The 144,179-nt window shown below is 37.2% G+C and overlaps 5 protein-coding genes, 2 long non-coding RNA genes and 1 pseudogene across 18 annotated transcripts; 4 read left to right on the forward strand and 4 right to left on the reverse strand.

The window, feature by feature from the left end:
- Positions 1–4,554: 4,554 nt before the first annotated feature.
- LOC113108651 (tripartite motif-containing protein 45) lies at positions 4,555–12,292 on the reverse strand. 2 transcript variants are annotated; one of them, XM_026271900.1, is made up of 6 exons: positions 11,647–12,291; positions 10,148–10,899; positions 8,118–8,247; positions 6,795–6,909; positions 5,435–5,561; positions 4,555–5,344 (listed from the first exon to the last, which is right to left on the reverse strand). In XM_026271900.1, the coding sequence occupies exons 1-6, from the start codon at positions 12,117–12,119 to the stop codon at positions 5,193–5,195; spliced, it is 1,749 nt and encodes a 582-aa protein (XP_026127685.1). In that variant the 5' UTR covers positions 12,120–12,291; the 3' UTR covers positions 4,555–5,192. The 2 variants fall into 2 exon arrangements, with proteins under 2 accessions (XP_026127685.1, XP_026127687.1); XM_026271902.1 differs by having other exon boundaries at positions 5,206–5,344; positions 5,435–5,481; positions 11,647–12,292.
- Positions 12,293–13,315: 1,023 nt separating this feature from the next.
- LOC113109361 (V-set domain-containing T-cell activation inhibitor 1-like) lies at positions 13,316–16,231 on the reverse strand (annotated as a pseudogene).
- A 1,490-nt stretch (positions 16,232–17,721) lies between these two features.
- LOC113108652 (poly [ADP-ribose] polymerase 4-like) lies at positions 17,722–33,296 on the reverse strand. Its single transcript, XM_026271903.1, has 33 exons — positions 33,135–33,296; positions 32,667–32,811; positions 31,340–31,535; positions 30,935–31,022; positions 30,687–30,765; positions 30,420–30,518; positions 30,167–30,325; positions 29,930–30,067; positions 29,667–29,825; positions 29,460–29,611; positions 29,255–29,386; positions 28,652–28,750; positions 25,681–25,864; positions 25,435–25,579; positions 25,106–25,248; positions 24,717–24,848; positions 24,542–24,628; positions 24,286–24,450; positions 24,155–24,198; positions 23,818–23,896; positions 23,577–23,714; positions 23,246–23,453; positions 23,058–23,128; positions 22,790–22,977; positions 22,607–22,706; positions 22,324–22,494; positions 21,587–21,667; positions 21,405–21,485; positions 21,217–21,312; positions 19,591–20,271; positions 19,400–19,502; positions 19,046–19,178; positions 17,722–18,964 (listed from the first exon to the last, which is right to left on the reverse strand). Exons 2-33 carry the CDS (start codon positions 32,790–32,792, stop codon positions 18,763–18,765), a joined length of 4,659 nt encoding a protein of 1,552 aa, XP_026127688.1. The 5' UTR covers positions 32,793–32,811; positions 33,135–33,296; the 3' UTR covers positions 17,722–18,762.
- Positions 33,297–34,048: 752 nt separating this feature from the next.
- LOC113108653 (MORC family CW-type zinc finger protein 3-like) lies at positions 34,049–48,747 on the reverse strand. The gene is made up of 19 exons (XM_026271904.1): positions 48,659–48,747; positions 46,275–46,347; positions 45,811–45,943; positions 44,130–44,353; positions 43,822–43,978; positions 43,543–43,690; positions 43,262–43,393; positions 42,927–43,046; positions 42,679–42,776; positions 40,248–40,346; positions 40,034–40,162; positions 37,610–37,684; positions 37,388–37,445; positions 37,204–37,311; positions 37,039–37,117; positions 36,899–36,962; positions 35,620–36,790; positions 34,752–34,993; positions 34,049–34,658 (listed from the first exon to the last, which is right to left on the reverse strand). Exons 1-19 carry the CDS (start codon positions 48,698–48,700, stop codon positions 34,520–34,522), a joined length of 3,291 nt encoding a protein of 1,096 aa, XP_026127689.1. The 5' UTR covers positions 48,701–48,747; the 3' UTR covers positions 34,049–34,519.
- A 772-nt stretch (positions 48,748–49,519) lies between these two features.
- On the forward strand, positions 49,520–51,823 carry LOC113108654 (COMM domain-containing protein 6-like). Its single transcript, XM_026271905.1, has 7 exons — positions 49,520–49,949; positions 50,225–50,283; positions 50,464–50,529; positions 50,638–50,714; positions 50,846–51,014; positions 51,105–51,257; positions 51,342–51,823. The coding sequence occupies exons 1-7, from the start codon at positions 49,925–49,927 to the stop codon at positions 51,390–51,392; spliced, it is 600 nt and encodes a 199-aa protein (XP_026127690.1). The 5' UTR covers positions 49,520–49,924; the 3' UTR covers positions 51,393–51,823.
- Positions 51,824–53,875: 2,052 nt separating this feature from the next.
- Positions 53,876–83,719, forward strand: LOC113108655 (TBC1 domain family member 4-like). 11 transcript variants are annotated; one of them, XM_026271911.1, is made up of 21 exons: positions 53,879–54,872; positions 61,279–61,881; positions 62,876–62,965; positions 63,633–63,737; positions 64,061–64,193; positions 64,272–64,363; positions 64,462–64,572; positions 65,790–65,912; positions 66,427–66,477; positions 68,481–68,689; positions 69,998–70,135; positions 72,492–72,643; positions 73,426–73,617; positions 74,866–74,868; positions 75,685–75,846; positions 76,741–76,899; positions 77,014–77,258; positions 78,209–78,368; positions 78,559–78,728; positions 80,647–80,823; positions 81,643–83,719. In XM_026271911.1, the coding sequence occupies exons 1-21, from the start codon at positions 54,471–54,473 to the stop codon at positions 81,874–81,876; spliced, it is 3,711 nt and encodes a 1,236-aa protein (XP_026127696.1). In that variant the 5' UTR covers positions 53,879–54,470; the 3' UTR covers positions 81,877–83,719. The 11 variants fall into 11 exon arrangements, with proteins under 11 accessions (XP_026127694.1, XP_026127698.1, XP_026127691.1 ...); XM_026271912.1 differs by having other exon boundaries at positions 53,880–54,872; positions 65,793–65,912; XM_026271909.1 differs by having other exon boundaries at positions 53,876–54,872; positions 64,061–64,363; positions 68,484–68,689.
- Positions 83,720–95,652: 11,933 nt separating this feature from the next.
- On the forward strand, positions 95,653–102,681 carry LOC113108656 (uncharacterized). Its single transcript, XR_003292801.1, has 3 exons — positions 95,653–97,261; positions 101,232–101,353; positions 101,443–102,681. It is a non-coding gene; the product is annotated as an uncharacterized LOC113108656 (long non-coding RNA).
- A 14,426-nt stretch (positions 102,682–117,107) lies between these two features.
- LOC113109362 (uncharacterized) lies at positions 117,108–121,135 on the forward strand. Its single transcript, XR_003292943.1, has 2 exons — positions 117,108–117,192; positions 120,812–121,135. It is a non-coding gene; the product is annotated as an uncharacterized LOC113109362 (long non-coding RNA).
- Positions 121,136–144,179: the final 23,044 nt, after the last annotated feature.

Below are 144,179 nucleotides of genomic sequence, written 5' to 3' on the forward strand. Positions count from 1 at the left end.
TAATGTCTCAGTTACACCAGTACGCATGGAGAAATCTAGTTTAAACTAATAAAACAATAGCCTAAAACTTACATTAAATAGTATAATAACATCTTAGCCTTATAAATAATTAGGTTAAGGCAGAACGTTTCTAATGTTTTCCTTTGACTTGAGTGAAACAATTCAGCAGCACACACAATCAAAAGTGCTGTTGTTTTGAAAATATTCAGAATTTCACATTTCAAATTTGAGCACAAATGTATCTAATGTATCTAGTTTTTATATGATTGTTCATTAAACAATAGGATAATATTACTTACCTGTTGAACACAAGGCCAGCCACTATTTTCAATGAAAATAGCCATAAGCCATAAATAAAGTCAAAACAGAACCAACTGTCGTGCGTTTTCAGAACGAATCCTTGAGGAAATGATTCAATGAGTCATTCATAAACACAGTCGCCACCTACTGGTGTAATGATGTAACCTACAGAAATACTTACTGAAAACATACAATCAAAGGCTGCATACGAAATAGCCCACCGTAAGCTGCTAAGTTTACTGATAAAATCAAAAATAGCAGCGGTGGCAACACGTTTCTGTGCCTGTTTTTTCCCCCTCGTGAGTCAGTAGGCAGAGAGAGCGGGAGAAACAGAGTATATGTGCTTTCCATACACAATAAAACGTAATTTTGTGGCAAAAACACGGAAGTGATTAGTAATTTGATTCTTGTTGTTTACTGTATTTATTTGCCTATTTAGTGTCTTTGTGGGGTTTGGTTGCTGTTGTAAGCTGTAAGGACCTTTGAAAAAACTGATATAATTTGGAAACATGATAAGTTAAAGCGGTTATGATCTGCCTTGAAACTATTTTAGCCGTGTGTTTCCATATAAAATAACTGAACACTAATCTGCGATCTCTCATGGCATCAGTCATAGGCCTATACAGGTAGCCTAAGCCGCAGAGGGACATTGTGTATGACATTGTCTGCAGATTTTTATCTCTCATCATGAAGCGTTACAGTGTAACTTTGTGGAATTCATTTACTTTTTCTGAAGCAAAAAACTTTATTACTTTATTACCATACAAATGGCTCACTAAATGGGCTATGCAGCAGCTACATAGGCATAATTATTAGTTTTTATAGCTGACTTACATTGTATTTTATTTATTTGCAAACATTTTGCCATATCATAGATCTGATGTTATTCAGTTAGTGAAAGAATGCTGCCTTAAAGTGATAGTTTACCCATACTACCCATACCTACCTTCAATTTGTTCCATGAGTTTTTTTTTCTCTTTCTTTTTCATTTATTCTGTTGAACACAGAAGATGTTCTGAAGAATGTGTGTAACCAAACAGCTGATGGTCCGCGTTGACCACCATAGTAAGTGTTTGCCATATGTAAGTCCATAGTGACAGTCGTCTGTTTGGTTAACAACATTCTTTTATGTTCAGCAACTACTTCAGGGAGTACAGGATGATAAAACTTCAGTATTTTGGGTGAGCTAATAGTTATGATTTTATAGTTGACATCTTAAACATGATTTACTATGTTCAATGATTAATAATATAAATTAAGTATGCTGCACGTCCCCTTCATTATTATTATTATTTTCTTAAACTCCCATCTCTTTAATTGTGCTAGTGAGCATCTCCAGCTCTGTTACTAAAAATATCTGAGGTGCCCAAAGGGGACTAAACACTATGTTATGCAAGTTGTCCTGGAAACCACATTTCTCCTGGTGAATGAATTATTGACAAACTGCTAATGTTAACTAATCCAACTGAATAATTCAGTCGCAATACAGTCCCAAATCTTTCTGGCACATGCGTTATTTTTCCCTTCAGTGCTTTTGCAGGCATGATAAAGAAGCTTTTAGCCTGGGTTGTCAAGCTTTGTCACAACAATCTGGTCTCGGCTCTGTGACATGACATGATACTGACAGGTGAGGAAGAGTTCTCACCTTGCGAAGGATTGATGGGAGATTAGAGATCTGAGGCAGACTGTAGTCACATGCTAATGGATATGGCAAAAGCACAGAGTGTGTACATCAGACAGAGCAATTTACAAAAGGGCATGTGGAGGAAATATAACAAAGGGAGAGAGAATATGCGTTAGACCTCAAGTGTGAATGATAAATGAAGTGTAGATAAAGAAAAGAGCTCGTAGAGGTAAACACCGCCAAACAAGACAATGTGTTTAAGACAGAGAGATGACAAATGCAATGAGAAGAGAAGGCAGCTGAATGACAGTGCATCCAATATCAACAAATATGATAGCGAGCAGCTCTCGAGCCCGTGAGGATTACGTAAAGCTGTTCACAGAAGAAGTGCACTCCAAGGAATACGAGGTCTCCGGAAAACAGGCAACGAGTTTAACGATGCACACCATTAGCGACGTCCTCTGGATGACAAACAATTAGGAACAAGTGTGTGTGTGTGTACATATATGAAGATACACTTCTGCTGCTAATCTTCATCAACTTTCTTCCATCCAAACCCCCTTTCCAACAGCCATTTAGATTCTATCCAGGTCATGGCATCAGTGTATCAAACCCTTCCCCCTAAAGAGACTTGAATCTGTCATGTGATGCGTGCTGGTGCTGTCAAACCCTATGAATTCAGATTAATACAGCTATTTTAGCCCTTTAGATTGCATATGTGAGACACAAATGAGATTCTTTGAGATTTCTCTCTGAAATGCAAATGAGAGATAACACTGATTTTATATATGTTAATCAAAAAATATTTTATTGATAATTTAGATTGTGTGATTTTGCCAAGTAGGACATGTTCTTTTTTTTACATTAGGAGAAGGAAAGGGGGATTTTTTTAATGAAAACATGCATATATGGATAAATCATCCGTTCTATTATTCCTGAAGTTTTTTGCTATGTTAATATAAGCTGTTTTATGAATAGGACATGGGCTAAGATTACATAAAATCCATACATACACCATTTTTATTTAGAAGAAAAATAGGTTAAAAAAAGATATTGGTGATATGTGACCCTGGATCACAAAACCAGTCATAAGGGTCAATATATTAAAATATAATCTAAATAAGCTTTCCGTTGATGTTTGGTTTGTTAGGATTGGACAATATTTGGCTGAGATACACAACTATTTGAAAATCTGGAATCGAAGGATGCAAAAATCTAAATATTGAGAAAATTGCCTTTAAATTTCTCCAAGTGAATTTCTTAGCAATGCATATCACCTATAAAAAATTAAGTTTTTATATATTTTCAGTAAGAAATGTACAAAATATCTTAGTGGAACATGATCTTTACTTGATATCCTAATTATTTTTGGCATAAAAGACTAAATGTATCATTTTGACCCATACAATGTATTGTTGGTTATTACTACAAATATACCCATACAACTTATGATTTGTTTTGTGCTCCAGGGTCACATATGTAAACTAGGGGTATTAAACAAACAATAAACAAAATAATTAACTATAAAAAAATAATCATGGACATCTTAATAATGAAGTAACCACTTCATATAAAAATATATCAGATAATAAGTAGATTATAATGAATAGATATAAAACTGAGTAAAACTGAGTTGTTTGCAGGCTTAGAACTCCTCAAGTCCTTGACTGTGTGAGCTCAAGAGATTTCAAAGATAAAACTGAGTGTTCAAAGCATGTACGGTGTCCTTCTGAATCAGATTGACTGCTACTTTAATCCACTGCTTCGTATGTGCATGGCACAGTGGGACATCATAGTCATTGTCTTTCCTGGGATTAATCACAGGCTTGTTTTTCTTTTGAAAGTGGAGATAAATCTATAATCTATACCCTTTATATAAATATATATTTATATATTATAAATGTACAAATTATTTTTAAGGTCACATTAACATTCAAAACGTTTTTTTATTCAGCAAGTTTCATTTCAAGTAAACTGAATGATGAAGAATTTTCTTTTTTTAATACAGATGATGTATTTTAATAAGGGTTAGTGTTGCTTTTAAAAGCCTGAGACAAATTTTTCTATATCTCTGGTGCACCTGTTGATAGAGAGATAGATAGATAGATAGATAGATAGAGAGAGAGAGAGAGAGAGAGAGAGAGAGAGAGAGAGAGAGAGAGAGAGAGAGAGAGAGAGATTAAATTTAGCCATCAAGTCACAAAACTTCCTCACAAAGCACTGCTGCCATCTAGTGCTGGAAAGTACAATATGTTGAGCCACGGTGTTGAACTGTTAAACGTTCACCCACAAAACAGCCGATAAAACTTTAAAGCATCACTTCTGATTTCTAAAAATCTGTATTTTTAAGAAACAAAAAACTTCCAAATACATCTAGAAAGACTCACTATAAAATGATTAGTTATGTGATAAGAACCAAACAAGAACTGCTTGACTGAAATATTTGAATCCATAAGCAAGGCAAACAATGCGATGGTGATACCCAAATACAAATTGGTATGTTTTGATATGTATATGTAATGGATGTTCTACAGACCACATTACACAGTATACACTATGTGAAACATATCACATTAACAATGAATCAAAAACACAATCTGAAAAGTGTCAGTTCAGTAACCACACAAGTGGAGAGGTAAATGTTGTTTAATCTGTGGAACCAATAGAGCGTATAAAAGACAAGAGTAATGTAATGGATGCATACAATAACAACAGCAGTCTTTGGAGTCATGCACACATCTAAAAAATAAAGCAATATAGTAAGGCATACAGCATTGCTCGTATAACTGGGTAAAAGAAACATGCTGATTATCATAAAAGATGAAACAAACACACATTAACAAAATATTCAGACATTACAATATTTCTTCAACTAGATAAAATATGGAAAAATATAATGCCACAGACATTAAACTTTTACAGTGATTAAAAATAACTAGTTGTAAATGTGTAAAGAAACCAATAGTTAAATTGTTACAATACTGATAGTACTGAAGCATTTAGTGTTGGCACTTTGTACAATAAACAACACAATTTTAAATATACTTTGTGTATTGCAGTTTATCAGACTGCCATGATTCTGAGTATTAACACTGTTGAAACAAAAAAACAGATCATCACACAAATTAAGGCATAAAGACTGTGTGAATAAGGGCAACATTGTGATTTATTATTTATTGTGAATTATATGTAGGCTGATTGAGACGATTCAAGTATATTTATGAGTTTATGGTTATGTTGATCAGACAGAGTGTAGATTTTCTCTGTCTCAAAGCTCCACAGTCCTGAGGTGTCCACGAGGAGAGACGCTGCCCAGGTTATGTAGAACACACTCGGAGGCTTCCACTACACTCCCACAACATGACCAGTGGGGTTTACCGGGGTGTCCTTTATGACCATGTCCACAACCCTGAAACCCTCCTGAGTGCACACACACACACACAGAAATTCATATTAGGTGAAAACACACTTTTTTTTTTATATATATATTTTTTTTGGAGTAAACAGTACCTGGCATAGTTCCTGTGCAGCCACAGCGTGCCTCTTTAGCGCCCCCACTGGAGCAGAAGGAACAACAATGGAATATGCCATGGTGCCGTCTAAACTTCTTTTTCACATTTAGCACAAATGGGGAGCCCTACAAATCACCTATTGTTAGAAAATAACTCCCAGCATCACTGATATTCGTTTGAACTTGCCAGTGCAATGACAATTATTAGACACAGCCAGGGCTCTGAACCGATTCAAGGAACGAAAACTGGAAATAAACAAAATTTTGCCAGGAACAGAAACAAAATTTTTATAGTTCCGAACAGAATCAAAAATTTGAAATGGCCATTAACTGGTTAATAACGTTATTTTATCGTTCCATTTTATATTTGAAATTTGCCGTCAACCAATCACGAATTCCAGTAGTACGTCCTATGCAAATGTGACGCTGAAGCCAACGAGTGAAAAGTCAGCTCAGCTGTGAAATCATCATAGGTAAGTCACAATGGCACTGCACTGCCCTTAGAGTTTAACTGAACTCAACAGATCACACGCACCGGCAGCGCTTCTGTGAACGGAGAAAACAGAAAACCTATAGGCTTACAAAAAAGGAATGAAGGCATATACACTAAATATATTTTGCTTAAATCATATTGACAGATTAAAGAAACGAAAAAAAAATGTGCTAAATTACGGTTCATTGTGACACGTTCCAAAGTTTTTTACAAAAGCGTCACAATTTGAATTATTTTGTAAAAGCTTGGCAACTTTAAATAATGTCTTGCTTCTGTATAACCAACCAGAGTTGGTATGACCTTACGTGCACACAAAACCCAATTTTGCTATATTGAAGCCTGTTCATTATCAAAATAAAATAAAATAGTAAAAGTTACACTGCTCTGTTGTACAGAATGTGTTGCGTTCAACGTAACTGCGCCTCACTGTGTTGATATAGCCGATGTGGAGGATGATGATTATGTCGATGAAAGTACAAACACTATATAATAAATCATATTTTAGCATCCAGATATGTCAGGAACATGGAAACATTTGGATTTGTACCGAATGAGAGAGGTAGGCATCATAAATTAATTTGTTTTGGATTGATGTTTTTATAGCCTAAACTTTAGAGGATTTGTTCTGAAGAGAAACTAATAACTGTTTTTAGAATGTTAATGTTTTTCTTTAGTCTAAAAGCATTTTAGCCTTCATTATTTCGGAAAGTAATAGGGCTAATAAAATGCAATGTGAGACGCGACTAATGTATTTTATTTTCACTCTCAAAACACAATCTTATACAAGTAATTTAAACCGATTAAATTTTTTTTTTTTTCGTTTTCAAGCCCTGGACACAGCTGTAATGGTTCCAATGAACCCTTACCTGGACGTGCTGGGCTTTAACACAGACCCACACAGAGTAGAGACCTGCTTCAGATGGGGTGTAGGACACAACATAGGAACCATCACCCTTATCCACCACAGCCGCCTCCACAGAGCTGTAATGTGACAGAGACACTGATGAAAAAACACAGTCTGAATAATGTTAAAGGAGACCGATTATGTCCCTTTTTACAATATATAATATAGAGCAGGTCTCAGGTGTCCCCAGAATGTGTATATGGAGTTTCAGCTCAAAATACCCCACATATCATCTATTATATAATTTTGAAAATGCCTATTTTAAGTGGGAGCAGAAACATGTTTTTGTGCATGTCTCTTTAAATGCAAATTAGCTGCTGTTCCCCGCCCTCTTTTCTGGAATAGGTGCCTTTACATTTGGTTCCTCAGATACTCTACTAAAAATATATGTTTGGTTTTGATGAAATATGTCTATCATGTTGAAATCATGCGTTTTAAACCATCTTGGGTTATATTTCTGAAATACACGAGCACACACATCTGAAGCACAAGCTCAGAAAATGCATTCCACTACAGTAAAAACAGAAAAAGTCAGACACATAATGGAATGTATAGAATTTTCACTATAATTCTTTCCAAGCTTGTGTTGCTGTGTATTTAAAATGCATTCAGTTTATTATTACTTTTACAGAAATCGCATTCTTGTTTCATTTTAATAAGGTTGACAGATATGCATCACATTTAGTTTATCAGTTTATTAATACTCTGCAATCCGAATATATTTTCCAACTTTTATTTGCAATTAAAATACACAAATCTTACATTCAGGCCTAAATAAAAACATTTTAAAAGATCTAAAATATTTATTTTTATTCAGTAAATTTTAACAAAAACTGTTAATTTGATTAAATGACACATACATTAATAGTTCAAGAGGAATCTGTACAGTATTTTTCAGACTATAAGTCGCACTGGACTATAAGTCGCATTTATTTAGAACCAAGCACCAAGAGAAAACATTACCATCTAGAGCCACGAGAGGGCGCTCTATGTCTTCGGTGTAGACTACAGGAGCACTGAGCAGCATAGAGTGCCCTCTCTCAGCTGTAGATGGTAATGTTTTCTCTTGGTTAATTTCTCTCGGTTCATGTCAAATTAATTTTGATAAATAAGTCGCACTTGACTAAGTCGCAGGACCAGCCAAACTATGAAAAAAAAAGTGTGACTTATAGTCCGGAAAATACGGTAATTAGAAATTTATATTTTTCCTATGCTTCAACTTTTATTGACCCTCCTGTAACTTCATTAAAAATGTGGTGATGTTAGTTTTCCCATATAAACTCACCAGCCCTTCCTCTCCTTGTGTACAATGCTGACCAGCACAGGACCTCCACCCCGGCCCATCTGCTCTCCGGACGAGTCCCTGCAAACCAGAGTGAACTCTCCCCTCTGACCTTCACGACCTCGTTCCACACCTGTGAGTTATTCAAAGACAGACACATGTGAGTGACACAGGCTATGTGGGGCGGAAGCAGCAACAGACCTTTTCTTCTGACTTGTGACATGCATCCAAGTGAAAAGGGATTATCAAAAAAAAAATATATATAGGACTAGGACTTGATGTTAGCCATCAGTTGTTGCCTGAATGGAGGCATATCTGAAAATGAGCTTGCAGTCACATGTATTAAAGAGACAAGTTTATGTAGACTAAATGAGCGGAGAAGTCCAGCATAGTCACTAGAGAGAAATCTGTTTTTTCACAAGAACAACACATTCTGAGTTATGACATTTGGATTGTAAAGGAGTAAAACCAAATCATCAAATCTGAACTGGACTGCCTCTTGTTCACATTAGCGCTTCACACAAGCTCTTATAAAAAACAGTTTCTTGTCTTCGGTGACTGTGGGAACCCTGACATGGATGACCTGCACATCAAAGGCAAACAGTATTGTATTGTCTTCCTGCTGTGCACCTACTTGTGGCATGCTGGGACAGAGCTGGAGAAGTGTCCCTTTTACAATCAGGAGCACCAGTACATAAAAGGTTGGGTTGTCAAGGTAGCCAGGAATGTTGTCTGTGGTTTATCCCTGTGTCATGCCCTGGGCCTTTTGGTGTGTATGTATGTCTGTGTGTGTATAGGAGGGGCCTAAAGCGGATATGATATCTTACTTTGACACTGAAGATCTCATCACATAATCTGAACACAGAAATCTACAAATACACAATTTCATCTGAGCTGTACTGTTTCTGAGGAATGTGCACTGAACCGTAAAATGCATTTACATTTATGCATTTAGCAGAAGCTTTTATCCAAAGCGACTTACAGCGCATTCAGGCTATACTAATATATATATATATATATATATATATATATATATATATAGATATATATATATATATATATATATATATTTTTTTTTTTTTTTTTAACCAGTATGTATTGAGATGTGTTTGACAAACACAGCTTAAAATTACAGAGTAAAGTCACCAAACCAAACACTTGTACTGCAGTTCCTTCCCGGGTAACAACATTTAGTATTAAAAACAGACTAATGACCAAATTCAAAGGAATAAACGCTAATAAAAGTATAAAACAACTGCCAGTTTTACTTTAAGATTTGACTTTAAAAGAAGCAGCTCAAAAAAATAAATGAAAATTCTGTCATCATTTACTGATTTTTTTTCCCCCCATTTCAAACCTGTGACACTCTTCTATGGAACTTAAAATGTATTTTTTTTTTTTCATATTTCTGAATTAAAAGAAAAAAAATCTCTGATTTTTATTTAATAAGATTGAATAGGGAAAGCTTGAAAATTATCCGAAAATCAAATCTGCTAAAATTAAATAAGGATAGCATTTTTTTTTTTTTTTGAGTAAAACATTTGTTTATAAATCAGATCCATTCAACTTATTGACTTGATAATCAAATTGAAGCAGTTAAATTTAACTTACAGTATGTGCATCACACGTGTCATATTTATCTTTTTCCCTCTTTATATTAGGTGGCCTTAACTGCTATATACTTACATCATAATAAGTACAATATACTTATTGTGTTCATATTGTTTTTCAAAACACTTTTGCTTCTTTTGAGGTGGGATACGGTAAGGTTACGGAGAGGACTGGTGGTATGGCTAGGTTTAAGGGTGGGTTAAGGTGTAAAGTGATGATGGGTCAACAGTGTAATTAGAAATGTAATAACAGTAATTAATTACAGATGTAATCACACTCAGGTATTGAGGTAGTTATTATGAGTAATCTAAATGTAAGAACACCAAATATAAAGTGTGACCTTGTTTATTTTAATGCTTGTGTGTCATTTTTCAAGCTTTAACGTGTAAAGCTATTGAAGACAGATAGTACCCTACTCTCACCTTCTCCCTGGATCGTGCACTTGCTGGGATCCACAGTCTTGGCATGTATGACTCCCACCACAGGAAATCCCTTCACCTCTCCAGCACTCTCCTGAGGAAGGAAACAGATGCTGCTGGCATTATCAGGGGCGACCGTCGTTGGATGTGGGTCGAATCCTGACTCCACAAGGTTCATCAGTCTCCTCACAGTAACTCCTTTGGCACTGAGGATTTCAGCGTCAGAGCCACATGTGAGCAGCCGTTCAGCGAAGTCCACCCCACCACGGATGTCAGACAAGGCCTGTTGCAGCTGAGCCTTCTGCAGATGGAGTTGGTTCCTGCGCTGCAACCTTAAGTCCTCCAGTGACCGCAGCAGTGAGCAGCAATGTGCCTCCACCGCGCTGGCATAGCTGCGAGCAAATGCCCGGACCTCACTCGCTAATGTGTCAGCCCGTGCCTGCAGCACCTCCTGGGATGTGTCCACGCGTCTAAGAGACTCCTCCAGACGGCCAAGACGGGGCCTTAAGCTCCTGACGACCAGATCCCTGATGCGATCGCCATGATGACTGATGACTTCATGGGCAGAGCTGCAGTGGTGGTCACGGTGAAAGGTGGCCGCACACTCCAGGCACACAGTGAGGTCGCACGGCTCACAGAAGAGCCGTAACTCCTGTCCAGGATGCAATGAGCACAGGACGGGTCTAGTGAGACGACCCTGAGACTTCAGCTCCTGTAGGCTTTGGATCGAGTGAGAGGAGGTCCTCTTCTGTCTCCTGCAGGGAAGATTACTAGAGTTTGAACATTATGTATTACAGGAAACATGGTGCATTATGGTTATGTCACAAAGATGGTATTTATGAGCTGAACACACGTAACTGCCCCCAAAAAAGTGGTATTTTGAGTGCGACTGATTCTTTGAGCCCTGATTTTAAGTAAAGGGTAAGTCCGTGAATAAATGGTCTCTGAAATCTAATACTTTAATTACTGGTTTTGCATTTAGTCATTTTGCAGATGCTTTTATCCAAAGAGACTTACAATTGGGGAATACATAAAGCGATACTTATTAAAGGCAAACAGACACAGGAAGTGCTCATAATACAAAGTTTCAGGTATTTTTTTAAATAAGTACAAGGTAGAAAGGGAAGGAATAAATAAAGAGAAAGACAAAAATAATATTTAGGATTTAAAAAAAAATCAATAAATTTGTTCTATGTATTATGACTGTATAGTTTAATCTGTATGAGTGTAATTTGTTCATATTTAATTCGTCACTGTAGTCCCTGTTATGTGACCTATACAGTCTTGTTTCTCCTTTCCAGTGGCCTCATGGGATAGTAAACTACTGGATGTGTACTTTAGGATCTCACTGGAAGTTTTGGGTCATTCAGGTATTTTCGCCTACTTGTAGTATCGCTTTAGCTACTCCATTTCTATTAAAGGAGTACATTTATACATGGCCTATAAAGGTTAATAAATAGCTTATTTCATGTTAATTATGAAACAGCCTCTAATAAACGGACCTGTGGGCCTGACTGCAGAAGTCGCAGAGGTTGACGCAGCACACCTCGCAGCGCTTCCCCGCGTCGCTGTCGCTGCACAAATCGCACAAAACCTTGCAGTCCACCAGCAGCGTCTCCGCGAAAACCTCGTCCAGTGCGAGATGGTCAGTGGTCAGCCCATCCACACCCGACGGGGGCAGATCCACCTCTGAATCGCACTCAGGACACAGAATCGTTGAGCCGGAGTTGCGCCGGTGCGTGTAATCATCTGGCGAGCGTCGTTCGCCGTTCACGCGACGCTCAGAGAACGGCTCGCGCTGGCGAATGCAGTCCGCGCAGAACGTGTGCAAGCAGGGCAGGATTTTAGGGTCTCGATACATCCGACTGCAAACACCACAGACCGCTTTGGACTTCTTCCCAATGTCTCCATTGCTTTTATTCAAGACTGCTTCTAGCTTTTCTTCATGAACTAATCGCTCTTTGCAAAGTGACATTGTAGTTGTTGTTTTTCTGTTTTACTATAAAGCGGATTTATAAATTAACTCCACCATAAAATGTCTTTGGTAAATCTTGTCAGTTACTTAAAATGCAACTCTCACCAAACTTATGAGAGAGTTAACTTTTTCGCTCATGTTATTTGAGGACGTGTCTCGCCGTCCAATCATATTGCGCGTACAGGTTTTGAGGCGTGGCCTGAAATCCGACCCTGTTCCAGCCCAGCGTGTAAAAAGAGGAACCTGCGCCTGTAAAACACGCGTGGAATATGGGTGTCCCCATCTGCTGGCTAGACAGATCAAGCCCATAGACACAAGATCACACACCACCCAAAGGTCAAAATTGCTTATATGCAGCTCATGCCTTATTTTCTGCCAATTCCCGTTACATATGGAATAAACCAGGATAATTGACTTTGATGTAGCCTAGGCTATATGTATGGAGTGAGATTTATGCCAAAACCTCACACACACACAAAATGTGTTTTACTCACACCCAACGATTCACAAACTAACTCAGTGTCGTTTGCAAATACAAAACATCACTCACAAACTAATGCATTTTGTTCTGCAAATAAAAAACGTAGCTATCAAACAAATACAGTACGTTTTACATATACAAAGAAACGTATGTCTTCAATGACAAAAATATCTTCCAAGTACAAACTAAAATCTTTCAAGTACAAAACAAGAGTGTGTGAGGTTTTGTCATGAATCTCACTCGATATATATGTAATAAAAAAGATAAAACATGAAAAAAAAAGATAAAATCATGCCTCTGTTTTTGGAAGTAGCTTTTGGAAGTAGCTTTGGCAATATCATTGCATTGGTTAGACAGCTATTAAACAGCTGATCTTTTGTTATCAGGTCCATCATATATATTAATTTCCCTTATGCATAACACCAACAATATTCAACATATTTGCTATATTTATTCATCTTTGTTTATGTTGGGTTGTTAGTTAACTCAGGTCCATTGTATAATATGAATAGATAAAGTTGTTGATTTTAATACTGATTTTAATAATGTAGTAATATTTACTGATTAAATATTGAAATTAGCATGATAACTTGTGTAAAAAGTGTTAAAAAAAATTCAACTTGTGTGTATATATATATATATATATATATATATATATATATATATATATATATATATATAATTTTTTTTTCTTTTTTTTTACTGGATACAGCATCTACTGGATTGCAGAAAGCATAAGGATGACTGTGAGCAGAATTTGTAAGGATGGCACTTTTGTAGATGCAGCACTGAATATGAAGTATGTCCTTTCTGTCACGCTGTTTGCTGAGAAAAAAACACAAAGAAAAGCAACATTTACTTTATAACAGAAGCATAGATTTTAGGTTGCATTTGTAACTCATTATTCGCTCTGCATAGCCATGCATGTGTCATGATATTTAATGTATCACATCCAGTTTGTTTATCCAAAGTTGTCATTAAATTTGATTTTATAATCTTGATTTGACATGCAATTCTCTGAGTAAATGTTATGATTTTGGGTCCTGGAGTCCTGCTTAATAATTAGTTTTATCTTTACACTTTTTTTTTTCTGTCAGCATCACTAATTTACCTGTTATAGTTGCCTCTGAGATAGCTTTCACAAGACTGTTCTGGATAAGACAGGTGTAGGTGTCATCTTCCTTTACTGGGTCTTTGAGGACACTAGCAACTCGCACGATTCCTGCAGTGTTGTTGAGAAACTGGGTGCTGCTGTTTAGAAGCTGCCCACTCTGACTCAACCAGCTAACCTCTGGTTGGGGAAACCATTTATGAGCCTGAGCAAACAGAGACCCATCTTTCCGTTGAGTAAATGTGGGAGCTGAGAAGATTTTTGTTTTCAGTATCTTATTGAAAACATATTTAGTTTTAATAATTCAGTGCTTGCAAACACAAGTTATTTCCTTTTTTTCACTTTTAAGGAAAAAAACTGATATCTTTATGGTATTGCTTTTCAACTCGGTTATGGACAAATTAGCCAATGTGTAGAAATAACAATAAATAATAACAGGAAAAATCCTTCTTGTTTCATTAGACAAACAGTCTTTACATTCCATCTCTTAAAACTGAGATAATATTTCACCAGAACAGTCCTCTTGGAGCAAATCTTTTTCATCTGAATTCTTTTTATATATATATCCAGTTAAAAAAGAAATGTTGTTGAAATATTATAAGGGTGCAAAAATAAATCAATAATGTCTATTAGATTTTAAACAACTATTTTATTAATAAACAGAGTTGACCCTTTAAGTAACCCTTCCGATGAACTGTCAATTCTGTTACCACATTGTTACTCTACCTTGGCAATAGAGTTTGACACAAAGTGTGATCAATGAAAAAATAATCTGTTTTTTTTTTTGGATATTGTGGTAACGGATGTGACACTTTATAAAATAACTCTCGGTGTAAGAACCTTCTAGATCAAAATACTTTCTTATTGAGAGCACATATAGTTTCAGTGCTTCAGATCTTAACAGTTAGGGAAAGTGACATCATTTCCTGTATCTTACATAGTTGTGGGACATAATTCCACTAATTTAAAGGCAAAGTATGGTAAAGTAAAAGAGTTGATGCAAGATTTATGGACACATTTTTTATAAGAACAAAGTATTTTTTTTTTAATAATGTTGTAGAAATATTTCCAAAAGAAAAGTACAATAAAATATTTTGATTACACAATGATACATGATGGAAAAAATGCACTGACTAATTCATGATTTTCAGCTATTTAAAACATGAATGAAAAGCCGAAGAAGTAGCCTAATAACCATTGCAGATATAGAGCAACACACAATAGTTTCATGTGTTTCATTCCTAAGTGAATCTGTTTTAAACAAATTCTTTGAATCAATGATTCAGTGACTTACTCATAAACATTAATTCTAGAATGAATCAGGGTTTTGAATCAATTGTTTAAATGAATGATTCAGTGAAGCATACAGACAGTGGCTGTGTCCAAATTCACATACTCCCTGAGTACATACTTCTTATAGGCTACTTAACAGCCATTGAACATATGTTCTATACAGTATGAATGTAATCTGGATGTACTACATTTGTCATGCTGTCATTGTTGTGAGCTACCAGCTTCAGTCGCTTCACTGTAATTCACAAATATTCTCTCGTGGCCTCATGTGATAGTAAACTGTCCCCTGGATGCACACTCCAGAATCTAGCCAGAAGTAGTTACGTCATCCAGAGTCTTTTGGTCTTCTGTTTTATGAATATTGTGAATTCGGACATACTACTCTCTTCACATGCATTTTTTTCACCCACCAAGTATGCGATTTCAGATGCAGCCAGTTGTTTGTGTTGTTCCTGAATGAATCAGGGTTTTGAATGAATCATTTGAGTAAAAGTTTCAGTGACTTACTCATAAAAAGAGTCATTTGTCGCCACCTACTGGCGTATATGAAGTATAAAGCAGAACTACATTCTCTGGTTTCAAACATTAATGTACTTTTGAAAGAAATGAATAAAACATTTATTTACCAGCCACTCTAAGGTTAACGCTGGTAGTTCCTGAGACTTTTGGTGCATTGACAGAGCAGCGATACACACCCTCATCCTCCAGCTCCACATTTCTCAGCAGTAGGGAAGCATTTCCCACTGATATCACATCTGAGAACAGTTGAGCCCTGTTTTTGAACTGCCCCTGAAGCTGGGCTGCTTTGTTTTTGTATTCATAGACCATAGACCATAGAGTCTTTCAGCCAAGTAATTGACACATCACTGAATTGCTCTTTGCCACTGTTGCTAAGGAACCTGCAATCCAGGACCACATCCTCAGCAAGGTTCCCCACAGTAGAGGGACTTCTGCTTTCAACGGTACCTTGGGACACTTGGAAACAAACAAGCACACGATACATCAAAAGTCCAAATGCATTTTTAAAACAAAACATTTTACTAACCTGAAAATGCAATGGCCAGAATGATAATGATGAGCCCTGAAATTAATACTATGAGAAAAATCATACTGCAAAAGACAAATTTGATGAACATTCAATACCGACTCAGTACATATAAGTTTCAGCCTGAAATGGTTTGAAAAAGTCTTTTACCTTCCAAAGATTATTTGTCCTATTGAAGCCATTCTGGTGACCTGCTCCTACATTTAAGCAGTGTCTCTGATGAAGTGATGTAGCACTCCTCTCAGCATCTCTGTAGAAGGCATGATAAATCAACAGGATGAGCGCTTCCCAATCCCCTCAGACTAGTTTTAAACTTTACTTCCAGTGAAGGAGATCAGCACCTCCTCCCTGTGTCAATATTACCTCTGAGATGTGAGTCCTGACACTCTTGATAACACATTCACAGCTTGAATGAACCATTTTATCTAATAAATAGGGATTGTGCTCATAACACTAAACGCAAATGGGTTTCTTTTTTCTGCTGTACACAAAATAAGATATTTTTAAGAATTCTGGTAACCAAACAGTAGATGGCCATTGACTTCCATAGAAAAAACAACAACTATGGAAGTCAACCATCATTTGTTTGGTAATAAAAGTTTTTCTTCAAAATACCTTTTTTGTGTTTAAGAGAAGAGCGAAATTCATACAGGTTTGGAACAACATGAAGGCGAGCAAATGAAGACAAAATATTCATTTTTGGATGAACTATCCCTTTAAGGAAAGAAATATGTACATAAACCTGTAATTTTAAGTTAATGCTTAACATGAAATGCAGTGCATTGGAATGAGAGTCTTGATATTTTATTTGAAAACTTTTAAAATTTACACCTTGAAAAAAGCTGTTCTTGTGTTAGACGCAAAAAAAAATAAAAAATAAATGTCGAGTTTTGTGGTGTGTGATAAAGGGCTTTGTCATTTTGAGTTACTTTTGTGAAATTGGTGTATGATACTGAGAAATGATATACTGTACCAGCTGAAAAACACATGCTGGCACAGTAATTAATGTGTGTGGGAAAATATATTTTGCAATTGTGGTCTTGGAAGCAGACATCAGTTGACTTTTGTGTTCTTCACTTTTAACAAAAATATAGAGAGGAACCATAACCTAGTGTATGCTGGCACATGCAACATGGTTTAGCAAGAGTTCAGGCTATGATAAAACCAATCCTCATGTGAATCAATAACAGACAGCATTTTACAAATTAGTGGATATTGTGTCAGTGGATTCAAATAGCATAGTGATATTCTGTGGAGAAAAATAAAGTATCACAGCATAAAAGAATAAATAAATAAAAATGCAGAAGTATTTATAAAGCTAAACTGTGACTTGTGACTTGAAAATGTACAATGAAAAATAGATATATTTGAGGATATACTGTAAAAAAAAGTTTTTTTTTTAAATATAAAACTTGGAGTAGGTTTTAAAAGAATATAATTTTTTATGTCTTTTTACTTCAAAATTTGATATTTAATTCAATGTTATTTGCCATTTTTTTGTAACTGCTTTTTTGTAACTGCTCTAACTCAAATGTACAAATCATTTCTGAGTAAAAACTGCTTAAAAGTAAATAATACAAATTTTTCAGTATCACAATATTTAATGTACAAATATCTGTTAATTTACAGGAAATCTGTCCGCAAAGGTTTTTGGAAAGAGGAAGTTAATTTATGCTGTTTCAATTTAGACAATTTTACTGACTAGTTGTTCTGTTACCAGACAAAACAGATATTTTCTGACAGGATCTAGAGCCACATTTATAAAGCATGAGTATGCACAGATTTGATTTTAGAGTGTGCATACGCTTAAATCCCCGCCAGTGCTCATATTTGTAAAAACTGCATTTGACATGGAAAAGTGCTTAGCGTCATATCAGGGTCTGAGCAGACGTACACACTCCAGGATTTTGAAAATGTAAGTTCTTGCAGCTCGCTGTTCTAAATGAAAGGATTTGTACGGTGACTGGTGATCTTTTATATGTAAATTACATTCATTAGAAGTCGTTTACAAGCCATTCATAGATTTCACATTTGAAAGAGAGGGGTACATGCGTTTTCTGTGCGTACGTTCATTTTATTAATCAAATGTATGCATATTTGAGAGATGAATCCCAAGATCAAATTTAGAATGGTTTCTGCACAATATTTTCTAAATGAGGCCCCAGCTTTCTGGAGCTTGATCTGATATTTCCATCAAAATCCAAAAGTCATGGATCCAAATTCTAACAAGATCTAACAAACGATAACTAAAACTAAACTAAAGCTAAAATTAAAATAACAAACAATACTTTAAATAATTGAAATAAAGTATATATTAAAATAAAAAAAATTAATTTATTTTCCAAATCAACGTTTCACATTTTCAACCACTTGATTCACTGAAATAGCTGTATAATGAATAAAAACAGTGATTACTTGGTTTGTGATTATACAATTATGCTGTTTCATAAAAATAAAGTAAACTTGACACCAAAATTGATTTATTGGACTGTACTTGTTAAGATCCTTGTCAATTTTAATCAGTTATCAAGCTGGCCTGTTAACTAGTTAGTTTTGCATTATTTACTTTTAAATACTTTTTTACATACAATTTTAAGTGTGACTAAAGGTGTCCACATATATTTTGAGACACCTTAAGGCCATTTCTGCAATATTAAGCTAACACCAAGTGAAGCAACAACTGTCAATGAAAAGGAATGTTTTTGTCAAGTTTCTACATGACTGATACATCCCTACGCCTCTCCAGGACTGGTTTGAGAGGGGAATATGGGTGTGGAGGATCACAGCCCAGTAGTTGACGAGTAGATGATTCCCAATCCCAGCCGATCTCCAGCCTGCTGCACACACACGAATACTGTCTGTCTGTCCGACAGGCCCACTCCACGGCCCTCTTCACTGCCTCCCAGTACATCGGTCTAAATGAAGACGAGCAGAAAGTCATGATTCCAAAGATACAAGAGTCAATCACTACACTGCATGAGGACGTGCGCTGGTACCTGGGCTCCTGGGACTCTTTTAGTCGGAGGAGAGACTCGAGCAGCCGTCCCACTTCCAGCTGCTCCACCCGGATCAGCTGCAATACCAGCAGAGTCGCTACCAGCCTCAGAATTGCAGCATGAGCCTTCACACCTGACACACAAAACATGTGACTGATTTACTGATTTGGACTCACAAACAGTCTGAAAAATAGAGATCTGATTATTTTAAGCTATATTCAGACTTAGGCTCTGAAGATCTACATGTGGCAACTAAATGGCGCATATGAACAGCTGTCTAAATGGGCAGTTCTTGCTGAGAATAAGCTGCAATATGGCCCAGACCAGCAACAGGAATGTAAGAAATCTTCTTACCAAAAGAACGGATGCCTTTCTCCTGAAGGAAGACATTTGTGAAAAAGTCCACGTCCAGGTTGAGGAACCTGCTCAGCCTGTCAGTGCACTCCCAGTATCCATCCTATATCCAAATACATTGCATATGTTCATAATCCCTCACACATTTACATACTGTATATAATCTAGTGTATTAAATCATGTGTAAACACCTCATGCTGAAGTTCAAACAGCTCATTCCAGGCCACTGGTCTGCTTATCAGTTTTCTACCAAAGCCACCAGATTCAGGGAGAGAGGGTGTTGCAGACAACACAGGGTGATTGAAGACAATGGGGTTACCAGCCCATTGCCTCTTGGAAAAATATGTACTCATCCTGCGAGAAACAGGAGGACTTAAAGAAATGCAAAAGCATGGCTGACATTTGAGAAGAAAAGAATGAGGAGGATCTGTAAAGAGAGCATGACTTGAGATGTCAAGCTCAGTGTAGTTCTCTGTGGGACAGGAAAAGGTAGAACTCTTCGGGGAAATTATTGGAGTGATTTCTTTCTGGGAAACAAGTCCGTAGTCCATGTATTGCCCTGATTCAGATCTACTAAGATAAGAGTGAGGAGGCTCTGAGGACAAAAAATGGGCAGCAGGGTAAATGAGATGACTATCAATCAAGGAAAGAGGTTCCATTAACTCTTGATGGAGACTACGAATGCTAAAAGAACCAATACCATCCACCGGGTCAGCTACGTTAGTCGTGCCTGTCTGGGAATCAAGGCTGTGACTAATATGCACAGCCTTCAGGTTCTCTTCAGTCCAGCCCATATATGGCAAAATATCCACATCCTCCTCCGATATGATTTTAGGAATATCTGTGAATCCGATGTCAAGCTCATTCTGCTTCTGCAAAGAGCCAATTATATTATTAGTTGGTATTTTTTAATGTCATTCAGTTTAAAATAATGCACAGAAATTACTTCATGGCATATTTTACTTAGAAGTACTTTGATTCTACCTTTTTGTGCAAAAAAAGGTGATTCCCTGTGTGTACAGATGTTCACACGTTCTTTATTACCAATATTAAACACTTTATTTGTGTGTAAACAATTTATTATAATGGCATGACTTACTAAATACAAAACATTAAAACATATTTTTTATATACTGTATATATAGGTGCATCTCAAAAAATCAACAAAAAAAATTGTAACATTTCAAAAAGGGAAACTTTCAGGCAGATCCTACGTGTTACAGTGTGTGTTTCTGAAGTCAGTGATGATTTGGTGTGCTGTGACATCTGCTGGTGTTGCTCCATTGTGTTTTAATCAAGTCCAAACTCAATGCAGCCGTCTACATTGAGCAATTAATGCTCCCATCTGCTGACAAGCTTTATGGAGATGCTGATTTCATTTTGCGGCAGGACTTCGGCACCTGCCCACAGTGCCAAAACCACTTCCAAGTGGTTTGCTGACCATGATATTACTGTGCTTGATTGGCCAGCCAACATGCCTGACCTGAACCCCATATCGAATCTATGGGATATTTTCTAGAGAAAGATGAGAAACAGTCGATCCAACAATTCAGACGAGCTGAAGGCTCAATAGTGCCTCAGCAGTGCCCCAGGCTGATCTAGAATTTATGGTAGTTTCACTTTTTGAAATAACTCATGATATTCAAATTTTTTGGAGATGGACCTGTATATATTGGCATTTAAAATCTCACATCAGTCAACCACTAACCAAGCTACAAATTTTTTATTTCTGAAGATAACAATAAGCTACTTAATACAGATTTGGCATTAATTCTGAAACTGGAGTTTTTTTATGTTTAAATTATCAGCAATCATACCCTCTCTTCAATGGCGACAAAGCTTGTGAAATGGGACAAGATGGAGAACTCTTTACTGAGCTCAATGATGTAGGACTTCAGCTCTGCTTTCTTCTCCTGATAAAGAGATAAACACAGCGATTCAAGTTCTTCTGTTAGCAGATCTGCCAGTTATATAAAAAATATCATCACACAGCTAAATACTGTACCTCGTGTTCTGCCTCACTGTTAGCTAGAATGCCATCTTCATAGTCTCTGATAATCGCTCTTGCTGTTAACTTGTGAAGAAACTACACACACACACACACACACACACACACAACTCTACAAATACCTGATAAACAACTGATGGTGTTTCAGATTATATGAAGTATTTAAGATGTTCACTCACAGTTCCCTTTGTCTTTTGCAGTTCTGTGGCGGAAACCATTGTTTTGATCTCTTGTCCACTCAAATCACCAAACAGTGTGGCCTAAATGAGCGAATATTACACAATTCAAAACAATACACAAAGACAAATAACTGGGGATTTCATCTAAAATATCTATCTTAATATTTTACACAGGTATTTTAAATCTTGAAAAATCTTGATAGTTGATAGCTATCTTAATAACTAAAAATAACTAAGCCATGTTTGCACACTGCTGGTTACTAAATTTAAAATGATATGAAGAAAGATTTTTGAATTATTTTAGTTAATTAGATGCACCAATCAGGGGAGTGGAACTGGGACCTGAATTTACATCAAATATTTCCAAACACCACTGCATGTCACTGGCACAAATACAAACGTAATCTGTAAAAAAAACATCAGTATTTACCAGTTTTTATTTTTATTGAAATATTTGAATGTATCAATATATTCTTGATACATCTACATTCAGTGTTCATGAACATTTTCCAGTGATTATGCTAATGTGATTTAGAGTTTTGAATCAATTAATGGAAACAGTTTGTAGTGATCCACAATGAAAACTCTATCTGTAACACTGAAGAAAGACTAAAATTACCACTACATTCAAGATGTCGATGGTTTTTGTTGTTGTGAATATTCAATATATGACCCATTCCTAATTACAACTACAATAGTTATTAACAATGCAGTTTAGTAAAGTAAAGTCTGTCTACCTGAGTGCAGTGTGGCACAAATCCGTAAACGAGAGTGTGACAGTCAGTGAAGAGAGCGTGAAGCTGTGAGGGGGCTTGAACAGGACGGGACGCTGTGGGATTAAACTGCTGCCACTTCACTGCCACTGATCTGCAGCCTGGAGAATCCATACGCCGAACCTGAGCCCGCACCTGAAATTACCCACAAATCTCTTCAACGCAAGCCTCAGACTCAAGCCTGGCCAATATCGGAAAGATAATATTTCCAATTAAGTTGTTAAAAATTCAATAGAGTGTGATTCACCTTCTCTGTCCAAGTGTGTTTCATCTTTGTGTCAAAAAACTCATATGTTCCTCCACCTGCCTGAGCCAAAGCTCTGAGCATATGACGATTAGCTGTCAAGCTAGACAAACACAACCAAACTTTATGTTCAGAAATTCAGTGTAAATGAAGGAGAAAAATAAAGAGATTTGATAAAAGGCAGACCTGAGTCCGCAGGTGAAGAGGCGCGTGTGGCAGGAGTTTTCTCGGACCAGCTGTAGGGTCAGAGGCTGGTTCTGAACATGTCCATCAGAGAGCAGCAGGATGTTCCTCACGCCCCGGGAGGGAGGCAGCAGACTCAGACTCCGGAGAGGCCGCCACAGATCAGTGCCGCCACCAGAGCCACCACACGACTGAAGAGAGGAGAAATGCAATGATACGCAAAGAAACTGAGTTTCAGAACCATCTTTAACCATTTGTAAACATTACTCACCATAATAAAATTCCTGGCTGCTTCAGATGCTTCATCTAAACCCACTGGTGCAGGAAAAGCTTCCCTGTAATCTGCAAAAACAAACATTAATAATGCTTTACAATGCATTACAAAAATAAGAGAAATAGAAATGTCCACATGATGATCAATAAAACAAACAGTATCCGACAGTTTCAGTGAGCTCTAACCAGTGCTGAAAGAGATGATGTTGATCTTCAGTGAGCGGTCCAGAGATCTGAGGACATGAAGGGCAATCCTGCGGGCGTTCAGCATGGCGTCTCCCTGCATGGACTTGGAGGAGTCCAGTAGAATGACCACATCGCTCACATTAGACGGAGCTCCAGAGCCGGACACCACGCTTGACTTAAAGTCTGGATAAAACACCAGCATACAGGCCTGCAGGGATCAGCTCCGTATCAGTGTTCATTTTTGCCAGGGTGCGTAAGATGGAAAGTGGCATTTTTTGTGTGCAATAACCATGAAAGTTAGGAAAGCAGATTGGATTCATTATTTCTTTACCTGACTATCTTTATCTGGATGGTTCTCGACCCACATTCTGGGCATGTGGATATTAGAAAGACCGAAGGACACCTGTAGCCCTTCAGATCCCAGTGTCTGTCCCGGTAACGTGCTGATCACTGCCTTACAGTCTGTCCTCTGAACAGGGGAAACACTAATACTGTTAATATAGTCTACTTCATTTATTTTTTTATTTTACTCATTATTTTACTAAGACAATGCACCAAAACGAACTGATAACCTTGGTTTTGATGCGGTGCGAAGAGCTTAAGTTGATAATCTCATAAGGCATTTCAATGGACATAGACAGAGAAAACTCCCTGAAGACAGAGAAAGAAAATGAAACCGAGTTACAACAACGCTGTGCCTTACTTAGTGACCATCCACAGTTCAACTAGACCAGGTGCTACCCTATATAAAACATGATGTTATAAAGGTTAAAGGTTAAATGATGTTAGATGTGGTTTGTAACATTAAATATTCAGCTTTTATTCTGTTAGTCATTAGCATGTGCAATGAATTTTTAGTGAATCTTGAGTTGTTTTCCCTGTGAATTCTCCAGTATTTTAGATCTTCACCCTTCTGAATGAAGCTCTGTCACACCAATCTTTTCAACAGTGGCCTGAAACGCGACACAAGTGTCAGTCAAAATGCTAACAATCAGCCGGCCAAAAAGGATTTGAAATACAATAACAAAAGAGTGTCGTACCTGAGTTGTCTGATAAAGGGCGGCTCTCTGTTCCCATGGTGCCACGCTGCCGGACAGTGAGAAGACTATAGAGCCTGATCTGACCAGCAGCTCAGTGATGAACGTCACCTTGATCAAAACTGTGGCTCCAGGAGGAAGATTCCCTACACTGATGGTAAATACATCCTGCCTCACATAAACACATGACCTTAAAGAAACCTTCTGAATGATACATCATCACACACACTTGAGCACCAGATCAGTTACAGTAACTCACAGGTGCATCCTGGTCCATCAGGTAGGCTCCATGGCCTTTCTCTATGGCTTGCCTGTACTCCTTACGAGCCTGCTCCTTTTCCTTTACCTACAGGACAAAAACAGACATTGTAAATTGATGAAAAAGATGTTTAAAGAGACCAGGCGGCATTTGACAAATTCTGAAAGACTCTGACCTTTCCAATGACATGTTTTCCATTGATAAAGGCTTCAAATCCACACACCGCTGCAGTCTCTTCCAGTGGAAAGACATACTTTGCTTCAATGGGAGCAGCACTCTGGTTTGTGTAGGTCTGGAATATGATGACCTGGTGGAAGTCGAGATGAAATTAATTTTGCAGTTTGGAATTATATTTCAGTGTTTGGATGTGGGATTTTCAGCCTTTTAATTTGTTAATTCTGTTGCTTTTTATTTCATGCCTTTGTTCCCGTGGTCCTGATTGTGGCCATCTCTTCCTTGTTCTAGTTTTATTTTAATAGTGTTTTTTTCTTCTTCATTACTCTGGAATGCATCATGCTCATTTCTCTTAATTTCAAAGTGCAGTCCACCGCTGTATTATCATACCTGACACAGCAGGTCCATCAGCTTGCACCTCACATTGACAGCCTGTAGAGGAAGTTTCTGACCACTGCTGTCCAGCAAACCTGCGTTCATCTCCTCCAGAGGATTCTTAATGGACTCCAAATCCTCACTGTCATCACCGGGCACTAAAGAAACACATTGGCACAAAACCACTGATGAATTTAAAAACACACATTTTCAGATTTAAATTAATTTGATAAAAAATGTAATAATTTGACAGCATTATTTAAAACAAACTCCTCCACATATAAAAGCTTCTTTTTATAGAACACATTTCTCTCAGCATGTCCAGTTCACTAGATATTACTCACAGAAATCAGGTGTTGTGTCGGTGAGCTGTGTGAGCTGAATGTTGATTTGAGGCTGGAACTCTTTTAACTCGTCTCCCTCCAGACTGTACTGTACCACATACTTCAGTCTGATCTGCTCTGTGTTATAGACGACGAACTCATCATCCTGTCAAATACAAACACACACACAGAAATGCAAGAGTCACATCAGATCCCACAAACAGAAGCAGAATATTTAAGTACACAGATAATGAGTAAGAAAAGCACCTCAAATTCAGAGAGTCTGTTTGGAGAGCGTTGGACTCCGTGTACACTGTGGTAACCGTCAGGAGCACAAGTCAAAGTGCTGTCTTTCTTCAGCAGGTCCTTACACCGACCCAATGCCACTTCACACACCAACAGCAGCCGAGAGCCGTCAGTCACACTGGGCTTGGAGTATTTCACACTAGTCCTAACACAGAGAAGAAAAAAACAAAACGTACATACTGGCTAAAATCTCCAGTTGTCATCATAATAATGGATTCACATTATTAATACATCTGTTATATTAAGAGATAGAGCTGTAGTCAAGTCCGGCTTTGTCGAGTCCAAGTCAAGTCCAAGTCCAGGACTAGTCGAGACCGAGTCAAGACCGAGTCCAAAGAGGTTCGAGTCCAAGTCAAGTCCAAGTCCAAAAGTTTCGAGTCCAAGTCCAAGACCGAGTCCAAATGAGTGAAAAAAGGGTCCTATTCAAGACCACATACTTAACTACTGATAATGTTTGTGATGCGAGAGAAAGCATATCTCCTATTCTAAGAAAATCATTTTACATTATTATTTGTAATGATCAAAAAGCATGTGCAAAGTAACAACTCTGTAGGACAGGGGTCTCCAAACTACATCCTGGATGGCCAATGTCCTGAAAAGTTTAGCTCCAACTGGCCTTAAAACACCTGGAAGATTAGTGTGTCTAGTAAGAGCTTGATTAGGTTCAAGTGTGTATAATTAGGGTTAAAGCTAACAGGGGCGTTAAACAAGATCCTGGGCCCTATGCATAGGCAGTCCTGATGGGCCCCCATGCCCCCCACCCATGAAAATATCCAGGTAAAATAAAATATATTTCAGATTCATACTTTTCAAGGGCCCTCTCTTCCTTTGGGGCCTTGCTAATGAGTACTGGTTTTACCCCCAGTCCGACCCTGGGAGCTAAACTTGGATAAACAAACAAAGTTTGGAACTGTAAGGTCAAATAATTTTTATGTACTTTATTTTTTGTTGACATTATATCTGTGGTCAAAAATGTATATGACTATGCCTAATTGGCACAGTGCACAGACACACGCAAAGCTCGGGATATGACAAATGCACGCAGCAAGGCTAGAATGGATACGTTTGGCTCTACTGGGCATGCGCACATAAATACAGCAATTTTTGTCATACTGTGCTAGTGTTTGCATAGACTAGTCGAGCACTGTCGGAAACAATCGACTACTCCAGCATGTATTAACCATAATGCATACAAAGTGTTTGCAAGTACGACGTGAATTTTAGAATTACAATATTGCGTGGAGCTGTTACTATATGACCTTATCTATGTTGGATGTAAAAATAAAATAGGCCTATGTAATGTAATAATTAGGATTGTGCCTGAAGCCGAATACCTTATTCGGAATGGCACGGATAATGGCTTAAAAAACGAATAACGGACAAGGAATAATTCTGCCTGAATACTCGGCTGAAGCTGACACAGTCTGGTGTTTGCTAGATAACAGGTGAGCCAGGGGATCAGCGCCAGAAGTGAATGAATGTAAACTTTATGAGTGAAAAGCGCGCAAATCAAACACCGCAATGTTGTCGCCTCTCTGTGCATCTCTCAGAAATCAGAGCGTTGCAAGAGTAATTTTACCTATAATAATACATCATAGCTACACGTTATATTATTTGTATATATTTAAAAGGCAAATATTGAAAGCTTAGGCTACCATGATACGAATGAATGGAATAAGCACAGCGCGCTCGCCAATCAAACAGCCGCGCTGCGCGTCTCAGTCTCTCAAAAACCAAATCAGTTCTCTCTCAAAAGTAGGCTAATAATCAACATAGATATGGATACATTGTCTACTTGTCCTACATGTTTGCATCTTTATGTTTTGCTGGTTTGCGCGGCACACACACATCTGTTTAGTGAAGTCGACTATACATTATAGACTCGCTCAAAGTGTTCTGCGTAATGAGAATGTGTGCATTGAATGGATTCAGTCGTGTTCAAATGATCACTATGACACGTTTGTCATGACATCTCTCTGCTTGCATGATAAATATTATTTTAGAAATTAATAATTAATTCAGTTTAACACGACATACTTGTTCAGTGATAACTACGAAAAAATATATAAAAAGTCATAACAGTCTTATCAAGTAACTGTAGGCTACGATGTTGTATCCGAATGCAGATAGGAAAAAATTTGTGATTGTTACAGATACAAATACTGGCTGTTACATGAAAATGTAAATATGTAATGTCATATATAAAGTTTTTAAAATTTACATATTTAATTGTTGCATAAGGCTATACATTAATACGCGTTTATTGATAAAAAAAAAAAAAGGCTATCTAGGTGTAGACGTAAATAAAACACAATCTAACAGGTAGAAAATTAAATTAGAAACATCTAAACTTTTCAGGTCGCAGTAAGTGCACCACTGGTCATGCACATCCTTTCCCGGAACAATACTGAAAGCTAAGGCAAGATGGAGAAACAGATGATCATAGTTGTACAAGGATAGCCATTTTTTAAATGAATCTATTAGCAGAGCTACTGCAAGTGATTTTAAGTGTTGGAATTCCATTTATTCTTTGCTGAAACTTCTGCGTCATCATGGAGAGCGGGTCATGGTTGCCCAGCAACAGCAGACGCCACTGGAGCGCGAGCGCAGATTACAGAGTGCTTTGGAAAAAAGGAGAGCGGCGCGCCTAGCGTTTTCCACACAGTTTCAGTCGCGACATCATGCAAATGTGGTTTTGTTTTGAAGGAGACATTTTTTATTTTATTTTTTTTGCTGGACTCGGTCGAGACCAACTAGAAGACTTGGCGAGTCCAATGGCCAAGTCCGAGACAAGTCCGAGTGCAAATTCAACGAGTCCGAGACAAGTCCGAGACGACAGAAAAATGTCTCGAGTCCGGACTCGAGTCCAAGACCGGACTCGAGTACTACAGCCCTATTAAGAGATGACTGAGTAATGCTAAAAACCACTGACTTCAGAGAGTCACTGAAGTAGATTCCTCCTCCGAGATTCCCGATATCCGTTCTCTCAATTCCATGCTGTTCGACTCCAACCCTGGGCAGCAACAGACCTCTATAAATAAGGTTTAAAATTGTACATTCAGTTATTTACATGATAAGCTGATCAATCAAATTAATGACATTAAAGACATTATTATTGCACAAGAGTGATTTACTGAAAAGACACAACAAAAAGTAATTTAAACCAATGTGTAGTCAGATATTAGATTTTTGTTTTTTGAGGTTTGGTCAACATGGTATTTTTGTATTGTATTTTCCGGACTATAAGTCGCCTTTTTTTCATACTTTGGCTGGTCCTGTGACTTACAGTCAGGTGCGACTTATTTATCAAAATTAATTTGACATGAACCAAGAGAAATAAAACAAGAGAAAACATTACCGTCTACAGCCGCCAGAGGGCGCTCTATGCTGCTCAGTGCTCCTGTAGTCTACACTGAAAACATAGAGCGCCCTCTCGCGGCTGTAGACAGTAATGTTTTCTCTTGGTTCTTGGTTCTAAATAAATGCGACTTATAGTCCAGTGCGAAAATGATTATGATATATAAATAACTCTCACCGTGACAGTATTCCAACAAAACTGCTGGGACTAGTGGAGTGGAGGAGGGGTTTAATGTTGCCTAAATCCTCCCTAAACATCTGAAGCTCCACTCCTCTGTTGACACGCAGTATCTGCTGAATCTGGAAAGGCCTGGAGTGCATATAAGGTTAACAATGTTCAGAAATATATTCATGTTTGAACTTCATACCACAATTACGTTTACCTGTCCTGAAGCAGTTGAGAGACAACATGAAACTCAGGGTTTTGTGGTGGAACAACCTCAATGCTACACCTCAGAGCCCGATACTTCCCCAGAGACGACGATGAGGGGCTTCCCAGAGTGGCCTCACTCACATTTACAATATCTCTGATCAGCTGCAGACGACAGAAGAGTTAAAAGAGCAAAACTTTCATTTATTTATACTGATACCTGACAAAGGTCCAGTTTCTGAGACACAAGCTTGTGTTTGGAAGGAGGGTCGATCATTCTGAGGGGCAGAAGAGTGTTGACCTCCTCCAGCAGGGCTTTGACTTCCTCCTCTTTCTCAGTCTTTTGTGCCTGCAGTAACAATCCCTCCACCCTGCTCACCTGCAGCAGCACAGTGCCAATAAACACACCGGAACCATTAAACACAGCAGATTCCTGCCAGCTTCTCCACTGCGCTGTGTGTGATCATCTAAGCTCATTCTCACATCATTGAGGCTGATTCTGGAGACAGGGACTGTTAGGATGTTATAAAGGGAACCGAGAGCTTCAGTCCAAACCAGCTCCACAAAGACACCAACTTCCTGCGACACAGTGCTGCAGTTCAGCTTCTCCTCCAACAGCAGCTGCCAATCAAAAGAGTGAGCAATTACTTCCCACCCATTAGTCACATGTTATACATATATCAAATGAATAAAAACAGACCTGTGTTGTGTTTATCTAACCTGCTGCAGGTTGTAGGATGCCAAGCGCTCAACTTCCGGGGAAAGTGTGTGTGTCTTTGTGAATCCCTCTGTTTCCATCTCCTTCATCAGCTGTAGATACGCTTCCACAGCATCTTCAGACGTCACGCAGAACACAAGCTTGTCCTGAACCACTGCGGACTACAGCAAGAGAGAGTCTGTCACCACAAGACTAATTCAGCACCTCCGTCACCGTCTATGATTCCAGAGATAACAACATTAATGATGATCAAACCTCAGCTTCACGCAAGACTGAACACAACACACGATACTGCTGGCCTGCTCGGCCTTTGGCACTCTGCAGCTCCAGAACAGACAAAGTCTTGGGATTGACCTGAAACACACAACCAAACACTTGCAGACAGGAAAACACTTACAAACAGTTGCGGGCGCTCATAGAATCAGCTCAAGAATGTGTGACCATACATTTTTCATTATTTAGTTTATTTTTCCCAGATGTCCAGTAATAATTCTATTGTGACTGATACATGAAGCAACTCACCCTCTCAAAAACTGAATACTTGGCCACTTGAAAATACGAAGGAAATTCAGGCAGGTCATGGTCGCCTTCTTTGTAAACTCTGTGTTGAGTGAAGGGAAAAGATGTAGCCAGGTAAACAAGCACATCTAAACAGGAAAAATGCTGTAGAAAGTGCTTAGCCCCCCCCCCCCCCCCCCCCCCCCAGGAAAAAAAAAAAAAACTGACAAGAGAAACTCAAGAACTGACAGTGAAAAAAAACAAGAGCGCACCTGAACCTTCCAGGACGGGGTCCACTCTTCTGAAGAATCTCAGCTTCAGTCTTTGGGAGTTCAGGGTGACCTTTGAACTTCTCTTTTCCTAGTATATATGTTGACACTTTTACCGCTTAGTAGTGAAAAACAACATTATGTCAACAATGCCACGAAAATACATGGTTTAATCTCACTAAATACTTTTACACCCCAACTATAATGTCAAACTGAAGAAACTACAGAGAAAACAGATTCACTGTTAGCAAATAAAACGTATGTGGCAGTGACACTCCCATCTGTTCTGTCTCTCCACACGTTTTCATCGCACGTAAGTAAACCTTAGTTACAGTATGACTTTAGGCAAACATCTGTTTAACAAAGAAAGTATAAGAATTCCTCAAATGAGGTACAAGAGACTCCTACCTGAAGGAGGGAGGAATTCAGAGCCGGGGTATTGCAGCTCTGGGGTCAAATTATGCTCCGTCAATGACAGGAGAAGCCCTTGATCCAGACAGCTCCACACATACTGCGTCCCGACCACTGGGATCTGCAGCTTCTGGATGCTGCGCCGCCGGTTACCGCTCAGATCCTTCACACTGCTAGTGACTACAAAAGAGCACTGGAGGACATAAACCGAGGTCAGAAGAGACACTGCAGCTCTTTAGCAACTCAGTAGGACCTATGAACATGCATTACTTATTTGAAGCATTATAAAGCATAAAGTGCTTGTTAATTTTAATCACAAAAAAATGTGGGCATGGTTAGAAAATGTTAAATAGTCATATAAAAATGGACACACTTGTACTCTTAGCAAAGGAAATTAATGGGAAACAGAAAAAATAAAAAACATCAAAATACAATCTACTGATACAATCAATCAAAAAGATTGATACAATCTACAAATTAGCCATTGTGTAGATTAAACAGTATTACACATGGTTTTCTTTACTTCTATGGCACTAATCTACCTGTAGTCATTAAATTGTAAATTTTGCTGCTTTATTTTTAACTACACTTAAAGTTAACAGTATCAGAGGTTTCAACAAATCAAATGTCTGTAAATTGTTTAAATGGCGTATTCTTGAGAAGTGGGACAAAACAGGGTGCATAATAATAATAATTAAAAAAACGATACCTTGTACTCAGACAAATTAAACTACATTTATGTATCTTATAAGTACTATTAATGATACAACCTCCCAAATTTTTTATTTTTTTTTTACCTTGGACTGCGTAATATAATTTCAACAAAACATTCTCATGTTAGCAGACAGATTACACTTTCACATGTGACCAACAAATCCAAAACAAATACTGTATATCATAATGAAATATTATCTAAATATTCAAATGACAGAGTTGACATCTGACGGTGGTGACTAAAACCTCTCAAATACATTGAATCGGTCAATTACTGTATTAAAACAAACACAACAAACCACAATCACGTTTATAAAGTATGTTTATAAAGCTTTTATTCAAGAGTCACATTTAAGTATTTTGATATATCATCGGAACACAAAATCTTATGGTGGGGACATCTGAGGGTGTTGACAAATTTGCCATTTCTTTCACAAAACCAGTGGAGTTCATGTAGTAGCCATTTTATTTATTTTGTCCCATGACTGAAGAATGACTGACATGTAATTTGCAACCCAAATCCTATAAACAAATTCTCAGTGTAGCTGCTCTTAATTTGAATAGCACAAAAAAGAAGATAAAAGAATAAGATTAATAAATGAACAGGAACCTCTTTATTGATGACATATGAGATGTTTCCTCCATTCTCCAGAAGAGCTAATCTCAGTTTATTCTTCTCTTTAAAAGGCAGGTTCTTCACATCTAACACCACAGTACAGTTCTCAAACACTGTCATGGTCGTGGTCCCAGTGTGTCTGGATATTTGGAGAAAAGCGAAAGAACGATGAAAAACTGCGATGAATCCCGCAGTAAATATATCAATCACATTAACACTGTGAAAATAATAATAGCATGTGCATTACACATAGACTGGTTTTGCATTGGCGTATGAAACCAAAACATGTCTGAGTAAACATTATCTTCGTTAAATAAAAAAGGCTTTATGCACAATACTTATTTTGGCACGTCCACAAAACATGTTACATTTCTCAAATTGCAATATTTATCTTGATAGAAAGTAGTTACAGTCTCTCTTGCTAGTTTTGTCGTGTCATTCGCTGACAGAAGAGTATCTTACCCTGGACACAGTCAGTCAGAGTCGAGTGACACGTTTAGGTTTTGAGAAAATATGAAGAAGTAAATACTCTGCAGTGTAAAGTAGACACTAGTGCTTCCTGACTCGTACATACAGTAAAAACACGCCTCCATTCCCCCCAGGGATAAAAACATTTTGCAGCGTTTCCACCGGCATTCACTAAATTCCAGGGGTTTCACATAGACAGTTTCATTACCAAGTTCCTGGTACAAATGTTCGTAAATGTAATGTAATTTCGGTGGAAACGCGGCATAATCTGCCTCTGTTCAATGGATTTTGAAGGGTCATGATACCCCAGAACACATTTTTTTTTAGATGGGAACAGATATGTAGTAGCTGCGCATCACTGAAAAGACCAAAAGCACTCAAACCACTCATAAATGTTTGTGAAAATTGGTTATTTTAGTGTTTTTCCGAGCAATTTCATCTTTTCGGTTTAAAAAGCAAAGTGGAGATTTGGGCCTGGGAGTGTTGTGGATAGGCTTGCAGGTACACATCTACTTCAGCTGGCCCTGAGCTAATCTGTGCATTAATTCATGAGAGTGACATCACATCACACTATTTTTTGTCCATTTTATACAGAAATAAATGGTCCATAATTATGAAATGTTATAGTCATAACAAATCCCCCCAAAATACCAAATATAAAAAACATTATTGAAATGAAAATTGATAAATTCATAAAATTATTTATTATTATTAAGATCATGGTCTCCAGTCAGTTTCAACACAAGTGTGACACCCAAAGTAACAATACCAGAGGGTTAAAGGTTCGGGGGCCGTATGGCCAGATATTACCAGAAAACGTAGCAACTAATCTGATAAAATAAACTATGCAACTAAAAGTTACTTTAAAATACATACATAACCACATTCAGAAATACAAACATAAACAATTTTAATCAAACAAGTATAAAATTTATTTTATATTGAACTTTTTTTTTTTCAAAAGCAGCATTATGTACAATATTATACACAGAACTGCCTGTACACAATTTGAGTAGCATTTACTACAGCTTTTCTCCAATTACAATTGAGTATAAGTATTCTTTTATTAGAAATACAAACAACTGCATATCAGAAAAAATGTAGAAACCTTAAACGTTTAGAAGCTATCAAGCAAAAAAAAATTTTTACATAAAGGTCAAACGTTATCCTTGAAACAACATATTCCTATTCCAGTGATTAAGAGAATAAGAATGTGTAAAACAATGTAAAACTTGCCCAAAGAACTGCAAGTGTTAATCAGGAATATTAAGTAAATAAATAAAACTTCAGAGTGGAATAAAATTTGAACATTGAGTCACCATGCACAAACTAATAACCTAGGCTGAACACTTTGGCATCTGGCTTTAACTAAAGGTGGTCTAAGGGGGGGAAATCTCCTGTATGACCTGGTTTAAAATCTCATCTATGACCTCACAATCATAGTTCACTTGGTCGAGGTCCAAGGCAGGAACAAAAGTGACCAATAACCGGGCGATGCTGCACCGCAGCTCCCTCAGCCTGATGACAGAAGAGTGAGCAGAGTTATATATGTGCATCAAAACGTGACTCCTAATGAGCATGTACAAGTCAACAAGTCGAGAAGGCTCTTACTTGGTCGGCATCACTGCGTTCTCTCCCTCGACGGGTCTTTTACTGCTCTCTCCTTGCTTCTGGATCCCATTCACAAGGTTTGCAGCTGATCTTGTGCTGCATGTTTGTTCTGAACTAGTGTCACTGTCCTTTAGAGTCTCTTGCTCTCTTGCATTGCTCCACTCCTCTTTTTGTTTCCTCAGCTCTTCTACTTCTTTCTGCAACTGTACCCAGTGAGCTTTCTCCTGCTCCAAGCTCTCCAACTTTGGAGTATACAATTAGTGGTTAGTAAAATGAAATAAAGGGAATAAATAACAGTTTAAGCATGACTCATCAAATAATGGCCATCCCTGCAGAAATTACCCAGAAATTCCCAGCATGCCTCTTTAAGGGATAGTTTACCTAAAAGTGAAGATTTTGTCATTAATTACTCACCCTCGTGTCATTCCAAACCTGTAAGAACTTTATCTTCGGAACACATTTTTGATGCAATCTGAGAGCTTTCTGACCCAGCATAGACAGCAAGGGTACTACAACATTCAAGGCCCAGAAGCATGCAAAGGTAATATTTTGCTCGATGAACTTTTTGAAGTGTCAACGTTATTTGAAACCGATTTTCAATAGACAATTAGAAATCTTTAAAACCAAATTTTATTAAAATGCCTTCATGTGTTTCAAGGATAAATGGAAGTCATATAGATTTGGAACATCATGATGGTGAGTAAATGATGGCAGAATATATATATAATTTTTGGCTAACTAACCTTTAACAGCATCAAAATTGTACTAAGCTGGAAGAAAAATTCATGCTGGTCTTTTCAGCAGAGAGTACTGTCCTTTTTTTAATTAGTTACAAGAATTTAGAGAATCAAAACACCCAGTTTCTCACCTTAATTCTCAGCTCACTGCATTCAGTGTTGCGATTGTCCAGCTCTCTTAGAAGAAAGTCCACCTGAAGAGCCATTTCATCATCTACATTTTCACAAACGCTCGTTGTTGACGATTGTTCCTTCCTCTTAGCCTCATCCTGTGCCTCTTTTTCAGCTTTGATTTGTAACAGCTCCTCCTGTTTCACTTTTAGCTCATCCCTCTCTTGCGTAAGCTTGTTGATGGACTGGGTGGCCTGCAAGTAGAGAGTCTTATAGTGCTGTTCCTCTGATGGATCTGTCTGGATGCTCTGATGGCTGCACTTCTTCCTCACGGTGAGATTTAAAAGCTTGATTTCTTTCTCCTGAGCTTGCTCTCTGAATTCATCTCTCTCCCGAGCTGTGGCCTCTAGAAGATCTAGCAGGTTATCCTGTTGCTTCTGTGCTTCAAGTGTTGGCATAAGGTTTATATCTATGTCAGAAAAAAGTGAGGTCTTGGAAGTTGATGCCACACCTTCCTGGTTTTCTGACTTTGCATGTTGTTCGAAACTGATCTTATTCTCCTTAGGTGTCTTCTCTGTTTCTTCAAGATTTGGTCTGGAAACTTCTACGCTACTACATTGATCTATTTCCATGGGACCTTTGATTTCTGTATTGGTACTTGTCCTGCTTTCCACCTTAATAGCGCTCTGTTCCATCATTCTCGCATCATTCTCAGTCTCTTCTTTCTTGATCCCACCTTCTTCCTCTCTTACCTGCTCATCTTTCTCCGCCTTGATAATGAAATGCTCTGTTTGGGTTGTTATGCTTGTTTGGCCACTGGAGGTCGATGCCTCCATTGTTTCCTTTCCGGTGTTTTCAGTTCCAACGGAAGCTTGATCACTACACTCCACGTATAATCCTGGTGCATCTTTGCTGGTCTTGTTTTCCATCTTCACCTTAGAAAGGTCAAAGGGTTTCCGTCTTGGTGTGCTGTTGGTCTCATCAATAACCACATCATCATCGTCACTGCTCTCTAAATTGTTTTCGTTGACTGCATTGTCATCATTGTCTGCGATCGCCAAAGGTGAGGTTATGACATCTGATGTAGCCGCGGATGTGGATGGACTACCTGGTGTGTCGCTAAAGTGGTCATGTAATGTTCTTGCTCTTTTCACAAGATGGCTCTGGGATAAATCAAGATCTCGCTTTGTTCTGTAGAAGACAGGTTTGAAATCATGTTGTGTGCAAAAACAGAATTAAGAAAGAATAAATGGAAATACGTGTGTAAAAAGAGAGAGAGGAAGAATGAGAATGATGTACCTTTGAGGAGTGGAGAGGGACCTGACATTTGAAATCACTGGCATGCTGTCCGAGGGGCTAGAAGCTGTTCAAACACAAAACATTAATCAAATAATTTAGATTCCGGATTCAATAAAAATGCACACACAATTTGGCCTCACCAGACTGTGAAGGGGTCATTGGATTGAAAGGGCTCATTGCTTTCAAAGGGGCCGCAGGTGATCTGGGTGAGGAAGGGCTCTAGGAAAACAAAAGGGAAGATCAAAACTTTAATATGTTCTAGGAACTTCTAACTGCTTAACTAACTAAAAAAAGCAAAAACTGACTTTTTGGTACCGCTGACACACAAGGTCAACTTTCCTTTTAAGATTCTCCTTCTTTTGTAGCTGCTCTGCAGTTTTCTGCTGTTCCTGCCTCAACCTGGTTTCTTCCATCTTATCACAAACGAGAGAAAAGACATCTGAGTAACAAGCAACACCACCACTGGATGGAGAAATCCAGAAAGATTACCTCAGAGGATGATACCTGAGTTCTTTGCTGCTCCTGCTGTTTTTTGAGGTTTCTCTCACTGTGGCAACATAACAAAGAAAGTCAGTGTCCGACTATATCACCTGGTAAATCAGATTTAGTTTCTTAATCTTATCACTGACTTATCTAAATTTTGGGGGGAAATTCAATTCATTCATATCCAGATAAAATAAATAAACAGTTGTAACACATTTTATCACTCACTACTGTTTGTATGTTTTCAGGCAGCCTGAAATCTCATCTTCAGAATCTTCAGCTTCTTCTGGTTCCTCACATCGCCTGGATGTAGAAAGAATAATTGTTTGTGCTAAGACATGTTCAGAGATTTGCATGAACACGCACACTTACATTTGCTGATAAATATCTACATTGCATGTTTAGACGAAAGATTTTGTACATCGGTCAAATACACTGAAATAACTTTTTGTGTTTTCACACATCCTGTCTGTTCAACGATGCAACCCCCTGAGGAGAAAAAAGGTAAGATGGTCACAGGTTGCTTTACTGAATTAGAAGAAAGTCTGGTTCACACCAACATGTTAAGACATAACCGACTGTGTTTACTAGAATACTTGCTAAAACTGGTATTTTAACATAACTTTGTGTGTATGTGAAAGGAATACATTTTTAGAGGCTAAGCGTATCCCATTGTAAGAATTACAGAAACCTCAGACACTTTGATCTTCTGAGATATACTAAGGACACACAGTGCATTAACATACAGACATCTGTTCCCACATCTCACTGAGAGAAAATGCAGGAAATGCCTCTCTCACATATGCAACAGTTCCTACTCATTCCATTCCTTCCCTTCCCTTCACATAGCTCACTCAGAATGGTCAATAGTAGAATATAATGGTATATATTAATGCAAGTGATATTTACAGTCATGTTTGGTGTCATTTGAATTGTCTCAGTGCAACTGGTACAATGGTGTCTGTCTTACAAAAGTTGATTAAAAGATAATTTCCTAAGAATTAAGAGATATTTTGCCTACTGTAATGGGAGGGAGCGCCCCTTCCCAGGGTCCTCCATGTAAATTACCTTCTGTTCCCATTGAGGTGTAAACTACCCTTGTCTGGGACCTGACTTAATGCAAATTCCAATTGTTAGTTTCTGTCTTCATCTCGGGGGATGTTTGTGTTGGTCTGAGGTATTTAAACGATTGCAGCAAAAGGATCAGGGCCTCCTGTAGCTGGAATGAGCCCATAGCATGAAGTGTGTCCACACACTTCATACTATGTATTTTTCTAAGAGTCAGGAATGCATCTTTTACTGTTAGATTCACCTTTGAGAATTTGATGTCTTGTATTGATTTGATATCTATGAATTGGCTATGTAATTGGCATAATCCTTACCTGACTGATAATAAATTGTTACATTTGAATTACTCTGACTTACTCTGAAATTATTTTTCTCAAGTAGATTAAGTGAAGGCTATGTTTCCGCAAATCTGCGTCCAGGGTTAAGTGCATACTAAAACTCAGACTAGATGGAGCACAGGGCACATCAGGTGAGGTTTTAGATTTCTGGTTAAACCGCTTGACTTTAGTTAAGTTGTACTCAGTTGCATTAACTATGGGGGGCTAGTAAAAGTACTGGTCATAACCGCTGGTTATTGTCTCATCTTTAATTAAGTTGTACGTAGTTATATAACTGTCGGGGGCTAGACAGGTAGTGCTAGCAGAACCGCTGATTATTGTTGGAGCTTTAATTAAGTTGTACGAAGTTATATGACTGTCGGAGGGGCTAGACAGATAGTGCTAGCAGAACCGCTGATTATTGTTTTGAGCTTTAACTAAGTTGTACATGGGTAGCTGAGGGGGACTAAACGGATTAGTCATAACCTCTGACTACTGTTGAGACTGGCGAGTTTGTGATCATGGGACACACGTAGAAGAACGGCCGTCGTGGGGCACCCTGAGCGACATAGATTCCTAATGAACGAGTTAAATAAAGTAAAGAGTTAAATGAGAATAATCAAATGTCAGAAGAACAACAATTATAATTAGACACCAACAAAGAACCAATTTGCCTTTCAACTTAAATTCGAGATCATACTAAAATGGAGTCAGATTAGATAAGAAAATGGAGTCAGATTAAATAATAAAATGGAGTCAGATTTGAGTTTAACCTAAATTGAATAACTCTACGCGCTGAAAGACCGAACACGCAGGAAACCTTCATCCAGCACCGGGTACCTTCCTTGCGCCGAGTGCCTGGACCTTACACCATCGTGCATCATGTTCTGGAAATAAACTGTGAGACTTTTTGCTCAGATCCCGTGAGATGTCACAGCCATTCCAGTGCAAGTTAAATATTATTAATAATAAGATATTAAATCCATATTGGTGATGAAAAATAAAACTGATAGTTAAGATTGCTAGTGCATGGTACATTTTTGTCATATCCATTTTTTGGCATGTAGTCACAGTCACCAGACTCAGAGTCATGTGATTTCTCAGAACATCCCCTTCAGTGATCTCTCCTTAAACAGCTTACAGCTACTTTAAATGTCGGTTAAAAGTCACTACTCTATAATTTTCCTAGGACATATTTTCCTTTTTCTTCCTGCTGGAGGTTAATCATTTTAACAAGCTAAACAATGAAAAGTCAGATCAAACAAACCTGAACTGGGGGTCTGGATTAAATCGACAGAACCATTTTTTAGGGAGTTTATTCATGTCAATTCCATCTGGAAGTTTCCTCCATTTCAGACAATCATCACACTGAACCCAGTTCTGGTCAGGACGCTTCCTTTATGTTAAACAAGGAACAAGAGTTATGTATGGAACAAGAAATAAATCAAATGTTTTGAAATTGCATGTGAGTGTATACTAACGGGATATCTTCCATAAATACTGTACTGCTTAATCCCTTTTTATGGCGGATTGCTTTCCAATAATCTTCCAGTTTCACACCCAAAATGTTCATGGTTTTCCTGTGTGGACAAATAATAAGCAACTTAGACAGCCATATTATATATTTCTTGTTTTAGAAAACCAAATTTTTTCCTGAAAACTTTAAAAATTAGACATTAACTCGAATAGAGAAGAACTTGTGCATTTAGTTCAACAGTCCAGTATGAGAACAGAACTTAACAAGTGTTCGGGCAATTCTTGTAATTACCTGAATTGACTGTAACCCTGCCTGCCTCATCAAAAATCAAACGCTGAATTGCAAATGTGCTCACAAAATAAGATATTCATAATTAGTCAAGACAATTTTAATTCAAATGAATATTCAGAATCTATAATAAATTTGACCATAAACAGTATGTATATGGTCCAGGAAGTTCTATATGTACTTACACACGTGTCAAACTTCTGGAGGGCCACTTTACTAAACAGTTTTGCTCCAACCAACTGCAACACACCTGTTTGGAAGTTTCTAGGGCCGTGTTCAAAATCACCCCTTACACCCTCAATCACTATTCCCTACATTAGTCAACTAACTGATATAGTCCAATTGACAGAGTGAATAAAAAACAAGGGAGGGAATTCAAGACACTGATGCTGTGTCCGAAACCGCTCCCTATCCACTATATAGCGCACTATATCGGGTGCCAGCCATTTTGTAGTGCTGTCCGAATTCTGAGTGAACGACTTCATTCCCTAGATTCGTCCATGTGACGAGTGGGGCAGGGCCGAGAGCCGTGGGAACAGAGAGAGGCCGGTGGAGTGACTGGAAATGAGCGACACTCACCGGTCTTGAGTCCCAAGGAAGTATAAAGAGGAGGAGTTACGACAGTGAAGGACGAGAGAGGACCAGGCCTGGATTCTATTTTGTGTTTTGGTTTTGTTTGTGCGTAGCAGTCGTCCGCGAGGAGCTGTCACACTGTTTTGTGTTTATTTTGTTATTAAAGCTTTCATTTAAATGTCCGCCGGTTCCCACCTCCTTCTTCCCGTGACTATGAAGTTTATAGCGTTACAGTCCACTACTTTTTACCCACAATTCATTCAGATTTCGAGTGTACAACCGATGTACACTTGCTGAAGCACTATTTCCCACAATCCAATGTGGAGAAACGGCGAGCTGGAAGCGAGAGCGGGAGCGAGCAAGTTTGAATGAGAGATGCCGTTTACATCTTTATTATTTCTGCTTTAACGTTTTTTCATACATTATTTATATTAGAATATTATGTGGGCAATAACTCAGTTTAATATTTTACTAATTTAAGGCGGCATCGTTGTTAACCTGCAAAAATGATGATAATTTGGTGGATAATTAAAAAATGTTTGTTAATCACAGTAGGTAGCGTATTAATTCTGATGTAAAATAAACATGTAACAACAATACATAAAATTAGGAACGAATTAATGTTTTTATTTTTGTTCTCATTATTTTAATAGCATTTAATGATTATGATGTAAAAGCATTACAAAAAGAAATAATTATATAACATCGATGAAACTACAAAGCTGACACAAGGTATGCATAATTGCAATATAAAAGTCATTCTGAGTATTATTGCTATTAATATTATTTTCTAAAATTAGGTACATGTAGTATAAAAGTACATATGGCAATGTTTTTGCAACAGTTTCAAGTCTCACGCGCAGTGTGTACGTCACTGTCCAAAACCGTTCACTTATTTTTTCCACTCCTTATGATATAGTGAACTCAAGTGCCATACACTATACAGGGATTTGTGAATGAGTGAATGAGAGAGCGATTTCGGACACAGCTTGAGTGTGTCTGTCTGAGACAAGAGAATTCGGACATTGAGCGGACTGCAGATGCAGTTACTTTTGCATAGTTTGTGCTTGGTAATCTTGATCTTAATAGTTTTAAAAATGAATCTATGAAAAAAACATTTTTTTAATCAGGTTTTCGTTCCTATCATAGTACTGAGATTGCCCTGTCAAAATTTCGAATGACTTATTTGTAGGTTCTGACTCAGGACTATATCTATATTAATTTATTTACATAATTGCATTATGGCTATTCTCTAGCCATTGAGTGTACATTGGTTGTAAAATCCTTATTACTGCAATATGGGATTGAATAAGGGCACTCAATGCCCTTACACTACTACAAATGACCATTTCCTTAAATAGTGCCCTATTTAAGGGCATTGGGAGCGATTCTGGGCATTACTAAAGACTTGATTTAGCTTGATCATGTGTGTTTAGGGTTGGAGCTAAACTCTGCAGTACAGTGGCTCTCCAGAAGCTGAGTATGACACCCCTGTACTAACAGAAAACAATATTAACTTACACTTAAATTGTTCTAAACTAACATTACAATAACCTTTATAGTATTATTCTCACCTGTACTCTTCTGTGTAGTCAAAATCCTGCTTGTTGTGTGTTGGCTTAAGGAAGTTGCACTCAATCACTGCAATGACTCCCACTCCTTTTCCATTTGGCTAATTGCAAAATCAAGATTAAAATTGCATTCAGATACTCCAAGTAGTAAAAATAATAAACTATAAAATATTACTTTGTCTCACTAAAGTAAATGGCAAAGTGGGTGTTTAGCTACAAAGCAACAATAAATAAAAAATGTAAATAAATACCTTGGTTTGACATCCAACACGTTCATAGGCTTTGATGAGCCTGTTTTTATGGTACATCATGACTCCATAATGGTCTTTGCTCTTTGTGTTGTAGCCAAATATGATGGGAATGCTTTCTCTCTGACAAGAAAAGACTTAAGGAAAGCTCACTATGTAATATATGTATTCAGTGAGTTGGTTAAATTCATAAAATAAAAACCAGAGTTTGTCAAGTTGTTTTCATGAACAAACAATTCTGTCTTACTTTAAAAAGTTAACACCTATTTCTCCAAGAACTAAATTTCAAACAGGGAACAGGAAATCACATCTTGCTCCTATATGATTGGTTGGGATACATTTAGAAAGTTGGGTTTGTATTTATCCTTTTCAATGTTTGCCAGGCTTTTAGAGATCAGCTGGGTTTTCACTTTCTGTCCACGAATGATAATCTGCATTTTGGGCTTCAAGTATAGGATACTACAGTATGCCTACAAAAAGATAAAATGAAAACAAACACATACAGTATTACTGTTATGTTCTGTGAGCTGTAATGCATAATGAAGTAGACACAATGACAATACAATGTGTAGACTGCAATGTGTTAGACCTTCTCAGCATAGGAGGGTAAAGTACTCACCTGCAGGGAGAAATCGCTATCTGGGCTTGACTGAAATGAGTGAGACGGTTGCTTGTACTTCTCCTTTTCACTCTCATATACTTCAGATGGGATCTGAATGTCATAGCGGTCTGTGTCAAAGTCAAACTCTGATTTATCTGTGGATGTTCTGTAGCAGAAAAAAAAATTTCCTGAAACATTGAATCTATCCATTCCTGGGCCTGGTAGATCAAGAGAATGGCACTAGCTACGCCAAACACCGCTCTGATCTACAAATTCAGCAGATCTTTTGATTCTCACTTGCGGAGGTTCCAGATGATGATTCGTGTTCCTGTGGAATCTGTGTCGTAGAGCGCATTGATGGCATTGAGCTCACAGAGAAGCTCCGCCTCTGTCTGGAACAGAGAGTAGCGCAGGATATCTTGAAGACTTGCCGCATGTTGTGACTCAGGTCGGAGTGAGAGGGAAGGTCAAGGATACAGACATCAAATCGAGAATAGAAATATATGCTTACCTAACTCTTACCTAAAAACAACTTAAATTATTATTGAAACTCACTCAACATTTAGGCCTACTCTTGTCTTTGCTTATTTAGAAGGTAAGGATATATGACTGTCCGATGCGTTTGAATGAGACGATGGGTACAATGACGTTCTCCGCATGTATCTCCTGAAGATACGTCTGGGACAGAAGGCCCACACACATGGACTCTCCATTCTTGGAAAACACAATGGTGTCCTTTCCTAAGCGCATGGACCCAGACTTAAATCCATTGCCGTAAAGGCCCACAGGGACATGGCCGTTTATAGTCTCCTTGTCACTGAAGCCAAAACTGAGAGGGAGAAGAAAACAGTGTGTAATCTAGAACATTCTCGTTCACCATTCCTGGCTGGTGGAATGATTTTCCCAGCCCTATCTGGAATGCTGAATCCCTGACAATTTTTAAGTGACAGCTGAAAACTCTTTCACTTTTAGCGAAACTATTTCAACACTACTTGACTTCATCTTAAATTAAAAAGGACTGAAAAAGTATTTATCTTTATTTATTCCTTCCCTTTCCAGCTTGAACTTATTTGAACAATGCCTAAAACTTGGTTTTATAAGAACTTCCTGTGTCTATTTGCCTCTTTAAGAATAATTGCTTAATGTATCTCCCAATTGTAAATCACTTTGGATTAAAGCGTCTTCAAAATTACAAAATGTAAATGTTGTATAGTAAAACTTTTAAACATTAACTTTTTTTTATACTTTTATTCAGCAAGGAAGCCCTAAATTGATCAAAAGTGACAGTGACAGACTTTACTATGATACAAAGAAAAACAAAATTCAAATAAATGCTTTTTTTATATGAAGATATGAATATGAATCCTTAAATAAATAGTTCGAACAAAAATGCTAAGAAGCAATTGTTTTCAACACTGATAATGGGCAATGTTTCTTGAGCACCATATTAGCATATTACAATGATTTCTGAAGGAATTTTTATATCATTTCACAACTTTACAGGTTTTACTGTATTTTTAAATAAGAACATTCATCAAAGAATCTAAATTACACTGTTTCCACACTTCGTTTAACAATTAACTATGATAATAAGAAAGGGCTCTCAAAGGGTTATTTCACTCAATTTGTTACTCACCCTCATGCCGTTCCAAGCCCGTAAGCCTTCGGAACACAAATTAAGATATTTTTGATAAAATCTGAGAGCTTTCTGATCCTCCATATACAGCAATGCAACTGCGTTACACCAGAACGTAATCAACATAATCAGCGTTGTTTATGTGCAGAATGTGCGTGCTGTATACTGAACATAAACAAGGCTGATTACGTTCAGGGGTACTCTCCAAAATGGTGGACGATGGTAACTCTAACAGTAAAGAAATGTTGAATAAATTATGTTATTATTGTTTTCTTTGCGCACAAAAATATTCTCGCAGTTAGAATAGTTATTTAAATTCTAAAACTTAGAATACTTAATATAAATTATGATTTTACCCCTGAAGTCACATAGACTATTTTACATATGTCCTTGCTACGTTTCTTGGTTTGACATCCAACCAACTTGGTTTGCTCTCAGATTCTATCAAAAATAGCTTAATTTGTGTTCCGAAGATGAATGAAAGTCTTACAGGTTTGGAACAACACGCGGGTGAGTAATTAATGACAGAATTTCCTTTTTTGGGTGAACTAACCCTTTAAATACCAAAACAGCATATGAGAATGATTTATTAAGGATCATGTAACCCAAGTGTATGCTAGTAGTCAGCATTGGTTTGTGTTCTCACCCACCTGAGCATTTTGTACATCTTATCGTAATTCATTCCTGCGCCATTATCCATGAAAATTAGACAGTCTTGACCTCTGATTGATGTCCTATCAATCCAAAACTGTTTGGCACTCACATCTGGGTCGTAAGCATTGTCTAAGGTAGAAAACATATTTGATCAGATTACGCATTTTTATTCGACTTTGAGTGGATGAACACCAATGGAACATAATTAGTCTTATATTTTCTTTCTTGCCTCTGGCTAGTGATACATCAGATGCAATAATATTTCTCGCATAATTCATTACACACAGTACAAAATGTCACCAAGCATTGCCAATATAGGCAGGGATTTGTTAACATGGGGAAACTAGGTTACAATTTCATAGTAATCTAACCCTTGAGGGCACACATCCATTGTTCCAAACTCACACATATTATCACAATGAACAATATCAGAACAGAAGATATCGATAGTTTCGCTCACCTATCAGCTCTGCAATAGCACTGAAGGGCCAAGTGTGGCTGGTGGAGTTGGTGTGAAGGAACTTTGGATTAAGCTGTAAAATGATCAAAGAAACAGGAAACTATAAGTATACACTAAAAATACATTTATATGAAACTATGCACTGATGTATAAAGCAGTGGATCTGGTCATCTGATGGTCATTCTTCACAACCCTCTACACTGCGACTAAATCTTCAAGACTAAATGATGTCTAATATTAGCCAATGGCTAGGATTTTACTTGCCAGTGTGTGAGTTGGAGGCTAAGTATAAGTTTAGTACATATATTTTCACTCGACGAACACTGATTGAGGGCTTCAGAGTTTCACTCTCCATCAAGCGATCTGTGCTGATTTTCAGTCCATCTGAATGGATGTGCAACGCACCTGTATTTGACATACCACATAAACTCTAGTGTGAAGTCGCTATGTCTCACACACACGCAGATAGATAGATAGATAGATAGAGAGAGAGAGAGAGAGAGAGAGAGAGAGAGAGAATTGATGCGCTACATGTAAACGATATTCTTTGTTGTATTTTCCTGTCAAAATAACGGCGTTCCTTTGGAATTCTTCAGCTTTTAAGAAACGCAGGGTTTTCCGGTAGTGAGTTAATGCGCAAACAGCAATCTCATTGGCTGGCACTCACCTATTATCGTCCCTGTTTTGATTACAGCAAATCAGTTCAAGCGAACGCACAAAACCTGATTTTTATTTATTTTTATAAACACTTAATAACAAGAATTTAACCACAACAACTTCAAAATACAACTTCAAAATATGAAAAAATAATACAAGATAAAAAGTTTAAAAAAATGTATAATAATAATTTAAATAAATGAATAAATAAAACAAAGAACAAACTAATAAATAAACCAGAGAGGGAAAATTATACAAATTTAACCTGTTAACTGTCACCTGGCCCTTCGGTTGGACGCCTACATTTACTTCACTATATTACAATTAAATCCTAATCTAATCATCACGAACTATATATCGTTGGAAAATAGATATCTTATTAATTTTTTATTATTTATTATGTAGGAAAAGTATTAAGATTAATTTATGGCAAGAGTGCACCTCGAAACACTACATCATAAAAGGAGCTCTGACCTTTTTCATAAAAAGTTTTCTTTGTTGCCTTTTTCTCTATCACACTTTAGAAATCATCAGAAATTATATATCACATGAAAACTTAAAATCTCTAAATTCATCCTTTGAAATCCATTTTAAAATCAAACATTGCATTACCATGAAAATAGTACATCAAAATCATGTTACAAAATGTTTTAAAATTTAAATCATATTTCAGTCATGAATGATAAAAATTTAGGTTTGGATCATGCACTTTCAAGTCTATATTCAAAAATGTAAATGACAGTTAACAGGTTAAACATTGAAAGCAATTTTTGACTTTTGAATGACTTTTTTTTATTTTTTTATGCCCATCAAAGATCAAACGTAAGAATTATAGTCAACCAGAAAAATTGACAGTATTCGGTTCTTACCCAAAAATTTACACATAAATAAAACATTTGCCAAGTATAATAAAAAGATTAATAATATATTGAATCCAAAAGTGATAGTTATAATAAAGTAAAATAATATCAAAAGTAGTGATACATATTCTAACATTTGTTTAAACTGAGAGATAGGTACATAACTCATTCCAAAACAATTTAACACAAATACTTTCACAAAAAAAGATGTACAATGGTTTCCTCTATATCACAGAAAGTACTTTTTCAATATTTTGCATATACTTATTAAGTACACTATTACAAGGGTAGCATCTATGTAATATTTTAAATGTTACTTATTTTACAAAACCTGATTAATATTCATCACTCCAGCAGCTCATTAATCCTTAGTAATCCTAATGTGTTTAATAGTTCTTATTAGTAGAATTACATTGTGTGGAAAATAAGATTTTATTATTTTATTTTTTTTTACCTTAAACTACATAAACACATTTAATTACCAAAACACACAAAATAATGTAGCAATTCCCTTTGGCAGAGAAACGAAACTGAAAATAATATCCGATTTTTGAGCATTTCTGATAGGACAACGAACACATACGTCACATCAAAACAAATGCACGATCCTGACATTAAAAGATCATATACCGTTTTCAATGCACTGTGAAAAAATATATGTTTTTCATTGTTAAGAGAAAACGCATAGTTTATTTAAGATTAACGTTACATCTAGTTTGTCAGTATGTCAATGACATGCTAACAGTGTAAGAAGTTATTTGGTTTAAACTCTCAATATATCTATTATCATTACGTCTATTAGCACAGTGTTTTCTACCACGCGTTAATTACACATATCGGACAAAGAAATTTATTAAATATTCATACCGCACTTAGCGGGATTCCTCTCTCTGTTTGCACAGCAGCCATCCTTGAAATGCACTAACCCGCGACGAGACAAAACTTCCTTTAAAACGTGACTCCGACTTCCGGGAAAACTGATAGACAGTATTTTCAAAATAAAAGCTCAAACGTTACATACATTGAATTAATATTAATAATTTGACATGATATCCACAATATAATTATAAAATAATAATTTTCTGTTTATCTATGTATTAGTCTTTCAGTTATTTTTGTATTCCTGTGGCTCAAGTGGTAGAGCATTGCATTAGCAGAGCAAGGTTTTGGGTTCGATTCCCCGGGAACACATATTAGGTAAAAATTGTTACCCTGAATGCACTGTAAGTAGCTTTGGTTAAAAGCGTCTGCTAAATACATACATTCATTTTATTTATTTATTTTTTAATGCAAAAGCACATAATGTCAAATTAAGTTACTATTGATATTTATATTATGACTAATAAATGTAGCATTTTTTTTTAATGATTAAGTTTAACTCATGAGTACTTAAAGATGTCAAACAAAGAAAGAAGATTTAATTAATGGCATTTTTTGAGATTACATTAGATATGATAGGGACTGGATGATTGGACTTTATATTTCTCATTTTTATTATCTCGGACATAAGCTAATTATTTTTCATTGACATTCACATAAAAAAAATGGATTAATTTAGAATTCACTTGGGATGTCCAAGATGCACCTTGGGTGACCTTTTTTTGTACCCTTGTTTTGTTCAGATATTTTTTTTTCTTAATTGTTTCTTCGTAACGCCAACCGACTGTGGTACTATTATTTTGAAAGGAAATCTTATTGAAATCTATCACTTCCGGTCTGGTACTGATTTTAAAGGGATTTGTGAAACTGTAGAGCATGTACTGTTGCATTGTAGAGCATATAACAACGAAAGACAAATGTTAGAAGCTAAAGTAATAGAAAAGGTGTAAGCATGATGCTAGTAGATATATTAAGTAAGCTAAAAAGGAAGAATAATATTATATTTGCTTTGTTGAAATATCTTAAAGATACAGGAAATTATATTATAAGACTATTGATGCTCCACACTCCAGTTCAGTTGGTGGCGGTAATGCACTAATAAACTAGTCTGCCAAACGCCAATAAACAGAAAGAAGAAAGAATATTTTCTACTGGACTGAACTGCTTTCAAAACAGTCTCGCATTTAAAGACTCGCTTTTAACATATTGTGAATGCAGTAGTCATATTGTAAATATCGCGATAGGTTTTCGAAGATGTTAGGGCTGGATCCGTCCACTAGTGAGTAGAATTTGTTAATATTTTCTTGCAAATGTAAAGAGCAATGCAGCAGCGTGTGTTAAATTTATAGACTGTATAAAAACAAATTAAATTAAATCCCGTTCTGCAAAAGTTAACCATATATGCATATGTTAATAAGTATTTTTATAGACATCATGTGCAGTATAACGCTTGGTGATTTTCTGCACAGAACATTACTAATCGATATGACCTAACATTAATAAATTATAAAAATCTGATAAGCGGTGACATTTTTTTTTTCTTTTTCACGGCAGGTGTGGATGGTGTCGTCGAAACAATCGAAAAGCTCCCAATAGACTTGTTTGCAGAAACGGTAAGAATTAGATCATGTAATAACATGGTCCAGCCAAGTAGTGGAAAGAAAATCATTACAAAATGCAACACGTCACAGATCATACAGACATATTATCATAGCAGTTATTTTCAGTGAATGTACTATTTTTAAGTGTTGTATTGACTGTTCTGTCACTCGTCTTTTTATTTTATTTTCCAGCTTCAGTCAATCCTGGTTCATCTTCAGGATCAGAACAGAGCAGTAGATTTGATTGAAACCTGTGATGTAAGTTCACAAATAGACATCCCTGTTAAATATACTATAAATCACTTAAATTAAGCATGCATGTACCTGCTGTTTTATGTCTTTGCAATGCTTTCATCTCCCTAACAGAAATTTCAAAGAGTTGGGATAAACCTTGATCAGAAAGCTGTTCAAGATATTATAAAACTGATGACATACTATTTTAGGTACAGTATTATCTTTCTAAGTACAGACTGTCATTTATGTATATGTTTGGGAATTAAAAAGGCCTGTCAGTTTGTCTTGTTTGATATGTGCCTTTTGCATTTGATTTAATGAAAAATGTTTATTTATTCAGGTTAGCTGCAAAGAGCAATCTCAGTTCGGATGTCTTGGTCAGTAAATTGACTGAATGCAGCAGTAAATGGTCCAAATCTACGCTACCGGTGGTGCACCAGCTTTGGACTGAACATAGTGCTCTTCTACATGCACATCAGGAGGTCCTGACTATGGCTAGTATTGGAAAGGTGTGTCACATGATTCTAGCTTGCAGTGTAAACATCAGTCAGCCACTGTTCTCTGTCAGGTTGTTGATATCAAAGCTTCTTCACTCTTAGCTTGTAGATATTCAGTGGAAGCTTGGAATGGCAGTGAGCTCAGATACCTGTCGGTCCCTCAACTCCCCGTTCATCTCTGTTCTGATGAAAATTGCAGACACATCTGGAGAGATGTCATATAAATCTTTTGAGATGACAGTTCAGCAGTTTCAGGTATGGAAGAATGCATTTTCTTCATTTCATTCAACTCTGAACTGCAGCAATTGATCGTTGTCTTTCTTTTATTTTGTCCATCAGAACTTCTACAGGCAGTTCAAGGAAATGGCCTCTGTTTTAGAGACTGTTTAATGTTTTTCTGCATGTTAATTTTACAGCAGTGATTGTGAACCATTTTGTCTATGACCAAATATTGACATACAAGTACAGTATTTAACAGTTTAAAAACGTAAATTTGTCTTTTGAATTTTGAACTGATTCAAAAATTTTATTTTATTCTGCTGTTACAGTAGCTACAAGGTTAAAATTCTTACTTTATCGTATTAATAATGGTATTATGTTAAAAAATGTCATTTCATGTTTGTTTGTTTTTTGTTCTCTGTGGATAATCATAAATTTCCATTTCACATTATTATTGAACTTTATAATTGTCTTCAGTGCTCCACTTCTAATTGGTTTTTCCACTTTCAAATAACAAGTAACACTTATGAGATGCTTAATAACCTGAATTTCTTTAGAGTGGAAAACACATTCTTCATTATTAAAAATATTCACTGAATCAATATTTTGTATTTGTTTATAGTCCTTTTGAATGTGTTGCACCTGATGAACAGTAATCACAGCGCTTAACAGTAGGGTTGATGTTGGATTTGGTTTTGTCCAAAACAATTATTATAATTTTTTTTTATATATATATAAAAGGCAGAAGCTAGACACATACAAAAAAATCAGGTCATCCTGTTTTTTTTTTTTATGTTGTTTCTGGATTCTGCCTTTTTTAATTTAAAAATAGAAAAATCTATTTTTAGCAGCTCTGTAATCTTCGTCACTGCAGGGCTGATCTGCTCTTTTTGTTTTGGCTGAAAGATCCCATGTAAGTATATTTGCATTTGACTTTGCAACCTGTGCCTAGAAAGAAACTCTTACAGGCTAAATGTGATGATGGGCTACAGGGGGGCTACATTTAAATGGGTCTCATGTTCATCTATTTCTGGGAGTGGTGCTTCTTATTTAGTGTCTTGTCTGAAACTGGCACTTATTCAACACTTGAAGACAACAATAGTAACACGAGAGAACTCTTTAAAAATGGGTTTTCATTTTAATTTTAATAAACAGCCGGTCCTTTCATGAAAGCATGCATAAAAATGATTCGAATTATTATGCAGGTCCTTAGTTGGTATTTGTGCTCTGAATCTGATATAATAAAGTAAAAAACAAAACAAAAGTAAACCTTTTTAAAATTTGTCAGTTGTTGTATTCAATAAAATATATTAACATGAATTAACTTAATATTTAAAATACTGAAAGTTACTGAAGTTCAAATGATAGAAAGTGTGTCTGCAGTATACAATTTAGTATATAATATATTGGGCATTGTGTGCAGTATGCCGTATTCCACAATGCAGTGTGCTTGGCCACCAGTTTGACTAATAAACTGGATTGAAATCCAGATGTTACTGTTAGGCTGGCTGCTTTTGCTGGTAGATCTTTATAAAAGCAAGTTTCTCCATTCATGGTCTTTAAAAGCAGTTTTATTTTCCGATTAAATAAAAATCACACACACACACACATTATTATTATATTATTAAACATATCTCTTAAGAGCGTTAAATAACATGTTTGTCTGTTGTCAGGTTTTCTACAGCTTGAAAAGAATTCCATTTAAATGAGAGCTCAGCATCCAGGTTGTGTACTTCTGAATAACACAATACTCTTACTATTTCTACAATACTCATATTTCAATAGACTACTATACTACTTTATACAACTACTACTATACTACTATATACTACTAAATTTGAAGTATGCTAGTATTTGGTTCGAAATATGTGCAGTATTCCATCAATATCCATTAACTCTGAGACAGCAGAGGGCGCCGTTGAGTATTCAAGTATACTTTTTTTTTGTGCAGTAGCCTAAAATTTCTTTCTTTTGTTTTATAAACACGTGGCAGTAGAAGTGAATCATGTGAAGATGTGTTTCCAGTTTACTATACTTGCAGAAAGCACTGCACATGCAGTATTTAATATTGCTAAAATATTGCTCAAATTAAACTTCACATGCATAGGATACCTTTGAATTCACAAATAATTTTGCAAGTGTGTTCACCCTAAACACACCCAGAACCTCGCCCTTTACTTGCTAGAAATGTGAAGAATGCTTTGTCCACAGTAAGTCTCTGGACTGAGTGCAACGCTGACTTTTTTAAGTGTTTATTTTCCTGATAATATGTTTGGTTTGAGTTTAAATAAAATGATTGTATTATATGGGAGACTGTGGCTGGTTGTAACACAATATAGGCAAAAGACGTATTTTCTTGAGCAAAAGGTTTAGCGGTTCTGTAAAAAAAAAAAAGGGGGGGGGGGGGGTCTAGGGGTTAATAATAGGGCTCTGTGGTTAATGGGAGTGGGGCGGGGGGCTGTTATACCAATGCTATAATTAATATATAACAATTATATCTAACAGGATATCAACATTTTTTTTATATTCATTGGAGTAATGTGAGAAAGCTGTAAAACCGTTTAACTATTAATAAAGCCTAAGTCTGGATAAAATCGACTTGCTTTCTTCAGTCAGGCCAGTGCCGTGTGTTTCCTGAAGACAGGGGAGCCAGAGATCCACACATGCACGCACACACACACACACACACTAAAGTGAACGCCTCTCCTATGGCTGCTGCGGCCACTCCTCCTGGAACAACAGCACTCTGTTCTCCAACGCCGTTAAATGACACCAGAACGACTGAAAAGTGATGTAGAACGAGTTTAAAGGACTCCAGCTGATTTGCGTCTGTCCGCTGCGGCGTCCACACACACACTCCGAGGCGCTGGGACTGAGAAATCTGCAGGAATAACACGCGCCTCCTTCAAGCAGCTGTGTATTGATGCACGCTAACGAATCGCCTAACTTCATAAATGGATTATTCGAGCCCTCAGACCATTTGAATCAATGTGTTTTTTCTTGAAACAGTAAACTGTCCTTGGAACAAAAGCTAAAATCATCGCCGCATCTTAAAAGCCATTATTTTTTTACTTACGCTCTCCAGGACACACGATCCGCGCGCACTTTTGACTAAAGCGTGAGTGATGTTTCAAGCTACTTTCGCATAATACTGACCCGTGCATGCATATGTTTAAGCATTTAGCAGTATAAAGGCACTGAGTTGTTAAATAAAGCAACTAAAGTCTTTGTCCCGGAGCTCTTGGAGAGATGGAGGGACAGGATGGCAAAGGGAATAATGACAGTAATCAAAAGGCAGACAAAAGGTTTGCTCTCTGGTACATGGGCTGGTCGTCTCTGGACAGGCGGACCACGCTGCCCATGCTGCCCTGGCTGCTGGCGGAGATCCGGAGGAAAAGTGAGAAGAACGAGTCCGGTCCCGCACAGGCCAGAGAAGTTCAGCTGTATCTCTCGCCTCCTCTGATCCGCTGTGTGCCAGCTAACAGCAGCAACCCCTCCGTCTTCATATTCGAGCACAAAGCGCAGTTTATCTCCAGATTTATCCACAATAGCAATGACTTGTCTTATTTTGCCTACCTTATCAGAAGTCAACCCGATAACCCCGAGTCTGAGATGGCATGCCATGTGTTCAAGGCATGTGATCCAAACCAGGTATGTACAGTCACTTATTCAACTGTTTAAGTGTTTTATCTGCTAAATGCATTGATCACAGTGGTTATAGTTTATAAATAAATATTTTCTGAGATTTGGTTATCGGTAGGCCTATCTGTTCTACTGATGAATTACATATTTTTTTTTGCAGCTTAAATTGTTATATATTCTTAAAGATTTTGTATTTTGTTTTATGATCCCATTTGATGAATTTTTATTTTTTAACAATGTGCACACTTTTTCGAATTATCTATCTATCTATCTATCTATCTATCTATCTATCTATCTATCTATCTATCTATCTATCTATCTATCTATCTATCTATCTATCTCTCTATCTATCTATCTCAGGGTAGCCGTGGACTTGGCAACACTGGTCTATCTATACCCTGCACCATGACAAAGTAGCAAATTACTATCATTGTTTTGTTATTATTTTTAGAGGGTCACGTGGTACATGGAAAAAAAATAGAAGTATGATACATGCTTGGAGTATATATATATAAATATATATATATATATGTACAGTTTATTATGTATATATATATATGTATGAGTGTGTGTGTGTGTGTGTACATAACACATATTAGAAAAAAGTAATCTTCAATCTCCATTCCCCCCCATTTTTGGAAAGCCATTTTATAATAATTTTATAACCATTAATAAAAATGAACTTCCACAATGCCTGTCAGTGTACCCTGACGTTTAGTCTGCTGTATGATTGACAAGTCTTTGTCAGTTGGAGAAATGCCAGGATGTAGGGCACCGTTGCACCAGAGGAATTAGATTTACAGAGCATCATGTAAAGTTGGGTCAGATCTCTCCTGGCACATGCAGAGGAAGGATTAATCAGATCGGCTTCAGCTAGACAATACACACTTAGAATATTGAAATCCCCCTCCCGCTCCTCTGCTTGCTAGCTGTCATACTGCCTTGAAGCAATAAGAACAACCTTGATGCACTGCACTAACATCTGAGTTCTTGGTTTCATGGTATTGATTAGAGATTAGTTGTAATGTGACCCTATGTTAGTCTGCTGCTGATCTATATTTGAGACGCCTGTTCAGTGCACTTTGTTGGTCTGAGTGAAACATGGATTTAAACATACACGTGTGTATATGCAATGATTTGCTATGCATGTTATTACACATTTACAAGCATATATTTTTGTTGCTCTGTGAAATTGAGTTGAAAAGTAATGCCTTTCTTTGCACTTGCTACATGCTATTTGTACTTTTGTTGTACAATCTCAGAGGTAAAAGTTCTTTGAAGTGAATGTGAGGAAGGGAAAGTTTTGGGCGTCCTGTGAGTGCACGCTGAGCTCCAGAGGCAACATACATCACCGTCATGTGTTATGCAAGAACAACAGGCTGGATAGCAACACGTGCTAGATGGTCCATGAGGAATGTGTCTTAGCTCACGTCTTAAGATGGCTGCTGGCTCATTCTGAAGTGCTAGCGTGCACTATAGACTGACCAGTGTTCAGAGGCCAGCATTTCGCCATAGAAATATCTCCTACTCCTAATGCAGCCCGATCAATCCTTTCCAGATGCCTGCGGTGAGACATAGTTCAACTTTTAATGCTGTGAGGGAACCCACTGGTCCCTTATTTATAACTCCATCTTCAGCATGGAATAGCCCACCCAGTGTAAGGGCAACAAAGTAAGGTTGTGTTTTGTTTCATAATGATATACAATGTGCACGAAGATGCCTGGCCTCATTCTACTGATAGAAATGAAAGGAAAGCATTATCTATGATTATGCGGTAGTGTGTTGTTTATGCTGTGGGCAAGAAAAAATGGCTGGGGTCCCTCTGATGCATTTTGTTCATTGTTTATGCATTTTAGATGGGGCTGTTTGTTTTGCGGTTTAGAGCGATCATCAAAGTATTAAGCAAAATCAATGTTGTAGAGGATATAACCCACTTAGACCTCCAAGTCAGAGTTTTTTAGAATACAGTACAGTGTCCTATTTTATCCAGCTGCCCTGAATACCTTCCTGGGAAGCATCATTAGAATGACTCCTGGCATGCCAGTCTACATCCAGTACAGGGCTTGACTGGTGATTTGACTTTCCTTGTGTCTTAGACTAGCTTGAGTTGTGTTTGGTACCATTTCAAACTAGGGGGTGTTGTGGGGTTCATAAAAATTTAAGAGAAACACAAAGATTTTGCAGCGTATATTTTTGCAGCCGTCAAGGTTAATTTGTGCTTTCTAAAGACCGGTCAAATCTCAGAAGATTACTTTATTCTTTGTTTCTTTTGAATGCAGTTTTTTAGCAGTGTGGTGGAAAAAATAATTCTTCACATAGTAGAAATGTGTTTTCACGTGAAATATGTAGCTGCTTTTATAATTTACGAAGGGGTTCCTTTGTATGGGGAGCTTCATATTTTGGGGTCCATGTCATCAGGAACTTTAAGAACCTCTTAAAGTTGAGGTTGAATGAAGCTTGACCTTGGGCCCTGCAAGACTGAAAGTGCAGAATCCCAACCACTGAAGTATTTCATAACTGAGCCTGCCTTCAAATATTAATGAAAAAAAAAACAAAAAAAAAACTTTCAAACCTGCTTAAACCATGAGCCATCTTTTTGTGCTCTTTTCTCTCTTTTCAGTCTTATTTTATGTGGCTTGATTGGTAGGTTTCTAAGAAGCCTCCATTACATTTTGCATTTTATATCTTCGTTTTTAAACAGGATTCTTATAAATTCCTATTTACCCTTTAAACATGAGGAGTAAGGTCACGGCAGCACATTGATGAAATTTTGCACATTCTTTAAATCACAAAAGCAAAAATAGTAATAACCATGTGAAATAGGTCATATGCACTAATCAGTGGATTTGAATTTTAGATATTTTTTATGAAAAGCAGGAATTTCTTATTACAGCTCTTTGTGTTTAAAGAGATCATATAAAATAATCAGTTTAAATGATTAATCATCCAGACAGGTATGATGCATACATCAAAGAGGCTTAATCTTCCTCAGCTGGTTGCAAGCCTCTGTGTCTTAAATGCATGTCTTAAAAAGCTTTAGCCATACACCGTAGCCTAAAAATGTTTGAACAATTATCTGCACTTGAAAAATGTATGAATGCCATTGCATTAGGTTACATCATGTAAACCCAAGTGGCATTTATCTGTAAACATTAGAATGCTTCATAACAGCAGTTTGTTTTAAATTGTAAAATAATATACATGCTATTCAGAATAATAACAAAGTGTTTGGATATTTTCTGACTGTCCTACATTAGTAAAACATGAACATAATTAATGTATTGAATGCACCTGTGCTTAATCTGCTAGGACACCTGTGTCTTTAGTCTGATATTTTGTCATCAAATGCAATGACAAGGATTGGATGCAGGAAATTCACAAATGAGAGAACTGGAGGAAAATACTAATGAAACGTAATAAACTGTGTTTGTTTTTACAGTTTTTGTTATTCACACTCTCTTTTTTCCTTGCATGTTTGGTTTAGTACAAATTTTTAATTAGACTAAATGCGGTTCTAGTATAATTCATCTTGTAATTAAATAATTCAGACTATTTAGGGTTTTATGAACACTGTCGTTGATTTGGTGAGGACATTGAAGTTTTGTGCAAATGGTTTCTCTCTTCTTTTCTTGCACACTGGGCTTGTGTCCTAAAAACAGCAGAATGCACTGCCTTTCCTTTCATCAGATAAAAAAAATCTGCTTTTGGCAGATTATTCAAGCTGGTTAAACTAGGTAGTTAGAGACTTTTTGGAAATCTCTAAGTGTTCCCGGGAAATAAGTCATTTGTCAGTTGAAAACATGCAGCCACACCCTTTGTGCTGCTTACACAGGCAGCCAATTGCAGGAGATGGTTGCTTGAATGATTGTTTGCTTTTCCCCTGATCTCAAGGAGGAGCCTTTTTCTCCCAGCTGCACTGTGATTTTCCACAAGTTAGCCTTGGGGTTTTAATTAAATGTTTGCATTAAACCAAGCCATATTTACTGAGAGCTGTGCAGTGGACCACAAAGATCTAAGTTGTCTTGTAAGAAGTGCATAAAACCAGTTGCAAAGTAAAGAAAAGTGCTGCCTGCTCATGCAGAACTTGCTTCTACAATGCTTCTACAATGCTGGCCTGTTCTGAGTGGTTGCCAGGGTGTTGCTATACGGTGGCTAAGGCATTCTGAGTGGACTACTGTATAATGTGGTTTGTAGGGTTTTCTAGATGGTGACTTTCCCATCATCAAGTCTCTAGTTTCATTTATAATTCAGGTCCCTCCTATGTCTTTGCACACTCTTTATTTTCAGCTAGGTGCAAATTCTATGTATGATTGCTTCGAAAAATAATCGCACACTTATTCTCAATAAGCCACGTCTTGAATATCAAATTATGTACTTAAATGGGTTAGGTTTTTGTTGTGCCTGAGAACCCATAAAAAGATTATTTATATTATAGGTGTAGTTCCATGCACGTTATTGGGAAAGCAATGTGTCATATGTCCTGTGCAGATGTTTGCCTCTAATGTGAAAGTTTTCACGGGTTTCAGCACATTTGACAAACATACCTGTCTTTATCTTTGTAAAGATAGACCAGTTAGTTATGTTTGGCTTACTCTCTATTACTGCCTTGAACAAGAAATCCATGTGACCTTGGTTTGGCGCCTTGTATTTTTATGCGGCAAGCCCTCTGTGGCCATTACGAGGCTTTAGTTCCTGTAAGATTTGTTTGTATCGACTGGATTCTTGTTCACACTACTGCTTTGCGCTCTTTGTGCACTTTGCAACATGCTAATGAGCTTGGTATATCTAACTTTGAAGAAAATGTCACCTTCATTTGAACCATGACTGAAACTGTTTTTTTGCTTTAAACAGATTCTTGTTAAAACATCATGTGCTCTACTGTTTGTCTTCTTTAGTGTAGCTACAGGGATTTACGGTTTACAGAGTCTCAGAAGTGAATCTTGTACCAGGCTTGTTGTAATCATGTAGATCAGGCCCACCAAGCATGCTCTTCCAGTTCTAATCTGAGTGGGCCTGGTGTCTGTTTAAAGATTGTGGAGCTTCATTGCTTTTCACCTTGAGTCTTGTTGGCACCAGGCCCAATTCTGTCACCAGACTGCTTTTTCTATTCGCTCAACAAGATGTGTCTTGCTGATAAATCAGTTTTATTTAATGTTGCCATAACCTTGTATATACTTGAGCTGGAGAGACATGGCAGAATATTTCTGAGCCAAGTAAAGGCATGGTGTATTTAAAGTTATATCTGAGATTCATTCACACCAGTTTTTAATCCAAAAATATGATTATAGAGTTGAATGTGGAAAGTAGGGACATGGCCTACCAAAGTTAAGAGGCTACTGAATAATCCCTGCCAGTTCTATGGTTCCCAACTGTGGCTAAATGTATTAAAGCTACTGAATTTAATTCATGTCATGTTTTAATTTGTAAAATTAAGTATTTTATTTTCCAAGTGTTTTATAGGACTCTGTCTAGCTCGTGACTGTGTATGGGTTATTTCATGGGAATTATAAAAATGCTGCTTTAGTTCTGAACCCAACTGCCATTTCATTGAGGAGCCACATCAAAAAAGCTAATTAGAACCTCAAGTTTCCCAAAAATGGTGCATCAGCACATGTGTGTTGGATTGACAAACTGTTCTTAAGAATGAAATTCTTCTTAACTCTTACACCCACCAAAAAAACAAAAACAAAACAATTTAAGAATAGTTAGAAGGTGTGTTTGAAAATGCAAAACGTTCGTATGCATTTTCTCAATATTGTTGTGAAGACAAATATTTATTTGAATTTGAACTGATTTGAGTTCCAGAAGATAATTTTCTGCGATTTATCTTATAAAAAGTCTTTATCACATTTTTGTGAAATTAAGTTTTTTTGTTTTCCTTTGAGTTTCTCAGCTGTTTGAAACATGCGTGTAAGATCCTGGAAAGAAAATCATTAATATACAGTTCTTAGGATTTCTGATTATTTTGTGTGTATGGTGTTACTGATTTGAAAAAGTCTCAACCACTGTTTAAGTCAAACCTATGCCCTTGCACCTAGTTTCAAAAGATTCCTACTGATGTTCAGGCATACAAAAACATCTGAGATCTGCTTTTCTTACTGAAGGACAGTGGTATCAGATACCAGAGAGGAGGTCCCTCTGATAGATTTATGTCCATTTGGCTTCTTTAATGCACGCTCGGATTCTTCAGCTTTTTTTTTTTTCTTCTATTGCCAGTCTGCCTTGGCTTTTATATTACTAATTCCTAAATTGTTCCTCAGGGGCTGAACCTAGTTAGTTATGCAACCTGCATGTCTTCTTGCAAAAGTTTAACATAACAACTGAGCCTTTTTATGGACGTTTTGTCCTTGTTTGCCTTTCAGTGTGTTGATTTAGTATTTTAATTGTTGATCTAATGTCTTAAACTGTTCTCCAGGTGCCTGAGGTTATTAGCAGCATTAGACAGGTGTCCAAGGCTGCTCTTAAGGAGGAAAGCAAGCCCAAGCAAGAGAGTGACGAGTCTTTCTACAACTCCCAGAAATTCGAAGTGCTTTACTGTGGAAAAGTGACAGTCAACCACAAGAAAGCCCCTTCCACTCTGATTGATGACTGCATTGACAAATTCCGCCAACACGAGATTGAACGTAAGCGTCTGCGGCTCCTCAATGGCCAGCGGAGCTCTACCGAGGCCCCCGTGGACTTCATTGTGGGTGACAACCCTCTAAGTTCCTCTCTTTGTAAAGTTGATGAACCTGAGCCCAATCTAAATGAGGAAGAACTGTCTGAGGTGGGCAATGGGATTCTGGACATGACTAGCTCATCCAGTACGGGCAGCCTACTGGGGTCCTTTGACTGTATCTTGGAGGACTCAGGTTTTGGAGAGCAGCAGGAGATTCGCACACGCTGTAATAGCCTGGCGGGCGGCCTACAGAAAAGGACCAGAGAGTTGGGCAAGGGGTCGACACGTAGGAGACACGCTAGCGCGCCCAATAACGTGCAGCCGTCTGATGCTGACAAGAATCGTACAATGCTATTCCAGGTACTACATGCAGAAACACACTTACTTTTAGTCTGTGATTTCATAAACCTTGGAAATGGAAATTCTTTCATTGTTTGCTCGTGTAGGAACACAAAAGATATTAATAAGTCTTTCAAATGTTTTTCACTTTTGATAAAAGTCAATTCATTTGATAGTTTTTATCCAAAGCAAACTTCAAAGAAGTTAGATGGGTTTTTAAATGGCTCTTTTTTATAGTAAGTATCTCAGCCATAAAAATAGTCAATGAAGGTGGTGTGGTTTTAAAATGTCAGCCAACCAACCCTCTACATTGCGAGTTAATCACTCACAAATGCACCTTTCTAAATTTCTTTAGGCTAAGAATTAGTTTATATTTTTACTGCATGTTGTGTCCTGCTTCAGGTCGCATACACAGGTTCTAGAATACTCTGCCTTTATGTTTAACAGAAAAGAATGTGAAGAATCACATTTCAGGGCATGGGGAGAGCCGTTTTAAAATTAAAAAGCCAAACAAAATAGAAATAGTTAACAAAAAATGTTCTAACCAATGGCCATTCTATTACCAGTGTGTGCATAGAGGGTTGATGGAGTTCAAAACAACTTTGGACCACACTGACTTTCATTTTATTGAACACAAAAATGTTTTTAGTGCTCTATCTAGGGGTGAACTATCCCTTTAACCTTTAAAACAGGCCTACACATGCAAATGTCTTCGCTTTGAGAGGCAAAGCTGTAAATCTTGTCTAATTAGCATGCGTGACGGTCATGCAGTCACACATTTTCCTTTTAAATGTTTTTTTTACAAGGATAGGTGTCTCTACGGTCATTTGGTTAAGAAATCAGCTGCAGCTTTTGCGACCTTGATGATAAGAAGAATTGTTTTGATGCAAATACTGCTCTCAAAAAAAACACTGCACGCTGAGTTATCAGTTATCGGACATTTAGCTCGATATTTTCTTTTAGTTTTTGTTTTCTCAATAAGCAAAGTATGCTCTCAAATGGCTCTTTTGTGCAGGTTGGACGGTTTGAAGTGAATCTCATCAGCCCTGACACTAAATCTGTGGTTCTGGAGAAGAATTTCAAGGACATCTCGTCCTGTTCACAGGTCTGTGTGTGTGTAAGGATTAGGTTTGTTTGGTTTCAGAGATAATCTCTTTCTCCCTCTCATATTTAATGTCACCATATGTTATCACACAGTGCTATTAAAAAAAAGCACCGAGCTACTGACCTGAGGATTTGTAGCAGGTTTTACTTAAGAATATTTGCCTTGATTTTGAAATTCTCATAAAAAGAACAAACAATAAAAACAATAAAAACTATTTATGTAAAAATAGTTTTGACTGTGCATGTGCACAGAAGTGATCTAAATATTAATGCAATAAGTCACTCAATTCATGAATTGCAATTATTTTCCCATAATTAAGTGATGTTTGTAGGTATTTTTACTTGCTAAAATCACTGTCAAACACATCTTTAAATGCTTATTGGGTCCATTGTTGTATAACACCAGTGATGGGTAAATAAAAAATCTGTGTATTACCATTAATAATAATCACGTTAAACAACTTAAAGCTGTTCACAGTTGGCAAGCAATGCAGCAGCAAAAATATAAAATTCAACTGATTCACAGTCACAGTTTCCAACATGTTTCATCCAATCAGATTTGTTTTATAAAGTGATAATTTTGCTGCTCTGTGTTGTTGTGTTGCATTGTGACTTGCAGCTCCACGTAGTTATTTGTCTTTCACGTTTGCTGTTTTTTGTGCCTGCAGGGTGTCAAACAGACAGATCACTTTGGCTTTATTTGTCGGGACGTGGTGGAGTCTGGCCCAGCTCAGTATGTGTGTTATGTGTTCCAGTGCGCTAGTGAGTCTCTGGTGAGTCCTGACCCGCTTGCAGCACCTGTTGTCCACACACTGATCAATTATTTATCAAAGCGACAATGCCAACAATAACTCTCCCTTGCCTAGTTTGTGGATATTGCCTTTAGTTTGCCGATTTCTCTGGCAGCTGAATAGAATCAGACCTATGTTTTTTGCACACAATGTACAGAAAGATTGACCCATTTTCATTGAGACAACACAAATTAAATATGTTTTATTACTAAATAATACTTTTCTGTGTAAGTCTATTACTGTATAAGTTTTTCACTTGTTTTGTGTATTTGACCACTTTTTTTTCCTGCAAATGCTTTTCACAGGTGGATGAAGTAATGCTCACCCTGAAACAAGCCTTTAGCACAGCAGCAGCTCTGCAGAGCTCCAAGAACCAAATCAAACTGTGCGAAGCTTGTCCAATGCATGACTTGCACAAGCTCTGTGAGAGGATAGAAGGTACAGCCGCCAGCTTCCATCAGCTCACTCAATGTCCTTGTCCCACACTTAGTACAATATTCTCTCTCAATGTCCCAGGTTTGTATCCTCCCAGGGCGAAACTAGCCATTCAGAAGTACCTGTCCCAACTGACCGACAACGAGCAGGTCAATATATTCGAGCGGGTGCAGGTAGGCCCACAAGGAGAAATTTTGCAGACAGAGTAACTAAATATCTTTGAATTTCAATTCTCTATTGGGTATTAAGTTTGTATTTTCTCATGCATTAGAAAATGAAGCCAGCGTCTGATCATGAAGAAAACGAGCTTGTGATTCTTCACCTCCGACAGCTGTGCGAGACCAAGCAGAAGTCTCATGTTCATATTGGAGAGGTCCCACAGGTAGCATAACTACACAAACAACATAAATGCACCACTTGCTTCACCCACCCACGCTGCCTTGCAGAGTCATGAAACTGTGACCTCTCTCTAATTGGATTAGACCGATTGAAAGTGTCATCTGAATACAGCTAAAGATTAGAACAGAGCTCCTGAATGAATGCAGCTGCCCTTCTGAGTGTGTGGTGTGTTCTCAAAGTACTTCGCCTCTGGAAAAATGTCTAACTGCTATAAAGTTGATATGACATAGAAATGAACCCTATTTACTTTCTAACTTTATATTCCTGGTCTTAAGGATAATGTATTTATTATTATATAGTGCGCGTTATAAATTTCCTTTTCTTTTGATACCACTTAGCTTGGTTAGTTTCGCTGTTAGTTAATTTGTATTAAATAATATATAATTATACATATGATATATTCATGTTATAAAGTATGTATGTGTGTATATTGATCAAGCATGATAGTAAAGACATAAAAAAGATTTCATATAAATGCTGTTCTTTTGATCTTTCTACTCATCAGGGAATCCTGAAAGAAATACGTTTCCAAAAATGTAATTCAAATTAATAATTCAGCTTTGATAGTAATAAAAAAAATAATGTTTCTTGAGCACCAAATCAGCATATTAGAATGATTTCTGAAGGACCATATGAATAGGACCATAAAAATAAAAATAAAAATCAGTTTTGCCATCACAGGAATACATTTTTGTATATTAAAATAGGAAAGTTATTTTTATTGAAATAATATTTCACAGCATTGCTGTTTGTTGCAATTGTGTTTTCAATTTAATGATATATGTTTGTATGAAAATGATAAATAAAAAAATATATACAATAATATTTTCAACATAATTGTCTTTATATAAAGACAGTTTTTATAAGGTGCTATGGAAAAAATGAAATAATGAGCTGTCCATCCCTTAATTTCTACAGTGGAAACAATGGTTTACTGGGACAAAAAGACACACTTAGCGAGGCTTCCAATGCACTCAGTCTGAGCTTTAAGCTCACTTGTGTTTGCTGTGCAAAGTATTGTTTTAGACGAGTAATGATTTGTTCCTGATGCCTGGTGGTCTTTCTTCCATCATTTTAAAATCTACTGAGTGAAAATGTCACCAAGTGCAGAATGAGATTTTCACGGATTTCTCAGAAAACTCCAGATGTATGGCACATTCATTCTCACTTACTCACTCCCTTTATACCTTTGTGTGACAGCAGAATGCTTCTGGCAGCACCGTGACCTCTGATAACTCCATTGTGGGCCGTAATAAACTGGACGTGTTGAAGAACAAAGCCCGGAGTTCTCTGACAAGCTCCCTGGAGAACATCCTCTCAAGGGTATGTGTGTGTGTTGTGTGTGTTGTGTCTTAGTAGTCTATGAATGGGGATTGACCAGTTTACCCCACCCTTGTACTGAATAATACCTTTGTTTGTGGACAGTATTATTAGGAATTGACCATCTGCTGTATTTATTCACAAAACAATATCTATGTGTATGGATAAAGCTAAGCTTGAATTGTTCCATTAATGGAAAAGTTTACCTAAAAATTAAATTCTGCATGTTGCTCCCAACCTGTATGAATTTCTACAATGGAACTCAAACTTGTTCCTTTTTTTCGTTGGTCACTGTTTGTTATATGGAAAAGAGCAGCATTTATTTTTTTCAGTCTTCTTCTGTGTTCCATTTAAGACAGAAATCATACAGGTTTGTGAATTATGGATGACACGGTGTTTAAATGATGGAATTTTTATTTATTTATTTATTTAAAGTGTGTGTAAATGTAAGTCCTGACGTTTAAGCAGGTTGCTGTTGTTGCTATATTGTAACTGTTATTAAATCTTTCTGCTCTAGGGGGCCAGCCGTATGCGAATGCGTCTTGGCAGCATGGGAAGTTTTGACCGCGTGAGTATCACACAACACGTGAACACCAGGATCTGTCATTTTAACCCCAGCTCTTGTTCTCTCCCTGCCAAGAATCACGTCTCAGTTCTGCCCTGCAGAATCATGTCTCTGTGGTATCAATTACCACCGCATGCTGAAAATAATACCAATGCAGTGTTATGATACACTACATGTTTTTCTGCATCACCTTGTCTAATATGATTGACTCTGACCTGTCAGCTTGGTCTTGCTTATTGGGGGTGGCTTGTTTTGACCCTCTAGCTCGTCTACCTCGCTGTCTCGGGGGTGTGTGAAATGTGAGGTGTGTGTGATGGTAAGCTGGACTCGTCTCTGTGGAAAACAAATCAATCAGCTCTTCCTTCCCACTGGGTCCTCATATGGCCTCAGAGGCGCTGCCAATGTGAGCACCTTCTCTCGTGCTTAAACTTCAGCTCTCAATAACATGATAGAATCCAGCAACTCCTTGCTCATGGCTCTCTAAACTAAAACAGCGATGAAAATAATTGATTTTAAAAGGGATAGTCCACCCAAAAATGAAAATTCTGTTATAATTTAGTCACTCCCATATTGTGCAAATGACTTTCTCCTAAAATAAGATATCTGAGAAATGGCAGGTTTTTTTTTTTTTTTTTACATACAATGGAAGTCAGTGGTTAGCAGAACTGTTGGTTACCAACATTCTACAAAATATTTATTTTCTTAGTTTTTAACAGAAGAAATTAATAAAAATCTGACTTTTGGAATGGCATGAAGGTGAGTAAATGATGACAATTTTCATTTTCGGGTGAACTGTCCTTTTAAACAACTTTTGTAAAATACTAGTATTAATAATATAAAAACCTAAACTAATGAAAGTGAGTGGAGAAACTAATGAAAAAAAAAAAAATCTCCAAAAATAGCATTAATATTTATTTTATAAGTTAATTTGAAAACCTAGTATGTCAGGGAAGTTTATATATGAATATCATTAAATTTATGTATTTAGTTATGCTCAGGTCTCAAATATTTAATACCTTAAATAAATAAAATAAATAATAAATAAAACCTAATCCCAAGCAATAGTAATGTCTATTTAATATATATATTTTTTTTAATCCTTGGGAAAATCTTAGAAATTCATTGGTCATTGTGTTAAAACTACAGTTGAAAAATAATGCATTGTGTAACAAAAAATATCAAACCGCCAAAGTCGTGTCCATAAACTGTGATCAGTCAAAAAAAAAAAAGTTTATTTATCGTCAGAACTAACTTTTCTTTTCTTATCCATTTGTACAATTACTTTTAGCCAACTGGTCCCAAATTTATCAAACTTATGCTGTATAAAGATTCCCATTCCCTTTGTGTTATCCTGCCAAGAGAACTATTATGCTGTTTGGATCATTTGTTTTGACCAAATTTAGCTGTAGGCAGCTGTAGGAAGTGGACAAGGGTTTGTGATTTGTGCAAGGGAAAGGAGAGAGAGCGTTGTGCAGCCGTTGCTGGTTTCCTGGCCCTGCTGTGTACTGACTCAAGTGTTCAGGAACCATCATAGCACAGGGACAGGAAACAGAGTGAGGAAGAGAGTCCCTTCCTATAGCCATCACAGTAAACAGCAGCCAGAAACCTCCATTGTGCTGCGGTCCACCTCCAACGACTCGTGTGTGTCTGATGTGGCTCTGTGACACAGACTATTAACATACAATAGATCACAAAGTGTGTGGGCAGACACGCTACCAACACAGCCACTTCTGCTTGGAAGCGAACCGAGACTCAGGCTGGACAGGGAGAGGGAAAGTTCTGGGTGAGTCGAGAATGGCAGCGGTCACTTGTTTTGCTTTGTCTGAAACTTGAAGGTTGTACATGCATATCTCAGTAGATTGCTTGTTTCTGTCTGGCGAGAGGTTGGAATTTGAGGTTTGACTCTTGGATAAGCTGACTTTGTGGATTTTAGACCTTGTCTGTATTGTACGTCAGGGTGTTGGGTCCATCTCATCACTGATCTGGTTCATTCTCTGTTCACCCAGCAGGGCGACTCACCTGGTGACTCCCCACCTGGAACTCCACCCAGTTACATTGAGGAGGACCCAGATGCCCCGCAGTTCCGTCGCCGGGCGCACACCTTCAGCCACCCTCCCATCAAGAAGAAAATCTCCTTCACTGAGGTTTCCTCCCAGGCCTGTAAAGCTCCGCTGCGCCGACAGCAGTCTTTGGCCCCTGAGCTGCTGCAGAACAGGTAATGCATCACTTCCTGTTTGCTCTCATGTGATAGTCATGTATCTTTCAATCTGTTTTTCAGCAGTCATATGATATTAAAAACGTTGCTGTGATGTGCTTGCATGCTGAAAAAAGCTACATTTTTAAACAGCATGATTTTGCAAAATCATAAATATGGTACAATACAAAACATATAAACTGATAAATGAATGATTTTAGCATGAAAGCTTACACGGAGAGAGCATGTGGCATGCTGTGTGTATTGCTGCACTTGGCACTATTTCAAATCATTTAAAGTATATTGATGGGATGATAGAGCCTACCAATTGTTTTAAAAATAAGTTGAATTAATTATATGGCACTTCATTTAACCAGTATCAGCATTTTCTGAGAAATTCACCAAAATGAGTACTTTGTGTCTATTATTTTAAGATTTTTTTTTGTTTTGTCATATATTTTGAGTTTTGTACACTCTATTACTTTTTATTACAATTATTATTATATATATTTTTAATCTCTTTAAATACAGATTTTAGAAATGCACATATATCATAATGCTGGTTGATACTGATGAGCTGATAATTATTTGTATGTGAATGTTAATAACTGATACATGGCTGATATTTAAGAAAAAAAAATAAAATTGAATATTAATTTTGAGGTTCTGCTAAAATGTATGTATGTGTATGTATATATATATATATATATATATATATATATATATATATATATATATATATATATAAAATAGTTGAATTTATTAATTAAATTAATTAGTGTTTATTATAGATTTTAAGCTACCATTAAATGGCAGCAAAAGTAATCCAAATGTAAAAATAGGTGGTAATGAACATGAATAGTTAAATATCCAATATTAGACAAGATATAGCCAATATAAAAAAAAAATTAAAAATGTAAAATACAAATTATATATCGAATGTTGTATAGATTTATTGTGCATCTTTAATATATTTTACACTTCTGATATCTCTGATATATTTTGTCAGAATTTATACTTTTCCAGTATTTAAAAAATTATCAGTAAAAAAAAATATCTATTTCCTAAGCAAAACCTATGATCTTGAGGAGCTAATCAATTACCAAGGAAACTAACAAGATGTGCAAAGGAACAAGGGAAAATACAAACAATGGGGAACACGGACAGCTCTAAATAAAAGTGCACGAAACCAAGACAGGGGAACATAGACTGAGATCAATGCAGTTTAGAAGCTCTCATGTGTTCTAGTTTGTGGTTTCCTGGCAGTTTTTAAACCTATGGAAAGTAATGTGTATTTGTTGTGGGCCTTTTATGTTTCGGCTCCCTCAGCACCGTTGGTTACACGAGAGTGCGCAGTGTCTCTGAGAGCGAGTCCTACTTCAGTCGCTCATCCTCCTTCCACACCCCCACTTTCCTGAAAACCTTTTACCAGAGCTCCCTCCTGTCGGACAGCGGGAGTCTTAAGAGGTGAGCGAGGGCTTCGGTTACGGGCCGTTCAGTGTCCGTTTCCCCCGGGGGTGCCTGAGGTTCGAGCTGATGGCGTCCGCCTTCTCTGCTCCTGTCTGTTTCTTAACCCAAAGGCTTCAGTCACTTTGTCATCCGTCAAGAAGAACCACTTCTGTAACTCACTCTCTCTTCCTGTCAAAGTTGTCGGACTTTGTCATTGTCCACTGGACACGAGGAATGCATTGTTTGCATGTTGGTGTCTTACTAACTAATGAAAAACAAAAGCATTTCTTCTCTATATTTCATCAAACCGCAAAACTTTCTACTAATCTATACTCCTATTAAGAATAATTTATGCTGTTATGTTGAATAATAATTCAAAATTCATTTTTAAATAATGTTACCAAGTTGGTTTGAAATTTTTTAATGAGCTTTAGTTCATCTGTGGTGTTTTGATTTCTGTTTGTACCCGACTCATTTTTAGTTTTTTTTTTTTTGTTTGTTTTTTTGTAAATAGTTTAGAAATTGTTCAGGATGGAGGCATTCAAATATTAATTTATGCAAAGAAGGCTTGAAATAATAGGCTTGCATGTCAGGCTGGTTTTAGAGTGGATTATGAGTAGAGATGGACCAGCCTGTCCAGGCTTGGAGAACAACTTAAACCAGCTAAAACTTGCAAAACAAGCTTTACAAAGCTGTTTTCAACATTATTAAGCTTTAAGAGATCTTTAATTAAAACTAAACTGCAACTCATCCAGAAATCTTTGAATGTGTAACATCAAGAAACTGACATTAACACAAACCCACATTTACAGTATATTTTAACAACAGTTTGATGTTGTTATTATTTCACCCAAAAATTGAAATGTGTGATAAACCATTTACTCACCCTCATGTTGTTCCAAACCTGTATGACTGACTTTCACTTGTGAAACATGCAAGAGGATATACAGTGGAAGTCAGAAAACTGTTTGGTTACCAACATTTTTTTAAATATCTTTTGTGTTCTTGTGTTGGATGAATTATCCTTTTTAAATATATTTTGTCCTAAAACCAGTTAATGGGGTCATATAACGCATTTAACTTTTTCTCAGGGTAAACCAATTTTTCAGTTTTGTTTTACATATCCATTTGCACTCTCTCTGACCCTTAACAAAGCTCCTCCAGTGAACTGAATTTATAGCAGTGGTTGTCAAGGGCGAGTGTATTAGGATAGAGAACATACAGTGAAGCCATGTGTGGAATATAGACTCCCTCCCAAGGGTCTCTTTAAAGGACAATACTGTTTGACCAGGCTTTTGTGTGAGTGGGTTGGTCTATGAGCGCTCCTTCATCTGAACAACAGCCACCTTGGACTCGCTTGGACTCGCTGCTGTTCCTCGATGTGTATTCGCCATTCATTTGTTTGACATGGTGGGCTGTAATGATCCAGTGAGTGCACTGAAAGGAGGAGATAACATTTAAAATGTCACATCCTTGGCCCTGCTCTGTTTTCTACAAATTGGAGAGAAGGTCTTTCTCTGTGTGTTGAATGTCACCAGCTGTCTCTTCTAATTGAATGTGCAGCACACCTGCCGGTGTGGCGGTCTGGGTTAGTCCATTTCTTTAGCCAGCGTTTAATGCATAACATTCAAACCCGTTTCACACTTTAATTAACTCTCACTCATCTGAAGTGTCCTTGTGTATTGTTTTGGTTACTAAGTGAAGAGAGCAGTACAGGGAAAAAAGACTGAGGCTGAGATTAGCAGGATAAAACTGATTTGAATAGACTTTAAGCACATTTTGTTTCTGACTTTGATATTTCAGCTCTTTGTAAAAAAAATTATAGAATGGAAAATAGGTTTTATGCACACATATATATTAAGCACACACAAATATTACACAGCAGACCTTTTTTTCAACATTGGCAATATTTTCGACATTGGCAATCAGCATATTAAAATAATTTCAGAAGGAACATGACACTGAAAACTGGAGTAAAGGCTGTATTCATGTATTTATTCATTTATTTGTACATAAGTTGCCTGAATGTTTTGTATTGATTGGTAGTGAAAAGTTCTAAAGAATGATTTGTGTAAAGTTCCTGTGTGTATTCTTCAGCAATTCCTCATTCTGTCCACTTCCTAAACATTTCCTCTTTGTTTAAAACAGGTAATCTGTGTTTTATGTACTTTATGCATGAATCTAATTAACATCTTTTATGACTGTCTGAATGCAATACTTGTTATTGCTTATGAGCTTTTGCTTCTATGTTACACAAGTCTGTGTTGTGTATTAACTTATAACTGGTTTGACCACCTGTTTTGAGAGTACACAGCCCAAAAATGTTGCTTTTCTACCCATTTGAATAAGCATATCTTGTTTTGTTTCTGTGCAGTGGTAATGGAGAGGGCAGGAAGAGGTCTCTGTCAGGCTGTAGCACCGATTCTTTGACCTTGGTGCCTCCACGCAGAGTTTCTTGGCGCCAGAAGATCTTCCTAAGGGTGGCGTCACCCATGAACAAACCCTGTGCCTCTATGCAACACGTGGGTGGGTGTACATGCTTTAGCGCACACACAGACAGGTGCAACATTACACCATGTTCTCCTAGCAGTCTATTTATAGTCAACGTTGCAGGAGAAATCATTGTTCTGCAAGCTTTAGAACTTCCAAGATAATTCTCCCTTTTACTGAGATTCAAGAAAAGAAAGTCCAACCATGGTATATATTAGGGCTGTCAAATCGATTCATCACAAAAACTGCATCCAAAATAAGTTTGTGTTTACATTATGTACGTATGTGTGTGTACTGTTTGTTTTTATGTATATATTTGTTTTATATGTATATATAAATACACACACACATACATGTATATATTTAAGAAAAAAAATATATACGTAATTGTGTACGATTTATTATATAAATATATATACTTAAATACATACATGTATGTGTATGTGTGTGTATACACATATAAATATACACAGTACTACACACATATATATTAAACTTTAAAAGTTTATTTTGGATGCGAATAATCGATTTTACAGCCCTATTTTATATGTATATTATACTGTTCATATACAATACGTGTATATATATATATATATATATATATTATATATATATACATAAAAAAAATATATATATATATATTTTTTTTAATGTATGTAACATTGAATTACCTCATTCTATATTGTATATATTGTATCATGATATACGAATAGTAGTTTATTATGACACTCAGTACAATGGTATTGACAACAATATCATATTAGCACAAGAGTACGTTTCTTTGTCAGGGAAATCACTCAGCATCTGCTGCTTTTCAGACCACATGGATGGCTGGGAGCTGCTGCCACTTTCTCCTCGGGCTTTGAACCAGGATCAAGATCCTCAGGTCAGCCCCCTGTCCCTAGAGCAGGGCCGGCGCAGTCCAGCTGACTTCAGGGCCCTGTGGAAGAAAGCCATCCACCAACAGATATTGCTCATCCGCATGGAGAAAGAGAACCAGCGCCTGGAGGGTTAGTGTTTCTAACCCTCTCTTATAATTTAACATTTCTGAATTCTAAACCACTATGAGTTTCCATTAAACACGAAAGGCAATGTATTGTTGATATTCATTTTACATTATATAAATAAATAAACATGAATGGTGATATATATATATATATATATATATATATATATATATATATATATATGTATATATATATATATATATATATATATATATATATATATATATATATATATGTATATATATATATGTATATATATATATGTATATATATATGTATATATATATATATATATATATATATATATATATATATATATATATATATATATATATATATATATATATATAAATAAATATCAATCGAATGGTGCAGTCATCAGGGGATGACTATTTTCAAATTTTTCTGAAGGCGTATAATAGGTTTGTGTGAGAAACAGATAAAAATATAACTTGTTACTCAATGATAATCTTACCATGTTGGTTTTGGTTACAAAACACATGAAATACAATGACATTTGGTGTCTTGGACATTGTGTTGCACATAAGTCACGACATGCGGGTGGCTAAATAATGACCAAAATTTCCTTTCTTTAAGGTGAATAATCCCTTTAAACAGTTGCTATACTGTAGCTCAAACATGGGACTAGCAATGCCAAGATTAATGGGTTTGATTCCAAGGGAATGCATGAACTGTTAAAATAAACTTTTATAAAAAAATTAACAAAATAAAACTTGAGAGCAGTCTAATTCACTATATAAAAGTTTCAGTTGCATAAAAACCTACAGCATTAGTTCAGTATTTATGGGACATTATGGAGTCACAGTAAAGGGTGTTTCCTTGCGTCACCGTCTGATTAGACTGTTGTTATTTTTTGCCCTGGCCTTATTTTTAGAGGGGCAAGTGCCACTGCCTGTATTTTACATTCTGGGGAAAAGTTAATTATAGATGGGAATGTCTGGATGACGGTCACCTTCTTCAAGAGTGCATTTGCAGTTCTGTGACCACTAGGCTACATAATCAGCCTTTAATTAATTATTTTTATTTTATTTTTTATTTTTTATTGTTTGAGTCTCTTTAACTCATTTAAACTTTTTTTTTTTTTTTTTAGCAAAGCTTTGTGAAATATTGCCCTCTGTTGGCCAAACTGCATTACACAAAAGAGTCAAGTCACTTCCTTTACCTTTTTTTTCTGTCTTTTTTTTCTTTGTGCTGTTGGATGGGCCGAACTGAATAAACATATTTGAGTAGAAGGTAAGAATATATACAGCCAAGACATTGATGTCTCGCCTGAGCAGGCTGCACTTAAAGCAGTTGTTGGCATGTTGTCATTGTTTGGCTGTAACATAGTATACAAACCAGCATGAGGCGAATAGCTACATGTTCTCAAGTGCAGATAAATAATAACAGTTGGCTTTTAGGATATAATTTCCTGCTGCCATAGTGCAATACTTGTGGAGGTGCACCTTGAGTCTAACAGAGCGTCGTCTTTTTATCTGCATGTTCATGTATGCTTTTACTTTGGAGAGTACAAATATGTTGTAATGCTTTGTTAAGGTTACTTTAAAAGGCCATGCCATTCTGAAACTTGTCTAAAGTTGCTATGGAAACTTGTGGTGCAGTTATCCCAAAATATGAGCAGCATGCTACAGTTTATTGGCAGTGATGCATGTTTGCCTGAGTAGCTTTCATTGTACATGCATTGCTATAAACCCACCTTCTATTTGATTTTACACACTGAAACGGATCAAATGATCATATGCATGACAGTGATGAATGGTTAGTGGTTCTGATTTTGCTTGAGGCCCAGATTTTACACCGAACATTAAGCTGTAATCTGACACTATACAAAAACCGCTAATAAAAAATGTTTTTTGAATAATGTGATGAATGTCTCATTTTATATGAATTATACATATGTTAAGAACATATTTATATTAAGTTCTTAAAACAACCTGATGAATGGCATTTTATTCTGAATCATTTTGATTGCAATTTAAATTGCATTTAGCATTGTTTTCCTCTTCTGTCCACATTAATTTTAAACCTCACTTTTTCTTTTTCCTGCAGCCAGCCGTGATGAATTGCACATTCGTAAAATGAAGCTGGACTACCAGGAAGTGTGTCCATGCTCAAAAGAGGTGCAGGCCCTTTGGGACAGGAAGTTGAGTAGTCCCTGCCGCACTAAAGTACAGTGGGACAAAGAAGAGATCCATAGTGCTGTATGTCAAGGTATTAACTGTTTACTTCCATCAATAAAACCATCAAAAAGGCTTTGGTTTGCATAAAAAAATTTTGTTAGACTGTTTCAACATTCAGTAATTTTGGATCAGTAAGATTTTAATGTCTTTTTATTTTTATTTTTTCAAAGAAGTCTCTTATGCTCACCAAATCAAACAATAATAATAATGGGAAATATTACTACAGTTTACAATCAATATGATTTAATAATTTATTCCTGTGACAGTATCTGAATTTAACAGCCATTACAGATTTCTTATGATTAGTGTTGAAAGTAGTTGTAGTTCCAGGATAGTAGATGGATATACAGTTCAAAAGATTATTTTAAATAAAAAAATTTTTTTGTTACATTTGAAATAGTCATTTCCTTTGTAGAGTTATAATGTTAAAATCTTTCAAAAATGTGTACCGTATTTTCCGCACTATAAGGCGCACCTTCAATGAATGGCATATTTTAGAAATGTTTTCATATATAGGGCGCACCGGATTATAAAGCGCATAGAATAGAAAATACTGCAGTCAAATGTTGACCGGGTTTGCTTTATGCATCCACTAGATGGAGCTGTGCTAAAGGGAATGTCAACATTTTGACAGAGTGTCTTGATCCATATATAAGGAGCTACGGATTATAAGGCGCACTGTTGTGTTTTGAGAAAATTAAAGGCTTTTAAGTGTGCCCTATAGTGCGGAAAATATGGTAATTTCAAACATTTCTTAAAAATCAGTTTGATCAAGTGAATGTGTTGTGCTAATAAACATATTGACTTTTGACTAGTAGTGCATACATAATTGTAGATGCTTACATTTGCATGTGAAATAGTTTTGCTATTTTTCTCAACCCTTAGAGTTCCTCACTCTGTTAGTTTGTATGTGTGTTCTCTGTAGGTGTCCCCAAAAGTCGGCGAGGTGAAGTGTGGCTCCTGCTCTCTCAGCAGTATCGTTTGCATCACCGTCTGCCGCAGCGGCAGCAGCCCCCTGAAACCCCTTATCAGGATCTCCTCAAACAGCTCACAGCACAGCAACACTCCATCCTGGTCGACCTCGGTCTGTATCTAACCGAAGCACTTATAGTTTGTGCAGCTAATCCACATGCACATCAGACTACTGTTATATTTTTGACCCGGCACATAACTGAAGTGATGTTCCCATTCTTTCTAGGCCGGACATTCCCAACACACCAGTATTTCAGCGCTCAGCTGGGAGCTGGACAGCTATCTCTGTACAATCTCCTGAAGGCCTACTCCCTGCTGGACACGGAGGTGGGCTACTGCCAGGGGATCAGTTTTGTGGCCGGCTTGCTGCTTTTGCACATGAGCGAGGAACAGGCATTCGACACTCTCAAGTTCCTCATGTACGACCTGAGCATTCGCCGACAGTACCGTCCCGACATGATCTCTCTGCAGGTGCGCTGTGTGTCTAGGAGTATCAGTTTTCACTAGTTCATGTTTTCTCTTTCAGAACTGGTATGTTTGCTTATCTGATTACGCCTATTGTGAAATGTAGCAGGACTGGTTTTTGTGACAATTAACGGAATGAGCGGGTGTGTTAATTTGTAGAACTGAATGTTATACGAATTGCCTTTCTGTTGTATTAAAAATTAGATTATTAAAGAGACTGAATAAATGAATAGTACTTTTAACACATTTGTTTAATAGTATGTCCATTTTAGTTACCATAGTGCCTTAAAAAGCTTTGATTGACATGTTTGGCCAGTTAAATACTACTCAATTTTTCTCACGTCTCTTTTGTCGGACACTTTAATTTTGAATATAAATGAGCAATAAGCAAAACATAAATCTTTCCATATGTGCGTTTTAGTCATCATAGTGTTTATAAAAGCTTGGCTCGCCATGTTTAAATCACATGACCAGCTCAATACCTCTCACTCTCTTGGTAGCACCTCTATTATTGGACATTTTAATAAGTAGGCTAAATTAAGAATAAATATGGTGTTGAATAGGGTATTGTTAAAGGTAGGGTATTGCTGCAAATTGAAATGTTAATGTCACTTACACACCACTAGGTGTCAGTCTAACATTCAAAGCAACTGCTTTATTGGCTGGCGAGGCGTAAATGAAAATGCAAGAAATGTACTTTCAGTGACTGTAAATTTCACATCCTAATTTTGTTACTGGGACCAGAACAGGGAGTATTTTGAATACATTAGACTTCAACACACATTTGCTCTAGCGGTATGCAAACAGCCGTCTCCACCTCTTGTACACTGTTTCCTCCTCAGCTGTTAGTGGTTATTCATCATCAGATGTGCCAATGTTTAATCCCGTGAGAGAGAGCATTTGAGCCGGTTTAAAGTTCACTCCTCTAAGTGTGAGGACTTTCTCTCTCTCTGTAGATCCAGATGTACCAGCTGTCCCGACTGTTGCACGACTATCACCGTAACCTGTACACTCACCTGGAGGAGCACGAGATCTGTCCCAGCCTGTACGCCGCACCCTGGTTTCTCACTCTCTTCGCCTCTCAGTTCCCGCTCGGCTTTGTTGCCCGAATATTTGGTAAATTTCACTTCTTACCTAACTAACTTACTCAGACCTAGATGAATGTCTGTGATGGGGTTCAGGTGAACCTTAGGATAGTGGAGAAATGATCTTGTGTGGTAAAATGTATGTATTTCACACATATGTCAAGTATTGTAGCCAATGCATAGCCTTTGACTCTTGTGCATGTATGTGTGCTGTGTGGCAGACCTCCTGTTTGTCCAAGGCACGGAGGTGATTTTTAAGGTGGCCCTGTGTTTGCTGAGCAGCCACGAGGGAGAGATACTGGAGTGTGACTGCTTTGAAAGTATTGTGGACTACCTTAAATCCACCATCCCCACCCTCACTCATAGCCAAATGGAAGAGATGATCACTCAGGTACATTTAAAATGGAAACATTTCCTGCTAAATGTCTGCGGGGTTGTGTTAATGATTTATTTCTTCCAAAAAAAGAGACACTTTTTTTAAATTTAAAAACTCATGTTACTCTGGCAGCTGGCACATAACCGTGGACATTTTTTGAATATCAAGATTTTCATATGAAATGTCCAAATAAATTTTTTTAAAGGGGTGGTTGATTGCGATTTCACCTTTTTAACGTTGGTTAGTTTGTAATGTTGCTGTTTAAGCATAAACAATATCTGCAAAGTTATGAAGCTGAAAGATCAATGCAAATGGGGATATGTCTTTTAAAATTCTGGCAGTTTAATGCCTACAAAAACGACTTGTAGGGACTACAATGAGTTACTTCCCGGGTTTGTGATGTAACAAACGGGGAAAAGACAGGAAAGGGGGTTGGGGCCATGCTGCGTTGCTTTAAAAAAGAGAAAGAGAAAACTAGAGGTGCATGTAAAAATCTATTCCTTTATGAATCTTGATTCTGTCTTCTAATGATTCTAATGGATTCACAAGTTTCAAAATCCCTGTTCCTCACGCCCCCCTGCTCTGCATCTCTCTCTCTCTCTCTCTCTCTCTCTCCCTCCCTCCCTAATTTAGCTCAGCTAAAAGCTAACATAAGTAGTAGCATTTACAAATAACAGTGTAATGTAAAAATATGAGACAACAACAAACAAAAAACATAGGCCTACCATTTAAAAGCCCTGCTTGCACAGGTTCTGCACGATCCTCTTCAATAATATCCTCTGCTTCTCATTCTGCTCAAACTGATAAGCGATATTAATGACGCCGTTGTTTTCAATTTAACCGGAGCACATGCCGCTGAGGTGAGGGGCGGGACGTTTAGAGGTGGTTTAGCCAATCATAACACCCTGGGGTAGCTAACCAATCACAGCCCATCACCTATTTCTGAGGCAGGGCCTTCAAAAATGCAGGAAATGATCAGAGTGTTTCTTAGAGAAGGGACAGAACAGTGTGGAATAAAGGTAAATTATGTGAAAAATAATGTCTATATAATAATGTTTTTTTTTTTTTTTTAATGAAGCGTTAATACATGTCAGACTGCACCCCATAAACACAATCCAGCCTAGAAAAAAACAGTGAACCATCTCTATAAATATTCATACAATGAATGCAAGTATATAAATAATATGTGTTATTTTAGCATAATTTATATACTATTACAGTATTTAATATTTCAGTTTTATTTTTAGCAATTTTAGTTTGTTATAGATAGCTTCAGTAATTTTAATAAAGTAATATTTTAGTAATGTCATTTTAATATTTTTTCTTAGTTCACTTTTAGTACTTATAGCTTAAATGTATTTACATTTACATATAAACATTTAAAATTTTCTAGTTATTATCTTATAAAATTATCTAGTATTTATATTGTATTACCTTCAGCTGTTTTTTCAGTTACTTAAAATACTTTTTTTAAGTTTTATTTTTACACTGATCAGCCATGATTTTTAACACCCTTAAATGTAAAATATTGTTTGTTTTTGAGATGCAAACTGGATACTATTCTGTAAAGTAAGCATATGGCAAAAAGAGATCATGTTACAACTATTTGAAAAATTTTTTTATGTATACTGAATATTGCTTCACGTGTGAATTTTTTTTATAGTAGACACCACTCAGTGTTTCATATGCTGCATGCAATACTCTAGAATGCACTCTATTTAACCGCTAGGTGGTGCTACTTGCTTTTCAAAAATCAACAGACTGTTTGGTTGAAAAGAAAATTCATTGTCTAGAATTTTTATTTGACAGTTTATGTTTATATTTGGATTTATTTTATATAAAGGTATGTGTGTGAGTCTCAGATAGCATTTCATTTTAATGAATGTGCCATTTTCTTTAAAAATAATATATCTGTATGAAATGTGGTTTGCAGGCAATTGAGATGGACATCTCGAAGCAGCTGCATGCGTATGAAGTGGAGTACCACGTCCTGCAGGATGAGCTGGCAGATGCTCCTCCACCTTTAGAGGACTCCGATAGGCTAGATAAACTGGAGAAAGCTAATGCCCAGCTCAAGAAACAGAACATGGACTTACTAGAGAAACTGCAGGTAGATGTACTACAATATTAAAGCAGAACACAAGTAGTGGTTTGAAAAGCAGGCGAGGGTTTTGTTCCTTTATTGCCAGTGTGTGGAAGCACAGAACAAAAGACAAACAGCTTGAAACCTAAGATCTTTACAGATGCAACTCTCAGTTTACTACCAAAGAATATAAAAAAGGAATTTTGGTTCAGTGTTTTACATTCAACCGTACGATTTTATGAACGTGGGGGAATTAATTATCCTTGAAACTTCATTAGTGTAAGCATGTAACGTCACAACTTGCTTATATCCCCCTCATAGTTGTTCCTGAAAACAACCTGTTGCTTAAAATAAGCAAAACTAACTATTTTTGTTATTTTTGCCAGAATTTTTCATTTTTCTATTCACAGGAATTTGGAATTCCCAGTTGGCACATGTACCTGTGAACAGTTTTTGAATATCAAGATTTTCATATGAAATGACCAAATTATTATTATTGTTTTTAAAGGTGTGATGTATTTAATATGGTCTACAGTGTCACCAAATTCTTTTTTTAATTTTCATACCATGAATGTAAGTATATAAATAATATCAGCCATAGTGTTACTGAATTACATTTCAAAATATATATAAAAAAAAAAAAAAAAAAACATTTATTTTAAATTGTAATAATATTTCAAAAAATGTTTTAAATGTATTTTAATCTGATAAATGGATCAAGATTTCTTTCAAAAAACATTTTTACCAACCCCAAGCTACCTCAACAGTAGTGTATATGGTTACATTAAAAATTGTGCATAGTTACTGCACAAGATTCATTCTCATGTTTGGCTTTCTTATTAACAGTCGGCTCGTTTGAAGATTCAGACGTTGGAGAGCAGCGTAGAGAGCTTCCTTTCACGCGAGAGCAAAATGAAGCACCTGATCCGTTCTCTGGAACAAGAGAAAGCTTCCTACCAAAAGACCATTGAGCGCATGCGTAGCAGTTTGCCATCGGATGCCATGACTGATGTGGAGATGACCCAACTCAAGTCCAGCACCAACGGGAAAGCCAAAGAAACTGCCTGCAAAAAGCCTTGAATCCCCATCCTACTCACTGATGCATCATATAGGTACATCAGTAGGGAGTTAGCCTGCTTCTTCATCTTTTGTGTTCCCATCATGCTAATTGAGAGACATGGGAATGTTTGACGCCATTCAGCCTCACAGAGAAAACTTGAAAACAAACGAAAGTGCTTTCTTTCCATAGAGCTGCACAACTTGTGCATTAATGTCCATGTGTGATAATACGCTCACTGTGAAGGTTTATTTTTGACCTGGCACTCCGAACCAGGTGTTTGGAGGAAACCAAATATTTACCAGTTCAAACTTTTTGCTTAAATTGCTTCACCTAAAGTGCAGGCAGGAAGTGAAACCATGTGCTGCTGGGTTTCCTCTGCAACTTACAAACAGTCCTGCTGTCCAGACTGTCCAGTTTGAGCTCATGGACTTCAAGCGAATCACTGTCTAAAAACATGAAGAGTAATTTGTCTTCAAACCATCGTCTTCGATATTGCACAGTGTGCCTGATGAATGTTGTGTTGGATACTATGCCATAATAATGTGCGTGTGCAATCTTTGAAATGCAGTGTGCAATGGTCGCCCGGGCATTAAAAAAAAAAATCCCACAATCCATTGGGGATTTTACCATTGTTTGGGTTTCTTTTCAAATGATCACTTGTTTTTTGTGTGGCACCAACTGTCCTTGACATCTGCACAAATATTTTTGTAGTGTTTAAGAGTGCAGGGGTCTTGACTTGTGTCAGAATATTCCTCTGCTGTGGAGAGCGGCTCACAAAAGATCTGTTATGATGATGAGAATCTGTCAGAACTTATATAGATATCAATATCACATGCTATAGCATTGTATTTCATTCACTTTTTGTCAGACATTTGTACTACAGGTTTTATGTGATGCTAGTTCATTTTGGCCTTGGGATATAAAACGACAGATTAAACATTGGTTAAAACCACCTGTTCAGCTTGATGTTGGCCAGATATGATTGTATATATACCGTAATAAAAATGACACTGGTCAATCATCTAACAACAAGAATGTGAAGCTAAAGCAGGAATATCTACTTGAACACTCGTTGTTGTTTGTCTGTTTTCATATGATCTACGTTTGTCTTCACTACACCGATCAGAACCTGCCTCGTTTTGACAGTTTAATGAATGAATCACAATTGTTGGAAGATGATAAACTCTAATGTAAGTTTTGTTAAATGTGTGCAAGAGCTTCTTCCTGCTATTTTATGTTCGAATGAACATAATATGGCAAAAAGTAACATTAAGAAGTGCAGGCCTGGTGGGGTTACCAATGCCTTGAATATGATCAGCTGATCAGCTTTCTTTTAGTTATTGATTGTTTTTGGAATAATTGTAATGTTTTGACATTGCAAATTGAAAAGACTTGCATATGAAAGAGTCAAAACATACGCACGATTAATCAAGGGCCACAAATACTGTTCATCACCTGTTCAGAGGAGGTACATTCTAGCAATACACTGAAAGTTTAACAGTGTGAAGGATGAGGGACAAATGATTCATCGTGCAAGTTTTCAATATTTCTCAATGCTATATTCAAATAGTATGTCTTCATACAAAAAAAAAAAAGACATAAAGCAAATGGTCTGATGATGTGTTTGATACATCAGTCATTCTTTTTCATACTTTGTTCAATGTGCCAAAACTTTTTGATCATTACATCACGTTTCCATTGTCACATGCTGCCGAAGTTTTGTTGCACTACATTTTTTGTTTGCAATGAATCTTTGGTCACCATTGAAGGTGTGTGTGCAGTGTGCAAACAATGTCTTGATGCTTTCTTTTGTTTAGACTGAGTTGTCAGTCCTCTATACTCCATTAAAATCAACTTTTTATACCTCTGTTTCCGTTTATTGTTATTATTAGTTGTTCTTGCCAAGTTAAGCATTCTGTAAAACCTACACTGACGGAAGGACACAAGTCATGAGAGAGGAGGCTTTTGACTGGGGTCAGTAAGCTAACTCCTAGCAACCACATTACAAGTGCTCAAATCATTCAGAACATCATAGCAACACACTGGCAATCACACTGCACATTTTTTTAGTATTATATGTAATTAAATGATGATGCATGATGATCAAAACTGCCATAGTTATTAATTTTAGTCTTTTACAGTTTATTTGCAATATTTTGGGATGCATGGAAATCTGCCAATAACACTGTGAAATGTCAGTCATACCGGTCAAATAAAAATTCAGGTCTGGGAAAATATGAATGTGGTGTGCATTTACACCATCTAACAACTGGATAATAATAATAAAAATAATAATAAAAAAACATGATAAAGTGATATTTTAAGTGATTATTATTCTACACTTGCATTAGTTTTTCATCCTAACATTTGTATGAATATGTAATTCCATGCATTACTGTTTGAGGCACCAACACTGTGTATAACAGGAAGAGCACCAGAATCCCTTTAAGACCTAAAATGATGACATACTTGAGCCAGTTTGCATTATTGTTTTCTTGACTGTCTGGTTAACAGAGCCTCCTACAAACAGTGCTTGAATTTGAAATTGAGCCCTATGGTTGTTCCCTTGACCGGAGGCTGTTAAACAGCAGGTCTGAGACTCCAGTCATGCGGAGTTGGCTGAACTTCTCCTTTATCTCAAGGCCAGTATTGGTTTGTAATACCACCACTATTTTGTGATGTAAATTTCACGCTTTTATAATGTTGCCATTGCAGACATGTGATACAACAAGACAGCCTGAAGATGTTTTTGGTTTAGTGAAGTCAACAGGACTGCATATTTCATTGATTGCTCTCTGAGGTGATGTTTGAAAGTCAGTGGTGAATTAAAAGGTTGCCGTTATGTGCCCTGTTGTTATTAATACATATTCAGAGGAGAAATAAAGACGTTCTGCTGGTTTAGTAGGGTATGGGAGAGTGGGAATAATTGTAATGCACAATAACTGAGTCTGAGTGAGTTATGTACATAAAAAAAAAAAAAAAGCTTTTGGTTTTAGGGTCATAGTTCTATTTACATACTATTATTTATATATTTAATAAAATGTTAATACATTTATTGATTTATTTTGAGATTAAATCATTTAAAATCTAGTCACACATTATTTTGAACACTTATTTCTCCTTTTCCTTCTTTTTATTGTTATTTTTTTTTAATTATTGTTAATTATGTTTGTCCTGTTTTAGTAGTAATATATATTTTTAAATGCATTCAAGTAGATAAGAGGCAGATTTAAAAACAAACTTTGTATTTTCTGTATATAATTCAACAATATGAACAATGACAGTAATACTCTTGCGAATGGATCATCTTTGGAGAGTTTAAATGATGTGTCTTCATTATCATCTTGTCTTTCTGTGCGTACATGCAGTCATCATCTAAAAATATATTTGTTTGAGGATGTTTTGTATTGACTAACATTATTATGCACACATAAAATGTAATTATTTTCATTATGGAGCTTTTTCCATTTACTGTTACATTTATCACATACCACTGTTACTAATATATAGTTATGGCTGTTTACAGTATATAAAAGAGAAAATCTGCCTTTTTGTATTTCTAGTTGAATTCAATCTCAGGCATCTAGAATAATAATAAAAAAAAGATAATAAAAGCTTCACATAATTACGTTTTAGACATAAAGTATTATAACTTTAAACTAGAAAGGACTTCAGAGAAAATTTCAGAGAAAAGTGTAAAAGTTTTGCCAAAAAAAAAAAAACGGAACAAATAAGCGTTAGGCTGACCTGTGAAAGTGTAATGAAAGTCTGGGTTGATTGTGTTCGGCCTGATAAATGTCTACGCTTATGCAAAAGAGCGTCAGTCCTTTCACAACCACATTACTCAGAAGAATTGCAATTTTTGGAACAGAAAGTGGTGATATGTACTCTTACAAGATAGATGGGAAGTTAAGCCCAATTTTCCTGCAGGGAGTAAACAATGACTCATTGGACCAGATGTAGGACCAGCTGAGAGATGGAGACAGCACATTACCCACCCTTCGTTTCGATAAACCTCCTTTTGATGGCGAGGGGATGCAAAAATACCACACTTGGAGCATTGTCACAGCGCTTATCTCTCTCTATGAACAAAAGGCAGCAGCATTCCGTATGTGTTCCCTGGTGAGGGTGTTTCCTGTGGAGGGGAAATGCCTGGACGGATCGTGGAAGTCAGTAGGGGATTGCCGCACAGAGCACTTCCTCTACACAACCTTATCGGTGCTTTTTGTTTAATACCACGTCCATCCTCCCACTCATAGAGATGCACAATAAAGGGCCTTATGTCAAAGGGAGATGGTGTGCTACAAAATACTAGCCATCAAACCACTTTGTATGGGGCATGTTCTCACTCCTCTTATTTCCAGTTTAAACAAAAGAAGATATTTTGAAGAATGTTTAAACTATTTTTGTGTATATATGTCTATGTTAATACATAATTTTGAATGGTCATTAACAGAAAATTTTTTTTTTTCGTCAGGCCCTAACTGCATTGCCAAACCTTGACTTGATCACATAGGTCCAAACTGTCAAAAAATAAAGAAAACCAAAATGCTTTGCAATTTTAGCACAAATTAACAATATTATGCAAGCTTGTCATTATATTAACCATTGTAATGTTTTTTTTCTTTATCCCTTAGTGTCTCCCGTGCTTTGGGACCAGTTTTGGGAGCAGTTTGGGCTCATAGTGGTGGAGGGCTAGCAGGAACTGACAAGCAGTGTTTGGAGGTTAGGCTTCACAGGGGTGTCAGTGTCCTCCAGCCATACTGTATAAGGTGAATCTCACTGCATGGTTTGTGATGAAGTAGACAAGGGTTTGGAGCAGTACAAACTCAAAATGAAAAAAGAGAGAGAGAGAAAAAAAGTTGCTTTCGAAAGCAACTATTTTGAGATGTCTTTTCATGCTGTAAGCATTCACACACAATATGTGTATACTATATACTAATGCTAACAGCATCACTTAATGAGTACTTTGATTAGTTTGGTTTTAGAAGGTTACTTCAGGTAAGACAACAAAGGCAAGCTATCATTATTGCTCATATGGTGCTGCTCATAGTGGTTTGGGTTACACTTTATTTTAAGGTCCAATTCTCATTATTAACAAACCATTAACTACAAATTTTGTCTCCGTAAACAACTAATTTGCTGCTTATTAATAATAAATAAGGTCGTTTTTAAGTTTATTGGAATTAGGGATGTAGAATATGGTCATGCAGGATATGTATTTTATAAATAGGCCTACTAATATACAGCCAATATGTTACTAGGCATGCTAATAAGCAACTAGTTAATAGTGAGAATTAGTCCATATACTAAAGTGTTACCATGGTTTGTACTATACTGTATAATACCTCAGGTCATGCAGACAATGAGAGGATAAGTGCATTTTTCCTTTAAGTGATGAGACTTGTGACTGAATGAATATGGTTTTAAAGATGGAGTGTGCATTTTGTTAATATTTAAAAAAGACATCTTCTCTTAGCTGTTACTGTATCCAGGGAACTTTATATAATTTGGTACATTATGAAAATATTAATGTAAAAAAAAAAAAAAGAAAAAAAAAAGGTGGCTCTACTGACTACTGACAATAAGCAACAGCATTGCAACATGTTACTTTAGCATCCAGATAGCAACATGATAAAAACTACCCAGAAGCCCCCAGCAACTGCATAACAAAATATTCAAAACCCTTCATGAACTTGCTGCAAATGTACTAAACACAACCCAGACCCCTCTGGCAACCACATAGAAACATGCCAAAAGCCAACCCGAGTCCCATATGGGCTAAAGCAAGTGCACAGCAACATACTAAAAACCTCTGAGCAACCGTGTAGCAATGGTATTGCAAACATCCACAGCCCTTCTGTGACTTTTGAACAGGTAAGCACTACTGATTTTCTTTTTCGAAATATAATAATATCTATTTTGCTATCTTCTATTTTGATGTTATTTGAACTTTCTTTTTTGGCAATATCCTGCATTCTTAAATCAGATTTCCTTTTCAAATGCTGAGCCGCTATATTGCTTTATTGTGGTTATTTATGAACTTGTCTCATTCGTAGCTGTGCAGGAATAATGATTCCAGCATTCACAGTAATTTTTTCTATATGAGCTACATTTAATACAAGATGCAATAACAGTTTGAAGACTTCAACATTGTCTTATAATTGTTTAATGATTATATGAACATAGCAATTCTATAGGGTTTTCCACATTTGACATTCCTTACGAAAATTAACCATAGTTTATTAAAATGAAAGTGCAGTACTTATGTTTTGTGGCATATTGATTATCATTTGTATAACCATAGTTTTACTACAAATACTATGATTAAACTATGATTAGTGAAGCAAAACCATGGTTAATTCGTGGTTACCATGGTATAACTATAGGAACCATGTTTTTTTTTTTTTGGTTTTATTTATAATAAAAGTGAGTGATTGTGTGACAAGTCTCGGTTAAACTTATGCATCACATATAAGGCTAATGGGTTTTATTTTATTTTTATTTTTTTATAATAAAAAGAATAAAGAATGTAAAGGACTGTTATTCAGTTTGTCCTGAATGGACTTTTTTTTACAAAGGTAAATGGCCCTTTCTTCTGTCCAACTGATGAGTTTTCCAGCACTTTTTGCCATTTTCTCCTCAAACACTAAAACTACTGTTTATACAAAATGCGTATTAAAAGTTTTGCATAAACATCAACCAACCAATCAAAATGATGTGCATTTCCCATGCAATTTCCGTCCCCCGAAAACTGGCTGCAAGCTCGCATAATTTTTTGAGGACAATGCCTACATATCAAAATAGAACCGAGTCCCCTGCTGTATATTCAATAATGCGCTACACTCAGATATGGGTCGAAAAAACAGCACCACCTATTTATTAAGCATCATGTTTGTGTGTCTACACTGCACATTCAAACATGCACACTGATAACAGTGGTTGCTCAAGATTTAGGGGTTGTGCTGTGTTTGGAAATTGTACACTGAGGCCAGGTGACAGAGGTGTGCAGACAGCTGTAGGGGGCTGGCGTTACTGAGGCGCAGGTGTACTGTGTCTGGCCTTGAGAGCGAGGTAGAATCTGCCCACATCCCAGAGGGGCTCGACCCCACTTCCTCATTCAATCTCCACTGACTCTAATATCCCCATTTACTTTATCTGCTATGCACAGGCACTGAATGCTATTGAAAAAAATCATAGGGATAGTCATATAGATATGCATCTGTCCATTTATTTAGGTATATATTTTAGACATCTGTCAGGAATCTGCAGCAGCTCATTAGATTATCAGTATGGGCATTTCACAGTCACAGCACGTTTTAGAAGCAGAAGACAGATGCTCAAACACAAAAAGAATTCCTCCTTGATATGTATCACAGCAGACAATGTGTTTTTTTGAATGCAATCAGTGTTTATCCTAGTGTACCTGTCAAGGCTCCTTTCCTGCCTGGAGGCCATTTGCAAGCCACACTTCCACTTTCATCCCCCAGCTGCCGGGCGAGCGTGCAGCTAATCCCAAAAGACCAGCTGCAACGTCCCCGGGAAAATCACTGGGTTTACCTGATCTAGCACTGAATTAATCTCCTTCCCCTCTGGGATGGGAACAAAGCACAGTTTGGTCCAGGAGGGACAGTGAGAGCGAGGAGGGAGGTTCCATGCACGTCCTCGGCATTGCACAATGCTTACACCCCCTCCCAGCTGGTGCTGCCTATGCCACCATGTATCACATCTCCCAAAAAATGCTGCTTTTAGCTATTTTGCTCCTCTTTATTATTAATTTTTTTTTGTTTTAGGAAACTCACTCTATAAGGGGAACAGAATGAGCAATTTTAGTTTACTGTAGTAAAATAGCATAAAATGTTATGTCACTGTGGTATATTGATGAGAACCACCTCAGTATAATAATTAGCTGAATCCTTCACTTCATTGTGGGATCAGATCACCTTCTAAGTACAAAGCTGCCAACACGATGATACCTTTAAAGATATCTATATCAGAAGTTATTTTATGGACAGTAGCAGAGATATGATGAGAGGGAAAGTATGAATAACATATAATTTATTTGTTAAAAAATAAATAAAATTGCCAGGGAATTGCGCTGACGAAGAAAATGAAGAAAAGCAAGACAGTTTGCAGGTCAGGAAAATTAGGTTTGTCATGTAGACAGCAAGATATTTTTTTAATTTATAATTTATTTTTTATAATTTTATTTAGCTAGCATTTCGCATTTTATTTGTTTTTCTGAACTTTCTACTTTTCATCTATGATCAAAATAATAATAGATGTTTTGCAAGCACCAAATCGACATATTAAAATGATTTCTAAAGGATCATGTGAGACTAAAGACTGGAGTAAACTTTGGGGAGGTTACTTTAGCAATGTGATATGTTACAGATTACAAGTGGTTAACCTATTTAAAATGTAACAAGTAGTGTAATAAGTACGTAATTTAACTGATTACATTTGATTATTTTTTTTAAAATTTTTAATGAATGTTTTCAACCTTAAATCAGCTAATCAACTCTGAGACAGGTTGTAGCCTAAAGCTTTCAGCAACAATGTGGATTGATTTAACTGGCACTTCAAATTCCAACAATAAAACCAATCAAAAACAGGCAAAGCAACAAATTAATACCATTCAACATATCCTAGCTTTTTACATAAACTATTCAGATGTAACCCCCTTTCAACTGTAATTTAATTACATATTTTTGTCTTATAACCAATTACAGTTACATTTAATTAAATTACATAACACCATTACATGCAACCAGTTACTCCCCAACACTGCTCTTTTATATATATATATATATATATATATATATATATATATATATATATTAGGGGTGTAACGATACGCGTATTCGTATTGAACCGTTCGGTACGACGCTTTCGGTTCGGTACGCGGTACGCATTATGTATACCGAACGGTTCGTTTGAGTAATTAATTATATTTGAAAAAAAAAAAAGAGAGAGAAAGAAATATAATGATATGCGTTCAACAAGGTAGCCCAATAACCCAAACAACGTAACAGGCAACGCCCCTGACACTCCCGAAGAAGAAAAAAACACCATCTTATATGTTTATGTTAGGCTACTCAGCAGGCGCTCGCTCACTCAGTACGCGCTGAAGGCTCGTTGCAAAATAGCCAATGCGTTTAACAGACTAGAAATGAGAAGATCCCCCAATAACCAACAGGTCTGGTGTTTGGGTGCACTTTGGATTCCCTTTAAGCTATAATGGTGATGGCAAGAGAGTGGTGGATAAAAAAACAACGGTATGTCGCATCTGCAACATGACAGGGTACACCAGCGGGATTACAAAAAAAAAAAAAAAAAAACCAGCGGGAATATCTGGGATATATGCGTCAGTACTATCTGGGAAAAGACGAAAAAAAGGAGAAACATGCACGCAGCAAACTATCCCTGCAGCATTTAGACACTATAGCTTACAGGGAATCCAACCCAAACACCAGACCTGTTGGTTATTTTAGGATCTTATATTTCTGGTCTGTTAAATGCATTAGACATTTTGCAACGAGCCTTCAGCGCGTGCTGAGTGAGCGAGCGCCTTAGGGGCCGTTCACATATCGTGCCTAAAAACGCATGGAAAACGCTAAGCGCGTCTTTCTCCTGAGGCGTCTGTCTTTGCTAAGCAACAATGACGTGCTCTCTCCATGAGACGCGGAAATTTCAGCGAAGGATAAATGGATTTGCAGCTCTAAAAATCGCTTGCAGTAGCTCTGCTACTGAATTTATTTCAAAATTGCAATCCATATACAACTATGATCAGCTGTTCCTTCATCTTGGCTGAGCTCTCAACGTTGTTACGGGAAAGGATGAAGCTGATTGGTTGGTTCTTGTCACATGACCCGCGGTGCGCTTGCGGCATTCTGAAAAGTTGAGATGTTTTTACATTTTGCTGTATCTAAAACGTATCGAACCGAACCGAACCGAACCGTGACATCAGTGTATCGTATCGAACCGAACCGTGAATTTTGTGAACCGTTACACCCCTAATATATATATATATATATATATATATATATATATATATATATATATATTTGAGCATATTTAAATCCATTCCTCAGATTCCCCTCCAAAATCAGCACAGAAAATTTGATTCCACAAAGTCCGTCTGGGTCTGATTAAAAGTAGGGAAAAATATAGGTATTCTTTCAGCCATAAATCTCACTGTTTATTAGGGGGAAAGAGACACATGATACATATCGGCTTGGCAACATGTATGTTTTTACACTGACATCAACAATAACCTTAATGACTTCATCCTAATGAAAATCAATTTTCTAGCTGAGGTAAGTTTTCATGACAAATAGGACCTGATCCCAAAAGACAGACATGGAATATTCTATCTACTCCCTTTTTAATCAAATTATCCTTTCACCAAACCAGATCAAGACCCATTGTTTACACAGACAAAAAAACTAAAGAGAAAGAAGCATGTTTTGTTTGCAAAAAAATATAAAAAATCCTGCTTTGACAACCTTTGAGGGTGGAGGTCAACTCTGGGGACTATCAGTGAGGGGCGTTATGGGTGTGAAGCAACACTGACATCATAGATACATCCTCAACGGTGTGGAAGTGGGCAGAGAGAGAAAGAACTGGCCAAAACCACACTCTTCTTACGTCTGTGATGACCTCAATGAAAACAGTGTGATGAGTGGAGACACTCTCCACCAGCAAAGCAAACATTAGACTGGGGGCTGCTCTTGTGTGTCTTTGGATGGGCGAACGGCTGCCAAATATTTGTTTTTCTGCCCTGTTCCTTTCTACATGGGTCCAGCCACTGCTGATAGACTGTTGCTCGTCACCCACGTCGAATGTCTGGATTGAACTTTGCTTTTGGAGGAGCAGTATTAAAGGCCTGTTTTGAAGTCCTTTGAGTGGCCCATCTGTTTGAAAACAAGGTGCAACGATCGTGTGGACAAACTCGCGCAAGCTCTGCTGAGCAGACAGAATTGTGCAGAAGAGTGCAACCATGGACACACCCTCAATTAATTTCACAACCCACCTACATCTCATAGCGCTGACACCACACCCTTCTAACTAATAACAAACCCCCTCCACCCTTACACCACAACTCAGCAGCTCTCGTCATGCTCACACAAACACCCCATATCTTACACTTTTTTGGGCCTTTAAGATCACTGAGGTTGCTGTGGACAGATGCTGAACTTTCCAGATGAGGTTTCTAGAGAAAGCACTGAGGCGTAATGGTTAGGCTCACTTAGGTTTCACGTATCTGGCTAACAGCCCATGTGCTTGCTCTATCTTTCCCTCTCTCTGTTTATCTTTATTTCGCTCTCTCACTTTCTCCACCCCAGACCAGTTACTTTCTATTTCTGAAGGAGCAACCAGCGCCATCAAGCACTATTTATAAGAGGGATGAGAGAGGTGATTTATAGGGCATTAAGTGGTGCTACTCTAGGCAGATAGTTATCTAATCATCAGAAGAACAAGTGTAAATGCCCTCCAAGTATGGCCGAGTGTTTTTATACATTCCTTGGATGAATTTAAATTCACAAGCTCTTGATTTGAATTCTAGTTCGTTTCAGTGTGTGTTTTGCTCACATTTAAAAAAAGAGATCTTATTTTAGCTGTTGCTGTAATTTATCCAGGGAACCTTCTATAACTTGGTACATTATAAAAATATTAATGATTAATATTAACAACAGGGCCCAGATTATGCTGTTTCATATAGTTAATAATTATCATAAACAAAAACAAAAGTTCAAAGTAGCATTTCCAGTGTTTTAAAAGGATAGTTAACCTTAAAAATTCAAATTTGGTCATTTTTACCCACCCTCTAGTTGTTCCAAAACTGTATGAGTGTCTTTCCTCTGTTGAACATAAAATAAGATTTTTTAAAGAATGTGGGTTACCAACCAGTTATTGACTGGAATTTACTTAAATACTGGAATATTTACTTTTGAAAAAATACAATGGAAGTCAATGAGACTAACAAAAGAAAGCTCTGAATTTGTTCCATAACTTGACAGACTATTAAATCAAAGAGGGATTTGTTAAGACTGATTCACACAGTAATGGTTCAAGAGTTTGCAATTTGTTAAGACTGATTCACACAGTAACGGTTCATGAGTTTGAGTCTTTTTAAATGATTCACTATAAGGGCCAGCTCATAAGAGTCATTTGATTATCAGATAAAAAAAAAACACAATCCTGACAATTTGCAATCAAAAGACAAATTTAAGTAGCAGTAGGTCACCTGAGCATTAAGCTCAAAACAATCTATGCACTGACCATTACAGTTTCTCCTAAAAAAACCTAGTCCACTAGTTCCAGTCTTATTTTCTATTCCCAACATTTATTTTGCCTTAAAAAAAAAAAAAAAAAAGTAGAGTATTTGATATATGGAGTTTCGCCAACAGAGTTTCTTACCTCTTGCTTCAAGTCTCCAGTCCCCAGCCTGACTAATAATTGAAAGCCTGCATGGTTTCCCTGAACACTGGGGCTGGGCTGGGCTTTGATTCAGGCAGTGTGGGCACTGCAGCTTCGTCGCTCACTGGAGAGAACCTGACTCTCTCCAACTCCACCTAGAGAGAACTCCTTTAGCCTCTTTACAGCACTAGAGGAGGAGAGCTGATTTCCCATTGTGCTTCATTAACCTGTCCTGGAGCTCATCACCATGGATTCATCAAAGTACATCTGAAGCACGCGCTTCAATGCCATCATCGCATGAGGGAGTAGATGCGTCTCTAGATATTGTGGTGACTAACTGCAAATAGATAAACTAAAGATTAATAACCACAGATTAGACATGCTTCCAAAGGAGGCCGGTGTGCCTCAGGTGTGGGTACTGGGCCATTTTTCATTTCTCTGTAACAGTTCATATTACTGTTTGATCACTGAAATAACACTACAAATGTGAGTCAGAAACCACATAAAAATATCTTTGTATGAACATAGATCTGAATTATTAGGAAGGGGCAGCAATAGTGAATAAGAGTATTGATCTAGCATCTTTAGGTGTACAGACTTACACTCCATTAGTACTGGTGGTGGAAACAGCCATAAAACACAGCTTATCTTCTGTCAGGCTAAGTGGGCAGATGCAATTCAAGCATTCAAATGGTAAGGAAGGATGTGGTCTAATGTGAAGATAATGTGAAGCGCATGTACGGCAGTGTGTGTCCACAGACTTGTGTACAGAGAAAGAGTGAGTGTGTGTTGGCTTTTTTAATGAGCACATACCCCTGCCCACTGCAACACAAACGATGAGAGGCTGTCAGCCCTAGTGGACTGGGGATGTGGAAATTGAATGGAGTCTTTCAGTTCTGTTGCTCATCTCCCCTGGGGTGAGAGACTTGTTACCATGGTTATGTTGGATTCTTGCAGCTAATGGGTGGGAGTAGCGTAGCTTTGGCAACCTGGCTGCTGTCTAGGGTGGAATAGACATGCTGAGAGCTGGGGGGTGTGGTGGCAGGACTCTAGGACATGGGAGGTCACACACTGACAGGATTGCACAAAGACACACACGGGCACTGTTAGCAGAAAATGGAGAGACACAATGAAATGTGAGTGATTATGCTTGCAACTTCCTTTCTACATGTGCCTCCACTGGAAGGTCTAGTATGAGAGAACCAATGATTGCAAATATATCCTGCTAAATTTCACACAAAAAAAATTGTATATTTATCATTTCTAATACTTAGCATTAGGAGAACAAACTCCTAACCTTAAGTGTTAGGCCTACAACATATTTTATGCAATTACATCAGTGTAAACTTTTTTATTTTTTTATTTAGCTAAGCAAGATGCTGCAAGGTTTGTTATACCAAGAAATGGTGTAAAATTTCTTCAGAGAGCTAGCTTGAAATTACATTTTGGATGGTAATATCATGGTGTAGCAACAGTTAAATCATGCTGAGCAAGTTAAGGATGGAACACACTACACAACGTCCATCACACTTGCCGAAAATGTTTTCAGAACTGTACACTAAATTACGAAATTGGACTCCTTCAAGCTGTAAATTGGGGGTAAAATCTGTCCAGAATTTATGCATCCCAGGCTTTAGTTAAAGCCTTAAGAAATTAAATGGATTATTTTAGTTATTTTAATAATAAAGATGCATCGTGTATTTTTACCAGGAGTCTTAAGAAACTTTTTATTCAGCTTTTTACCTTCATGTCAAAGATGGGAAAAATAAAGCAACATACTATACATAGGCATGCATATCAATTGAATGTGTTGTACACTGCTGCCAGATTGTAAATTGTTCTTTTTTTTGTGGAAATGCTTGCACTGGGCACCCTGTTGAGGGAAAATGGGAATAAGAGAATTTTTACTTACCAGTGAACAACTACCTAGCAACCACACCTTGGCAACACCCTAGATTTTATTTTTGGTACAATGCTAAATGTGAGGTTAAAGAGAGAGATTATGTTTTTCCGCATTGTGTTACCAAAATATAATTTCATATAGTTCCACTCAACATTTTTCTTAATGTGAAGAATATTGTTGAACCTATTCCACCTAAAAAAAACAACAAAACAAACAAACAAAAACAACAAAAAACTTTAGTGCAATGGAGAGTTTCCCTGATTCTTATAAATGGAACAACAGATAGCAATAGAGAATCTTTATTTTCTGTAAACAAACCATGTTTACAGTCTAAAGGACCACAAAACCTTTCCAGTGTCTTCTAAAAGCTTAGGACAGAAAAACAAATGAATACTATTATAGCAATGTGGTGTAATAATTCTCCACTTTTACCAAGGTGTTGCAATAATGATATCTGTTGCTATCTCAGACAGCAGACACAGCTTCTTTCTGGCTGTGAACATTAGCATCGGCTATGGAAGCACCTGAGGAAAACAATGACAGAAAGCTTGCGTTTCTTGTCTCCTCTTAAAACCAGTGGCTCCACTGGCAATCAGTAATACAAAAACAACATCTTGTGGCAACAAAGTACAAATTAGCATCTCTGAATCAAAGTGGGTCATTGACTGGCATCACTGCTTCCCAAAAATCTGACCTGACACTGAGTGTTCCAAATCGGCGCCCCAGTACCCTCCTCTTGAGCGATGCAGATGTCCTGGCTCGAGTTACACTTGAAAGACTGAGTCATGGCTGATGCCTGGCCCCCCAATGGACTCAAAGGAACTTGGCTCAGAGATTTATGAAACCCATCCCATTCCCTGCATGGAGTCGACAGAGCTTAGAAAATATGAGAGATTTTTGTTTTCCAAACTCTGACTAACTTCTAGCTCCTGATAAATTAAGATACTCAGAAACAAAGATTGCTTTCAGATTTTGTTCTGCCGACTACCAATATGAAATTCCTTCCCCTAAAATGAAGCAAAGAGACTCATGAAAACTGAAAGAGTTAGGAGTGAAAGGAAACCTCAGAGCAGATTCACGTAAGAAAGAGATTGTATGTTTTATTGATGTGGAGCGTATGGTGATATTGATATTGGAATGTGCTAGTGGTGTAATTAGCCAGGAAAAACATTAAGCTCTCAGAGCGAGCAGTCACTGTGGAATGTGGGCGGGGATTAAGATCTACTCTCCAATCAAGGAGCTTATAATACTATTCCACGTCTTGTGCTCCCAAATGTTGCCAGAAGTGTTATGTAATCCAATAAAGACTTCAGACTGTATTATGACAGTCAAATAACTGAGACTGCCAGCTGTTCTAGTAACTTCTGAAACCTAAAAAGATGTGTTAGATATCACTTGCATGAGTTGCGATCTTATCTAAATATGTCCAAACATTATTATTAAATACAATAAAACAATAGGTCATAAAAAATTCCATATAATCACATTTAATGACACATTAAGTTGAGCAGCAGTCATGAAATGAGATGCATGCAGTGACAGAGTATTAGGTCACAGATTACTCCCTACTGTTGGCATACAGTTTTTGTAACTAATCATGTTTCACAACAAGCAAAACTGCTACCAAGGTGAATGCTACTCTATGTACTATGTACACACTTTGACAGTGGAAACCATCTAATTCTTCTCCTGAAATCCTTGCATGTAAATTTAAACCAGGTCAGTGTGTGTTTTCTTGCTGATTCTCTCTCCTTTGTCCTCCAGAGCTCAGCAGTTCCATCGCTCACCCAGACTGCCTTGAGTCATGGCCACCACATGCTCTCATTGTCCAACTATTTTACTAACCACATTGAGACAGCTTTCATTTCAGTGGCTGCAGGGTCTGAAGGATACCCCGGGTCGACTACACCCAAACACTGAGGCAAACTGTTTGGACCACAGCCCTGAGGTCATATTAGTGGCTCAGGGGACATCTTCATTATTCATATTACACTCCGTAGAGTTTTCTTGTCTGAGTTAAGGCAAACATGCTGAACTCACTCTGCTTTAATCCAGGGAATAGTGGGATTCAAGACCTGATACAGCAAAACAATGTAAAGAACAATAGAAGTATCCAAAAGTAACAACAGCCAAGCACCAACTCTGTGTATAACTTATATAATAAGGCCAATTATTCGCCGGTTCATTGTTGGTTTTGTTAACTTAAACAGAAATAAATAAATATACATTTTGTGAATTAAAATAAAGCTGTAATAAAACAAAATATGAGGTAAAACCTTGCATTGTTATACTGGCAACTAACTAAAATATCAGTCAAACAAGTTTAAGATGAAATACTAAACTAACTACAGTAAAACTAATTCTGAAATAAAAATGAATGGATGCGAAATAAAAATATTCAACCCCTCTCCAAACTAATAAAAATGACAAAAGCAAAAAGTGCATAAATTACTAAAACTTAAACTAAAATGAAATTTTATGAGATAAAATGAGATACTATAAAAAATAAAACCTAATACTATATTAATACAATATAACAACAACACTGCATCAGTAGACAAAAAAAAAAAAAAAAAAAAAAAAATGCACACTACAAGGATTAAATCCAGGACTCCCTAGACTACTCTGATTTGCACTGTAGATTCTGTAAGAAACTCATTGTTACAGAAATTCACTCACAGTGGTGACAAAACCTACTTCACAAAGGTGCATTTTTGTGGCAGGCACAGTGTCTTACTAAAAAAAAAAAAAAAAACTAAACGTATAATTATTCCATTGTCATTGAACCCAAATGATACAAAATATGTTTCATGGCCGCTAAGAAATATGCCGCAATCTCGATTTACTTCTTATTAGGTGTGGCAAAAAGGTTCATTTTGCAGCCTGCATGGGAACAATAACTTGTGTCTGTGATGTCACTCTTGGACACAGAGGCCATGTCTCAACCCTTTACAATGACTCCGGGTCTATTAATCCTTTGCAGGAGCTCCAAATTATAGAACAAATGAAAGTAGCCGGCTCTCACCGCAGGGACAAGGATCGCCTATTTTGCTGACTCGTTAGTTGCATTTGACATGCCTGTTTGTGCAAGAGGGAGAGCAGGAGAATATTTATTGGCTTCCAGAAGTGTGAGAGAGCTGGGTACGAGCGGCTCAAGGGTCTTGTTATCGTCCTCTTTGCCTGCGTGTACTTTTTGGGGTTTAATGAACACTCGGGCGGTCCTCACGCTCCAATCAGACAGGAGTCTCTGGCACTTTCCGCTGCGCTCCGCCAGACTCGCCTCGGCACCGTTCGCCTCTCCTGTCCTCCAAATCAAATGAGAGGGACATGATGGCGATGCTGAAAGGCTCAGCGCCTGAATAATTGATGCCTTGACAAGTGTGGAGTCAATTTATCCAGTGGCACACTTTGAGTGAAATTGTGTGCATGATCAGCAGCAGCAGGGGGGAAATAAGTGCTCTTCTAATTTTATTTATTTAATTTTTTTTTGAAGAAATTTCTGTTATGCAGCAGCATCCACACCAGACAGCACAAAGGTTTGTAAGAGCGTAGTTTAGTCTCCTCTACTCTCACTGTTGAAATAAAAAGCAGCTTCAGAGTAATAGCTGTCCAATTAACATGAAAAAGTTACAGAACATCCACTACAAATTAACATAAAATTTCAGTGAAATGCATTTATCAACACACCTCTTATAGATTTTCCATGACCATATGAAAATTTGCATTAGCTACATTATGAATCCAGCCACAAAATGTGACTTTCTAAATCTGTCATTTATTTTTCTTGTTGATTTGCTAGATGTAAACATGAGACCTCTGAGGCATCAGTATGATATACACAAAGCAGTGAACAGGACAGCACAATCAAAACAACCTCATGGATTTCTACTTGGATAGCGCGCTAATTAACAATAACAGAAATGCCCCTGAGAATAAAGGATTTGTGCAGTCTGTCTTACTGCAAACAGATTCAGTATTATGAAAAAGTAACACGAGACCATTGGTGAGCCAGCTACATTACTCCAAAAAATGAGGCAGGCTAAACTACCAACTATACCAGCAGAGAACAATTAGCTGAGCTAAAAGCTATTGTTTTAAAGAAAGCAAAAGAGGTTTGCTACATACAATTTGTTATTAGACAATATTAAAACTAGTTAGTTGTAATCTGTGTAATATTTAAAAAATTTGAATGTAGAACAAAATGTCTCCAATGCCATGATCCTCCGACACTTCGTGACATGAACTTTGGACAATAAATCTCGTGGTTTGTGTAAGTTTGTGACAGTGGTTGAGTGTTAATGAAACACATTGGGACACAAAATAAGCAGATATTTATATGAAAATTGGGAAGAAGAGGACATTATGAAATAGGACACTGGCTGGACGTCAAAATGGAAGTGTGTTTATGAGAAAGATTTGGCAGGAGGAGGCCAAAGCCTGGGCCAGAATAAGAATAAAACACCAATTTATGTTACTTCTGGGAGTATCCCAAGTCAAAAATTCACTGTGGAGTCACTGGATTTTAAATTGGGGGTTCGTATTTATAAATCTAAACAGTGCATTTAATTAATTCCATGCAACTTTTTTGGCAACTATGAAATGAACAGTAGTGTCTAATTTGTGAGTCTTTTTTTCAGACTCAAAATAAAAATTCTAAATACAATAGCTGAACACTGTTTCATAATAAATATATAGTGATCATAATTAATTATAATATATACTAAGTTTACCATATTCCATTGTTGTGAGCACATATTATTGAACAATTACTCAATCATGCAAACTTTGGTATAGTTTATATGGTAAGTGTCCAGTAAACAAAAATGGAAAACACTCAAACTCACACAATCACACAAACAAACATATATAAATATTCTTTCCTGATGTATACATTTTTTTTTCATATCTAAAGAATCAATGAAGAAATAAAGAATAGAAAAACTATCTCACTTTAAAGCTCGAAAACAAACCTGAAAATGATTGTTTATCAATGAATGCCTGAAGATAATAATTCACCCAAACTAACTACTGTTTTCTGTGTGTAAATAGTGTGCTCGAAGCTTTTACGCTCCTTTCTCCACCTCCTCTTCACCATCCTGAATTTATGCTGTAAGAAAATGTCGAAGGTGGAGAGTAAAGCCTGGCCAAAGAACAGGATTCACTGAAACATGGTATTCACTTTCAATCTATCCAGTGCCTAACAATGTGAAGGCTGCAGTGGAAGTGAGTTTGAATGTGAAGTGTTGCTATTTCTCCTCAGGCGGTGGACTGTGGCAGATGCCACGCACCTTCGCCCACTCTCCACCCACACAGGAGCAGCCGTGTACTCGGGGCAGATTCTATGTGCAAGCTGCACTCTGACAGATAAAGAAAATCACATTGATGCAGAGAGGGAGAAATGACGAGCTTCTCCTAGTGACTTAGCTCTGAATATTAGCGCTGGGCTAAATGAGTCTGAAAACCCTATTCACCAAGCATGGGATGAATAGTTGTGATCGTTCCAGTCATATCTATCACAGATTTGGTGTTTTTCCGTGGTAGCTCGATTACATTTTCAGAGATATTTTGTGTCACAGCGGACTGTTTGTTAAGCTGACAGCCATTTATAGAGCGCTGCCATGAAGGGTTATTGAAACATGACGTGGGTGAGGGTGTGAGTCTACGGTCTTGCATATACAGCTGTAAATCTGGTGCACTTACCTCGGCTCCATGCTGTTCCACTTGAGCTGTTTCTTTCAGCACTTCACTGCCATTTCAGACGAAGGAAAGGGACTTATTAACTTATATGGGATGAGACAACGGGAGTGCGCTTGCTTCATAACACTTCACCAACGCCCTGTGCAAGACAAATGTCATTAACATTCCACGGTTAAATGTTACAGTCCATCTAAAACAATTCAGAGCCAAAATGCTATTCCACTGGTCAGAAAAAAACAGCCACACTCTTACACCATTAGTTGAGTCAGTTTTACTATATTTTTGAAGAAATCAACATATCAATTACTTAGAGTTGTCCCTCTATGTTAAAACTGGAGTAGGAGAAAGCATTTTAAGATTAAAAAACGCTTACTTCAAAGACCTAATTTTTCAGTTGTTTTACCTTAACAACAACTTTTAAATAAGTCTTCTCTTTCACTGAGAAAAATACAACCAAGCCTAATTGAAAAAAACAAAAAAAAGTGTCTGCGGTGAAATTTCTGTGAAATTATATTATGTTGCTTCATGTACATTTCACAACGTAAAGAAAGTGAAATATCCAGTGAGTGGCATTAAAAAATTTATGTGGATTGCCGTACCAGGTGAGCTATTGAGCAAGTTTACTATGCCATAAAAACCATGAATATGGAGCAGGTTATATGATGCAGTTGTATAAATTATATGTTTACAAATCATGCTCTATGTTTTTTTTAAGGTTATAACACATTATAATGCAAAGAAAGACTTAAAACAAGTCTTTATTAATTTAATCTGCTATAAATAATGTGTGTGAAATAATAAAATGTGTGAAAAGGAATTTTTTTTTACATTAATGTTTTTACATTTCTGCCACTAGTGTAAAATTTAGCTAGAAACTTCAGTGAATGTATAAATATGTTTTTGGATGTGCAAAGGTAGAGGCACATTTTCCCATCAAGAATGTTTTGCAAAAACACCCCAGTATTGTTTAAAGATGAGATCTCTACAATGCTTCAACAGTTGTCAGATTTGTTAAGATATCAGCAAATCCAGAGATTTCAATGAACAAAAACATTTCTCAACAAATTATTCCAAAACCAAATAATCTATGTGGCTATGTGGTTCACGTTAATTTTATAGCTCTATGCATTATGCATTCTTATGATCTGGCAACAATTGCTTCATTTGCGTTTACTGTCTGAGGAAAGTCTCAGACAAAGACCATAATTGAATAAAATTTTCTTCCAATTTCTGCCTTTATATCCTGACAAAATTAGCCCCATTCAATATTATAAGTGGGTCACCATACCATAACCACCCCCACCCCCCACCCCCTTTCATTTCTTTTCTTAAGGTTCTTTTTTTTTGCTAATCAACCTTATGCCACAAATTCTGTGGTTAGAGATTAATTTGTATTGTTCCATGAATGTTCCTTTAACAGAAAACTCCAATAAGTGTCCAAGTTATAAAAGAGCATTGCCTGAGCAATAAAAGTTTTCTCTGTGCAGCCTTGGAATATCCAGATAGTGTCTATGCAGTGTATGAATTGTTATACCTCTCTGCAGTCCATTTCCTCATGCCTCCCAGCATTAGGCCATCAGCCAGGTCTCTGAGCCTCAAAGGCAGTCAGGTACACTCCTCACCTGCCCATCCGCAGCACTCACCTACAGTCGAACATCAGATAAAGAGACACTCTGCATTATTAATCAGAGAGTGTAGGGAGGGGTAGGGGAAGGGGAAGAGAGAGTGAGATAACAAAGTGAACAAGGCCAGCCGCACTTCTGCCTGAAATGTGACACTACGCACAGCAGACACACACCGTGAAGCCAAAAACACCCTGCAGACTTTTCCTTCTCCTTTGTTTTTTAATTCTGTCTGCAATGAAAAAAGAGAAAAGAGGAACAACAATCGCAGCCCTCCACCCTGCCAAAACCACAGGGAGATCAATACAAAACATCTGGGGATGAAGTGGACAGGGCAGCTTTTGTTTGCTGGGATCGAATCCAGTGAAATAAAGTCTTGCTGGATCTGCCAAACTATGGTTTGGGTTGCCAGAGAGAGAAAGGAAAGGGGTTTGCTTTTTTGAGGGTTAAAATCCGAGAGAAAAAAAGGGGTAACTTGCACCAATTCCTCTCAAAGGCAATGGACTGGCATTTTAGTCAGTTTGGGAGATTTCAAAGTAGTGTTGAAATACATTGGATTAAGTGTTGCTGTGGTTTAAAACACAACACTACCATTTGAGGGGGCTCAAAGGTAACAATCAGAGACAAGGTGTAAAGGGCAAGCCAACGAGGGGATGGTTGTTTATTGCTGTGGTTCAAATAGATATTTAAAAGAGACTTTGATTGACTTGATATTGAATATCAAACTCGCTTAATGGTTAACAGGCATTCATGCACAGGTTCAATAAGGAATGAAATCAATAGCACCAAGGGGATTCAGCAATAAGGAAAGTCCACACACCCAAAGCCAGTGTGAGAGAGAGTGAGAGAGTTTGATGAAGCAATCATTTGTACTTTCAGACCAATGCTGTGGTCACCAAGAATTTGGCTTGTATCCATTTTTATGCCTTGCAAATGTAAACATTGACTTTTGCATTCTCGTTTTTTTTAATTCTGGTGATTTGCCACAGAATGTGTAAAAATTACAAACCAGTTAGTAATACCTGGCATTGCATGTAAAGAAAATACCAGCAAAAGTATATTAATGAATATATGGAGTTATTCAGATATTTTACACTTTTATAATAGCCTTAATGTTGAGAAAGACCGAAGGTTACATGGAAATCAATGTTTGACACATTGTTTGTTAGAAAAGTATTTTTTTTGCATTAATTGAACCCATACATCTAAAAATAAATGTTCTTTCATTTCTTTCAAATGTTTAAATTCTGCTGATTTGTCATCAGAATGACTAGTCTTGAAAGCAAATACCAGGAAAAGTGTGTTTAAGAATGTATGGAGTTATTTCCAGTTTGTCAAAATATTGTAAACAAAACCAACTGTAAAGAATACATTTAAAATTATTATGCAATATAAATAAACCTTGTATATTTAAAACCTATATTAACCTATTTTTTTTAAGCATGTTGTTTATGTTACTGTAAATGGATAATCCATGTAGTATTAATATTTCTAGCAAATATAAATCACAAATATATATATATATGATTGTTTTGTGGTGGGGCAGGGCAAATAAAAATAAGATTAAAAAAACATAAATAAAGTAAAAAATATATCCTGAAGTCTCTAAAAGATTGATGTCTTTTTACAGATATTAAATCTCTTGTGTGCTGAAACTGTATTCCGGGTTGATACTGACCCCTGTTGCGCTCTGTTTTTTCCCTGCTCCACCTGGTTGCCTGCAGTCCTATAGCTCACTGATCTCTCAGTGGACTTCTGGTGCCCCAGGCACAATCATTACACTCTCAAGATGCATTGGTGCCCCTTTGCCAGGGTGCCTCCCCCCTCTGATGATGGTATTTACAACTGAGGACATTAGGCGTTCCCCTTCAAGGACAATAGAGAGCGCTGACAATGTTTTGGCTTACATTAATGCATGTAGCAATACAGTACCCTCCCAGTTATGCTAACATTAGCATGTAAATGGATCCATTAATTGCCCTAAAAAATATTACTCAGGGAGCTAGGTGGCATTTTTAATGAAGGAGTCTTTTATACCAAAGTTTGTGCGTGCTTCTAAAGTGGCCTTAACATTGGGAGAGATCAGATGTTACATTAAAAAAAGCAAAGCACAATGTTTGACTAGGAAAGTAGCTCTTCAAAATCAGAGGTACTTTTAATGTGAATGAATGAATCACTACAAAATAGCACATTAGCAAAAAGCAGCATTACTAAACAATGGACCACGCTTGAGAGTGCAGTGTGACTCAACCTCTAGACAGTGGCCTTGTCCACTTCTGCGGTTCCAGTGTATGCTAATTTAACGCACACTAGGCAATCACATTCTAAGAAAGTTCATTACTACAAACCCATTAGGTTCAATGGCAAGACCCTCATTCTCAATATCCCACTGAAAGTGCTAGTGCATGCTGGACTGCACAAGAGCTGCATGCTATGTGTGGAAGACTGAAACTCAAGGTAATGAACCCTTTGACTGCCGCAGTGCTATAGTTGCAGGGAAACTAATTGGCAAAGAGCAGCAGCACTCATTTGAACACGCTTGGGTAAATGCAGTGCAATCGGCTGTGAAGGGTAAATCAATGCCCCTACAACGACAGAGCCCATGCAAGTCCTAAAAAGGATCCTATTGATTATGAGAGCCACACCTCCAGTGTTTGCAAAAAATGGAATACATAGCAGGCTCCAAGTATGAAACAAACACACAGAGAGAGTGGCTCTGACACATTGAGCTGTGGTGCTCATACAGTACAGGTGATGACAAATTAAGAGGCATGTTAAAGCTGCTCCTTCTGTTGTGGTCTTTCTGTAACACAAACAGTAGAGCATGCCATTAGCAACACCAGTGTCATGGGTTTGATTCCATGGTAAAGCAAAAAAAATTTTTTAATGACAAATTAAACGTGTACCTTGAATGATCCTCAAGTCGTTTTGCATTAAGTGGTAAATTTTGCAACTTCCTCAAAGTATATAAATAAAATAACAAAATAGTATATATATATATATATATATATATATATATATATATATATATATATATATATATATATATATATATATATATATATTATATTCAGCAAAGTTTTTTGTTTTAATTTATTTTAAAATGTAATTAATTCCTGTGGTGGCAACAGACATTACTTCAGTCCAAAATTTGCCACGGTTTTTGACATAAAAATGATAATAATAAAAAAGAGGCATTTATTTATTACATTAATTGTTTATTTCCCAGCATTTTTGTTAATTTGGATTTGATAGTTTGTTTGTTAGTACTGAACAAGGTTTTCTTTTTACACTGTTTGCGTACATTTATTTCTGTGGGTGTGTGTTTTGTCTAGTATGCCAAATGTGGCACGACCACCCAGTGGTGCCCAGGAGAGGTCTTCTCTTTTAAGCTCTTTAAGGGCTCTTTATCTTGCAACTCTTGTATCTTCCTCTATCTCTGTTGCGTTTTGTAAGTGCAATGTATGCTTTGCCCCCAAAATAATACAAAACCTGCCCTCCTTTAGCAAAAGAGTGAAAATGATTGAATGTGGAGTTGTGAGAGTGTATGAGCGCTCGATCTGCTTCTGCCATCTGCCTCTCAGTTCGTGCTTCACTTGTGGTGTCCCCACGGGACATGTGTGGTGTATAAGTTATTCAATTAGAGGTGCATTATTGGGTCGACCACATCAGTGCTTTGAGTTGATGATGTTGTGATTACCCTGGTCTGCATTCCTCTGCCCCACCACAGTGTAGTAGACCGTGCTTCAGAGAAAGGAGGGAGGACACGGAAGAGAGAGAAATGATGAGATAGAGGGAGAGTCAGTAAAGGAAGAGGGGGAGGGAGAGAGACATGGATAGAGTGAAATGGAGGTCTATCAGAAATGCCTGACTGGTTTCAAATGAACCTCCTAACCATCTCGGTCCCTGGCCACATTCAGCCGCTCTGATTGACGATGGGGGACGGCAGCAGTTTGCTACCACTCTCTCAGACTGTAATATTCCTTCCTTTTTCCTATCCAAAATTCATTCAGGTTTGAAAAGTACTTTGGATCATTGTTGCCAAAGATTTCGTGACAGTTCTGAGTGCGATATGTCACCCCTGAAACAGTTTATTTTTTATTTCGGCTTTGACATTTGTTTCTTTGCACTGTCATTTTGGATCAGCAGTGTCACATCTGAGTAACCCAGGGGAAAGTTTTATTGCTCAGAGGGGTTCCTCTTTAAGGGCTCAGGAGACTTAATCGAGCTCTTGGTTAGGTTTCTTTTAAGCGTAACTTCAGTCTCTAAGAAACTGAAATAGATTCAAATATTAAATTAATAAATACACAAGTAAAATTAAGAATTTTGCCTTTAACGGTTTTGTTAACAAATGTTAGAGCTATTTTGAAGTCTCTGACTTTTGATTGCCGATGTATCTTAGAAAATGTGAGCTTTATCATTGATATATCAGTACTAGGGTCTTTTTCTCAGAAGCAGGGGATTTAAGCAGAAGACTCAATTTGCAATTCGTTAAATTTCATTCATTGCTGGGAGAAACAGTAATAGATCTTATTTGTTATTTTTCTTTCTTATGTGTTTGCAGTATCGGGCTGGAACGCAAAAGTGTCCAATTTCTTTTAAGAATGGCTCAGGAGAACATTATGACCAACTAACTAAAATGGGCAAATGTTAACATGCATATTAAGTATAGAGCTATAAAATTAATGTGTATATCATAGCTCAGGTAATTACTTATGTTTATGAATTTGAAAAATAATTTAGACATTAAAGACATCCCATTTGTCATTTTCCTTTCCTGTGTTTTTGTAGAACTGTACCTCTAAAAAGAAGTATAATGACGTTAGAGAAGGATGCTGCTGCGATGGCTTCTTTAACAGCATCATTACTATGAAACGCTTTATGAAACATATTACAGTAAAGCATGCATAATTCTTTTCACTTATATACCAACAACTGGTTAATCACATGAGCAACACTTTCAATCACAGTAGACAAAGAACAACTACAATCAACATGTTATTGTACTAACACTCTAGTCTCCAAAAAACTAACAAAAAAACAACAACACATAAGTCGCCTTTACCATCAAAATGTATACTCTTTGTCAAGGGAGAAAGATTTTATAGTGTTAGCAAATTCTGATTCTGATTCTGATTCTGAAATTAAGTAATAATGGCAAGTTATTACAAATTATCACACTTTCATAGTGTCAAGTTTGAAGTTAAGTGTCATATTTGTGTTATTAATTGTTTAGTAGAACGTAAGAGCCAAACAGAGCACTGACCACTGGTCCTTTCTTCAGGATACACTCATGCATACACATACATGCCCAGGTGACAGCGAGGACATGAGACTGGATGCTCTCTCTCCCTCTGTGCATATAAGCATGTTGAGAAGCTTCAGAGGGTTACGGTGCGCTCCTGCCAGGAAAGGCTGGCTCTGGTTCCCACAGCCAGTCCCCAGATGCCCAGAGCGAAGAGGGCAGTGTGCCTCATCTGCTGTGCAGAGAATACAAATAGGTCAGTCAGTGTTGTAGAGGAGGGGCGGCCCTGGTCAGGAAGCCCTGCCAGATGAATTCCTCCATCAGACTTGATGGTGAGGGCCATCTGCTGCAAATGTGGGGGAAGTCAAGCATGAGGTTGGGCGATGTCTCCTGTTAGCCTATCACACAGGAAAGGGAGGAGGCTGGGTGGGTGGTAGTGAGAAAGTCGAGTAAAGGAGTTTGTGAGCAAGGTGCACACGTGTCAATTCAATAGTTAGAGCGCTGTGATGCTCGAAAGATTCTCCATCCTTTGGAGATCTCACAGAAATGCGAGCTAAATAATAGGCAATTTAGAGCAAATGTTCATGGGTTTTTCAGAATAGTGTGAATAATTAAGGTATACACACGCACAACCATACTGAAAGATAATTAAACTTAGAGGTGGGCGAAATGGGTGGAATGATGTCATGGCTTGCAAGTGATGCAGTGTTTTTAGGCTTGTGAAGCTAAGTCATATGTAACCTGATGAAACACGTTGCTTGTGCTTTCTCTGCTATTGTCTTGATTTTATTGCTATGATTTTTTTTTTGCATTTTTATATGAGCCATGAATTACCAATTTTGAAGGAAATGTGATAGTCTAAAATGCATAGTATAAAGGTCTGATGCTAAATGATTCAGGCTTAAGATCGGTGGACAATACAAAAATTAATGTAGCAGCATCATTGTTATTGGGTGTTGCCATGGCTATTCTAGTTATATTAGGGTCCAGAAATTGAAGCTATTCAGCAAGTAAAAATTAATTCATAATTTCAACTCAAATTGTGAAACTCGTGTTTTAAATAAATTCCACACACACAGACTGCAGTAGTTTGGTTATTTTAATTGTGATGATTTTGGCGCACATTTAACAAAAACCCACCAATTCACCATCTCAACAAATTAGAATATGGTGACATGCCAATCACCTCAAAACACTTGCAAAAATTTCCTGAGCCTTCAAAATGGTCTCTCAGTTTGGTTCACTAGGCTACACAATCATGGGGAAGACTGCTGATCTGACAGTTGTCCAGAAGAAAATCATTAGCCTATAATTTACATAATAAATAATAGTTTAGCATTCAGATACGTTACATCATTAATGGAAATATTATGGAATGTTTGGATTTGTGCTGATTGAGAGAGGTATGATACACGAGCACAAAGCTCCATTCACAAACAGTTGAGTGCACAAGTCTTTAAAGTATACTCCTTTGACAGTGTGTGAAAGACGCATTCAGAGTCAGCACATGGTCACTGTCTAGTGGGCTCTGTTTTTAAGTGTGCAACTCACAGCATTCACTGTTCTTCTGCTGGTGGCTTGTTATCAAACAGCGATGCATTGCTGCATTGCCCCTTCTGGATTGAGGGTGAATTGCCAGTATTTGTTGTAAGACCTCATGCACAGAACCGAGATGTCTGTACCATGACAGTTTGGTATGAATGCATGTATTGTTCCACCCGTAATATATATATATATATATATATATATATACAGTGGGGATCGAAAGTTTGGGCACCCCTTGCAGAATCTGTGAAAATATGAGTAATTTTCAAAAAATAAGAGAGATCATACTAAATGCATGTTATTTTTTATTTAGTACTGTCCTGAGTAAGATATTGTACATAAAAGATATGAACATTTAGTCCACAAGACAAAAAAATTGCTGAAATTATTAAAATAACCCCACTCAAAAGTTTGGGAACCCTTGGTTCTTAGTACTGTGTTCTGTTACCTGATGATCCATGACTGTCTTTCTGTTTTGTGATGGTTGTGCATGAGTCCCTTGTTTGTTCTGAACACTTAAACTGAGCAGCGTTCTTCAGAAAAATCTTTAAGGTCCTGCAGATTCTTCAGTTTTCCAGTATCTTTGCATATTTGAACCCTTTCCAGCAGTGACTGTATGATTTTGAGATGCATCTTTTCAAACTGAGGACATTTGAGGGACTCAAACACAACTATTTAAAAAGGTTCAAACATTCACTGATGCTCCAGAAGGAAACAAGATGCATGAAGAGCTGGGGGGTGAAAACTTTTGAACACGATGAAGATGGCCAAATTTGTCTTATTTTGTTGAAAAATATTTTTTTTTAAATTTAGTTCTGCCCTTCGTAAGCAACAGAAGATACTTGTATGTTTCCCGGTACACAAATTAAGTACAATTTACCTTGATCTTCAAATTCCAAAAGTTTTCACCCCCCAGCTCTTAATGCATCTTGTTTCCTTCTTGAGCATCAGTGAATGTTTGAATCTTTTTAAATAGTTGTGTTTGAGTCCCTCAAATGTCCTCAGTCTGAAAAGATGCATCTCAAAATCATACAGTCACTGCTGGAAAAGGTTCAAATATGCAAAGATGCTGAAAAACTGAAGAATCTGCAGGACCTTAAAGATTTTTCTAAAGAACGCTGCTCAGTTTAACTGTTCAGAACAAACAAGGGACTCATGCACAACCATCACAAAACAGAAAGACAGTCGAAGATCATCAGGTAACAGAACACAGTATTAAGAACCAAGGGTTCCCAAACTTTTGAGTGGGGTTATTTTAATAATTTCAGCAATTTCTTTGTCTTGTGGACTAAATGGTAATATCTTTTATGTACAATATCTTACTCAGGACAGTACTAAATAAAAAATAACATGCATTTAGTATGATCTCTCTTATTTTTTGAAAATTACTCATATTTTCACAGATTCTGCAAGGGGTGCCCAAACTTTCGATCCCCACTGTGTATATATATATATATATATTACCTTGTATGAGATCTTAAATAAATGCCTTTGCCAAGAAAGAGCTTGTGGAAAATGTTTCTTAAGGCTTACTATAACAATGTCCTCATAAACTCACTGTTCTTGCATGAGTGGGAAGCCTTACATCCTTCTTGTGGAAATTCCTGATATGACCAATTGTGTTTAATCAGAATTAAAAAATAGAAATGGTTTGTTGTGATGTAATCTAATTGTAATATTCTTTACAGCAATTCACCCCAGGCTTGGCTGCATTCACCTCTTCAAATGTTTGATTTACATTGGCAATAAATCAAATCCCACTCCTGATTAAGTTCAGCAAAATCTAACTAAAAATAAACAGCTTTGAGTGACTTGCCCTGGTCAGTATCATAAAGTCAAATCAGCCTTCACCCAAAATGAGACATTCCAGCGTTTTACAGTGATATTGGTTTTCCTGTTTTACACCCGTGCCGAGTTAAAGACACAAAAAGCTGTGAAAATACAGGAAATAGACCCAGTCAGAGTCAAGGATTTTGTGGCTTGTGGAATTCTAACTCTTGCCAAAATGTAAATATACATGATCTGGATGAGACACATGATTATAAGGTTTGGCTCATACCCTATGCAAGAAATTTGGTAAAAATCTGAATGTGCACAGAGTGCTGCAAGCATGCATGTGGAGCAGTCAGTCCCTCCTGATTGTAAATACACTGTGTTCAAGTAAACGACACTCACTCACGGCTATTGATTTGAGGTGTTTGCTGAAAAATAAAGCTTGTCTGCACTTCTCGTTTATGTTAAATGTTTGCATACTGTACCTAACTCTGGTCTAGAAAGAATGCTGTTCCCTTATGTTAACACAGAATGCTCGTGCTCGTAATTATCGCGAACTCTTCTGACAAATGCATTTCTTGTCATTTCTCTTCCAATTTCCCACTTGCAACATAAATTAATCATATTACAATTGAACGAGCTGTCTACTTAATATGCTCGTTTTTTTCCCTCCATTTCACCGTTGCTTTGCAACACATCCGTCTCTATGATTATTTCAACTGGTGCCAGCAAATGACTGTGACCTCTTTAATTTGGCCTGTGATGAGGGCCCCTCCAATTCTCCACAGTCCCCTTTTAAAGCACAAAAAAGTAGAGAGTGAAAGCAATGTTGTTGCCATGGCTACCTGCTGGCAGCCTCTTCCGTGTACCAAAAGCCCCCACAATGAACAGCACTGGCTGTTCCCAACCCTGAGCCTGGGTAGGAGGGGTGGAGCTGCTTGGAAACAAGGGGAGGTCTCTCTTTAACTACACCAAGGCTGCTGGCTGGGGAAAGAGCAACAAAAGGTTCAACACAAACCCAATGCTCTCCTTGTGTCCATGTGGCTGGGTGATGGGTGCGCTCTGTGTTCAGTATTTAGCCCTTCAGATGAGGCCAGGGGCTGTTATCATTCCTTATGACAGGTTGCTTAGCATTGCATTTGCATTCAACTGAACGAATCCTTATAAAACTGCCCATATAGCAACTATAGTTAAACTGCGGCATTTGTGTTAAAACTGTAGTAAGAGCAGGTAAACCATGGATGGGTACTAAATGTAATGCTTAGATTAAAATGAACTGTTTCTTTAGTTAGTGTTACTATAGAGCTACTATAGTAAAATTGTAGTAAATGTGATATAAGGGAAGAGTAAGGTTTATATGACGATATTCGACCATGTCTTTTCCAAAACCTATACATACCTGCGTACACAGGCATCTGATTTCTGAGGAAGCATCCTAACTGTTATGTGACTAATTTGAAATGCTGTACATAGGCAGCAAATATGCATGTTATACAAATAGCTCTCTCCACAGAAGAAAAACCTTACATTTGATTTCGGTAGAGTTTTATGTCAGCATGTTGCTAAACTAATAGTGTGATACTCTAAAAATTAGAAAACAGAGAAAAAGAGCTGCGACATTCTGGTTGGCCTTCATTACCTATAATGCACTTTTAATTTTGGTCCTACCCCTTTGTTGAACCAACTGTCTATGTGAGCTGAATGCAAAAATGAGAAAGTTCGATCTACTTTATAGTTTTAACTATTTCCCTGCCAGAATTTTTGAAAAAAGTTGCCAGCCACTGCCAGCAATTTTGATGATTTTCACTTAAATTTGATGGACTCTAGTATATTTTGTTTTATGAATATATACAATACTTGGTAGGGGCTCCTTTTGCTTTAATTACTGCCTCAATTCAGCGTGGCATGGAGGTGATCAGTTTGTGGCACTGCTGAGGTGGAATGGAAGCGCAGGTTTCTTTGACAGTGGCCTTCACCTCATCTACATTTTCTGGTCTCTTGTTTCTCATTTTTCTCTTGACAATAGCCCATAGATTCTCTATAGGGTTTAGGTCTGGTGAGTTTGCTAGCTAGTCAAGCACACCAACACCATGGTCATTAGCCAACTTTTGGTGCTTTTGGCAGTGTGGGCATGTGCCAAATCCAGCTAGAAAATAAAATCAGCATCTTCAAAAAGCTGGTCAGCAGAAGGAAGCATGAAGTGTTCCAAAATATTTTGGTAAACAGGTGCAGTTAATTTTGTTTTCAAAAAACACAATGGTCTAATACCAGCAGATGACATTGCACCCCACTGGACTTCAAACAACTTGGGCTATGAGCTTCTCCACCCTTCCTCCAGACTCTAGGACCTTGGTTTCCAAATGAAATACAAAACTTGCTCTCGTCTGAAAAGAGAACTTTGTACTACTGGGCAACAGTCCAATTCTTATTCTCCTTAGCCCAGGTAAGATGCCTCTGACATTGTCTGTGTTTGTGAGTGGCTTAACAAGAGGAATACGACAACTGTAGCCAAATTCACTGACATGTCTGTATGTCTTGACCCCAGCCTCAGACAATTCCTGGTGAAATTCACTCAACTTCTTGAATCGATTTTGCTTGACAGTCCTCATAAGGCTGATTCTCTTGACTGGTTGTGCATCTTTTTCTTTTCACACTTTTTCGTTCCACTCAACTTTCTGTTAACATGCTTGGATACAGCACTCTGTGAACAGCCAGCTTCTTTGGCAATGAATGTTTGTGGCTTACCCTCCTTGTGAGGTGTGTCAATTATCGTCTTCTGGACAACTGTCAGATCAGCAGTCTTCCCCATGATTGTGTAGCCTAGTGAACCAAACTGAGAGACCATTTTGAAGGCTCAGGAAACCTTTGCAGGTGTTTTGAGAAGATTAGTTGATTGGCATGTCCCCATATTCTAATTTGTTGAGATTGTGAATTGGTGGGAATTTCATGTGATGTCACAGCATTGGATAGAGAAATTGCTTTCCTTACAAATGGTTGCATAGTTGTTATTATTATTATTATTATTATTATCATCATTATCATTATTATAATTATTATTTACTCTTATAGTCACGTGATGGGTTTCTGGTCTCAAATTGTAGCTTTTTATTTCTCACAGTTTATAAGTTGGTGAATTTCTGTTATGATGGTTCTTTTCCATAACACTGAACATGGTAACAAAGGTAATGAAGAGTTGGTTATTATTATTAAGTCTCTATCTGGCTCAGAAAGCATACACTGTATGGGGCTCTCACCTAATGAACGACTCAAACCCGAGGAATCGAAAGGTGAACTAATCAATACTCTTTCCAGCTCAGACTGCATTGGTTAAACTTATGGGATTGTCATGTGATGAACGAACGTCTCAATCCCGAAGATTCGCAACAGCTGAACTAGAGCTGTCAAATCATATTAACCAGAGGAAAAAGTATACATTGTTTATTTACATACTGTACACTACTGACGTGGTAACAATGCAAAGCTAAACTTATTTTTTTGTGCCATTTATTTTTTCGAGAATTTTTATGGGCAAAATCCAACAGGAATCCACATGATCTGGAATTTCACACGAGGGCAAAAGTTTTCGCAGTGGTTCTAGTTGGTCAGATGGGCTCTATGCATTATCCAACAGTAAGATACTTTGTGTGGAAATGACTTCTGTGGGAGCTGTGTTTCATACATCATTACACTATTGACACAAGATGAAGGACCTTTTTTTGCCATTGAAAATTTCAACAACCTTACCTTTTGGTATTGAATGAGATACCTCTGTAGGTCTACGTATATACAGTATGTATCTCTCACTTCGGTTGTCATCTTGTATTTTTAAGTCCGTTGCTATAGATTCTGGAAATGCCATCTCTGTGGAGAACATTAGTGATCCTGTCTTAGAATATGCATGAAGGTTTCTTGGGAGACATAATTGCACCGTTTACATTTTAGAACAATAAAAATAAATGAATAAATGCCTTAAAATACTGCCTCATGGACAGTACAATAGGTTTTGGAACAAAGCATTTAACTCAACTATTTTTAGTTAAATAAATTTTCCTATGAAATTCCAAAAAGTATAGGAAAATGTGTGAGTGACTATAATTTTTTATTAACAAGGTTGGGTAGTCATATCTATGCCCATCGCTCATGCTCAGGTGACTATTGGTAGCAGTTTGCTAGGGGTTAAATGTCAGCCCCGCCTTTGCTAAGTCCGACCCAGTGAGGGAAAATGATCCAGGTAATGGATCTGAGTGGAGATCACATAATACCCAGCCTGCAGTCTGAGAACACATTGCTCTCACTTGATACTTTCACAGCTGTCTTTTACAAAGCTCCATTTCTCCAGTATTTTTGTGTGTTTGTGCATGTCCACAAACATCAGCAGTGATCTGTATGTTTTAGTGTGTGTGTTTGTGTGTGCCGGTGGTGACAGTTGCCCACAGGTGCACACTTCTTCCTTCTGCAGATGCAGTTGCTATTGGACACAGAAGAGGTAGTGGTGGTGTTTAGGCAGCCGCCCCCGCTCCTGCCCCTGCCTCTGCCTCTGCTTCTGTCCAGCGGTGGTGTGCTGACCTTGGCCATTGCACATAGATGCAGACCCGATTCAGACCCTGCAGCCACACCAGCTAGAGCTCCGTCTTTACAGTCAGGGTCTGTGCAGGTGGACACACACACACACACACTGCCTCCTGAAGAGCCCTGGCCCCAGAGCATGCACATGTCATGAGCCTCTGAACTCCACACTGAAGAACGTTCACTGAAATAATAAACTTGTTATCCAGAAAAAGGCTCTCCGGCTCATCACAAGATTATTTAATGCGTCTTTATACTAGTTAAAGAAATAAAACCATTGACCTCAAGTCCCTGTTCTTGTTTTTCCAGTTCTTCTGTGCTCTGTGGTCCTTTTTTGGCTTTTGAAAATGGGTGGAACTTTCACAGTAAACCTTCCATAACATTTGAAAGAAATTAATGTCTGGGTGTTGTGAGTGGTTGCCAGGCCATTGCTATGCAGTTGCTAAGGTGTCATGAGTGGTTACTAGGCTGTGCTGGGAGGCTGCTAACTGGACCAAGTCAAAAAAGGCACAAGTCTCTGTGATTTTCTGGTCCTTAGATATGGCTCAGCTCCCCCTTCAGTGTAAGTATGCAGGATTTCTCGCTTGGATAATCTTCTGACAGGCTAAAATCAATCTAATCACTTTGAAAAGAAGCTGCACCTCTTTCGTTTAAACACCACATAATTTAAAGCATCATTTAAATTTGCATTATTCACTTTATTTAAAAAAAGATCCATAACCCAAACAGTGAGCAATACTAATATTCATGCTGGCCTCATCTATTTCAAAATCATTCAAACGTATGTGTATGTATTTGTCTTATAGAGCCTAAAAAGAGGAATGTTCAAACATTTGAGACTAAATTTGAGTTGAATTGGCATGCCATTGGGGAATCACAAAGTTCCTCCCAGAATTGTAGCAAACCGTTCATCACACTTAAGAGATCAGAGCCTATACAAATGAAGTGACCAGACAACATGGAGGAACACCCTTCCACAACAGACTTGTCTTTCTCAGATCTTCTGGATGACTTGATATGTGGACCTCTGAGCATGACCTCACCCACAAAATTCCCATATTGTTTTAATAACTAAAGCAAACCAGATTCTTTGATTTGTATTAAACTAGAAACTGCTTATTCTCAGTTAACTTCCTCTTATGTTGAACACGTAACAGATACTTTGATTCTTCCATTAAAATATAATTTTGCTAGTTTTCTCATGATTAATTTAGGATTTTCATCTCATATGAATGAAAATAATTTCTTGATATTATGGTATTATGGTGCAGTACAATTAGCAATTTTCTTATATATTTGATTTTCATTACTTTTTAGGTAACACTTTATAATAACTGCATGCTATAAATCATTAGTTAAGCATTAGGAAACAGTTAATTAATCATTTATAAAGCATAAATAAACATTTATAAGCAGTTTATAAATACAGATATAAATGCTTTATACCTGATTTAAAAGCATATCTATAATGTGTTTAATAATTGTTTTTTCATACTTTATTAATGATCAATTTATCATTTCTAAATTAAGTATAGCATTATTTACACACCAGTTATTAAGGAGTTGTCAGTGGTTCATAAGGTCACTTAGAAATTGTAAGTAAATGATTAATAAATTATTTAAATGTGCATTCATACATCTTTTTATTCAGACATATAGTAATAGTTACTTATAGTGTTAATAAATGGTTTATTAACATGTATTTCTACTGTAATTCAGGGTTAATTCAGGTAGTTATAAAACATATGTAGTTGTTGTTACTATTTTTGTGAGCTCATCTAAAGTGAGGACTATTTATGCCTTGTAAAGCTTTTACAAGTGAGATTTAAAGGCTGTTAATATTTATATGTTCTGTATCACTGTGTTGTGTTTGTTTCCATTTTTTGTTTAGAAGATAACTGAGCCTTTAAATATCCTTTATAAATGCTTTACAAGGCATAACTAGACTCACTTTAGATGAGCTCACATAAATAGTTAACTGACCACTACTAAATGCTTTATAACTACCTGAATTTACTACATTTCTTGTGATCTTATGAATCACTGGCAACTCCTAAATAACTGGTTTGTAAATAATGCTTTACTTCATTGAGAAATGATAAATTGATCATGAATAAAGTATGAAAATACAATTATTAAATACATTATAGATATGCTTTTAAATCAAGAATAAAGCATTTATATCTGTATATATAAACAGCTTATTAATGTCTATTAATGCTTTATAAATTATGAATTATCTGTTTACTAATGCTTAATTAATGATTAATAGTGTGCAGTTATTATAAAGTGTTACCCTTTTTTATAGGTTTGATAATATGCTACTTGTTTGTAAGTGGATTCAGACTATAAAACTGGGAAAGATCCATGTCCATACATCATTGGAGTTTGATCGTATTACAATTCAAAGAAAATAATACGCTTTCAGGAAAATCATTTTCAATTAGCTTCTGAATTTACTGTACGAGCTGAACCTACCTCTGTGTAATCTGATTTCTAATCCAGACATACAGTTTAATTACAATTTGTATATCTTTGTGATTGATTTAATTTGAAATGGAATAATATATATACAAATCTATTATCATAGGGACAATTCTCAATTACAGCTGTAAAGGATGTGCAAATAATGTCGTGATATTTATATTGCAGTCAAATTTGATCCCTTTTCTTGTTCTGTGCAGAACGCGCAGGGCAGGCTCACAGACAGTGGTGAGTTACCCAGCAGGAGACACATTTATTGCACAGTGACCGGGTCTCTCATGTAGCCGGGAAAGCTGTATGGCTAATGCGCCATCAACACATTTCCCAGCTTCCATGCTCTGCCGTAGATCGCTAAGTACTTTGTTTATTGATGGCCCACCATTGCCTTCTTCACACTAGGTCATTGGAGTTATTGAGCACATTTCCATGCACACCTGTAAACTGATCATTCACAAATATCAGCTTAAAATAACCAGTTTTCCCCATTTACATGCACATCAGTAACCTGACAAAGCAAGTAAGCTGCGTATACATGACCTCATTAATAAATCAGGTTATTTCAAAATAAAATCATTTTATGTATCTGACTCAGAGTATTCCACTCATTTGTCAGTTGTGATGTTAGATTAAGCTTGCAACATGTCAACTTGCAACATTTAATTTGGAAATTTACAGCTCGTATATTATCCTCTCATGAAGTTAAAAATGCAGCATTGTGACTGAACCACTTCTTCTTCTGCTGGACGAAATGAGAACACATTTTGATAATTTTCTGAGTCATGAAAAATGTTTTGTGATACATTTCGTTCTTTCTTTACTGCAAGACATTTGCTCGGCCTAGATGTGCTTAAATCTGCACCAACAAAGCGTTCCTGTCACATATCACACATGCGCACTTCAATAAGCCGACAGAAAGCAGGTTATTGCGTTTACATGCTGTGCGAACTACCTGTTGCGACCAGTTCATGCTTATGCCCGTTTATGACTTTACTCCGATAAAAGAAAACGGGTTACTGCGTTTACATGACCAAGTGTGTTTTGGCTTATTAAGCATAATCGGCTTAAGAATGTGCATGTAAACGCGCTCATTGTTATGATCAATTTGTGAGCTTTTCTTACCAAACTGTCACAGTTACAGCTGTCTAGATGTTAAAAGATTTCCGAAAATACAAAACAAAATATCTCATGACATTTTAATCCTATTATTTAATGTGTAAAACCATGTGGACCAGGGACAGCTGTGTTTACCATTCAGGTCTATTGTATAGAAAAGAGCAGCTTGGATAGTGTGCTAAACGTCACACTAGATGTGTTTCAAACAAGAGAGAAAGTCATTCAGGTTTGAGAATGAATATAATGACAAGCTATCACTTTAAAATGGACCCTGTAGACATCCACTTTCTAATGCTGAAATAGATTAGGATTGCTGGAGCGATGACAGTCACGTCTATACTTTGGACCAGGCAGATCTTTGTTAGCATGTAATTCATGGTTGAAGTGTAAATGTGTATATATTGGCTTACATGGGTTTGGTTAATCTTATCACCTTACACCAACTGTTTGTCTGCTGTGTAGTTAACTGTGGTAAACATGGACACTAGAGCCCACCTAATCGCCTTGGGTCCTTTCCGTGCCACAGCTGTAATCAAGGGTGTTCACTCTTTTTCTGTCTTCCTTTCTCTCTCTCCTCTTTGCAGGGGAGCTAAGATGGGGCCATGTTCCCTGGCAGAGCTCCATACATGGCTCACCCTCCCACTGGAACGCCTGATTCCAGTTCAGCCCTTTACAAGACATGCCAGGACCCTTTGTGTGCCAGGCTGGGCTGGGTATGTGGGCAGAGTGGGACTGCTTCCTCAAGATGTCATTATAGCTGGGAATTGTGCCACTCGTCAGAGGTTGCAGCTGGGTGGTATAGCATTTCATAAAGAAGCATCAGCGATAATCAGCATTAAAAGCATCAGCAGAGCGGTATTTCAATGGCCATTTTGTCAGACACAAGAATAAAAGTCTTTGTTTTCTTCCGTGTTATTTCATAATAATGATCTTGTATTGACATGTTGTATAATTATCCCACAGTGAACATGGGTTCTCCTTTGCGGAAATCAATATTATGTTACTTTTTAGATAGGAGAGATATATCTGCATGTCTCAAGTGCAAAAATATCTTATGTGTTACACCTATTAAGGATGTCTCTGCACAGTGTTTAATTGTGAACAACTGGGTCCAACATTTAAAACTCCATTGCATGCAATTAATTTGAAATACTTGCTTTTCTTGCAATGATAATGCAACATAAATAAGGTGGGATTGGGTTAAGTAAGTCTGAGATGGACAGTATTCTTTAAATCACTATCCACACCATCAGCATGTGTGTGTGTGCAGAGCACAAAGTCTATCAGAGATACAAATTAGCTGCGTTTCCTATACATTAATTAGGATTCCCAGAAGAGCGAATCTGTATCTTGAAAACTGTAGCTGCCACTTCAAAAACCTTGGTTGAGCTTTATCACAACATTACTGCATGCATCATGCCTGCATGCACAGAAATAAATGGCTTCTGTTGAATTTCAGCAGAGATGCATCCGTAATATAAAGGAGAACAGTGTGTGATGACTAATAGAAATTGAGCCAGTTAAGAGCTGCGTGTGGATGGCATTTATATTTTTATATTTACGTTCACAGCAGACGCTTTCTTACTGAAACCACTTAATACAGACACAAAATGTTTCACAGTACTTCTTTGTACAGTGTGTTAAATGTCTACAGATAATTAATGTAGGATAATAAACTCAAATTTTGATATGTTTTCAATTTGGGATAAATATTACAGTACATCAAATTTTTGCTCTTAATTGCCAAAAAGAAAACTTGAAGGCTTAGGCTTTAAATTTAAGACTGTATTACAGTTACATTTATATTATAAATTATTTACTTAAATGTATTTAATTAACAAAAATGTTTAAATTCTTTCCTCTTTTAACTTTTTTTTAATTGTCAGATTCAAACTTATATAAAGTAGGGCACTTTTTGTGAGGAAATATACCTACTCTCTTCTCTCTCCCTCCGTCTCCCCATCTCTCTCTCTTTTTCTCTCTTCCCCTTTAAATGGGGAGGTACTCTAGCGTTTCTCCGCTGCCTGGGCTCAGAGACATGTCGGAAACCTCCCACGAGGGGCCCCGTGTAATTCGATGCATGCTGTTAAAGCTTAGAGTATATTGTCTTCTCTTGCTTATGAAGCCTCCACCCACCGGCCCACCCTACATTTAGCGGATCATGTGACCGTGGTAAGTCATTTGCAAGTACAACAGTTCTCTGTGAGCTCCCATTCATTTCCTGAGAACTGCCCTGAGCAGCTGAGAGGAGCTGAGAGGGGAGGGAGTCACACACACAGACACACACATATACACACACACAGAGAGACAGAAAGAGAGGACTGTATAAGGAAGACAGTTTCTGTCGCTCTTCAGCTCCTGGTCAGGTCTGTGTATTTTTTATTCTTTCTTATTTTCTCACTGTTCTTTTTCATTTTCTTCTTTGAATGCCTCTGTCTTGCTTGTTTGTCTCTGCTCTGCGCATCTTGTTCAGCTGTCACTGTAGTCTTACGCAAAATGACAAGTCTGATGCTGTCCAGCCTTCTATAACAATTGCACAATGCAGGTGGCTAAAGATATGAAATAAAAGCATGATGGCATAGTTTTTTTTTCTTCAGTTTTCAATCTAAATTAAGTGCTATACACAATAGAATCTTCCATAAAGTGGTTTGAAGTGTCTCAACAGAGTTCACAAAGTATGTGTAGGATTGTTTAGTAAGATTTAGTTTTTTAAAGAGGCAAAATGTTTGTTTTTTCCTGGGTTAAATATTGACACAATCTGAGAAAAGTGTGTGCGAGGGAAGGGAGTCAGAGGTCTCTAAGCAGCCACTGTTCCACTCTCGAAAAAGTTTGATCCCCCTCGTTTGGCATGCATGCATGAGCGTAAGTGAGTGCGAGCGTGTATGCATGCGTTTGCCGATGGCACGTGCATCTCAGAAGCGATGACAGGCTTCCCAGTGAGTGGAGTAGCTGTGGTGACAAACTGGGGTAGGAATCAGAGACTCAAGTTGCGGAGGAAGGACAACGAGGGGGCGGGAGACAAGCGTTTGTATGTGTGCGCGGGGGTGTTGCATGGGTGGTGTCGTGGATGTCATCTGCTCCTCAAGGAACAGTCATTGGTATTGATGGCTGGCTGTCAGTGACGGGCTCCTGGCTTGGTGCACCTTGTCTGTGGGCTGGCCCGTGGCTGTTCTTTTCAATTACGGCAGACCTGGCTGCAACTGACAGCTAAGGCATTTGTTCGCAGAGAGAGGGTGGTGTGGAGGTCGATGTGCATTTGTGTGTGTGTGTGTGTGTGTGTGATTGTGGGTGGAGGTAGGATACCCAATGTGTGTGTGTGTGTGTATGTGTATGTGTGTGTACTCTGATATGGTAACTGTGTTCTGATGTGTGTGACTCTACACAGTGCAAATGTTGGTCACTTAGCCTTAAACTGTGAGGCAGGCACTGTTACTCAAGGCTATTCTGCCAGAGATGAGGTTATTTAATGCTCTTAATGCAGTTTAGACCCTTGCTAAAGTGAGTGTATGTGTTGTCCAAAACACTAGTAAATGATACTATTGCTACTGATACTGTAGGTCATGGTGACCACAATTGGCATTTAGTGGTGCTCGGTATAGGCAACAGTTCCTGTTATTATTCCTCATTTTTATGGTTGGGCATTTAAGTGATGCCTCAAATTGAGTGGCTTGTTCAGCAGAGTTGTACTCTGTAGAAGTGATCAGATTTACGATTTTCACCTGGCGGACTAAAAAACGGGTGGAAAAAAAGCCCTTAGATTCACACTGAATAGAGGCTCTTTGATGGAGTGTGTCTTTGAGGTGGTCTCTCGTGTTGGGTCAGTAAGTAACCACCTAGCAACCACTTAGAACACCTTAGCAACTGCATAGCAACATGCTACAAGCCAGTCAGAACATCCTTAGCAACCACGACCAAAGCCCTGGCAACCACCCAGAACACCCTAGCATTGTGGCGGAGAGTTTTGCACAGACAGGCAGAACCTACATTTTCGTAATGCAATTAGTTGGATCAGTTTTAGCATGTTCAAAATGAATTGATTTTAATTTTATATTTAGATAGAAATCTCTTTTGAATGCATTTAATAGATTTTTTTTATCAAATCCATGTTGTTGTTGTTGTTTTAAATAAATTAATACTTTTTTTGAATTGATCAAAAGGCAGAAAGGCATTTATAATATCACAAAAGATTTATAAGTGTTCGTTTAAAATGTACCATATTGAAAAATAAATATGCTATAATATGAAATTAATTTATTTCATGCTAAATATACTACAAAATTAATTTACATATTTATAATAATTACCCTGCAATTGTACTTTAGGCATAATAAACTGGAATAGCCTACTTAAAGTCTGCTAGAACAACTAATTTTGTGCTTAATGCACTTTAATTGTGTGAAAATAATGTTGAAGTCCAACTGAAGATGTGCTGAAGTCCAACTGAAGATGTGCTGAAGTATACTTGATTGTGCTACAGTGTAACTTTTACAAGTATACTTCAGATACTGTGCATTTAAAGACAGATATTATTAAATAAATATTTGTTTTCAACATTGATAATAAAAATGAATGTTTTTGAGCACCAAATCAGAATATTACAATGATTTCCGAAGGATCATGTGACACTAAAGGCTGGAGTAATGGCTGCTGAAAATCCAGCTTTGCCATCACAGGAATTAATTACATTTTAAAATATATTAAAATATATTTCACAATATGACTCTGAGTTTTTGATCATAGAAATGCAGACTTGGTCAGCATAAGAAACTTAATTCAAAAACATTGACATTTTACCAACCCCGAACTTTTGAATGTTGCATACCTCCTGGATTTAAAAGGATGTTAGAGACACACTGATAAAAATCCAACATTTCATTTGATTCATCGACTTCGTGAAGTATATTTGTTTGACTCTGTGGCCCCTATCAGAAGAGTATTGGAGGATTTTATCTGTGGCTCCCAGATAGCAATCAGCCAGATAGAGGGCTCAATAATGGGACCCAATAATCACAGTAGAGCGTATCTGCTTTTCACTTCTGCTTTACGTGTCCTGCTGGCCATGTGGATGGGGAATTAAAGGTTAGCCTCTTTCTGCTCGGAGGAGCTTCACACAGGTGGGCTGGGGATAGAATTATTGATGGGACTCGCCTGAGACTGGACACCTTGCTGAAGGGATTATCTGGAAAACCCTCAAAAGATACCCCCAGAGCTTCAGCCCAGGAAGTGGGTTGGATTCAGTCCCAAACCGGCCTCATCTGTCCCAGGCTCAACCCAGGAGACCCAGGAATGCCCCTGTGGTCTACATAGCTGTCGGCTCCAGCTGATCAAATGCTCAGCTTTGCCCTCAATTCCACTTTAGCTAAAACAGCTAAAGAGTGGAGCACAGCACATTCGGAGCGTGGACATGTTGAGATAATGTTGGGTCTGTCACCGGTCCTGTCTGGCGGCACAGAGGGCGTGTCGTTTTAATTCTACCCTTCACTGCACTGACGGATCCAGGTGTGTGTTCTGTACAGCCAGACTAAACTGAACGATTTCTGTGGTGCTTGGTATGAAAAATAATTTGTCATTCCTTTTTGTATCATGACATAAAAAATGTATGTGCGCTGAGCCTGGCTTCATGCATATCAGTGAGTAAACTGAAGCATGTGACAGAGACCGAGTGTGTCCTTCAATTGAATAATGACTCACAAATGTTTGCAAACTCAGAAAGGAATGTTTTGATTGATTGGTCATACAGGAGGTATATGGATGCCACTACTGAGTATGCTCACTTGCTTTCCATCTAATGTATGCTGTATAAAAGGACCGTCTGGTATTACAAGTTTTATTTTATTTTATTGTATTTTATTTTACACCATAAGAATGGTGTCCAGACAGACCATACAATATTCCTGTCTATTTAAAAGATTGAGTTCTTTTTTAAATTTGGTATACAGTATGTTATTAAAAAGGGGGTCTATTTGTGATTATTATGATCATGCATTTCTTTATAATTTCTTTTTGTCATTAGTCATGTTCTGTTTGATGTTTGCTCTAAAAAAGAGTACAGTTTAAGATTGTCTTTAGTATTTATTTATTTATTTAACAAATATATATGTATTTTTTTCTTATATATATATTTTTTTCTTCTGAGAAACAACAAACAGAAAATGGCCTTAAATTGTTCCATAAATAAATAATATAAAAAATAAATAAACAAAAAGGATGTAAATATTTAATATTTTTTTATTTACATAATTTAATTTATATAAATTTGCATGATTAAACAATCTTCGTTTTGATATATGTTTCAAAGAAAAGGGACGATTTGATATTGTGATCACAAATTTATTCATTCATTTATTTATTTAACAATTTCCATTCTCTGTATGCTTCTAAGAAAAGGGACAATCTGAGATGATCCAGTCATTCTTCAACAATGTCTGTGAGTATAGCACCCATGCAAAATCTACCCAACAGAAGAGTAGGGGAAAGAAAGAATTATGGGTAACTATGTGGGTCTGATGATCTCTCTCTTCCTCCTCATTTCAACATTTTGCTAAGCTGACAAAATGTTCTAGTGCGTGTCCTCTGGTGTGTTCAACCCTTGACCCTGGTGTCCAGCCCTGGTGTGTTTACTGAAGCTGTGTGTGGTGAGGGGGGGAGGATGATTGTTGAACACTCTGACACAGAAAGCAAGACGTGGAATTCTGCATCTGCTTCAAGTACACAAATGATTCACGACAACTGTCACTATCCAGTGTCAGTAACTCTGGATCACACTTTTTATTTCGGTCATGTGTAATATTCAGAACAGTCTTTATATCAATATCTGTAGTGATGTATTTCATTTTTAGTAATTAGACATGTTATGGCTCTGCCTGACAATAAGAGAAATCAAAGACGACCAGACCTGCGCCGTACTCTATCTATATACTGTTCTCTGCCTGTCGTCATGACAACACCGTTAGCACACCTAGCTGCCGTCCCTTAACCTGAGATGACTTTTGGGAACTTAATGGAAAAAATAGATTCAGTATAATCCCTCAAAGAATAACAATGCATTAAGGATTTGCTCTGACTATTGTTTATTTTAATTGGTCAGTCAGGGGACTCTGAAACCATCGGTAGGATGTTCTGAGATATGCATGAACTTTGTTAGCAGTTGTCATGCAAACAACATATGGAGTCAGTTACGATCCAAAAGCAAAGCACAGCATGAATGGTTCAGCTTTGAGAGACTCACACTCAAGTCCATGTCATGGTATAACTTCCCTCAGGCGACTTGCTTGAACACATACCTAGCGACTAATGCTGGATATTAGCAGAAAACTTGGAAAAGTAAACTGAAGAACAGATGCTGCACGTGAAGCATGAACATAAACCCAGCTGCTTATTCTATTAGATGAGGCTATGGGTGCCAGAATGGGATTTTATTTGATTTGATTTCTTATTTTATATTTTTATATATGTAAGAAAATATAGACTCTGAGATTACCATGAGTATTTCTAACTTTCTTTATTTAGATAACTTATTTTGGCCATTTTTCTTTTATATAAACTCAAAGAAATGTACAATCTGAGACTAATTCTATCTATCTATCGATCTATCTATTAGGGCTGTTTCGAATGCCATTTTCTGAGCTTCGAAGCTTAGGTGGCAATCAATATCGAATATTCGAAGCTTCGGTGGGTGGGGCTAAATATATAATAATAGTGTCGGTTTGCATTTGTGTCATCTTTCACGACTTCAGGTTTCTCTCTTCGGCATCGTAAATGTGTTGCGGCAGACCCAGTGGAGTGCAGTGTTGCATTTGGTGCAATATGATCAGGTGGCACACATTCTTTAAATATTAATAAACATTTAATAATCTTTTAATTAGAACAGTTTCCGGTACGCATTACACGGGCAGGTTTATTCTCCGAAAACGGACAGTGCACAAGTGATACAAAACACAAGGTCTGTTGAGAGCAAGAACTTTAATAAGGTATTAATAACGAACATTTCTTTAAAACAAATGAATCCCCAAACAGAAATTAAATTAGTAACACACAGTGATTTCAACGAAGTGTAATAAATAAAGAACACGGTAGCATGCTTATAAACAGTTGAATAAGAATAAATGAATTGTTTTTAAAATGACACAAAATGTAATATCTATTACAATTAGTTTTATTCTATATAAGGGATTTATTCTGACTTTTTGTTAATTTAAATCTTTAAAATGCGCAATGCTTTTATTGAAAGCATGTTGCAATTAGCCTATTTATCATAGCAAATTAAGCGCATAAAATAAGTTTTTTTTTTTTTTTTTTTCGCGTGCTACTTACAGAACTCAGGTGATTTTTCAAACTTGTGGTGCTGTTGTGGTAGGCCAGTTTCAAATCGCATATTTAACACACTGCCTTTTTCTTGTCATCCTCACTTAATTTAAAGTGCTCCCAAACAGCTGAGGTCTTGGGCATTTTGTACCTATTCAGTATGAGATTAAATAAATCACTACGTTCACCAACGGGCGGTTCAAGCATGAGTGAGAATGAATCCGCGACGGAAGTCACGTGTTGAAAAAAAAAAAAAAGAATATTCGAATCTCAAAACTGAAAATCGAATGCCACCCCACCGAACGAATATTCGAATATTCGATTATTCTAGTACAGCCCTACTATCTATCTATCTATCTATCTATCTATCTATCTATCTATCTATCTATCTATCACAACCAATTTTAGGCCATTTTACACTTTACATTTTTCTTACATTATTAATATTCTATTCTATTCTATTCTATTCTATTATCTGTTTATGCTCACACCCCTAATACCTGGCCCCTAAATCCGGATATTAGCAAAAAAAAAAAAAAAAAAAAAAACACCTGGAAAGGCAAATTGAAAAGCAGATGCTGCATATGAAGCATGAACATAAACCCAGCTGCTTATTCAATTAAGTGGGGATATGGGTGCCGGAATGGGTCAAATTTCAGGTTAAAAATACCCTCACAATGTTCAAGTGAGTTGAACTCTGAATTTTTGCTCTGAAGTTGCCGTTTTACTCAATGTGGCAAGAGTGCTGGTTATAGATTTGCAGAGAAAAACAGAACGTGCGAGATGAGTGCGTGCCTCGCTTGGTGTGTGTGTGTTTGTGTGTGTTGTGATAGTGTGTGTTCTTGTTTGGCATAAATGCCATTGCTTAATCAGAGAGCATGTGTAGGAGGTACTACAAGAGGATGTGAGCTATGTAAATATGCACGTCCTGAAATTGTGAATCTGGGTTTTACGCAAGTGAGATTTCTGTGTAGCTCCATCCTGTTCATATCGAACTTACTCAAATTCTGTAGTTGTTTAGTTGCAAAGTATAAGGTAGTAAGTTAGTGATCTGAATGTGTTTGTTTATGTGTGTAGGGGGAGGGGGAGGGGGCCGGAGCGCAAGGCATTGAAAAGAACCTCTTCACCATTAAGGCTGGAGGATGCAGCCGTCCCCCAAGACATGAGGAGTGGGTTATTGTACTGATCATAATGCGCTCCACCACCTCCACCCACAGACCTCCAGCCCTCCTCCCATCCACCTCCGCAAACACACTTAACAGACTCACTACATTGTATAACCCACGCTGCTAAACATAGTACGACTGCTCTTATTTCCACGTGATGTTCAGCGACCAGTAGAATGACTATGAATGAAAGCCCCTTCGCCGATCTCCTTATGGCGATGATGGCGGTTGTGTATCAGCGAGTGGCATTTAAGAGCTCCATTGAATTGCTATTATTTACAGAAAATCACTAGTCCTGTTACGACAGCAGGTGGTATAACAAGACTCCTAAGCTAACCAGTGTTGTTATGCAGTTACAAAGGCTATTCGCTTCGTAAGATGCTTTGGGTGGTTGTTTACTGGGTTCAGCACAAGCTTAGAAACAAACATAATAGCACATATGACTAATTGTCAAATTTAGCTGCATGAGTGATATTGGCTGGTCAAACACACCACTCAACTAAACGTATAAGCTTAATTTTTATCATACTAATTAAAAATACATTGTCAGTTAAAAACTTGTGGTCATTAAGATTTTTATTTAAGAAAATGAATAGACTCTTAACCCTCTGAGGTATAAGGGTATTTTTGAGGCCTGGAGAAGTTTTTTTTCATGCCCTGATATTTGTGCTTTTTTCAGTTTCTTATACACATCTAAATGGCTAAAGTCTAATCTCAATGTAATCAGCACAAACTGGGCTATAATAATATGTAAGTAGCATGTATGTACATGATTGTGTTTTTGAGAAGAAAAAAAAATATGCATGGTTAGGGCAAACTAAAAATGTTAAATCACTTCAATAAGGCCATAAAACACATACAGAACATTGGTTCCCGGGACTTTTGAGAACTGGAGCTTGTAGCCTAGAATTTTTCTTTCTAAATTATGTGAAAATCATCTTGTTTACTCACTCACAGAAAACAATATATTGATTTAAATTTTCTGAGACACTTTTTGTTGGTAAAAGTCATATGCAAGTAGTCGTCAACTATGATGAATATCACTGTGATTTAGACCTGAGAAGACAAAGGCCTGCATAATGAGCTGCATAATGAGCTGCATAATGAGCCGTTCAGTCAGGTGTGTGACTGAGAGGGAGGAGTTACAAGAAAGAATGTGAAGATAAAATAAATGTATATAATTTTATGTTTGTAGTTTATTTAGAATATATTTTTATTATCCCACAACATAATTTAATATTCACTTGCGAGTGTAGTTAAACAGTTTATTAGGAACAATCAAAGCTGACTTTCAAAGCTGAATAAAGGCGCTTAAAAGGTTCTTCACAGCGATTCTAAAGAAAACAAGAACATTCTTGTGAAACAGAAAGGCCATTCAGATGTTAAAGGTTCTTTATGGAACCATTTAGGCAAAAAGGTTCTTATGGCTTCGGGAAGCACCTTTATTTTTAAGAGTGTACTTTTGTTTAGAACGAATACATTCAATTGGTCAAAATTGACAGTAAAGACATGTATAATGTTACAAAAGATTTGTATTTCAAATGAATGCCTTTTTTGAACTTTGTATTCTTCAAAGAATCCTGAAAAATATATAAAATATTCCACAAAATCCTGAGCAGCACAAATGTTTTCAACATTGATGTTAAGAAAATCTCTGATTAATAGAAATTAAGAAAATTCATAAAGAAATTAAACTTCGTCAACCCATGAGTAAATTACATTTTGCATATTACATTTGAAAACCTATTAAAATAGAAAATGGTAGTTTGAAATAAAATAATTTTAAACTGTAATAATATTCCACAGTAATACTTTTTTGACTGCACTGTATGTTTTTTCACGTAAATGCAGTCTCTTGACTTCTTTCAGAAACATTAAAAAAATCTTACCAACCTCAAACAACAGTAGTGTATATAATATGTATGTGCTTTTTATAAGGATTTACTTGAGTGAATCACACTTCACTGCTAAAGCATAAAGGTGAATATTTGCCCTAAGCATCTGACGGTTCACAACTCGAGTGTGAAACAGTATTGTTGTTTGCTCATCCGTGTGTAATGTTTTCTTTGGATGGAACCTACCTTTCCAGCAAACAGAGCTACCCTGCGGTCCACAGCTGGTACGGACGCATATGGCCCTTGAAAGTTAGCTTTGGACACCTTTTAAATGGATTTACTTGAATGCTGTGGACAGCTGTGAGCACTTTCTTAGCAGGCGTAAGATTTGAGAGGTGGGGCATTATCCTCAACTGTCAATCACATCACAAGCAATTGTGGTTGGATGACAAACAGGATGTGCGTTACTAATCGTTTATGTTCGTTTGTTAATTTGTACATTTAAATAATATCCAGGGAATTAAATGGCTTTTCCTATAAGCCAACAGAGCTTTTAAGAGTAATTGTTAAAGAGTAACACTTTGTATTCTTTTAGACAGTGGAGGGATTTTTGTACAGCAGTGACATTACTGACTGTCATTGGATAAATGTCAGTGACAAGACTGATTAGAATGGGCTGGGTTCATTAAAAGTGGATTAATGTCTTGTGAATCAATGTGACATTACCACTACATGACTTATTAGTCACAATGACCTGTCACAATAAAAACACAGATGTTTAATTTTTCACTTCTGTGGTCACAGTTCAGCAGCACTCTTGGGGGACCAGGCGTCCTCGTTTTATTTGTGGACAGACCCCGTTTTTGCTGTCCTGTCCAGGCTGTAGCAGCCCTCAGAAATATCCCTGTTTTTCTTTTTTTTTACTTTATAAAAAAAAAAAAACACAATATATTTCCATAACCATATATTTAGTTTATATAAAGTTTTGCCTTTATAAATAAACTAAGGCTGTCTATAAATGCATTTAGACTGTCAGTCATACTGCTGTGCAAAAAGCTATAGATCTTGTAAACAAGAGGGCCAATAGATATGAACAATCATTTTGGGTTTGTAGCTTTAGATTGCATTATTATACATTGTGTTGTTTTGTATTTTAAAGTATAATAATAATTTTATGAAAACGTGCCTGCTGTTTTAACTATCTAGTATTATTTCATGAAACTATGACTACTTGGGGACTATTTCTTTATTATGTCATTTAAGTTTACATCTTTATCTAATGTTTATTTTTTGTCTTATTTAACCTTTAATTACCAAAAATAATTATTAATAGCTTGTTTTAACAATACCACTACTAAACCAGAAAAGTCCCCAGTTTTCATTTTGGAAATCTGGTCGCTTTGCAGTACACCAACTGCAGACTTCAGACGTGACATGCTCTGAGAGGGAGAAAAGAGAGGGAGAGAGAGCGCTGTGAGGCATTGCTGGTCAGAGACAGTTCATTAGCTTTCTTTTCTGAATTGGAGATGAGGTTGGATTTCCAGTTCTTGTGCAAACTGAAGGCTTGGAGGGAGAAAATATGAAATACTGTAGGAGCAGCACATTCACACATGCACAATCCATATTGATCCAGCACAGACCATCAGTCCACCTCTCTCCAGCTAAATCCCTCTGCGGTGACCACTCCACCCATTCCATACCTCTCGGAGCAATTGAGGTTTTTGTGTCAGGTCTATTTTAAAGCACGGCCCCTGAGACCACTGCACTTTATCTAAAGGGGGAAGGGAAGAGGTGTGCTTGCAGTGGCTGCGGGGTCGCCCCTCTCTTGTGCAGCCAACCATTGCAGATAAGAAATGTGTAGGTAACAGCAGATTTCTATGTTTCGAACTTTAGGTCTGAAGAAATTATCTTTCGTTGTTTCTCTGAATTACAAACTTTGAATTAAGTAGATAAAAAATGTTTTCCACTATTTTATGTTTTATTGCATTTCATTGAAACTTAGCTACCAAATAAAGGAAACTGAAATGAAAAAACTACAGTTGTTGCATAATGAGATCACTGCAAATATATATTGAATATTCGATATAGCATACCCAGCCCTATTTCAACTTTGTTGCTGTTAAAACAGTACAACACTTTGGTGAGACGGATATACAGTGTACGTATGTGTGTATACAGGGGTGATATGTTGGAAAATCATGAGAAATTTGTCGGAGGTCAGACAGATTTGGCAGAGGTACCAAAGCTCAGGAAACCAGACAGGTTTACGAGAAGCTGAAAAACCACGTGAATGAAAAAAAAAAAAAACCCACAATGTCTTTGCTTTAGCTGTAAAGACACCTGTTTGCTGAGTGTAAAGGCTGTCACTCTACATCTTGAAACTTCAAACAAAATAGTTTACTGATACTAAGCCCTTTAAAACTGTTTTCATAAACTTTGACACACATTTTTCAGCTGAAAAATGCTGATCAAGGACAGCTGATCAGGATACAAGTATTGTTCAGCTGTGTAGTTGATGTATGTTTTTCTTAGCTTGGATTCCACTGAACAAGGTTTTTCTCTTTTTTTCTTTTTTTTTGAAAAAAGCACGTGTCATGAATGGACTCTGTCCCCTCTTTTCCTTAATTCCCTTTTTCACAACTCATGACCTTTCACCCCCATAGCACTGACCAATCAGTAAACAAACCTGACTGATATACTTTATCTCATAATATTATGTCAAATGGGAAAGGATTTGAGAATAATAGTTGTGTTTTATGCAAATACTTGAAATCCTACGGGGCATTTTGATAGCAGATTTTTATTCTTTTTCTCAATACTAAACAAACCGACTGACAAAAATAACTTCTCTGGATGCATCATAAATGTCCAGCCGTTTATATGCGAATGGTGCGGACTGGGGCAGTGTCTCATGGGCTGAGTTGTCTTATCCTCAGTGGATCACTGACACAGGATCTCCCTCGTGCAGAAATAGCCAGAGCCCAAGGGCAATTTACTGGACTATGGGTACTTCCGCCAGCCTGTGTTTTGGAAAGTCGGCCTGGTGTTTACAAGAGCCTCAGTGTTCTGTTAAAGGTCTCTCACTTCCTATCAGGTGTGTGAGGCCTAGTGATGGGGGTAATGGGGTAAAATTGATGTACAGTACAGTCTTTTGACAGCTGGCCCCAGCATTTGACTGTGCTGATGGGCTTTAGGGCTTCTTCTGGGTGAACTGGATTATGCTCTGTGCATCTCGATTGCATTGACATGGCTGTGAAATGAGCATTCGAGAGTAGTACGTTCCCTTGTGACCTCATTTTTTGGAGTTTATCTGGTCATGTCTTTCAGCACTTCTTCTGTTCATCTCCGAGTCAGAGTACATTTGTCACACTCAGAAAAATAAAGAGAGCTATAAGACAGCAAATCTGCTTGGTTGGGGGCCCGAGTGAATGACAGGCATTGTTGTGTGGCTGTTTTTAGCCAGAGGAAAATGGCAAAGTGGGCTCCCTGAGGTGAAGCGCTATCGTCTGGATGCGCAGGGAGGAGAACACACGCTCGCATTACTTATCCACAAACTCAGCTGGTACTGAAGCAGCACATCTCTCTAGAGCGCGAATCAAAAAAGGTCCTAAAAGCAGCCAAAGTCTTATAGGGCAGACTTGCCTGCCAAGGAAAATGTGCCTTATGAAATGGAAAGTCTGAAGTCATTCGCAGTATGCCAGAAAAAATTTACCAAGAAATACAGTCCACACTGAAGTATGGGAAGCATTGGGGTTAGAATCCATGACTTCCACCAGGAAGAGATGGGAATGTGGGTGTGATTGTACGTTCATGAAATTCATTTGCTGTTCAGTTTGTGTATGGGTAGAAGTTTTTTCATTTCATTTTTTTTGTTAGCCATCAAGAATTAAGTTCCTCTTCAAATGCAGTGTATACTCAGACACCTTTGAGGTGAGAGATAACTGGGTGATGCTGGACTTGTGAAAAAGTTTTGAAAAGCATTGAAAAATGCATTGGATGTCGGATGGCAGTGGCATAGTAATTGTCATATAGTCATTCATTTTAAATTATTTTCAATTCATATATATGCTTTCATAATACAAATAGTTCCAAAACGTTTATTTTATCAGATCATGTTGAGTGACGGTTGACAGTAGATCTCAAAAATGATCACATGACCATGTGTGAAATAAAAAATATTGATAATAAAACAATCTTGTCTTATCACAGAATTCCTCCTCTCTCTTGATTGGTTAAGGAGTTGCTATGTCTGGTATGACAGTGAAAGGAAAGGTGGTACTTAGCTTGCATGTTCTCTGCTTGGGACGAAAGAGGGAAGTGAGCTTGAGATGAGTTTTGGTTTGCAGAAATTGCAGGAAATCTTAATTTCATTGCATCTTGTGTACATTCTATATGTAAATACAGTTTTTGACTTAAGTGGTTACATAATTTTTATTAGGAAGATCAGCATGATGTAAAGATAAAGAAGATCCAAAAAGTTTGACTTTGGAATCTGTTTGCCTGACCAATGGAAGACTATTGTCTAACCAGTCTTCAGGAAGCCTTTTTGTTTTTACAAACTTTTGGTAACCGTAGTAGTTCCGAAATTGCACATTTCATTTACACTATTTTTCGACAAAGTTACAAAGTTTTAGTTTTTTGCAAGTTAAACGACCAGGTAATCTATTTACAAGAGCACAGTGGGGAGCAGCTCTCAATAGCTTTTCTCCTCAGTGTGGAGTCTTATGTTACGTAAAATGCTGTTCTTTTGCTCTGGTTGAGCCTGAGAGGCTCTCTTGGCATGTTTGAGTTCAGTGTTCTTGTCTGGCTCTTGGCTGGGCTCCAGTGCTTAAATCCCTACCTCCCTCCCCAGCCACTTCCTCCTCGTCCTCTCATCCCCATCCGCATTTCCCCCTTCGGCCCATGGCAGCAGGACCAGCCTCTGTGCCACAGATGCCCACAGTTGCTCAGGGCTCTCGACATGGGAACAAAGCATTGGCAGGACCAAGGGAACCCGTCTGTTAGTGTGCTACTCCTCCAGTGCAAAAATTAAAAATTTCAGATATGAAACGCCTCCAAGCAGTAGGATGATCATCCTGCTCCTCTTTCTTTTCTGCTCACGTTCCAAATGAATTTTGTTATTCTGAAATTTCTTGGTGTTTTTTGAATATTTTTGCTAGGATACATGTATCGGTATGGTAGCATATCGGTTATTGGATGTTAAATACATATTGGCCTACTGTACAGTATATTGAATATTCTATTGTGCATGCAGTTGTTAATTTTGTTGTTAATGTTGTTAATTAAAATTAAACTTAATTTTTTTTGTGCTAAATCAAAAATAAAATATAAATATTACATAAACTTTTTTTTTTCTAGTTAGTTGTCTGGGCAAGAGTTACAATTTTAGTTTAAGCTGAAGTTCTGAAATTACTGAGTTAAAATAAATAATGATTATATAAAACAATATTTAAATATTTAGAAATATAAAATTTCCAAATAATACAAATGATAAAAGTACATAAAATTACTAAAACTATACTTAAAATGAAAACCGAAAACATAAATATAAAAACGAATTCAAAATTGTAAAATAATAGTAAAAATTGCTAAAATAACACTGCATTTTTATTTCCCCTATTCTTGCATTTAGATTACCTAATTTAATAACATTATTAAATGTGAACTTTAGCAAATCTTAAAATGAATACACATTTTGTCATGCTGCACAAGTAATGTTTTGATGTGTAAATTGACTTGAAACGAATAAAGTTTTTGTATTTCCTTTTTACTTTATTTAGATAAAATAGTCAGACATATCAGACATATCGGAGGGAATTTTAATATCCTAACCCTAACACAAAAACAATGATTGACTTGTCGGTATTGGCCAGAATTTTAAATGTCAGACGACTTTTATACATCTTGAGCCTCGACAGATTTATATTACTCTAGAAATACCTCTAAACCACTTAAATAGAGGTTCCTCCTGTGCACTGTAACGCCCCTCACATCAATGCCACACTAGGCTTAGCAAGGCAGAAAGTTACACAATGAGGTATGCAGCCGGCTCTAGGCGCAAGTTGAATGCTCTCTAAAATCATTGTGTAGCAAGGTCAGCGTGGGGTCCAGGAAGGTCAGGCTTTTCCATCCAGGCCTGTCACCTCATATTGATCCGCTCGTCATTCGTCGGGGTCTGTTTGGCAATTCCGCTCCCTGCGCCGTGTCTCCATCGGCACCCACATCCATTGGGGAGTTCTGGAGCTATGGCTGGGCATGGGAGTGCCAGCCAATCCCCTCCCCTGACTCCCCCATCCTCAGCCGGAATCAAATCCCAGGCGGGCCCCCTCCCTGTTGCCCCGTTTCCAGTTGAATTGCCCTCATTCTTCTCAGGGAGCCTCTCGGGGGACAGCTCTAGCCATGCATGGCAATGAGATGCCTGAGCACTCAGCGACTGCACCTCCCATGCTCATAACACTCACACCTGGGATCACCATTTCATTTCAGCGTCCCGGTGAAATGGAAAGGTGATCTTAATCTCTCTCTCGCTCGATTGCTCCCTTTCAATTTCTTCAGATCTTTAAAGGGATAGTGTGAATGAAATGAAAATGAAAATTTTGTCATCAATTACTCACCCTCGTGTCATTTCAAAGCTGTATGCCTTTCTTTCTTCTGTGAAACAAAAAATAAGATATTTTGAAAAATATGAAAGTCAGGAGGGTCCATCCTTTTTTATTTATTTATTGTATGGATAAAAACAGATAAACAAAAAATGTATATAAGATTGTCTTTCCAAATCTGTATAACTTTATTTCTTCTTGTGGAAGACAAAATGCAGTGATAGTCAATGGGGTCCAAACTTTTTATTTACTGTATGGATAAAAACAGATACAAGATTATTAATAAGAATGTCTTCTTAAACCTGTATGACTGACTGAAAAATATCTCTGTGTTTTTTTTGTTTTGACCTTACAGTAAAAACCAATGGGGTCCAAACATTTCCATAACATCTAAGTCTTAATGTGAAAATTCCTTTGTTAGGGTTAGAACATTTGTGCTGTTTGGAGGAAAAGCGATCTAGAATTAGTCATTGTTACTCTTGCCTCTCATATCACCTTGGCACTGTTAACTACAGTTGGTGATACAGCATCCTCCATCACAGCCCCTTGATTAAGTGTTAATCAATTGGAGCTAAGATAGACAAATTGTGCCTAAATGTTAACCACGTGGTGCTATACTCAATTATGCTAATAATCTGTTCATTTGATGGTTAATGAAACAACTGAGACCTTGCTCTTGGTATTGATTTCCCATTTGGAGCTCTCTTAAGGGACAAGCTTAGTTAGGCAAGAGGTTGGCTCATTTATCTGATCTAATGATCAATGTCTCTGAGTGATATGCTTACACAATACACACGAGCATGATGACAGCTCCTTGGACACAAAAAAAATAGCCGTCTGTTGAACAGCGAGTGCCCTGGTCAACTGTGAAACCTCGCATGTCAATCCAGAAGGACAATAACCCTCTGAGCTCCAACTTGAGTTGCCATGGCAACATTATCTCAGCCCACCACTACCTGCAGCCATTGGACCTCCTGATCACAATATCAATCCAATGCACACAGATTAGCTTCGATGCACGCTTCGTCAATGACAAGAGCGTAGGGTTAAAATTCACACAGAAATTTTATTTTGCTTTTAAAAGCCAGAAAGCTTGGTAAATACAGTGTAAGGGCTATTGGCTAACATGGATGCTATATATACAGTAGTGCTGCTGGATGGACGTATATATATATATATATACTTTTTTTTCAGTAGGGTGACATGAGAATTGATTGCAATCAGTAAAGGATGTATCTTATGCTCATCAAACCTACATTTATTTTATGGAATAAAGGTTTAAACAGTTATACTGTGAAATATTATGAAATATTATTACAATATAAGAGAACGGTTTTCTATTTCAGAATATTTTAAAATGTAATTTGTGTCACACGATCTTTCGGAAAGCCTTCTAATATGCTGAATTGGGAATAATAAGAAATGTTTTGTGAACATTAATCCTAAAAACCATTATGCATTTTTTTTCAGGGGTCTTAGATTAACAAGTAGTTAAAAAGAACAGTGCTTATTTTAAATATAAATTTGAGTAATGTTATACATGTATAACATTACTAAATACTTATATTTCTTTATTGTCACTGTTGATCAATTGAATGGCTCCTTACTGAATTAATGTCTGTAAAAAATAAATAAATAAAAACACTTTTTACAGTTTGTTATATTAATGTTTTGATATGTTTCAAATGTTTCGTTTTTATACAGTTTTCTAAATATTTAAAAATGTGTTTATAGTTTGACTGTTTGAATTCTCTAATTTCTAAGACTAGAATTATTGAAGATGACAAAATGTTGGCTACATTTTTGTCAAAGTACAATAACTATGACTAAGCAATAACTGTAAAAATGAACACTTCCTGTAAAAGCATGAAAATGTTGACTCATCCGGTGGACCATAGTGTTGTCTCATCTTCACCAGAATCGTTTCAGCCCAAGTGCTGAGTCGAGATCTGGGCCTGATTTCCTGCCGCCCATGCCAGGAGTGATGTGTAATAGAGATGTTTAAAGCGTATCTGCTTTGCTTGCATACCATCACGTGCTGCTGCTAAAATAATAAGTGCACGGGTTACTTTGGGACACCTCCCTCTGAGCCACAATCACATTGTTGTGATTGACTCTTTCGTGAAGTTCCCTTTTCTGACGCCTAAAGCCACACTGATCATGTTTGCAACACTTGTGTGCAGATTGTAGGAGCATCTATCACATCTAAGAAAGTCATTTTGACAGCAGAGATCTAGGTTCACGCTTTTCTATCTTCAAGACAAGTCACCTATCTGTCTGCTTGTGTGCAGACTTGTCCCTCCCGACAGGCGAAACCCAAACAAACATAAAGAAACATGAATACTGCTTTCCCAAGATGCTCATGCATCCATTACTGCACCTTTATGGTGTTAAACATGGTAAATTGAGTAGACGGGGGAGATAAACCATCTCAGTGGGAGTGCTGGAGTGTCTCATCTCCCCATCATGCAGTGCTTCAAGAGCAATATTAACTTGTAATCAGATTCCACCAGTTCATTAAAGCTGTCTCCTTGTGCATCCCTTGGATGTTGAGGGAGGTGGCCACTTTTCATGTGTGAGAGAGTCTGGTAGAGCAATGCCCACTGCAAAGCACAGAGCCGTAACAAGGCTGGAGTCTTTGTTCAGAGTCTCAGATGCCTGAGGGGAGTTTGCACAAAGACATGGATTCTGTTAGATAATCTTGTCATTTGTGTGAATATACAAGAAGAGAACTGTCAGGAGACTCTGATAGCAGTGTCAGCCTTGATTGTGTGCGTGTATTTAGATGCTATATGTATGTGTGTGTGTGTGTGTGTGTGTGTGTGTAACGAGTGAGCGCATGTGTTTGCTAGCACAGCTTTACCCTACAGACATGCAGCTGGTCACCTAGGTGATGCTGAATGTTCTTTCCTATCTACAGGCCCCTTTTACACCTGGCATTAATGTGTTTCCAGTGAATGGATCACTAAAAACACTTTCAAAGGTGGCCTGGGATTGATTTTGATGACATTTAGGACATGCATCCTATAAATCATTCAAATATTTTAGGAATTGGCATCTTGATAACCAACAAGGTCATCATTGATGTTGTTTTCTGCAGCAAGACTGTATTTATAGTATAATTAAAAAAATAGAAATAATCTTTGTGTATTATATGTGCCTTTAACCAAGCTGTAAATGCTTTATATTTCACTCTCTTTGTTTTACTTTATTCTTTTTCTGCCTAACAACATCAGGCAAAGGGACTTCTTAAAATTAGTCATTTGCATTTACTTGAATGTCGATTTAATGTACAATGTAAATATATAAATGACTGAATCAATCGATCAGTCTTTTGTATCCATATTCTCCTACTTAAACTGTATTGAAGTTACTTTAAATATAATCCTGTATGTCATGTTGAGTTGTTAAAGCAATGTATTCATCATGTATTTTCATAGCATTATTCAGTTATTTCTCTACCCTTTTGGCTGGATTAGACTTAAAGAGCCAGTAAGATGAAAATTGTAAGCTTCCTATCACTGTTTATAAGTCCTGTACATTAGGTTTAAATCCATCCAAGGTTACAAAATATTGTCCTTTTGTCAAAATATCATTTTAAAATTACCTCAATTCTCAGAGATCCCCAAACGGTTCGCGCGAAGCTGTTCAAAAGATTCAGTTTCCTTAAAGGGGGGGGGGGGGTGAAATGCTCGTTTTCACTCAATATCCTGTTAATCTTGAGTACCTATAGAGTAGTACTGCATCCTTCATAACTCCAAAAAGTCTTTAGTTTTATTATATTCATAAGAGAAAGATAGTCTGTACCGATTTTTCCCGGAAAAACATGACCGGCTGGAGGCGTGACGTGTGGGCGGAGCTAAAGAATCACGAGCGCGAATAGGCTTTTGCGTTGCGAGCATGTGGAAGCTGTGACATTACCGTGAGGAAAAAAACATCATCCAAAACAAACCATGGCTTACAGTCAGATTCAGCCATTTATTTATGATCCAGAATCAGATCCCGAGGCTGCAGATCCCGAGAGCAGCAGCAGCAACGACTCGCTACGAGCGGGGCTGGAACCCGTGTCTCCGGCATGGGAGGCGGACGCACTAACAAGGAGGCAGAGATATTTTAAGCAGTTTTACTTACCGCCTGCGGTTCCAACACACGATCGTGACCCTTTTTCGTTGGGATTGCATCATTCTTAAGAAATAAACGATACGCAAATCCGTCGTCAAACTGGGCCTTGTTTGTAAAACAAGCATCTTCGAAATGCAGGGAACAAACAAAAACACTTGCACAACTCCATTGATGCTCTGTAAAAATAAACTCCATCCACTGGTCCCTTAATGCTGTTTTTTTTGGTAATCTGTGCAGGGTTGTCTTGCCCTGGCAACCAAAAACACACTCCTTTTGTGACATTTTGCGACACTCTCACTCTGATCAGTGATTGTCTGTGCTCAGGCTCTCAGTGCTCTGCTATACAGGAGCGCGCACTGTTCCGGTAGAAGTGCCATTGGGACCCATATAAGGAAATTCCGCTCCATCTAACGTCACACAGAGCCATACTCGAAAAAAAACTTTCCGAAACTTGTGACAAACCGGAAGGAGTATTTTTGTTCCCAAACTTAATTTTTGAAACTTTGTCCATGTTTAGCATGGGAATCAAACACTTTAACAGTGTAAAAAACTCAGTATGCATGAAATAGCATTTCACCCCCCCCTTTAAACCCCACCTGTCGGTAGCATACTGTGTTCTGATTGGTCAACTGACATAGTTTTGATTGGTTGTTCCACACACAACTTCACGGTAAACAATGCGTTAGCATCTGTTTGGGGTGAATTATGTCTTAATTCCTCTTACCGCTAAAGCAAACAGTAAAATAAAAAACTTGAACAGTCTCACTGCTTTTTCTTCTGTGTGGGTGTATTCAAGCCGCGCGCTTCAGTTTGAATCTGAATAGCGCATTCACCTCGGGGGTGTGGTCACATTAGATATAGTGAAGGGAGACATGAAAAACAGACTTCGCGTTGTTTTCATATGGATTACTTTATCACAGAATATCTGTTTTCAGCAGCACTTGTTTAGTTTTAAACTAGGCATGTCAAGCTTTCTATAGATATCTCTCTCATGTCTCTTCGTTGAGTTTTCACGGAGTTACACTTCATTTTAATGACGTGTTTGTACATGACGATCAGCGCAGAGAAAGGCTGCAGACAGCACACATACTGATAAGACGCTCGGGAGAAAACAAACACATAACTTCATAATCATACTTAGCGTTGTGATTCGGAGATGCTCGTTGGTCTAAATAAAGTTGGTAATGAACCGTCTTTTATGGCCAAACGCTTTGAAAATCCCGCCGTACTCACCGAGATTAGAAAAGCAGTCATCAGTGAAATGTTGTGAACTCCACAAAAGGGATTTGTTGTACTGCTCTGGTATTGTGGTAAAAATGAATTTTAGCCATTGGTTCTTCTGATCTTCATTCTTTGGCAGTGAAAATAAAACAAACTTGCCTTTACAATTAAAAACACGCTGTCTCCTCGACATGATGCTCTCACACCAACCAGAGCGTCTGTGTTGGGGGGGTGGGGAAGGTCAGAGCTTAGTTTCTCCCAAGACGGTAGGCGGAGATTATTATGCAAAGTGTTCCTAGTGACGTACATAGAGATGGGCAAAAGATTTGAAATCTATAACGACTCGTTTCAGCGATTCAGAGTCGACTCCTTAATTTGGAAGCCAATAACTTTATAAATCTTGTACTTTTTGGTTTAATTACTTTGTACATTGTTTACACTGATGGACAGCTACATCATACACTGTAATACAGGTAATTTTTGATTTCCCATCTGTGTGGCTCTTTAAAGAGAGCATTCTTATTTTTTTTTTTTTACCTTTTTTTTTCAAGTGCAATCAATCCGTAATATGGTAACAACTTATTTTTAGGTGTCCTTGTTACACGTTATGTTATTACTATTATAAAAACAATAAATTAGGCATAATGCATGCAAGTAACCTTAAACATAACCTTAACCATATAGTACATGTAGTTAATAAAAATT

Source organism: Carassius auratus, chromosome 9 (genome assembly GCF_003368295.1).
Source record: "Carassius auratus strain Wakin chromosome 9, ASM336829v1, whole genome shotgun sequence".
In the NCBI taxonomy this organism is placed as follows: Eukaryota; Metazoa; Chordata; class Actinopteri; order Cypriniformes; family Cyprinidae; genus Carassius; species Carassius auratus.

What these genes read in the sequence shown, in the direction of transcription:
- LOC113108651 (XM_026271900.1), bottom strand. Translation starts at nt 12,119, where the DNA reads ATGTCACTTTGCAAAGAGCGATTAGTTCATGAAGAAAAGCTAGAAGCA. An exon ending in TTCTGCAGTCAGGCCCACAG is followed by an intron (nt 10,900 to 11,646) that starts GTCCGTTTATTA and finishes TCTTCCCTGCAG; the next exon opens with GAGACAGAAGAGGACCTCCT. An exon ending in CACAAGGAGAGGAAGGGCTG is followed by an intron (nt 6,910 to 8,117) that starts GTGAGTTTATAT and finishes GTCACATTACAG; the next exon opens with CTCTGTGGAGGCGGCTGTGG.
- LOC113108652 (XM_026271903.1), bottom strand. Translation starts at nt 32,792, where the DNA reads ATGACAGTGTTTGAGAACTGTACTGTGGTGTTAGATGTGAAGAACCTG. An exon ending in TACTTCAGTGACTCTCTGAA is followed by an intron (nt 25,865 to 28,651) that starts GTCAGTGGTTTT and finishes TCTCTGTGTTAG; the next exon opens with GACTAGTGTGAAATACTCCA. An exon ending in ATCCAGATAAAGATAGTCAG is followed by an intron (nt 23,454 to 23,576) that starts GTAAAGAAATAA and finishes TGATCCCTGCAG; the next exon opens with GCCTGTATGCTGGTGTTTTA.
- LOC113108653 (XM_026271904.1), bottom strand. Translation starts at nt 48,700, where the DNA reads ATGGCTGCTGTGCAAACAGAGAGAGGAATCCCGCTAAGTGCG. An exon ending in GCAGTGAGCTGAGAATTAAG is followed by an intron (nt 34,994 to 35,619) that starts GTGAGAAACTGG and finishes TATACTCCAAAG; the next exon opens with TTGGAGAGCTTGGAGCAGGA. An exon ending in AACGCAGTGATGCCGACCAA is followed by an intron (nt 34,659 to 34,751) that starts GTAAGAGCCTTC and finishes TTCTGTCATCAG; the next exon opens with GCTGAGGGAGCTGCGGTGCA.
- LOC113108654 (XM_026271905.1), top strand. Translation starts at nt 49,925, where the DNA reads ATGTTAGGGCTGGATCCGTCCACTA. An exon ending in CTGATGACATACTATTTTAG is followed by an intron (nt 50,715 to 50,845) that starts GTACAGTATTAT and finishes TTATTTATTCAG; the next exon opens with GTTAGCTGCAAAGAGCAATC. An exon ending in TGACAGTTCAGCAGTTTCAG is followed by an intron (nt 51,258 to 51,341) that starts GTATGGAAGAAT and finishes TTTGTCCATCAG; the next exon opens with AACTTCTACAGGCAGTTCAA.
- LOC113108655 (XM_026271906.1), top strand. Translation starts at nt 54,471, where the DNA reads ATGGAGGGACAGGATGGCAAAGGGAATAATGACAGTAATCAAAAGGCA. An exon ending in ACATCTCGTCCTGTTCACAG is followed by an intron (nt 62,966 to 63,632) that starts GTCTGTGTGTGT and finishes TTGTGCCTGCAG; the next exon opens with GGTGTCAAACAGACAGATCA. An exon ending in GACAGCGGGAGTCTTAAGAG is followed by an intron (nt 70,136 to 72,491) that starts GTGAGCGAGGGC and finishes GTTTCTGTGCAG; the next exon opens with TGGTAATGGAGAGGGCAGGA.